The following is a 144179-nucleotide window of genomic DNA, read 5'->3' on the forward strand; positions in this document are numbered from 1 at the left end:
GATAGTGGTAGGCAAGGTTGGGTAGGATTACTTTGAAATGTAATCCCAAAGTAATCAGATTACAAGTAATCCAAATGTATGTACATACATACATGTAATCCACATGTATTCTTTCAAAGTAATCCTACCCAACCTTGGTGGTAGGCAGGATGATGGTGAAATGTACTTGTTAGAGCTTTAAATTCAGTTCACACCAGTTCACAACAGGAAAGTTATGCTATGCTAACAACAGTTGGCTTCTTTTCTGGTCTTTTTCTGTGCTGCACTTTCTGCTATTGTATGTTGTACTGTGCTGCCCCCAGTGGTAAACAAAAGATGAGCAGAGGGAGCATCAGTGTGCTGCACCACAGTAGCAAAAACATGAAGGTCTTTTATGAAATTTGTATATGAAGGTGAGCAATGTAATTTTTGGCTTATTGTAATTTATGATGAAATATTGTCTACATTACACAAAGATTGCATCGTATTGTACCATGGGAGACATGCATACCCCTGGTTTTTATTGATCATTTTTTATGTTCAAGTGAATGACAGAAGTGTGGAAAACACAAAACGTCACAAATAAAACAGACTCTCATATGTAACAGTTTTTCGCTCCAATAACTGAACATCTTAGCAGAGTTGGGAGCATTCTACCGAGTTAGAGAAAGGAAACATCCTCAGGCAAGGTGGAGATAAGGGCCTTTGATAGAATTAAAGTAACGTCAAACAGCCAGTAGATGAAGCCTGTGAAGATAAAACAGCCACAACTGACAGGTTTGATAATGGCCCAAACAAAGAGAAAGTGGAGATTAAGGAGTTTCTTTTCAGACGGTTAAGTGGACTTGCCCAGAGGCCACTCCAAAACATGGCTCATCTGTCAAGGAGGGGGGAATGGATACCATCACAAACGCTTCATCCAAGGATAGATAGTATCTTGGAATGTCTGTAAAGCCCCCCAACACTTGCAAGACTTTGATCCGCGCACTTGCACACACTCCAACTTGCACAAGAGTAAAGTCGTCTTAAACTCATTGTAAACCGTTGTAAACTGTGCGCAACTTTGTCCACGTGCGCCAAGAAAATTTTGAAATGTTCAAAATCTCCATCGCACATTAATAACATGCACTTCAAGTGAAAATTGCACAAACAATTCAAAAACACTGCGTGTTAGTACAAGTGACTGCGTCAGCGCATCAGAGCGCAGCTTGTCTGATCAATTATAACGAGATGTTAAATCTATCATAAACATACTTTTACCAACCCAGTCTCATAGTAAGGTGTGATTCAGCAGCACAAAATATACATTAATCTGTTGGTTGGTGATATTGTGATGAAAAGCACCCCATTTTCGTCACGGCAGCACAAATTCTTTCTAATTCATTCCGTGATGGCCTAACCCTAACCCTAAGCCTTGTCACAAAAATTTTAATAATTTCGTGACGGGAGCATGAAAAAACGTGAGACTGGGCTGACTTTTACAGCTGCTCACAAGAAGGAATGAACATGCAACTATTTTACCAAGCTATTACAATATAAACATTACAAATAATTACCTTTTTAGATGGTTCCAAATGTGTTCTCCACCAAAAAAAACAAAAACGTAAGACTGGGCTGACTTTTACAGCTGCTCACAAGAAGGAATAAACATGCAACTGTTTTACCAAGCTATTATAATATAAACATTACAAATAATTACCTTTTTAGATGGCTCCAAATGCGTTCTCCACCACATTAAGCACGCTTGTGCGAGAGACACAGAAAAGCTGCAGCTGGAGCAGTCCGCTGTAATTCTGAAAACGATTAGAGCCATTTCCAACAGCATACTGTGACAGAAAATGATTAATCCGCTACTAAATTGCGAGTGCAAGTGACGGGGCACCTTAAGGAATGCTGTACGGTAGCCCAGTGCACATTAAAGATTTTAGGTTATCAATGTTTGCACTTTATGCTCAACTTTTGTAGAGAAATGCTCAATAATAACAGCATCAGAGTACGTTTAATTCTGAAATACCTCATTTCACACAAAGGCCTTTGACCCTCATACCCTAAGGTATGAAGGTCAACCTTCATGAAATGAGGAGACAAAAGCTGAGCGTCCGCAACAAAGGTGGGCGGAAATGACAAATGTCCCGGGGTGGATCAGCGAATACATGAGGAAGAAAAGTGGATATAACAGGGAACAGAAGCGAAGGCGACCGCGGAGGCGCCCCCGTGAGGGGCACAGCGGCCGTGATGCACTCGCTTCATCTGTGCCCACTCTGTCTGCATGAGCGACATACCATTTGCGACCGTGATGTGGCCATGCTGGGCACGCGTCATATCTGTTTTGCATGCTGTCCCAGTCCGCCGCCAAGCCGCGCCAACCCGTCGGTTGCGGATATCAATGGATGACAGGGGATATGCGGCACGTTGGTTGTGTATGTCCTGTGTATGTCTTCAGTATGTGTTTAGGCCAGTGATGCGGATCTCATCCGCAGCAGGATTTTTGAGCCGCTCAAAAATTCTGGCTGCGGACATGCGTGCCTCTGCGGATGATCACGGACGTGTTCAGATGGCGGCCGACTCATACAGGAATGTTACACAGTTATTGCAGTTGTTTGGCGGATGTGGGCCACTGTTGTGCGCATTCCATCCGCAAATCCTCCTAAACGCCAGTGGGACAGGGCCCAAAGGTATGAAGGTCAAAGGCGATACAGATTGATACTTACTAGAGAGCTAACACAAAAATAACTTTTTAAAACTTTTGCTGCTGCTATGTTGATGCATCCACCTTAAAGAACTGCTTCGACTCCCAACCAGGCTATGCCCATCTCCAAAAAGTAACCATGTCTCTTTCACAGTCAGGTTCACTGAGGGAATCCCTTTGGCCTCTTACTCACTAGAGTCCTCAGTAATGAGGAACCTGCATGCTGAATAATGCACTGCACTAATGTAGTAATGCGGCTAAGTAGCCCTTATAATGTAAGTGTTTCATCTGGGTCTGCTTAACCCCTTATGAACTTCAGGTGTTTCTGAGCAATTTCCACCTAATTTTGACATACTCAAAAGTAAAACTTCTGCTCTTGAAAATGTGAAAAAGTCGTCATTTAATTTGTGCCAATGGGTATAAACATTTTTTTTAACAAAATCAGGAAAATGAGTTTGCTTAAAAATTCAACATTATCAAAACAATGACAATAAAAAATGTAAATGCTTAGGCAGCAGATATCAAGTTTATTCATTCGCAGGTTCAAAAATGATGATTAAAACATTAAAATATTTGGGAAACGGGATTTTATTTCAAGTCATACATTTTTTTTTCAAAATGGTTATTTTAAGAAATAATAAACCAGCTCCTTGGATTTATTTTTCTGATGTTGCTAAAGTTGTAAACACTATAAAGATTTGGAGTGAACAGCCAAAAAAATAAAAAAAATAATGTCATTTAGCACCATGTTTGTCCCTGTTTTGAGACAAAAATGGTGTCTGTTTTTTCACTAAAACTTTTTGCACCAATGTTTGCAACCGGAACAACAGATACAAATGCAAAATTCACAATATTACCTTTCTCACAGTGCAGGAAAAGCTTGAAAAGGGGCCTAATTTTGAAGGACCCATCATGAATGTACATTTGTCCTCACTGATTTTCCTGCAGGGATATCAATGAAACTCGATGATGGCAAGCTGGTAATTAGAGGGGAAAAGTTATGGGCTTTTGAAATAGGGTATCATATGTAACAGTTTGTGCGATAAATCGGTTAGTGTAATTTTGGGGGTAGAGCTGCTCAGACAGCTGTCGCTCCTGAACTCGTGAACATATCATCACATCCTGTATACCAGTAGAAAGATAAAGCAATTGCTGTTCTGATGATATCTGGGTCTTGTATATTTACCCAAGATTCAATTCCCTATTGCCATAGTTACCTTCACAGTGACATACTGCTTAACGTGATTTCGGGTTGAAAAACGACATTTTGAAGTGTACGCTTACATTAAATTACCTTTCTTTGTCCACGATACTCGGCTCATTTCATGTTATGCACCAATGCACCACTGGAATTAGAACTGAATTACCTTTCTATTGGTATATACCTATAAGATGTATTTCTGATAAAGATTCATCTTCCTAATGATGATTCTTTTGCAATGCCGTATTGTCATCTGATGCGATTTTTTTTTTTGTCGCTCACCGCCATCACTGTTACTTTGGAGGGTATGCTTACTGTTGTTACTGTGTCCAGAATACTTTGATCATTTCATAATACATACGGTTGAAATCAGAATTCAGTTGCCTTTCCTAGAGTGTCATATTGGCTGTTTTTGGTCAAGATGTACTATCCTGTTTGAGTTTAGAAATATTAATTATGTTTGCTTGGTATTTTGTAGGTGTCACAAGATGATGGATTCAGTCACCTGTTATCTTAGCTTAGCTCAACCTCACATAACATTATGTACATTTGAATGATATATTGTATGGGTGGCTGATAGTATTTTTGTTTATTTCATTTGTTAACGGTATTCCCCAAGCATGATGCTTTGTGCCTCAGGAACTAAAATATAACCCAAAGGGATGGCAGAGTTCTGTGTCCCAAAGTCAGGTAGCCAGCGTAAGATCTAACTGGAGGGATTATCCTGTGTCTTCTGTGGAATCACTCATGACATTAAGAAGCCTTCCCAGCCAGACTTGAGCAGAACTGCATCATTATTTAACGCATGTATCAGACGGATGGATGATGCAGCTCGTGTCATTTTGGAAAACAAGGATCCCATACCTTACTTTAACCTTACTTTACCACCGAAACTACAAAGCAATTTTCACCATTGTGCACCACTTTAAAGGGCTAGAAGACCAATGCACATCAACAAGCTCTACCTCCAATAAGTCACAACCAACAGTGGTTCCACAGGAATCTGGCAGCTCAATCATTTCTTGTCCATTGACTGAAAACTGCTTCATTTGCAGCAAGAACTGCAATCCAAAGAGGCCAAAAGAGTGGTGTATGGTTGAGTCAGCCATAAATGTAGAATCAGCAAACACTGGGTTTTGGAGGCAGCAAGGGAACCTAGTGCCACCCAGTGCTATCCCCTGTGCCATCAGTTGCTCTGTTTTTCTGTTTGAAAAGCTGTTTGTTCCTTCATGGCCACTAATATTTAATACATGTTTGACACATAGAAACACATGCCTGTTGATACAGACAAATAAAAGCTAATATGGCCACAACTCCTCAATCAATTTCTCTCTGAGTCTACTGTTGCATTACAGAGAAGGACTTCAAAATTTAAAGCCCCTCCATATGTGATGCCATTGAAAAGCAAGGAAGCAACAATATGCTTTTTTCACAGGATTGCATAGTCATAAAATTTCTTGCTTGGGCTAATTCGTCTTCAGAAAAGATAAGCTTTCCATAGATATTTATGTATTGCAATTTTATTGAGAATTTGGAATAAAAATGTCATGGAAGCTACTTCCGATGCACTTGACTCCCACGTTACTCCAGTTATAAGGGGAAATCTGTTCACTTGATACACTCATTTGAGTGATACCCAGTAATTCTCTGGCAAGACCTAATACCAAAGACATACATTTATCATTTTAGGTCAGTCATAATGATGTCAGTTGCACAAAGAAATCAAATAATAGTGAAAACATGTTCATTGCGCCCATAATGTTGGTATTTTGGTCAATGAACTTTGCGGTGGAGTGTCAATAACGCATCGATCAGTCGCTCCGTGCGGCGTCATAACATCAAGCCTGGTTCACAGGGTAAGATAATTAGGCCAATATCGGACCCGATCTTCCCCTTCCGACAATCTTAAGGATGCCCTGACAAATGTGATGACGCTAAATATAATCTTATCAGATATTCCTGCTGTGTGTGGTGTGTTAGGAAGGACGTGAGGAGTTAAATGTGACATGATGCAGCCAATCAGAAAGCGAGGTGTGTGACCTGGGAATGCTCATGTGTGAAATCTGTTTGTGTATGTTGTTTTAACCATGTGGCTGACACCACGCACTATACAACTAAACCTGTCAGATCTATGTTTTTTTTTTTTTTTATCGCCATGTGTGTGGTCTCTCAGGTTTTGGAAACCTACAGATAATTTTAAAATCCTGCGGTCGACAACACTGTGATATAACCGGTCGCCAGTAGATGGCAGTGTTCTATGCATTTTTACGCCGGTTATATCACACGGCCTGAATCACAATTTAACAGATCTTTCGGCTTTTGGAGAAGCAACCTGGGCTTCTTCTGGCATTTTTACATAAAACAAACACAATAGCAAAATCTATAAACCCAGGGATGTAGCGATCAGCATGTCCGTCTGTCCGTTTTCACTTGTTAGCGTGATATCTCAAAAACTAGTTGACCAATTTCATTCATATATAGCATAAGGGTGTAATTGGGTAATCCCAGAAAAACAACTCACTTACTCTTTCAAGACACAGCAGAGCATAACATGACAAATTTTTAATTAAAATTTGAACGAGAGTTTGAACAGCTACTACACTCCAAACTACAAGGGGCGACTGAGAAGATTTGAGCCTGACACAGAAAAAGTAAGGTGTGGTTGTGGTGTATTGAAACAGACTTATGGTCTGATAGTCTGCTGGTGTGATGAACCATCTACACCTACAGATGGCACTCGGTGTCATATGTACAGTAGTGTTCAGAATAATAGTAGTGCTATGTGACTAAAAACATTAATCCATGTTTTGAGTATATTTCTTATTGTTACATGGGAAACAAGGTACCAGTAGATTCAGTAGATTCTCACAAATCCAACAAGACCAAGCATTCATGATATGCACACTCTTAAGGCTATGAAACTGGGCTATTGGTGGAAAAAAAAAAGTAGAAAAGGGGGTGCTCACAATAATAATAGCATCTGCTGTTGACGCTACAAACTCAAAACTATTATGTTCAAACTGCTTTTTTAGCAATCCTATGAACCAGTAAACTACTATTTAGTTGTATAACCACAGTTTGTCATGATTTCTTCACATCTGCGAGGCATTCATTTTGTTGGTTTGGAACCAAGATTTTGTTTGATGTTTGTTTGTTTACTAGTGTGCTTGGGGTCATTGTCTTGTTGAAACACCCATTTCAAGGGCATGTCCTCTTCAGCATAAGGCAACATGACCTCTTCAAGTATTTTGACATATCCAAACTGATCCATGATACCTCGTATGCGATATATAGGCCCAACACCATAGTAGGAGAAACATGCCCATATCATGATGCTTGCACCACCATGCTTCACTGTCTTCACTATGAACTGTGGCTTGAATTCAGAGTTTGGGGATCGACCCACAAACCGTCTATGGCCCTTGGACCCAAAAAGAACAATTTTACTCTCATCAGTCCACAAAATATTCCTCCATTTCTCTTTAGGCCAGTTGATGTGTTCTTTGGCAAATTGTAACCTCTTCTGCACGTCTTTTATTTAACAGAGGGACTTTGTGGGGGATTCTTGCAAATAAATTAGCTTCAACAAGGCATCTTCTAACTGTCACAGCACTTACAGGTAACTCCAGACCGTCTTTGATCATCCTGGAGCTGATCAATGGGTGAGCCTTTGCCATTCTGGTTATTCTTGTATCCATTTTGATGGTTGTTTTCCGTGTTCTTCCACGCGTCTCTGGTTTTTTGTCCATTTTAAAGCATTGGAGATCATTGTAGATGAACAGCCTATAATTTTTTGCACCTGCGTATAAGTTTTCCCCTCTCCAATCAACTTTTTAATCAAACTACGCTGTTCTTCTGAACAATCCCTTGAACGTCCCATTTTCCTCAGGCTTTCAAAGAGAAAAGCATGTTCAACAGGTGCTGGCTTCATCCTTAAATAGGGGACACCTGATTCACACCTGTTTGTTCCACAAAATTGACAAACTCACTGACTGAATGCCACACTACTATTATTGTGAACACCCCCTTTTCTACTTTTTTTTACTAACAGCCCAATTTCATAGCCTTAAGAGTGTGCATATCATGAATGCTTGGTCTTGTTGAATTTGTGAGAATCTACTGAACCTACTGGTACCTTGTGTCCCATGTAACAATAAGAAATATACTCAAAACCTGGATTAATCTTTTTAGTCACACAGCACTACTATTATTCTGAACACTACTGTACATAAAGAGATGTCTGTGTGAGAGCAGAGTGAGCGAGTGAGAGGAGATCAGCAAAACAGCAGAGAGCGTAAAACCTGCTGGTTGTTCCACGTGTAATAAAGTTGCTGGTTCCTGTGAAACCTTCGTTGTTCTTCAACCAGGACAAACCACACATCTCTTAAACACAACAGTGGTTCACCATCTTTTGTATTCTGAGAAACCAACATTTCTCAAGAATGTGTGAAGTTTTGACTCACTGAGTGCATTGTTGAGAAATGCTGGTTTCTCAGAATGCAAAAGAAGGAGAACCACTCCCTACGTTTTCTGAGCCAAGCTCAAAACCTCTCAGTTGCCCCCAGTATGTCTCTTCCGCCTGCTGATTCCACATGGAATTTGTGTCCTCACCAGCAAAAACTTCTATATATCTGCCTTCTTCCTTTGAACAGAAATTGCACAATATTCCAGCGCATCCTAAGCTCCAAGATCCAGTACTGAGAAATGAAGAGGAGGCGGAATTGGCAAATCTTGCCGTTCCTTTTATTGCCGTTTGAGGCAGGTTCCAAAATCAGGTCACTTCCCATAGACCCCCATGTTAACATCCTCAAATTTACAGCCAAAACGGTCATGTTTACAGCCTTGTATAAAAATAGTTTTGGTCTCTACTGCTTCCACATTCATGACTGTTCATGGGGGGTTTATAGCTCATCAGTGTAAGATATTTTAAGCCATAAAATTATCAATAATTAGGGGAGTGATCTCTTTAAGTGACAGCTATGTGCTGGAGTCAGGGCACTGCTAGCAGTGGCTGTAAGCTGTGGTGGACTCACTCGACCCAGTCAAACAGACTGTTCTTTCTAAGCTTATTATTACAAATATGGTTAATTGTACCCATGCACCATCAAAGAAGTTGGTGCTCCGGGATTTCCACTGACTGAAATTTTAGTATTATTTAATTTATATGTTAGCACCTTTAGCACCAGGTTTAGGCTAATTAGCAGGTAGCTTGGTGAAATTAGGTCCACTCATGTTGCAATGGTTACTGAGCCAATTTGCCAGTCATAAGGTATAATATCCACCTGCAACCACTGCCCATTCCAGAAAAATATGTGTTAATCAAAAACCTGAACCAAAGTTAGCAACTTAGCCTCGGTTTGCTTTGTTTGGGTATTGTTTGGGTTTCATTAGTCTCGCCCAGGTCACACTGATCTTGCCCTTGATCTACTTCTTTACCTATTGATAGGTTGGCCAAGATTGATACTGCGTTAAGCACTGTGATAGTTGGAAATGTCCCATTTGAGCTTCAAAACCGCTCTTCAAAAAACCTATTGATGACATCAAGGATTTCTGCAGTACAGTATGGCATGTCGTGATTCAGCAGCATGAAATATATATTAATCTGTTGGTTCGTCATATTGTAAAGAAAAAGTGCAAAATTTTCATCATGGGAGCACTAATTTATTTATTCTAATTCATTCTGTGACATTTGCACGTAATTAAAAGTGCAGCGGGGGGGGCATAGAGTGGTTCTGGTTAGGGGAAAGAGTAGGGTTAGGTTATGGTTATGGTTAAGGTTAGGGTTAGGGGAAGGAGTAGGATTAGTAAATCAGTTAAAAAAAAAAATCCTATCACGAAAATTACAATAATTTCGTGACGGGAGGACGAAAAAAAAGTGAGACTGGGCTGCATATAACAGCTGTCAAAGGGAATGACAACTGACAGTCTGATTGGTTATTATTGCTATGCCCACAACACACACATTAATACTGAGGTGGATTTCTCCAACTCATTGGCACCCAGTGTCCTGGTTTGCGCTGGAATTCTGCGCATTGTACAAAGCAATATATTGCCCGATGTGTCCCAAAGGCATTTGAGGTTAAACAACATGTACGTAATACTCAGTCCATGTAAGTACTGAACACTCTTTGAAACAAACTCAAATAAGCAGACTAGTTCCACTGGCTGTCATCTACTTATACAGGCCGAATGTGTTTTAGCTATAAGCGACATAAAAATAGGAAACATTAATAGTCAGACTACTCCTATTATCACATTATTACTGGCAAGAAGACAGCTATGTCTCGTTTGTGCCTTTAAAGTTTGCTGCTTTTCTCAGGCAAAGTGTGGAAGAAGAAAGCCACGACTTAATGCTGAGGTGGGAGGATAGCAACTTGAGGGTGAAAGCACCAAATTGGAACGCAGTCTGGCACAACACTAACAAAGGAAATGAGCAAACCACACAGCAAATAACAGTCTTTTATTCAGCACTGCAGGCCTCATGACTTACATCTGGGTGCCATCTCCAGTAACTTACAAATAAACAGATTTATGTGAAATAATATGCACAAATTGCCACACTTGTCTAGACTGAGCTTTACTTACATTGGTGTGACCACGTAACATTTTAATAAAAATGTATGTTGTTGTATGTCAAACAGTGTCCAAATTTGCTCTTAAATGTAAATGCTATGAAAAAAAATTTGACAAAATAATCTTACAGTGTTAAACTAAATGAATGACAAGTCTTCACAGCCAAAAAAAAAAACCTACAAATGTCATAACAAATATAGCCATAAATTGAGCAGTTTGTCTGGGCACTTTTGAAAGCTATTTGTCCTGCATGCAAAGCAAATGTGACTAATTCTCATGTTATTGACTTTCAGACACAATCAGTCTAGATTCTATCAGTTCAGTTTACGAGGTCTGTTAGAAAAGTATCCGACCTTTTTATTTTTTGCAAAAACCTGATGGATTTGAATCACGTGTGCTTGCATGAGCCAGCCTTGAACTTTCCTGCGCATGCGTGATTTTTTTCACGCCTGTCGGTTGCGTCATTTGCTTGTAAGCAGCCTTTGTGTGAGGATGGGTGGATTCTCTCGTCATTTTTTCTTTGCAAGGAAATGGCGGAATGACTGGAGCAGCATGACTGCATCAAATTTTGCCAGAAACTGGGCAACAGCCAGGTGGAAACCATTCGGATTATTCAGACGGCTTTCGGTGACACTCCTATGGGCGTCACACAGATTAAGGAGCGGTACAACCGGTTTAAAGATGTCTGCACAACGGTGGAGAGCGCACCGCGCTCCGGGCGGCATCAACATGCTGAAACGACCAGATCATTTCCAAAGTGAACGCTGTGATGATGTGGGACCGTCGTGTGATTATCCGAGAAATTGTGGAAGAGGTGGACATCAGCACTTTTTCGGCACATTCCACTGTGACAGAATATTTTGCCATGAAAAGAGCGGCGGCGAAATTCATCAGCACGAAGCTGATGGCACAGCAACAGCGCCTCCATGATGAAGCCTCACAGGACATGCCCTGACATGCCCAGCTCGTCCACAATTTCTCGGATAGTCACACGACGGTCCCACATCACCACAGCGTTCACTTTGGAATGATCCCATCATTTCAGCGTGTTGATGGCCGCCCGGAGCATGGCTCACTCTCCACTGTTGTGCAGACGTCTTTAAACCGGTTGTACCGCTCCTTAATCTGTGTGATGCCCAGAGGATTGTCACCGAAAGCCGTCTGAATAATCCGAATGGTTTCCACCTGGCTGTCGCCCAGTTTCTGGCAAAATTTGATGCAGTCGCGCTGCTCCAGTCATTCCGCCATTTCCTTGCAAAGAAAAAACGATGAGAGACTCCACCCATCCTCACACAAAGGCTGCTTACAAGCAAATGACACGACCGACAGGCGTGAAAAAACTCACGCATGCACACGAAGGTTCAAGGTTGGCTCATGCAAGCACACGTGATTCAAATCCATCAGGTTTTTGCAAAAAATAAAAAGGTCAGATACTTTTCTAACAGACCTCGTAGATTTCCAAGAAGAGTTACCAATGGATGCAGACCAAAATGCCTTTGAACACAAGTGGGGAGAAACATGTGCCCTGAGCAAGTCAAAAGCTCATATGAACTGTAAGCTTATTAATTTCCACGCAGTCCATTTAGGTACTCTAACAAGCTACTTATAGCATTAATAACAGAATTTAGTTAATAAAAGAATGTGTCATGGTCAGCCCCGTCTTGGGGTTTAGGTATTAGTTTATGTATTTATTTCCTCTGTGGTTCTCGAGTTTTATTTCCCATATGTTCATACTTTGTCTTTTAACTCTCTGTTCGGTTTTGTTTATTGCTTTCCTTTGTGTATACTGTAGTAACCGGTTCATGCGATGTTCATCATTTAGATTTGCAGTCATTCATTTATTCACGATTTTCTGTAGTACGAGGTCTATTAGAAAAGTATCCGACCTTATTTTAAAAAAAAAACATATGGATTTGAATCACGTGTGCTTGCGTGAGCCAACCTTGAACCTTCATGCGCATGTGTGATTTTTTTCACGCCTGTCGGTTGCATCATTCGCCTGTGAGCAGGCTTTGAGTGAGGAGTGGTCCACCCCCTCGGCGGATTTTCATTGTCAGGGAAATGGCTGAGAGACTGCCGCTTTGCTTGAACAAATTTTTTTTAGAAACTGTGATGCACATCCATGTGGACACCATTCGAGAAATTCAGGTGGTTTTTGGTGAAAATTTTATGGGCTTCAAAGACATTAAGGGATGTTACTGTCCCTTTAAGGACGGCCCACAGCAGCTGTGGGGCGCACCGCGCTCCAGCTGCCATCGACAGGCTGAGCGACCATTTCATTTCTAAACGGATGGCTCTGTGGATCCGTGACCATCGTGTGCAATTTCTCTGGTTATCACAAGAGCTGGAGATCAACTATTTTCCTGCAGATTTCACTTTTAACAAGAGATTTTGTCATGGAAAGCCGAGCAGACGCTTCGTGCGTCACAATGGATTTGCTGCTGGACCGACACAAAACCACCTCCGTTTTGGTCTCACAGGACGGCTTTGAGATGGCGTTCAGACAGCTGTCGGTGGTTTTTCAATCGAGTGATTATCCAAGAAATTGTGGACGAGCCTGGACATGCCAGAACATGTCCTGTGATGCTTCATCATGGCGTTGCTTTGCGTGTTGCAGCACCCGCGATGCGTGGAATTCCTCCACACGTCTGTCTCAATTTGCCGAAAAAGTGCTGATGTCCACGTCTTTTCACAATTCCTGTGCTAGTCCAGACGATGTCCCGGATAAAACACAGCATCCAGTTTGGAAATGAATGGCACATTCCACTTTTAACGAGGAGTTTTTGTCATGGAAAGGAGCGGACGCTTCGCGCGTCATGGCGGCAAGAGAGACAAAGAACACCTCCGTTTCCAGTGCCAGAAGGACAAGCTGGGGCATGTCCAGCTCTCCACAATTTCTCTGATACTCACTCGACTGGTAAGCACTGAAAGGCATGTCCCAGCTTGTCCTTCTGGCACTCCGAAACGGAGGTGTTCTTTGTCTCGCTTGACGTCGTGACACGCGAAGCGTCCGCTCCTCTTTGATGTGCCTCACAGTTTCTAAAAAAAATTTGATCAATCAAAGCGGCAGTCTCTCAGCCATTTCCCTGACAATGAAAATCCGCCGAGAGGGCTGGACCCACGTGATTCAAATCCATATGTTTTTTTTTTAAATAAGGTCGGATACTTTTCTAATAGACCTCGTAGTTATGTTTTCTCTGGTTTTGCTTTATTTATCTTCAGTGTCTTATTGTCAGGTTGTTCTGTTAGTCTTGGGTTTTATTTTCTGTTATCGTTTATTGTGTGTCAGTTATTCATTGCTTCCTTATGTAGTCACCAGTTTTATTTTCTGCTCAGCATTTATTCTCTGTTTAACCAATAGTTTGTTTTGCCACTTTTATTGTATTCACTGTTCTGTATCAGATCCACTCTAGTTTTACAGTGAGGAAAATAAGTATTTGAACACCCTGCAATTTTCCAAGTTCTCCCACTTAGAAATCATGGAGGGGTCTGAAATTTTCATCTTAGGTGCATGTCCACTGTGAGAGACATAATCTAAAAAAAACATCCGGAAATCACAATGTATGATTTTTTTTAATAATTTATTTGTATGTTACTGCTGCAAATAAGTATTTCAACACCTGTGAAAATCAATGTTAATATTTGGTACAGTAGCCTTTGTTTACAATTACAGAGGTCAAACGTTTCCTGTAGTTTTTCACTAGGATTGCACACACTGCAGCAGGGATTTTGGTCCACTCCTCCATACAGAGCTTCTCTAGATCTTTCAGGTTTGGAGTTTCAGCTCCCTCCAAAGATTTTCTATTGGGTTCAGGTCTGGAGACTGGCCAGGCCACTCCAGAACCTTGAAATGCTTCTTACGGAGCCCCTCCTTAGTTGCCCTGGCTGTGTGTCTGGGGTCATTGTCATGCTGGAAGACCCAGCCATGACCCATCTTCAATACTCTTACTGAGGGAAGGAGGTTGTTTGCCAAAATCTCGCAATACATGACCCCATCCATCCTCCCTTCAATACGGTGCAGTCGTCCTGTCCCCTTTGCAGAAGAGCACCCCCAGAGTATGATGTTTCCACCACCATGCTTCACGGTTGGGATGGTTTTCTTGAGGTTGTTCTCATCCTCTAAACATGGTAAGTGGAGCTGATTCCAAAAAGCTCTATTCTGATCTCATCTGACCACATGACCTTCTCCCATGCCTCCTCTGGATCATCCAGATGGTCACTGGTGAACTTCAAACGGGCCTGGACATGTGCTGGCTTGAGCAGGGGGACCTTATTGCCCTGCAGGATTTTAAACCATGACAGAATCATGTGTTACTAATGTAATCTTTGTGACTGTGGCCCCAGCTCTTTTCAGGTCATTGACCAGGTCCTCCTGTGTCGTTCTGAGCTTTCTCAGAATCATCCTTACCCCACAAATTGAGATCTTGCATGGAATCCCAGACTGAGGGAGATTGACAGTCATCTTGTGTTTCTTCCACTTTCTAATAAATAATCATAACAGTTGTTGTCTTCTACCAAGCTGCTTGCCTGTTGTCCTGTAGTCCATCCCAACCTTGTGCAGGTCTACAGTTTTGTCCCTGGTGTCTTTAGACAGCTCTTTGGTCTTGGCTATGGTGGACAGATTGGAGTGTGATTGATTGAGTGTGTGAAAAGGTGTCTTTATACAGGTAACAAGTTCAAACTATTGCAAATAATACAGGTAAAGAGTGCAGAATAAGAGGGCTTCTTAAAGAAAAATTAACAAGTCTGTGACAGCCAGAATTCTTGCTGGTTGGTAGGTGTTCAAATACTTATTTCCAGCAGTAGCATACAAATAAATTATTAAAAAAAAATCATACATTGTGATTTCTGGATTTTTTTTTTGTTGTTGTTGTTGTTTGTTTTTAGATTATGTCTTTCACAGTGGACATGCACCTAAGATAGAAATTTCACACCCCTCCATGATTTCTAAGTGGGAGAACTTGCAAAATCGCAGGGTGTTCAAATACTTATTTTCCTCACTGTAGTTACAATCGATAGTTTTCTGGGTTTCCACTTTTTGGTTCGCCACCTTAGTTCTTAGTTTTGCCCTTTTGTTTTGTTCATGTTTATTATGGTTTGTCAAGCATGTCACGTTTTGCACCGTTGGTTTTTCTGCCACTTAGTTATTTTGGCCCAGTTCACTTTGTTTTTTCCTTACTACACTTTCTTGCACTTGCCTTTGCCTTCCCCAGTCACACCCCTTTCCAGCACCTTCTGTACACCTGTTCCTCATTTCTCACCCTGATCATTCCACTAGTATTTAAGTCCTCACAGTCTCATGTCAGATTGTTGTATTTTTGCACTTTCCAACCTCACGTCTCAGCCCCAGCCCTGCCCTCTGCCTTGTATTTTTGACCTTGCTTTTGTTAACCAACCTCCACCTCGCCTAACCCCTGAATGTTTTTTGACTTTGCGTCTGTCTCTGCCTATTGTACTTCTTGTTGCCACTGTGTTTGAACTTGGCTCATTTTTTGACCTTGCCTCAGCCTGCCTTCTGGCCTTCAGCCAGCCTGTTACTTCTGCTACGCTGACTGCCTCCCTGTGTACCAAACCTTCTGCAAGTTATCCAGATAAAGCCTTTTTACTCAAACCCTCATGTCTGAGAGTCTGCATTTGCTTCCTACTGCTTTCGGTGTCAAGCCACCTCGCATCATGACAGAATGGTGTGAATCACAGCCTGCTTCGTTGATATCAATGTTCTTATGCTGTAAGTTCCACACTACAACTACTTATAAGTTAGCTTTCATAACTACAGCTAGGCTATGCTAATGTGGCCTGTAACTCAATAGACTACACAGACTTAAAGTATGTCATTATTAAGTAGCAAACTCTTACCATTTGATCATACCCAGTGAGCAGATGATGTTGATTTTTGGTTGAGATTCATCTAAAGGTCTTTTCACTCACTTAAACCAGCGAAAATGTGGCTACATTATCAACATGTCACAAAATGCAAATTTCGTTCATTGAATGGGAAATTTGTTAAGCTGAAACATTTAACAGAAGTGATACGGATTATTGTGGTGAAATTTCTCCAAATTCGATTTTCACTGGTCCGTGAATTCTGGTTTACAAAAACATGTCTTTTCAACGCATTTATTTCATGTGAGCCAGGCTTTGGGTCCAGGTCAACTTGCCAGCCTGATACTCACTTGTACCTTTTGTACAAGTGTGGGTTTTACATCATTATTGTATGGCCTTGCCTTACAATATAAAGCGCCTTGGGGCAACTGTTTGTTGTGATTTGGCGCTATATAAAAAAAAAATTGATTGATTGATTGATTGATACATACGATACACATAACCCAGGACAGTCAATGAAAGAACAAAATGATCTTCATGCAATCAGAATGTTATTTATGGGGAGTAATCAACAAATCTAATTTCTGAGTGTGCAATGTCATGGTCATCCAGTCCTAGCATATATACAGCCCAGCGTCACTTTTTTTTTTTTTTTCGTCCTGCCCTCATGCAAATCTCTTGGCTCTAATGGACAGATGCAGGGAAGTGAAGCTGAGGCTGAGCATAAAAAAGCTGCAGTTTCGTGTGAGAGAGGTCCGCTTCCATGGCCACATCCTGTCAGTGGAGGGCCTCAAGGCTGACCCAGAGAAGGTCAGGGCAGTCTAGGACATGCCAAACCCCATGGATGCAAAGGGTGTTCAGCACTGTGTTGGCTTTGTTAACTATCTGTCAAGGTTCATGCCCCACCTGTTGGAAGTGTGTGAGTTGCTGAGGAGGCTGCTGGACAAAGAGGTGCTGTGGCATTGGTTGCCCAAGCATGATGCTGCTATGAAGGAGATCAAGACACTAGTCACAGCAGTGCCAATTCTGCGCTACTATGATGTCAGCAAGCCTGTCACCATACAGAGCGACGCCAGTCAGACAGGCTTGGGCTGTTGTCTACTCCAAGGGGACAGCCAGTTGCATTTGCCTCTCACGCGCTGACCCAGACAGAGCAGAACTATGCGCAGATCGAGAAGGAGTGCCTAAGCATTGTATTCGCTTGTCAACGCTTCCACTACTACTTATATGGGAGGAGTGATGTTACTGTGGAGACCGACCACCGCCCACTAGTGTCAATCTTCACTAAGCCCCTCCTCAGCATGCCTAAGCGCCTCCAAAGCATGCTCCTTACACTCCAGAATTATTGCCTCACGGTGGTGTATAAGCCGGGCCCTGAAATGTACATCAGTGACACACTGAGCAGGGCCACCACCCCGCCGCAGGGGACGGACTCTCAGTACAGACGTGACGTGGTCTGCAGCATGCAGCAGGAGCAGCAGGACGCGGCGGTCATTCAGCAAGCAGACTACCTAAATGTCACCGGCCAGCGCCTCGCCCAGATTCGACGAACAATGACACCATAATCAATAACTGGCAAGAAAGTGGCAGCTACAAGACGTTTCCTGGCACTGAATGTAAAACATGATTTGTTCCTGAAGAAGAAATGAGTTTTAGCTTCAGCTTCTTTATATGTTTTCAACATGGGATTAAAGAAAGATTTTCATCAGTTAAGATTCTTAGATATTAGTAAGAGGCCAAACACTCAATCAGGCTGTTGTTTGTATGTAATAAACAGGAGAACTGCTGGCACTTTCTTTTTGTTTGAAAACCACATACCCTTTGTTTTGTCAGAATGTAGCACTAGTTTGAGATGGAATATGTCTAGCGGAATAATGCCAAATGCAGACTACATATGTTGAAAGGCCTGGGCAACAGTGTCTGCACGACAATAAACAATTGAATCATCGGCATAGATATATAAAGATGCATCAGTAACTGTCTGACCCACGTTGTTTACATAGACTGTACTCGGCCCAACCCTCGTCACCATTTACATGCTTCCCCTCAGTCGTATCGTCAGCAAGCATGGAATTAATTTTCACTGCTATGCTGACGACACACAACTCTACCTCACCATCTCTCCTTGTTCCCCCTCAGTCACATTCTCCCGCCTCAGCTCCTGTCTGGAGGAGATAGAGGCGTGGATGAGTCAAAACTTCCTGCAGCTAAATGGCTCCAAAACAGAAGCCATCCAAAATGGTACCCCCCCCCCCCCCCCCCCCCCCCCCCCATCAACTCCGCTCCTCCCCAATCACCTCTGTTTCATTTTTTGGACACAACATTCCCCTCTCTCCCTCTGTGATAAACCTGGGGGTCAAATTTGACCCCCACCTCTGCTTTGACAATCATGTCACCATCTGTAAAATTGCCTTCTTTCACCTCCGTAATATATCCAAACTTCGCTCTTCTCTTTCTCCCTGCTGCAGAGAAGCTCATCCATGCCTTTGTCTCCTCCAGGCTGGACTACTGTAATGCGATCCTCATCGGGATCTCTGGCAGGAGCATTCAAAAGCTTCAGTATGTCCAAAACAGCGCTGCCAGGGTCCTGATGAGGGTGCGCAGGCACGAGCATATCACCCCCATTCTTCACTCCCTCCACTGGCTTCCCATTCACTGCCGTATTCAATATAAAGTCCTCCTGCACACTCATCACTGTGGCCCCCACTTACCTCACTGAACTGCTCACACCACACACTTCCACTAGGACCCAGTCAGGCCAACAGCACTGTCTAGCCATGCCCAGGACACGGCTCAAGACCATGGGTGACAGGGCCTTCTCAGTGGCTGCTCCCCGTCTATGGAATGCCCTCCCAGACCACCTCAGGGCTCCACAGACCGTGGATGCTTTTAAAAAAGGACTCAAAACCTACCTTTTTACTCTGGCCTTTAGCTAAATAACTGCTGCTGTTTTATCGTTATTATTTTGATTTTATTGTTACTGTTTTATTGCTTTTACATGGATTTATAGTCTTCTGTGTTCTTCTGTTTTATACTGTAGCACTTTGGGATTTGGTGTCAAATGTAAAGTGCATTACAAATAAAATTTATTATTATTATTATTACTGTAAAAAGAGTGGGTCCTAAAACTGAGCCTTGGCACACCATTTGTGACCTTTAGATAGTTTGATGAAAGACCACTGTACTACATACACTGCTTACAATCTGAAAGATATGTTGAAAACCAGACAACGGTGTGGACAGAAAAGCCAATATCTGAGTCTGACAGAAAAGCCATGCTCTACGGTATCAAATGCGTCATTGTTAAGTGCAGCACATGCAATTATAATCGGTATAAAATGTTCAAAATAGAACAATCTTTGGTGGTGGTCACCATCCATGAATAGATCACGAGGGTATATACCTAGATCCAGTGACGTGGAGTCAGGGGAGGCTGTGCCTCACCTGTCATCATGGAAAGAAAAATGTAAAATGAAAATTAAATGGTTATATTTATCCAGTGAGTTGTACTATAAAGTTGTTTTCCTTTTAACATCACCGGTTTTACATGATTTTTTATTCAAAATCGCTGAATTTTCACATTTTCGTGAGCTGTGCCTCACCTTGGATTTCGCAATCACTGGGCTAACTGCTGGCATGCTGTGCAGTGACAGTCACTGTCTGTATGTCGCTATTAAAATGGTCAAACACTTTGGTTATATGAATTTAACTTCTATAGTTTAACTAATGTACATAATGTAGTGTTTTTTAGTCAACAGCTGTATGTGTGTAATGTGTTTCGTATTCTGAGTGATCATAAAACGGCTGCAAAAAGGCAGCAAGGGGGGCACACAGTTCTCCTGCCTCATGGTAGGGGGCACTAGTGATCCCAGGGATTCTTTTTGCAACAACTCACCTGCAGAATAAGTGACAGCAAGCTACAATTTACAGTTAGCAAGTTAAGAGCCACGGTCCATTTATTTTACTTTCAGAATGAAGGATTACATATCCAAACTGAAACAATCTTCTAAAGTGGACTTTCAATTGAAGGAGGAGGTCATTAAAGGAAGGGCTGAGGAACAGAAGACCTGCTCTTTTCAAACGGAGTGGGACACACGTAAAGTCTGGCTGTGTGGACGTCCAGCAAGAAAACATCTTTTCTCCTGCCTTCTTTTTTCAACTTGTGACTGTCTGTACTCAGATAGGATATTGTGACCTTAAGAATTTTCTCATCAAACCACTCACATTCAAAGCCAGAAACGACTTTCTTTCCTGGCAGTGATCTCCACTAAGACAGAGAGACTTTTAAAACTGAAGGAAGAAAAGGAACACTTACAAGTACAAACAAGTCATTGATGCTTTTGTTCAGAAGGAGCGGCATATGTGGACTTCATTTATAAGTAAAGGTAAGACCATAGTAATGTTTTTTTTTTTTTTTATTAAATGTGCTTTTTGGGTGCTACAGTTTGTATGCGTAAAAAAATGCTGATATGAGATTTTAAACATAACCCATTAACTGCTGTCAATCAAATGGTGAATAAGCTACTCTGTGGGGTTCATATGTTTGTAAATCTGATTGTGATGAAGTCAGTGCTTCACCAGCCATCAAGCTCATTGCACATCACTGCCTTGATCTCAGATCCTGCCATCGGAAGAAGACTTCAATTAATTTCAATGAATCGTGCATATTTTTTTAACCCTTTAAAATCAGAAGGCACAGAGTGGAAACATGAGGCACTCAGAAAGGCAAAAGCAACGAGCAAAAAAACAAACAAAACTTCACTCATTAAAAACAACTTCAGGAATAGTTTATTGTACAAAAATAAAACTGCAACGTACAAACTTTGCAGAAATGGCACATCATGAACACACGAAGCATGACTCTGCTGCACTACAAAGTGAATTTCCATATACTTTTTAATCAACTTAATTAAGGTGGTATTGGTGTGTGATGTAGCATTTTTTGGATGCCCCCACTAATTTTAGAATACAGTGGTAGTCCTAGTTGGGATAACATATAATCTGGGGTCAAATTTGAGCATTTGGGGTATACTTCTGTTGCAGATCGTTCGCTGAGCATTAAGTTCACTTTTGCTAAAATGTAGTTAATGTCAGCACATTACAGAATCACATAGCTCTATGTTGCCAGTCCTAACATAAAAGTATATATCCTGATTTTACATATACATACACATTATATACCGTAATTCTACATCCTGAAAGGGATTTGTTTACACACACACACACACACACTATGATTGCATACTAACACCCCATGTATGAGCTCTAAACCATATTGCAATCAGTGGTTTCCTCATATTCCAGAAAAAAAAAATGATAAAAACAACATTCAAAGCTGCAATCTGTATTATTCTCTATATTCATAGAAATGACTAAATACCAAATGATGCACTGACGAAAGAGGAGCAAACCAACAACACAGCCAAAGTTAAAATTTGCTGTTAAGGCCCTGAAACTTGCACGACTTTGATCTGTGCACTTGCATGCACTCTGCCGTGCAACGAGCGTAAACTCATCTTAAACTTGTTGTAAACCGTTGTAAACTGTGTGCGGCTTCGTGCAAGAACGCAAAGAAAATTTTTGAAATGTTCAAAATCTCCATCATGCATCAATTACATGAACTTCACATGAACATTACACAAACAATTCAAAAACACTGCGTGAGTGGGATTGCGTCAGCGCACCAAATTAGAGCACAGCTCCTCTGAACAATTATAGCGAGATGTTAAATCTATCATAAACATACTTTTACAGCTGCACACAAGAAGGAATGAACATGCAACTATTTTACCAAGCTATTACAATATAAACATTACAAATAATTACCTTTTTAGATAGCTCCTAATGCATTCTCCCCCTTATTCAGCGAGGGCGCTCGCGAGAAAAGCTCCAGCTGGAACAGTCTGCTGTGATTCCGGAAGCGATTAGAGGCATTTTCAACAGTCAACTTGAAGAGGAAAATGATTAACCTGCTACGAAATAATTATTTTATATGCGCAGCATCCAGCGCACAATGCGTGGCAGCCAGTGGAACAAAGAGCGATGTCAATCTGGGAACACAGTGGGTTGGATCATCACAATGTGCGTGCAAGTTATGGGTTAAAGCAATAAATTTTCATCCGACTGAAATTTTTTCCTGGCAAAAATTCATGCCAGCAATTCCCTAAAATGTGGCATAGTGGGGGCACACACTCTTTTTCCCTCAATAAATATAATAAACACATTATACAGTATACAAATCTATTCTAAATAGCCTCTAAGGAGAAAGAGAGACAATTAGCATAAAAAGAATGCAAAATGTGAACATAAAAGTACATAAAAGGGTGGTGGGGGTGGGGTGTAGTCTTGATTCTGGGAGGTCTGGGAGTGCTCCCCCCCCAGAACATTTTTAAAAGAGCAAGTCAAATTTTGTGTGTTCTGGTGAATTTTAATGGGTATGAAGCCCTCTGAAATAAAGAAAACTCACTTCAAACTGTGAAGTAAAAACAAAGTATTGATTATGGGGGGTCTCGGAGATCTCCCCAAGTAATTTTTTTAAAAGAGCAAGTCAAATTTTGTGTATTCTGGTGGTAGAGAAGCTTGAATCTTCGACTGGACTGGGTTGCTTGACGCGAGGACGTTTCGCTTCAAATCGCAGAAGCTTCCTCAGCTAAAATTCTTGCTCTGGTGGTCTGACTTCTGTCTTGACTCTTGTAGAGACTCTTGTATTCTTCTCTACAAGAGTCAAGACAGAAGTCAGAGCACCAGAGCAAGAATTTTAGCTAAGGAAGCTTCTGCGATTTGAAGCGAAACGTCCTCACGTCAAGCAACCCAGTCCAGTCGAAGATTCAAGCTTCTCTACTATGGAAACCACCTGGACAACTGAGAGCCTACACAGAAACATGTATTCTGGTGAATTTTAATGGGTATGAAGCCCTCTGAAACAAAGAAAGCTCACTTCAAACTGTGAAGTAAAAACACAGTATTGATTATGGGGGTCTGGGGTCTCCCTCAGAAATTTTTTTTAAAACAGCAAGTCAAATTTTGTACATTCTGGTGAATTTTAATGGGTACTGATGCCCTCTGAAACAAATAAAAGTCACTTCAAACTATGAAGTAAAAACGCATTATTTATTATGGGGGGTCTGGGGGTGCTCCCCCAGAAATCTTTTAAAAGAGCAAGTCAAATTTTGTATATTCTAGTGAATTTTAATGGGTATGAAGCCCTCTGAAACAAAGAAAACTCACTTCAAACTATCAAGTAAAAATTCTTTGTCTTCTGTAGTATTTTGATCGGTTGTAATTCGGTAAATGCGCAAAAACATGCTTTTGGAGGGCGGTATGCATTTTCAGAGGCCCGACGTCCATGCCCAGTCATCTAAAATGACCGATATTCACCCTTGTCTAACTCGGGTGAATATCAGATATTCTGGATGATAAAATCATCCAGAATATCCATGTTGGGAACAACACACATTTCTCGCCTTTTCATGTTATTGTCTGTGGACAGTTCTTGGGTTGCGCATGCTATGACGTCATCACTTTGGTATTGGGATACCCGCCCGTTACTGCCGGCAGGTATAGACAGGTAGCGTAAGTGTAAATCTATGCTACTAGCCCAGCATGTAGCATGTAAGTGATAATAATAGTTATTATTACTATTATTGTTGTTGCTATTATTATTAATATATGAATACAAATAAATAAAAATTATTACAATTTGTAATACATTTGACTCTTTTACGACAACAAACACTGACTCATTAATTATTATACAGAAAACAAATGCACACAAATGTGCTGAGATGCGAACAGCTTAACGCTAACTTTAACATTGACAACGCCATAGACATGCTAATGCATTAGCATCGTTCCCGCTGTTAAGTTATAAAATACATCTATCAACTGTTTCAGAAGACCATAACAGGTCAGTTTAACATAAAAAAGGTAAATATTACTCACGGACATATGCTCTTTAGGCTTTTAGCGGGGGGAAATTAAGATAAAGCGAAATAATACAACAAACCATCGAAGCAGTGAGTCGGATCGATGCTTCATTGGTTCAAACCAAAGCAACACCCCGCTCTACTTGGGGAGTGTCTGCCAATGTTCTCACAAAGACAGGGAGGAGAAGGACCGTGGCTCACTGCATGCAGTAAACAGAGCGGAGAGGAGCGAAAATTCACAGTCCGTTCCTCCGCGGTGCAACGCCATCCATGCTGACATTGCTGCTGCTTTGATTAGCGCAGAATGGGATGATGCTTTGACAGTGAGAGTATCATATTTCGGCCCCAAAACACACGGCACCACGTGCACGTGCGTATGTGTGGTTAAATTTTCCAAATGATGGAAATCCGTCATGGTGACAGAGAACTTTAACCCATGGTTTGGTTACATTTAGTGAACATTTAGGGAAACCATCAGTGCAACCAGACACTTCTAATGACATTGTCACCTATTCAGTGATGACAAGGAGCAATCTACTCCAAATGTTTCTTATTGCCAATATTACACTGAAATGAATTAAGTCCAATAAAATTAATTAGCTGGTTAGCTCGCGGTAATGTTTGTGTTCTAAATAAATAATACACTGATTATTTTGGTCCCAAGTGAAACAATGCATGGAACAAAGTCATGCAAGTGTCATGGCACCTTTACCATCTTTGGTCATGGGTATTGGAGTTAATGAGCCATTAATCACTGCACTTACATTTGTATTCAGTGACTCATCTTTGATCTGTTTTAGTCATGTGTATTTGACTCTTCCATTTGCTTTTTCATCATCTTAATTTTTAGAGTATAATACTCCTCTTGCAGCTTGAGAACAGCCTCTTGTCTTCTGAGAACAGACATTTCCAAATCCTTTCGCTCTTGTAAAGCTGTGCAGTGCTCGGAGGGTGGAGAGGTGACACAGGGAGCGCCTAACTCTGCCACACACGCTGGTGACAGACCTGCACGAGGGCTGCTGAGGGGCCCTGTGACTGACTGAGGGATGTTCACAAAAACAGTCAGCTGTTCAGCTGAAGAGTTGGAAGGACCAGCAGGGAGCACCCTCTCAGTCACAGTGTGTCCATCTGTAAATGTTTCACCTGTGACACTGTTGTTTCCATCTTCATCGCAGCTAAAATGGAAATAAATACAGCTTGGTCACTCTTTTTCTTTTTTAAACTGACATTGGACACAAGACCTAAAGACGACTGTAGACATTTAAGCATGGTTTCAGGGCCACAGCATAGAGATATACTGACAGTAGTGAAGGGCTGACTCCCTATACCCCCATACGCATCACAAGCATGCCACTATGGCCAGCAGTCTGCCATCAACAAAGAGGGCTAGAAGTGCTCCCAAACCATTCACTCAACAGTGAAGGAGGACATAAATTAATCTGATTGAAGTCATGAAAATAATTTAATAGTGCTACAATGTGATAAAAAAAGTACATTTTCTTACCTTGAATTGACAATTTAGGGACTGAATGTCTTTGGTAAGCTTTGGGCTGGAGTCACTGACCAGCGCTATGTGCTGTAGAGGTTTAATAGCACCCACTGAGTTACAACAATATAATGCTTAAAGGTCCATCAATGCATGCACAACTTTACAAAGTTGTGCATGCATTGTCTACATCATTTTAAAAAGGAATAAAGAGGTGGATACTGAATATCCTGACAAAGTGCAAACAATTCAAAATAATACAGTAATTATTTCTGCAGATTTGCAACATGCTGCTGTGATGCATTCAGGTATAAGTTATCATGATCACCGATGCTCCTGGTCACACTGGTGTAGTTTGTCTTTCTTTTCTTAAAAGAAACAACCAAAAAACATAAGTTCTTGGTAATACCTGGCCACGTAATGAGTCAGTCCTCTACTGCCATCAGTCTATCTATATGGGGTGGATATAGATAAGCACAAAGATATGGCAACAGCTTAAACATTACCTGCTTTGTGACATCAGTAAGGTTGACAAATCCTCTCTATTCTGTAGCAGGGAGTCTGATAGATTCATCACAGAAATCACAGTTTGACACAGTGGACTTAACTTTTTAAGGGACAAACCATCTGCAAAATAAAAGTCATTGATACTGTGTGATTTCAGATTGTTAAATAAGAATCACTTTCACAGAGTGATAAGGAAAATATCTATATCAAATGACAACATTCTCTTACACTTGGCATATAATATATAAAAGGTTTTAACGTCCCTCAGTTAAAAAATCCAGGGTGTTTTATATACAGTAGTGTTCAGAATAATAGTAGTGCTATGTGACTAAAAAGATTAATCCAGGTTTTGAGTATATGTCTTATTGTTACATGGGAAACAAGGTACCAATAGATTCTCACAAATCCAAAAGACAAAGCATTCATGATATGCACACTATTAAGGCTATGAAATTGGGCTATTAGTAAAAAAAAAAAAAAAGTAGAAAAGGGGGTGTTCACAATAATAGTAGTGTGGCATTCAGTCAGTGAGTTCATCAATTTTGTGGAACAAACAGGTGCGAATCAGGTGTCCCCTATTTAAGGATGAAGCCAGCACCTGTTGAACATGCTTTTCTCTTTGAAAGTCTGAGGAAAATGGGATGTTCAAGACATTTTTCAGAAGAACAGCGTAGTTTAATTAAAAAGTTGACTGGAGAGGGGAAAACTTATACGCAGGTGCAAAAAATTATAGGCTGTTCATCTACAATGATCTCCAATGCTTTAAAATGGACAAAAAACCAGAGACACGTGGAAGAAAACGGAAAACAACCATCAAAATGGATAGAAGAATAACCAGAATGGCAAAGGCTCACCCATTGATCAGCTCCAGGATGATCAAAGACAGTCTGGAGTTACCTGTAAGTGCTGTGACAGTTACAAGACGCCTGTGTGAAGCTAATTTATTTGCAAGAATACCCCGCAAAGTCTCTTTGTTAAATAAAAGACGTGCAGAAGAGGTTACAATTTGCCAAAGAACACATCAACTGTGCTAAAGAGAAATGGAGGACTATTTTGTGGACTGATGAGAGTAAAATTGTTCTTTTTGGGTCCAAGGGCCGCAGACAGTTTGTGAGACGACCCTCAAACTGAATTCAAGCCACAGTTCACAGTGAAGACATTGAAGCATGGTGATGCAAGCATGATATGCTGAAGAGGAAATGCCGTGACAATGACCCCAAGCACACTAGTAAACGAGCAAACTCTTGGTTCCAAACCAACAAAATTAATGCCTCACAGATGTGAAGAAATCATGAAAAACTGTGGTTATACAACTAAATACTAGTTTAGTGATTCACAGGATTGCTAAAAAAGCAGTTTGAACATAACAGTTTTGAGTTTGTAGCATCAACAGCAGATGCTACTATTATTGTGAACACCCCCTTTTCTACTTTTTTTTTTTTTTTTTTTTACTAATAGCCCAATTTCATAGCCTTAAGAGTGTGCATATCATGAATGCTTGGTCTTGTTGGATTTGTGAGAATGTACTGAATCGACTGGTACCTTGTTTCCCATGTAACAATAAGAAATATACTCAAAACCTGGATTAATCTTTTTAGTCACATAGCACTACTATTATTCTGAACACTACTGTAAAAAATAATTAAATAAGTGGGTCTTCATTATTATCAAAGTGAAATAAACATGATTAAAAACATACTTTCACATTGATTGAACTAAATTTCATCAGTTGTCCTTTGACCACATTAGAGATATTGGGCCTCATGTATCAAAGTTGCGCACTTGTGGCGTAAATTTACGGTGTAAATTTGAAGTACACCAAAGTTGCCGTGACATGTATCAAGCAGTGCGCACCTGCCCATTTCCAGCGTACACCTGACGTGACCTTGATAAATGCGGCGGGTGAAAACAATTGTAATTATAATAAACACAGCCATAAATATTCAGACTCCGCTTCAGACACACCCTCATTTTACGACATGGAAGCCAGGAAGACGGCAAAGAAAAAGAACTCCACCAATCACGACGCGTGCCAACAGAGCGTCAAAAGCGGCCGTCATATTGTTTTGTAGTATAATCAAAAAAGTGTTACAGTGGTCCCTCGTTTATCGCGGGAGTTACGTTCTAAAAATAGCCCGTAATACGTGAAACCGCAAATTAGCGTTATTTTTTTACAATTATTATAGATGTTTCAAAGCTGTAAAACCACTTTATACATTCTCAATCAGGCATGCACATTTTCTCACTTTTCTCTCGTGTGTAAACACTCTCAAAGTTCAAACCTTAGTAGAAAAATAAGACCAAACTGTTTTCAGGCCCAAACATTTGTTTGAGAAATAAAAATAGAACGTTTTCCTATAAATAATTATGATGGCTTTTAGTACTAACGAATTTAATTTTAACGATCAACATATGAGGTTGGACACATAAGAAATTATCAATAGTGACTGACCAGTATTTCACAGATCGCGCCTGTGTGTCCTGACGCCACGCCTTTTTCCACTCACACCTGGCTGCAGGTGTCTGTTTCCGAGTGACAAACACAGTTAAGAGTAGTTGTTGGCGCTCTTTTTATAAACAGACAGATTCTTATAAACACACACGCAGACCACAATGCACTGTAAAAAAAAAAGCATGTAAAATTGGACTAAAAAAATCCACGAAACTGCGAGGCCGTGAAAGGTGAACCACGTTACAGCGAGGGACCACTGTATTCTCTTTTCACATGTCAATAATTCTTGACATGTGGATATTTGCTCGCTCAATTAATAAGACACGCCTAATTTTTCAGATTTCTTTATTCTTAAAATGTATTTCTTTATTTATTTTATACAAACAAACATATGGAGACGACACAACCTGATTGCAGCACGGGCGAAGGCCATGACAACACTACAGTTGTAATTATCAATTTCATTGTCTAAAACGATCACACCACATAAAGTTAAGCTCAGCGCTGCTCTGGCTCCAGGCTCGAAGTCTGGAGAAAAAGGTGAGCAGCGCTTTCTTTGCAGTCAGCGCTGTGGCCACGGATCGTGCTCAAGACCAACAATCCCGCAAAAGCGGGATTTGTATTGATTATTATGTAGTATAATCAAGAAAGTGTTATTTATGTAACATATGCATTGATTTGTATAATGGCACTGTTTATCATGTTGATCATTTTAATTTTTATGTGGATTCCAGCGCTGGTTCATTTTGGTGTATAATTTACACCACCTCTCGACTTGGTGTATATTTTCAGCGCAGCGTACACCAACGACCACATTGATAAATGCCAAGTAGCGCAGCCGTTTTGGCATACACCCCATATACGCTCAAATATCGCCGTACGCACGTTGATACATGAGGCCCATTATGAGGACTGCTTTCTTCCACATGCAAAATATAGCAAAGATTCATCCCATTCTGTCTATGGCTGATACTGAGACCCTGATTCATGCGTTTGTTTCTTCTAGATTGGACTACTGCAGTGTTCTATTTTCTGGTTTCCCGCAGTCCAGCATTAGGGGTCTCCAACTGGTTCAAAATGCTGCTACCAGACTTTTGACAGGAAGCAGAAAGTTTGAGCACATTACACCCATGTTGGCATCTCGTCACTGGCTTCACAGACTAGCACCTCCCTACTTAGCTGACCTAATTAAACCCTACGTACCCGCCCGGGCTTTGTGTTCTCAGAGAGCAGGACTACTTTATGTCCTTCGGGTGAATATACGTAAAGTCTGGGGGTCACAGAGCTTTCTCTTATCGTGGCCCTGTTCTGTGGAATGGTCTCCCTGCATCAATAAAAGTCCAGACTAAAGACGCACTTATTTTCCCCTTTCGTATGGCTAGCATACTGGTATACGAGGTCTGTTAGAAAAGTAACGGACCTTTTTATTTTTTGCAAAAACTATATGGATTTGAATCATGTGTGATTGCATCAGCCAAGCCTGAACCTTCGTGCGCATGCGTGAGTTTTTTCAGGCCTGTCGGTTGCGTCATTCGCCTGTGAGCACGCCTTGTGGAAGGAGTGGTCCAGCCCCCTCGTCGGATTTTCACTGTCAGGAAATTGGCTGATCGACTGCCGCCTTGCTCTATTGACTCTACACACACCCATATTCATCCTACCATCAGCTGCTGAACAATTCAGATCGCTCCAGTTTACTCCTCAAAATCTAGATTCATGTACAGCAGAAGCATGCTTAGTTGGGCTCTGTGCCATGGAGTGGCGCAAAGGGGAGGAGGAGACAGAGAGAGCCAGATGTGTGGCTCTCATCTCACTCATTTTCCCAAAACATCAGGCACAGCAGCAGCAGGTGGAACACCTGCAGGAGCGCGCTAATGAGCACTGGAATGAGACTTTTAGCCGACTTGGCGTCAGTGTCCTTCATCAGCATACTGCAGCAATGAAACTGAATGCGGTGCAGCAGGGTTTAATTGTGCGCACGTCAGAGAAGAACACTGTTACGCTCTATTAAGGATCACCACTAATCAAGAGGGATCAACACGCTCAGTTGCAACCTCCACGACATAAGGTGAAATGAGGGTGGTGCGTGACATTCGTGGAAGTTTTTTTGACAGCCAAAAACACGCTCCACGAAAATCACGCACCAACACTTGCTATTAAGAAACCTATTTAGATGCATTAAGTCACGTTAGGAATGTCAGGAATGTGCCAAAAATAATGGAAATATGACATTCGGAACGCATCCTGCCTATGTGTAAACGCAGCATAACATTAGTGCTGGCGTTACTATTAATAAGCGACACTAATCTAAAGTTAGCTAAGTTGCCATGACAGTGGTGTCTTCTTTAAAGGCCATCTCACTTAGACGGTGCAAGCACAGCGATCACACACCGAACATATGCTGGGATTAGTGGTGAGAATAGTACACCAATGGTTGCTGTTAACACACAAACCATACACCTTCTGTGTGAGAAGAGCTTCTGGTAGCTTTCTCAGGTAAGGATGCCCTTTGTGGAAATGCTGTTTCATTATATTTAAAGATATCTCTAATATTTTGTCCATACAACACGATTTACATATGTGGAAAACAATGCTGTCAACAACATGCAGATCCAAGTCGGCTCTGCGATGGCAACCCTGAACCAAAAAGGAGAAGCCAAAAGAACTTACTGTATTTGCTGGGATGTCATTTAAAAAAAAAACTAGTTTAGGAGGTCCTACAACTTATATGCAAGTGTAATGTATATACAGGAAAAAATGAAAAAAAAAATAAAATAAAAATCACATTTGTTATTTATGATAACATTTATATCAGGCCAAAAAACAACTCCAATAATAAAAGAACAAATAATATTAAAAGTACACAACAACAATGCACCGAAATCTCAAATTTAGTAGCTGAAGATACAGAATAAAGGTGCAACTTATTCTCTGGTGCAATATACATGGATTTTGTTCTTTAAGAGGCTTTATGTTTGTTTTGGGTTGTTTTTTTTTTTTTTTTTTTTTTTTTTACAGGTACACCGTATACTCCAGAAAATATGGCACTTCACTCTCACTACTGTCATATCACAATTCAGAAATTATTACAATATACTGCTATGAACAGGTGCATCAATTATCAAGCTCAGAGTGCACAAACAATATGATGAGGATCTGTACATGGCACCCAAATTTTTTCTTCAACTATTTCCACATATTCTAGATTGTACTTTGCTTTGTTTTTTGTTTTTACCCAAGGCCATCAAATATGGCTGCCAGACTCTTGAAATTCACAGAAAAAAATTTGCACAGTTCCGCTGATCCGCTAACTATCAAAGCTAACATTTTCGTTAGCAGATAACCTTTTCAGATAACTTTGAAAACCTTCAGCGGACCAATTAGCTTCTGATCAATTTAGTTCGATAATTTTTAGACTGCTAACATATTTTTGCAGGCATATAGTGAATAAAGCTTAACAGTTAAAAACATTTGTGAAGTCTGAAATCAAAGACTACATGTTTTGTAGCAGACAGACAACTCTGAGTGGTACAGCTCTATCCTCTGCAGGCAGAGAAGAGGTGACTACCAGAGAGCAAGAAAGAGGGAGTGTTCATGGCAGTAAAACATATAGTTGATATGGCAGTAAAGCATATAGCTGATATTCAAACATGTAGCTGATATTTTCACTTTGTAAAATGACAGACGTGACATTAATTTCAATAACTTGTCCGGAATTAGTTTGTTTAAAATTTTAAGCATAACTGTCTGCTTGTGTATGACGTGTGATATTCTGGCAAGTCCGTATGGTGTGAAGAGAAATTATCCTTTTCCCCCCCTCCCTCTTCCTTTCCCCCTACTCTTTTCTTTTTTTATGGGCACCAGGTCTCTTTTGCTGAAAGAAGACTGATCTGAGACAGAAGCGCTGGCTCACTGTTGTGTCAGTAGCTGCTAGTGTACTGAAGTCAATACTGAAAGTTATCAGTTTAGCTTTTATTTGTTAACTACTGCTAAAGTTTTTACGGGGTTTATTGGTTCAGCTTTATAAAAGTTAACTTTTCAGTTAGCAGATTAACGGTTATGGAAGCTAACTTTATTGTTAGCTGTGCCTACCACTGGCTAGCTGCAAACTCTGCTTCATTTGTGTGTAAATATATCATCTTTGTCATATACTGTGTAAAGCTAGTGAGAAATGAGGTGAGGCTAGTGAGGTGAAAAACCCCTCTGGAGTGATTTATAAGACATTTTGTGGATGTTAGCATGCGTGCTAATATCCGCTAACACTCACATCCACTAACTCAAAGCTAACTTGCTATGTGTTAAATTTGTCTTATTAGTACCTGCAAATGCACAAAGGGTGATCTACAAATATTCCCCGATTTGCACAACTTCCGGTCTTGTCAAAGGCTCATGTAAACATACACGCAAAGCCTCCTGCAGACATTAAAACATAAACATTGCTTATGATTGATTGAGAGACTTTACTGAACATGTACAAATTGTACATAAGACAATAGGATCTTAATAATTAATTAAACAAGTGCAAGTTATAAAGAACACAATGCTCATACTGCCAAGGGTATTCTAGCATTGCGTTATTTTTACTATTTCCAACAAACTGTAGTTGTGTCTTACCAGAATTGTTCTTTCTTTTCAACATTTTAATCTCATTTCTTGACTTTGCAAGTAAATTCTCCCACTTTTTGTTACAGTCAGAGGCTGTGCGTTGGACCTGTGGGGAGGCAGCATTGATAGCCTTGGTTATCTCTTCCCAAGCTTTTCTTTTATCCTGGGTTGACACTCCAGTGCTGCACTTCCCTCTGATTATGTCCTTTCTCTCCTCCATTAATTGGGCCAGAACACAGCATTCCTGATCGGTCCAGTTAGGCTTTCGCTTTTTGCCGCTCACTGCTTCAAGTGTTAGAGACATTTTGTTGTCATCCACACATTCACTACCTGTGGGCAATTTGTTCTTATTACAATATTATAATGCAAGCATACACTGCAGAAAAATTTAACTGCCATTTAGCATGAGCCTATGAAAGGTGACTTGTTTTACTAAGGCCTTTTTTAAACTTCACTTTTACATTTTAGACAGAATACAATATTTTTCCACATTTAAAGGGTCAAGCATTAATTTAAAAAAAATAGACAAGGAATTAAAAAGACCATATAACAAGACAAATAACCATGAAAGCCCTTTATCAAAGCCAGCACGGACCTTGAACTTTCCTCATGTCTTCCACCTCATGTCTTTCATTTGACAGATTGCTTCTTGCACGTAGGTTTTTCAGGTCTTCTTTCCCAACTTCCATCTGCTTTTCAGGAGAACAAAGCACAATTTCAGCAACACTTTGGAGATAGGCACATAGAAGATTTGAGCGCTTAGTAAACTGCAATATTACTGCCAAATGACTGAATACTGTTCATGGCTGTTGATGTAACCCACAACAATTTATGGTTGCATAAGAATGCAACTGGGTGTGTGTACATGTCCAAAAGTGGAGAATTTCAGACAGGGTGTGTCTGCTTGATCACAGCAGCCAGTGTCTCTCTGCCTGACTGACTGGTGTGGCTCTCTGGCCGGGCCAACTCCTTCAGCTCTGTCTGACCTCACTGACGAACAGTTGCTGAAAACAGCTCCTCTCAGGAGGGTGAAGTCTGTCACTTCTGCTTTTTGCTCATTAATCTTATGGCTAGGACTCACAGACTGAGTATTTCGCATTTTAATTTACACTTTTTTGGAAACACACTGTGCTTCACAAATACGCTGACTGCAAAAAAAAACAAAATAAAAAAACAAAAGAAACCACAGTGACTGCGAGAGCTGTTAAACCTCTGGTGGAAATGCATCTGCTGAATCAAAGAGAAAGAGGGATAAAATACATCAGCAACCACTAATGGCAGCACAGTCTCATTTGAACCCCTGCATGATATCGCTGTATTTATCTACACCGGGACAGCCTGCACAGACACGGGAGAGACTAATCCCTGGGCAAAGGGTGGGAGTTGCAGCACAAACCATTCAGCCCTGCAAACTTAAAAGCCAAGGATGCTTATTCGCCGTCTTTGGACGGTGTTCCATCATTTTGTAAATTCTTGCTGTCTGAAAGAAATGGCGGAACATTATTTTTTATTTCTTCAAATCAACAAACATAAAACGGCCAAATTCCTTTGAAATCGATCATCATAAAGTGGTTTGTTTACCGGAGAAGGAGGCCGCCATTTTGGTATAGGGACAACAGTTCAACGCGCATTCTCATTGGTCGAAAAATGAGGCCTCGCTCTCACTGCCTCCGATGCACTTACAGAGTCTGCTTGCTCAATAAGCGCCGCAGCGAGCCACTCACACCGCCCCCCGTCTGCTGTGCGGAGCTCCGGCCAACTCCGGACACAGGTCCAAAGACTGCTCAAATATTTCTACATGAGCAGGCATGGAAACACTTCTGTTTTTGATGCGGAGCGCTCCGGCAGCTCCATCATCTACCGCTTAGTCCAATTAAGGGTCGCGAGGGGCTGGAGCCTATCCCAGCAGTCATAGGGTGCGAGGCAGGGTACACCCAGGACAGAACCGCAGCCACAGAGAGAGGTTTGTATCTTTTTAATGACTTGGATTCTCTGCGGGGCCCGCATCTGTACCCCGCAATGGTAACACAGGAGGCAGTGTGAGTGAGGGGTGACGACGACTCTCCACGTGGAATCATGTGTCACCGTACGCTCTTGTGAAGGTAGTAAATGCGCAACAATGTTCCAGACAATTTCCTGCCTGCGTCCCGCGCCAAATCTTATAGCATCATTCAACAAATTTTCTACCTCATCAGCTTCTCATCGTTTATTTCCGATATTACACAAACTAAATACAGGTATGGCAATAATTTAACGCTGATATAATTTGAAGAAGTAAATTCTGTGATATTTTGGTATTGTTGTATGATAAACGTAATGCTTGGGGAGTAAAACACAGCAATACTTGAAGTTTGTTACCACCAATGACACCATCCACCACGGACTTTAGTATGTGACCATGTCTTTTTTGGTTGTTAAACTGTTAAATCACCTGCCAAATCAATGGAATCTTTGATACAAGCTTAAATAGTTCCTATGTAGCCTCTTTCCATGAGAAATACATCTTGTATTGAAAAATGTCAAACAAATTACACATGGTGGGTGGGCGGGGGGGTAAACGCCTGTTGAAAGAGAAAATCAAATAAATTTCTGTATAAAATCTAAAAAAAAAAAATTCAGGTTCAGATGGTGTTTGGGCTCAGACTGAGATGGATAATTTAAACAAATTTAACATTTTATTGTTGTGTATTATTGAATGAATAATAGTAATTGAGTGGCTTCAGTATTATGATATATCTCTTTACCTAGTCTGAAAGCAGTTATGAAGTTATTTATAACAGGTTAGTTCAGAGTTATGATTTTTAACTGCCTAGTCTTTGAGCCCAATCAAAAACAAACTAAAGTTTTCATCAAGATTTAGCTATATTTGTAAACTATTGTGTTGTTATATTCTGTACATGCTCCGACGGGATGGCACAACATGCATTCAAAAGCCACATGTTGTGCCATACTGCATGAGATCACAAGAGAAATTTAACAGCTGTTTCAGGTCCAAATTTAGTCCAAAGAATGCACGAGAATGCACCACAGGGCACTTATATATTCAAAATTTCCGGGGGGGAGGGGGTTTTACCCCCCCCCAGACCCACCCCAGTTTTCCAAATGCCTACGGTGTTCGAGGGAACTTTTGCTGTCTTGAATATTACAGATGAATCACACCGCTGTCTTTTTTTTCTCCAAAGCATCCATGTTAAAAGCATACTCGCCACCACATAGCAAACGTGCCAGTTGAAGATGTGCCGGTTTAAAATGGTTTCCGCTGAAACCCCCATTCTCCGAATGGTTTGTGCTGACACTCCCACACTCTGCCCAGGGATTAGTCTCTCCCCACAAAAAATGGTGTACTGTTTTGTTTTTGGCTGCGATCAAAGAAGCAGTCACGAAAAGTGCCAGGTTTTTGGTTCGCAATGGAGAAGGGAAGATTAGGAAAATGGAAGGGGTTGTGTCAGTAAGTGTTAGCCTACACACCTAGCCAGAGAAGCTGTGTTCTCTCGCCTGCACAACTGCCTCGACATGTTTGAGCTCCGGATCATAAACAAACCACAACAAATGCCCACTTTCCACCATATCGTCACCTTTTCTTTGCTTTTGTGTAATATACCCAAAAACTCAGAGAAAGTGCCATGTTTCTGCTGGAGACAGGTGAGAGCTGTCCCCAGATTTGGAAAAATTGCATCAAATGCGTCATATTTTACCCATTTGGCGCCCGCCCTCAAATGACACTGCGGTGCCCACTTATGTGCACGGATAGACTTACAATCATGAACACTTTGTGTTGCTCACTGGGACATTAAATAATGCGCAACATGTCCAAAAAAAAAAAAAAAAAACATGCTAGTTGAATTACAGCATAGGGGTCCAAGCCACAGCGTAGGGGATTCAAATCACAGTGCCGAGGCCCCATATGCTCAACTGCACTGGTGAGAACCCTGATGTATGTAAGTATGATACACACACACACACTTTATATATATATATATATATATATATATATATATATATATATATATATATATATATATATATATATATGGTAGTGCTTATAAAGCAGGTAGCATTTTTCAAGGGTGGTAATAAATTGTGCAGTTTCAATAATCAGTTGGAATGGTGTGTGAGTCCAGAATATTTTTAAAACCTCAGACCTCTTCAACCTATATTCAATTGAATACAGCACAAAGACAAGATATTTAATGTTCAAACTGATAAACATTATTGTTTTGTGCAAATATTTGCTCATTTTGAAATGGATGCCTGCAACACGTTTCAAAAAAGCTGGGACAGTGGTATGTTTACCACTGTGTTACATCACCTTTCCTTCTAACAACACTCAATAAGTGTTTGGGAACTGAGGACACTGACTGTGAGTGTCATGATTGGGTATAGAAGGAGCATCCCCAAAAGGCTCAGCCGTTCACAAGCAAAGGTGAGGCGAGGATCTCCACTATGTGAACAATGTGAAATAATAGTCCCAACAGTTTAAGAACACTGTTTCTCAACATTCAATTGCAAGGAATTTAGGGATTCCATCATCTACAGTCCATAATATAATCAGAAGATTCAGAGAATCTGGAGAACCTTCAACATGTAAGCGACAAGGCTGAAAACCAACACTGAATGCCTGTGACCGTCGATTCCCCAGACAGCACTGCATTAAAAACCGACATAATTGTATAAAGGATCTTGCCGCATGGGCTCAGGAACACTTAAGAAAACCATTGTCAGTTAACACAGTTCATCACTACATCTACAAGTGCAAGTTAAAACTCTTCCATACAGCCATACATCAACATCCAGAGATGCCGCCACCTTCTCTGGAGCCGAGCTCATTTGAAATGGACAGACACAAAGTGTGCTGTGGTCTGATGAGTCCACATTTTAAATTGTTTTTGGAAATCATGGACTTCGTGCCCTCCTGACAAAAGAGGACAAAGACCATCCAGATTGTTACCAGCACAAAGTTCAAAAGCCAGCATCTGTGATGGTGTGGGGGTGTGTTAGTGCCCATGGCATGGACAACTTACACATCTGTGATCAGGCCCGGATCCAGACCAGTTTGGACCGATGCAGTTGCATCATTTTCCTCCCAAAATGAAACGTGCTGCATTTCTTTACAAATTACATCCTGAAGTGAAGCAAGAACTCAGCTCAGATGTATGGAAAGACATTCATGCCAATAATGTCTGAAAGGAAATGCTTTTGACAAAAACTACTGATTTTATTTATTCCTATTCATGTCCAGAGATCAAGGATCCACCATGTAGTTTATTATGTCCAAAGTTTAAGGATCCAGTGACCAATTTCATATTTATTTACTTTAAGACTCAATAAAATGTTCAATTTCAATTCAATTTCAACTTAATCGGCCTATAAAGTGCCAAATCACAACAAAATCTAAATAGTATATTTCGTCATGGACATGATGAATATTGTTACCGGCTGGACTGTTTCTAATTTTGATGTCTTCTGTGAACTGTCTGTATCTCAATATATTATTAAAAATATATGCAGTCATATTTTTATTGATTTTATCAACTGAAGAAAAATCATATATAGATTCTGGTATAATTGAAAGATTTTGGCAATAAATTTGATCCTGTTTACAGTCAATTTTTGTTATAGTGGGTTTTAGGACATCATATTTATACAAATAAGTGTTCACTATGGTCCATGAAGTATAATAAATATATTAAAAGAAGTGCGACAGTGTATGTTGCACACGAATAAAAGAATGACGATTATTGAATAACAAGACACGTACGATTTTTATTTTATCATTGGGCAAAAATACATCTGTCAGATTTTCACTCTGGATCCAGCCCTGGTGATGGCACTATCAATGCTGAAAGGTACGTCCAGGTTTTGGAGCAACACATGGTGTCATCCAAGCAATGTCTTTTTCAGGAACGTCCCAACTTATTTCAGCAAGACAATCCCAAGCCACATTCTGCACGTGTTACAACAGCGTGGCTTCGTAATAAAAGAGTGCGGGTACTAGACTGGCCTGCCTGCAGTCCAGACCTGTACGCCACTGAAAATGTGTGGCGCATTACGAAGCGTAAAACATGACAACGGAGACCCCGGACTGTTGAACAACAAAAGTCGTACATCAAGCAAGAATGGGAAGAATGCCACCTGCAAGACCTGCATGACTAATGTCCTCAGGTCCCAAACGCTTATTGAGTGTTGCTAGAACATGGGTTAAAGCAATTAAATTTTCATCCAACTGAAACTTTTTCATTGTATTCTGTTTTTATTTACATTTTTCACAACGTCCCAACTTCATTGCAATTGGGGTTGTACATGGAGATGGACTAGTTGTCTGCCTGAGCGGATGCCATCCAGGACCAATGGCCATCCTGTTGTGTTGGGGATATGGTGAAGTGCTGCAACCAGCACATGCTCTGAGACTTGACTTGATTGTAAACTTCCTACTGCATAAAAAAAAATTCCTTATCTCACCTCTCTGACATCATGACTGTGGTCTGTTATCATCTCCGTGATGACAAGCTTGTCTCCGTCCTTATTCATAATTTTTATCAGTACAGGGCAGTCCTCCTGCTTCACAGTACTACAGAGTGCAAAGAACGGTTTGTGATAGCTCTGTCACACGTGGTTTTGTGTGTATATATATATATATATATATATATATATATATATATATATATATATATATATATATATATATATATATGTCCCTTCGGCTGCTCCCTTGTTTTGCACTCAGGGTCGCCACAGCAAATCCAAGGTGGATCTACATGTTGAATTGGCACGGGTTTTACGCCGGATGCCCTTCCTGACGCAACTCCACATTACATGGAGAAATGCGGCAAGGGTGGGATTTGAATCCGGAACCTTCTGCACTGAAACCAAGCCCATTAACCACCACCGATAACTTTCAGTATTGTCTCCGGTACACTTGCAACTACTAACAAGCTGATTTTGATTTTTAACACCACGATCACTTCTGTTAATATCAAAGGTGATCACAGACCCAAACAATGAGTCACCACTTCTGTTTTTGTGTACCCTGCCCATTGCTAGAAGCTCCCGTTTATTACATAACTTCCAGCAGCAAAACAGTTGAGAGGAACAGCGACGCTCAACTCTGTACTCAATAACAGCGGAGGTCTTGGAAAATAAAGCAGTGCTGACTTATGGTTTGGTTTATAAATAAAATTAATACCGATAGAATAACTCCATTAATGTAAATTCTGTAATTTTACAAAGTTAAAATATAACATATATCTTTTAATTTTAAATAATGCACTAATTCTGAAGTTTTGTAACAAACAGACAGATGCCAAAGGGATTATGGGAAAATGAGCCTCCACTAACACTGATTGGTTGCCTCATTCATTCTATGTAAAAACCAACATGTTAACGTGACGTGACGTGTGTGTTGGTATTTAAATGTGCTTTTGTAAAATATGCCATTTTATTTATATGTTTTTAAAAAAAGCAATTTGTTAAAGCCATAACTAAGTGAAGTTGTGATTTGACAAGTGTCTGATGTCACTGGAGGCAAAATGCATAGAACACTGCCATCTACTGGTGCCCAGATGCTCAGACCCTTACCCATAATCCTTTGCAGTTTTTTTTTTAGCGCCAGAGTTCTGCATTTTAAACAACAGAATCCATGACGACAACTGTAAATAAACATTATACAACCAAAATGTATATTTTTTCTTTAGCTGCAGCAAGAGGCTGCAACAACTATCAGATGCGCAAAGAATTATAATTTATGGAATATCTCAATACTTAGGGCAAATACTGCCATGAACACTAATGGCCAGTAGATGGCAGTAGAGACGGTAGAGCAAACAAGAAAATATTGGATAAGCAACCTGAGCTGCTTCTGACATTTAAAACAAACATAAGTAACAACATCTATAAACCCAGAGAATATATTTATGAGAGTGTTAGGCACAATATACAAAGAGTTTAATGCTGTTGTCTGTGTGGAGCCTGATCAGAGCGTCTCAAATGCATTTCTCCTGTCATGACTATACTGGGATTCCCCATAATGCATCACCTGCACACAGCATGTCCACACTAAAACCTTCCAAATTAGTGCAGTACTCTAAAACTAAAACATATAGCCAATATTTTCGCTTTATAAAACTTCAGAAGCAACGTTAATTTAAATAACATGCCCAAAATTAATTTTGTAAAATTTTAACCATAAGTTAAAACTGTATGCCTCTGGATGACTTGGGTGATATTGCCAGTGAGTTGGTATGGTGTCAAGAGGAATTATCTTGTGACCAGCTCTTTTCTAACTGCAGAGAATAGAGCTGTTTCTCCTGAAATCACCTCTTATCTGTTTACAGAGAATAGTGTTTTTTTTTAAACTACAAAACCTTTAACAGGTAAGTGCTGAAATCTTTAATATCAGACATAAAGAGTTTTAGCTGTTAATGCTTGATTCACTTTGCCTGCAAAAACATATTAGCGATATAAAAATTATCGGACCACAATTTATCGGAAGATAATTGGTCCAATGATGCTTTTCAAAGTTATCTGAAAAGCTAATCCGATAGTGAAAACATTAGCTTTGATAACTAGCAGTTAGCAGAACTGTGCCCACCACTGCATTATATATATATATATATATATATATATATATATATACACACACACACAATTTCAATTTATTTTCATTTATATAGCGCCAAATCACAACAGAGTTGCCTCAAAGCATTTCACACAGGTAAGGTCTAACCTTGCCAACCCCCAGAGCAACAGTGGTAAGGAAAAACTCCCTCTGAGGAAGAAACCTCAAGCACACCAGACTCAAAGGGGTGACCCTCTGCTTGGGCCATGCTACAAAGCATAAATTACAGAACAATTCATGGACGAATATACAAGAAATGCTATTGGCGCACAGGACAGGAGGATCACCAACACGAACACAACTCCCATCTCTGGATGGAGCTGCACCTTCAACAGAGAGAAAAAACAGAATCAGGCATCAGAAAGACAAGAAATACTGTATAATTTGTCAGCATTAAACAAGATAAACAGAAATACTAAGGTGATCGCCAGCCACTAGCCCTAAACTTCACTAAAATACCCAGAATTTAGGTAAAGTTGAGGCCGCGGCCCGCTCCAATTACTAATAAAATGAATTAAGAGTAAAAAGCGTAAACCAAAACTGTACCAGTATGCTAGCCATATGAAAGGGAAAATAAGTGCGTCTTAAGTCTGGACTTGAAAGTCTCCACAGAATCTGACTGTTTTATTGACGCAGGGAGATCACTCCACAGAACAGGGGCACGATAAAAGAAAGCTCTGTGACCCGCAGACTTCTTATTCACCTTAGGGACACAAAGTAGTCCTGCACCGAGAACGTAAAGCTCGGGCCGGTACGTAAGGTTTAATTAGGTCAGCTAGGTAGGAGGGTGCCAGTCCATGAATAATTTTATAGGTTATTAGCAGCACACACACACATATACGCACAAACACTGAACAAAATAAAAACACTTTTGCTGTTGCTCCCATTTTTCATGAGTGGAACAAGCTCTAAAACATTTTCTATATACACAAAAGACCTTTTTCGCTCAAATATTGTTCACAAAACTGTCTAAATCTGAGTTATTAAGCTCTTCACCTTTGCCGAGATACTCCATCCCACCTCATAGGTGTGGTATATTAAGATGCTGAGACAGCATGATTATTGCACAGGGGTGCCTTAGGCTGGACATAATAAAAGGCCGCTCTGAAATGTTCAGTTTTGTCACACAGTACAATGCCACAGATGTTGCAAGTTTTGAGAGAGCGCGCACTTGACATGCTGACTGCAAGAATGTCCACCAGAGCTGTTGCCTGTGAATTGGGGTTGGTAAGGTCAGAACTTACTTGTGTGAAGCGCCTTGAGGCAACTTTGTTGTGATGTGGCACTATATAAATGAAAATAAATTGAAAAAAATTGAATGTTCATTTCTGTACAAGTTGACTCCAAAGATGTTTCAGAGAATTTGGTAGTACATCCAACCAGCCTCATAACCGCAGACGTGTTACCACACCAGGCCAAGACCTCCACATCCAGCATGTTCACCTCCAAGATCGTCTGAGACCAGCCACCCAGACAGCTGCAACAAGTTTGCAGAACCAAAGAATTTATGCACAAACTGTCAGAAACCGTCTTAGGGAAGCTCATCTGCATGCTCTTCGTCCTCAACAGAGTCCCGATCTGACTGCAGTTTGTCACAAACTGATTTTGAGTGGGCAAATGCTCACATTCGATGGTGTCTGGCATGTTGGAGAGGCGTTCTCTTCTTGTATAAATACCGGTTTTCAATGTTCAGGGCAAATGGCAGACAGCATGTGGCGTTGTGTGGGTGAACAATTTGCTGATGTCAACGTTGTGGATCAAGTGACCCACGGAGGTGGTGGGGTTATGATATGGACAGGCGTATACTTATGGACAATGAACACAGGTGCATTTTACTGATGGCATTTTGAATGCACAGAGATATTTTGAAGAGATCCTGAGGCCCATTGTGCATTTCATCCACAACCATCACTTTATGTTGCAGCATGAAAATGCATGGCCCCATGTTGTAAGGATCTGTACACAATACCTGGAAGCTGAAAACATCCAAGTTCTTGCATGGCCAGCATACTCACCAGACATGTCAGCCACTGAGCATGTTTGGGATGCTCTGATCGGCGTATACAGCAGCGTGTTCCAGTTCCTATGAATATCCAGCACCTTCGCACAGCCATTGAACAGGAGTGGACCAACATCCCATAGGCCACAATCAACAACCTGATCACCTCAATGTGAAGGAGATGTGTTGCCTTCCCTAAGGCAAATGGTCACACCAGATATTGACTGGCTTTCTGACCCTTCCAGACCCCTCCACCCAATAAACCAAAACTGCACATTTTAGAGTTGCCTTTTATTGTGGCCAGCCTAAGGCTAATCATGCTGTCTAATCATCTTTATATGCAACACCTGTGAGGTGGGATGGATTATCTTGGCAAAGGAGAAGTGCTTACTATCTGTCACCTTTCAGCACTTTCCTCTTCTTGTCTCTTTGTCACAGCCACTTTCTCTTGTTCTCTTTTAAACTTGCGCTCAGTTTCCTCCTTATTCTGCAGGAGGCATTGTGATATTGCAGCGATTTCTTGTTCTGCAGTTACACATTTCTCTTCTTCTTCGAGCATTTGTTCTCTATGTCTCTCTTGTTCAGTCAGTATCTGAAGCACAGCTTTTGTAGCTTCATACTCAGCTGCTGCTTCTTGTCTTTTGGTGGAGGAGACAGAGATAACTCCACTGACTTTAGATGGGCTAGGAACTGAGACACTAACAGAGGAGGTAAATATAGAGCTACCATCAGGCCATACCATCTCCTCTTGATTTTCTCCTTCAATGTGTGATTTAGCGTTTTGCAAAACTACAGCAGTCACTGATGTGCATTTATCCAACCTTGAAGGCATGTCATGAGGTGGTCCATCAACTGCTCTATATTCATCATATATATCATTAAGCACAGTTACTTCTTTTTGTACAGCATCCATGTGAAGTTCCAGAATGTCAACTGGGTCTCCCTTTATCACAGATTTTTTTAAAAAGTTTGATTAATGCTTTCCATCTGTCATAAATGCTCTCAAGTGACGTTGTAGCCATTGTAACTTTTCTTTGTGAAGTTCTTTTCCTTTTTCTGAGAGCATGCGAGGCCTTTCACTTCTACGCTGCTCCACTGGCATTCTTTGCTCTAAAAAGGTTTCATCCACTTGCTCTGCAGCTTGTTCTGCATTGTCCACTTTGATTTCTGTCTCATTTGTTGCTGACATTTTGTTTTCTTACAATGTTACGCACATATTATTTGAAAAATCTTTTTAACTTGCTGACTTGAAATTATTTGTTAACTTGGCTGCAATAATTCCCTCTTGGTATCTTGTTGTGCTGTTGTTGTCAGGCTTCATACAGTTCCTTATTGTTTTTCCCTCCTTGTGTCACTTTTCCAAACATAAACTTTAATGACCGACTTCTGGACGTCTTTGTGAGTAAATAACTGGTGAACGTGTGTCCATTAACGTTTGCAGCAGACTGGTCCTTGATGCAATGGCGCGATGTCGCCACCAGGAGGCCGGGAACCATGCAGGTCCGAGTTCGAATATCACTTCTGCCTCGTCTGAAAGTCAAAAGAGTTCTTTCACTGAAGGCATGAAGCAGACTACTTGTGGCTTACAATGATGCACTTGGTATCACCTCGACCACCATATGATGCCACCGTCGAACTAAAACAAACATATAACACTATAAGTAAAAACGCTAAATACATAAAATTGCAGAGAAACATTAACAGCATACCTCGCTGACTGACCCAAGCCCGCAGGCAGAAATGATGTCTGACTTATGCACTTTACAAGTTTAGTTGAACTTAAACTAGCCTTTCTTGCCATGACTTGCTCAATAATGTGCATCAGCGGAAGCGGAATCAATCAAACAAACAATAGTTCCTACCTGGTAATTTTCAAAATAAAAGCTCCAATGCCATGTAAAATATACATACCAAATATAATAAATAATAAAAATAACCAAAAATAAGGCAGTAAAACTCACACAGATTTAGACAGATTTGTGAACAATATTCGAGAGAATATAGCCTGTGTATATAGAAAAATGTTTTAGATATTTGAGTTCAGTAAAAACAAAAGTTTTTGTGTGTGTGTGTGTTTGTTTGTATTTACAGATCACTTACTACGTGTCGGGATGTGCACCTTTCAACATCGATTTGAACTTCTTCCCGCCATGAACGCACGCGTACGTGACTTCTGCGAGATCAGGGTCCTCGTCGTGTACCGTTTACTCTTCACTGTATCCACATTGCAGTTGTTTTTACTTTTTTCCTGCTGGTGTTGTGTGATCGCTTATACAACCTCAACGAAATTGGAAAACTGTACTCCAACACTGAGATCTGCCATTACTCTCACCAATTTTTGTTTTGTTTTCTGCTTTCTCTCTCTCTTTTTCTTTTAATTTTCTTTTTTATAGCGCGAGAGAACACAAACATCAACCGAAGGCACTCGCTTGCGTCATTACGCACGTGTCGCAGGAGAATGAGGTCAGCGGCGGTGACGTGTCGTCTGTGTTTATAGTTTATGGTTTATAGCAGCGCTGTAGCAGGGATGGCTGTGGATATAACTTTGCTCTTCAAAGCCAGCGTTAAAACTGTAAAAACGCGAAACAAGGCGATAGGAATCGGGTTCGACTCCATCAAAGACGAAATATTGAAGAGGAGCAGACCGAAGAATGGCTTCAATCCCAAGGCGAAGGAGGTGGTATGTGTCCCCCTGAGCTAATGATAGCTGGCTCGCAAGTAGTGAACACTGATCTAACTTTCGGAAACTTTTGTAAATGGTTTATCTCGGAGAGACCGTGCAGGTATTTATCAGTGATTGATTTTATTTCACCAAGACACAAAAAAACAAAACTATTATTAAAACACCACATCATAATCCAACAATTTCAAGAATGTTTTAGCAGAGGGAGCAGTAGAAAGTCACAAAGTTCTGACTTATTTCCAGTAGTGGACCCTCTTTCTTTAACTTGACAGTCTCATTAGAGAAAAATGCTATTTTTGTAATAGAGCGATATTTCATGCAAACTGTACTCGTTTTTGAATTCACAGCCATCCTGCTTTGTGTGCACCTGATCTTGTCAGATCTCTTGAAGTGGAGTGGGTCTTGATTAGTACTTGGTTGGTAGACGTTTGGAAAGACCAAGGTCTGTGTTTGTTACATCCGCCAAAGACGTAATATAATCATCGGTGTTTATGTATTTGTCTGTCTGTTAGCATGATTACATCAATACTACTGCACTGATTTTTAAGAAATTTTCACCACATATACATATTGAGTAATGGAAGAAATGGTAAATGGACTGTATTTATATAGCGCTTTTCCATCTGCATCAGATGCTCAAAGCACTTTACAATAATGCCTCACATTCACCCCGATGTCAGGGTGCTGCCACACAAGGCGCTTACTACACACTGGGAGCAACTAAGGGATTAAGGACCATTAAACCATTAAGACTCCATTGAATTTGGAAGGTGTTCCAGATCTGGATTCTGGACCAAGATTTCACTTTATATAGGGTTTGAAGAATTACGTCAAAGCTACTTCACGGATTCTCACCAAATTTGCACTAGATATTAGGGCATGGAAGACTCCACTGAATTTTGGAGGTGATCCGGATCTAGATTCTGGATCAAGATTTCACTTTATATAGGATTTGAATGAATGAATTTATTTATCCGGCACACAGATGAGCACCAACAAAGACATAAAAGGAACATAAAACAAACATAAAAGGAACAAAACATAAAAGGAACAATGTACAGAGAATCTGTGTGGCCGAAACGGTGAAGGCAGAAGCAGGGCTTATAAGCACCCTCCCTTTATACCATTAAAAATAAAGAATGTATACATATATAAATATATATACTCATGACAACTATACAAAAAAAGAAAAAGAAAGTGCATGAACAATTTAACTTAATCAGTCACTGAAATTTCAAAACACAACCAAATAAGTAATAGTGAACAATGACAAAAATGGTAAACCTAATCCTTCAAACTATAACTGGTAAATATGTTCTTTTTGTAAAGGCTTTTAAAACCAACCAATGTACCAAGTATTTTAATATTATCAGGACAATTATTCCAAATATTAACACCCCTGGCGGTAACAGTAGTACGGATCTCAGTTTCTCAAATAATAATGTTCCTCTCAAACTGTAGCTGGAATCCCTCATTTTAAACAGATCCTGGACATGTAGAGGCAAAAGCTTATTTTTGACTTTATATGTACTTTATATCTGTATTGTAATATAATCAACCAAGTCCCAGAATTTTAAAATTTGCAGACAAACAAATAACAGATTTGTTGGCTCTATTACTGATAATTCTTATAGCTTTCTTTTGCAACAGAAAAACTGGCTTAGTATTAGTTCTGTATGTATTTCCCCAAACCTCGACACAATATGTCATATATGGAACAAGTAATGCATAATATAAAGTGGTTAATGCATGATGGGAGAGGAAGTCTTGGGTTTTATGCAGAATTGCAATGGCTTTTGACATTTTAGATTTAACATAATTAATATGCATTTTCCATCTTAATCTATCGTCAGTATAAACACCAATAAATTTTGTATCTGTTATAGTTTCAGTTTCAATATCATGTAATAATAGATTTTTGCTTAAGTTCCTGGACTTATTCCCAAATATGATACACTTAGTTTTACCAAAATGGAGTGATAATTTATTTAACTCGAACCATTGTTGAAATTTATGTAAGTCGTTCTCCATCTTGTCCAGGAGCTATCCCAAATGATCCCCACTACAAAACACAGTTGTATCATCCGCAAATAAAATACAACTTATGTACTTGGAAAACAAACATATATCATTAATATACAAAAGAAACAACAATGGCCCATGGACTGAACCCTGGAGCACTCCAAGAAATCAGAATTTGTCCCACCAATGTGGACACACTGATACCTATTGTCTAAGTAGCTCGCTATCCAGTCATGTGCCAATCCCCTGATACCATACGAGGTCTGTTAGAAAAGTATCCGACCTTATTATTTTTTTAAAAAAACATATGGATTTGAATCACGTGTGATTGCGTCAGACAAGCTTGAACCCTCGTACGCATGCGTGAGTTTTTTCATGCCTGTCGGTTGCGTCATTCGCCTGTGAGCAGGCTTTGAGTGAGGAGTGGTCCACTCCTCTCGTCTATTTTTTTATTGCGAATAAATGTCTGAACGATTTGGAGCTTTGCTGCATCAATTTTTTTCCAGAAACTGTGAGAGACCTCCAGGTCCATCTCATGCACAATCAGATATTCACACGACTGGAAAGCAACCAGAATCCGTCTGAAATCCACCTGAAAGCCGTCCTGAGAGACCAACACCGAGGTGTGACGCAATCACACATGATTCAAATCCATATGGTTTTTTAAAAAAATAATAAGGTCGGATACTTTTCTAACAGACCTTGTACTTCTGTAATTTGTCCAGTAGCAAGGTATGATCTATAGTATCAAATGCTTTCTGTAAATCAAAAAGCCCCCACAGTATATTGCTTATTTTCAATTGTGTTGGAAATTTGTTTCGATGACATCCATTACAGCTAATGAAGTAGTGCGATTCTTTCTAAAACCATGTTGTTGCTCGCTAAGGGTATGATGTTTAGTTAAAAAAATCATTAAACCTAATTACAAATACCTTTTCCAAAATTTTAGAAAATTGTCGTAAGCGGGAAATTGGCCTATAATTTGAAAAAAAACATGCTTGTCACCAGATTTGAACAATGGTATCACTTTCACTACATTCATTTTGAAAGGAAATTTTCTAGTCATTAATGACAAATTACAGATATATGTTAAAGGCTTAACAATGCAATCAATAATACTTTTAACCAAAAACATATCAAAACGGTCACTATCAGTTGATTTTTTTTTTTCCCCTTAAGTTTATTAACTATGTAAATAATTTCTTTTTCATCCGTTCCTTTAATGAACATTGAATGAAGAACTGTTTCTATTGTTTTCTGTGATCCAAGGAGCACATTTTAGAAGATACAATTGAATTTGCTAAGTTTTTATCCATGTTAAGAAAATAACCATTAAAATGATCTGCTATAGCTTTGTTTTCTTTAACAGTTGTCAGTATTTGTATAAAAACAGGCAGGGTATTCTGTAACAACGTTTTTCTTAATTATTGTTTCATTTAAAAACCTCCAAGTACTCTTTATATTATTTGTTTTATTTTTTTCCAGTAAATCACTATAATACTGCCTTTTACACAATCGCATAATGTATGTTAGTTTGTTTTTATGTGTCTTTATATCTTATCTTGGCTTCAATTGTTCTAAATTTTAAAAACTGCTTCTACAAATATTTTTTCTTTTTACATGCATTCTAAAGTCCCTTAGTGATCCAAAGATTATCTTTGCTTAGCTTATTTCCATCTTTTAACACACAAAGGCAATGTCTATCATGTCTATCATATAAATTGGAAATAATAGAAATTAATGATTCGTAAGATTGATCTACATCCTCAGTGTAAATGTCACTCCAATTTTGCTGTATTAAATCCATTCTAAGCTTTTCCATAGTTTCCTTTGTTATTTTCCTTGTGAAGTTTGTAATGTTAATATGGTCAATTTTATCGACTAATGAATTGAAAGCAACAAAACAGGCAGATGGTCACTGATATCACTAATGAGAAGTCCACCCATTATATTTCCCACGGCAGTTTGTCAATATATTGTCAATAAGTGTTGATGTATTCTTGGTTATTTGAAGGATTACATCAAAACTACTGCACAGATTGTCATAAAATTTGATAGATATTAGGGCATGGAAGGTGCCACTGAATTTTGGAGGTGATTCGAATCCGGATTGGCAGATGCCAGAAATCTCGGTTTGCTCTTGTTTCTCCACATAGAACTCAAGTTGCTTTAGGAAAGTCATCCGGCATAAAACTTTTGCCAAATCGTAGTGCACAGCTGTACTTGAACTGTTAGGGTGACCCCGAGCAGCCAAAAGACAAACAGCCACATGCATATTCCGCTTGCTTTTTACTTTAATAGTGTAATGTAATGGAATAATCAAAAACAAGCAGTTAATGTTGTATAAATGATGCTGTCTTGGTGACAAAGCCAAACTTTAAAATTTTTATTCAGATTTTTGCAACTGCTTTACTAATTTCTGTAATTGATTTCTGAATAGTAATCTTTAATTTCAGACGGTTTGAAATGTTAAAATTCCCTATCTTAAAATGTCTGATTTCAAAGCACTCCAGTTCTGACATCAGATGTAAACAGGTAAATGGACAGAGCTGGAAAGGATATGCAGCAGGTTAGGGTGGTAAAAGATGCAGATGGTAATGTGCTGACAAGCGGGGAGTGTGTGTTAAGAAGGTGGAGGGAATATTTTGATGAGCTGATGAATCAAGAAAATGAGAGTGAGAAAAGGCTGGGTGATGTGGAGAGAGCAAATCACGAAGTGCTGGGGATCCAACCCAGTCTCACGTGTTTTTCGTGCTCCAGTCACGAAGTCCAAAATTTTTTTTATCTTACTATTACTAAATCCACCCCTACCCCAAACCGTAACCTAACCCTACCCCTTCCGCTAACCATAACCCCCCGCATCACTTTTAATTTTGTGCACCTGTCACGGAATGTATTGGAATAAATTAGTGCTCCCATTATGAAAATTTTGTACTTTTTCTGACAATATCACAAACCAATAGATTAATGTATAGCCTATTTTGTGATGCTGAATCACGACATGCCGTGAAATATCGGAGTGGGGATCAGTAAGTTAAATTTATTTTCAATTATATAGCACCAAATCACAACAAAGTTGCCTCAAGGCAGTTCACGCAAGTAAGGTCTAACCTTACCAACCCCTAGAGCAAGCACACAGGTGACAGTGGTAAGGAAAAACTCCCTCTGATGATTTGAGGAAGAAACTTCAAGCAGACCAGACTCAAAGGGGTGACCCACTGCTTGGGCCATGCTATCGACATAATAGACAATACAGGAAATTATACCGGAAATTTTGGGAGACCATGCTGGTGCACAAGACGGGAGGCCTGCAGAAGAAAACACCCACTCCTATCTCTGGATTAAACAGGGAGAAAAAAAAAACAGAATCAGGCAGCAGAAAGACAATAAATACATTATAATTTCTCAGCATTTTCAACAAGAAAAACAGAAGAATTAATAAGGCGATCACCAGCCACTACCCCCAAGCTTTACTAAAAGACCCAGACTTTAGATAAAGTTGAGGCCGCGGCCCACTCTGTTTAACAATAAAATGAGTTTAAAAGTTTAGAGAGCATAGTACCATACTATGCCAGTATGCTAGCCATACAAAAGGTAAAATAAGTGCTTCTTAAGTCTGGACTTGAAAGGCTCTACAGAATTTAACTCTTTTATTGACACAGGGAGATCATTCCACAAAGCAGGTGCATGATAAGAGAAAGCTCTGTGACCCACAGACTTTTTATTCACCCTAGGGACACAAATTAGTCCTGCACCCTGAGAACGCGGAGCCTGTGTCGGTATGTAGGGTTTAAGTAAGGAGGGGCTAGTCGGTCAGTAATTTTATAGGTTTGTAACAGAACCTTAAAATCTGATCTAACAGGGACAGGAAGCCAGTGAAGAGATGCCAAAATAGGTGTAATGTGGTCAACCTTTCTGCTTCCTGTCAAAACTCTGGCAGCAGCATTTGGAGACCCCTAATGCTGGACTGCGGTAAACCAGAAAATAGAACATTGCAGTAGTCCAATCTAGAAGAAACGAATGCATGAATCGGGGTCTCAACATCAGCCATAGACAGGATGGGATGAATCTTCGCTATATTTCTCAGGTGGAAGAAAGCAGTCCTCGTAATATCTCTAATGTGGCGGTCAAATGACAATGTGTAGGATCAAAAATTACTCCAAGGTTCCTCACTTTGTCAGTGTGATGTATGATACACGAGCCTAGGCTAAGTGTTAGTTGGTCAAATTGATGCCAGTGTCTCACTGGACCAAGAACCATCATTTCAGTCTTGTCAGGGTGTAAAAGTAGGAAATTGCCTTTTCACTGATGCAAGGCAATCCTGTAAGGATTTTATGTGGATGAGATTACCAGCAGTATCATCACCATAGCAATGAAAGGTAATCTCACCATAGCAATGAAAGGTAATCCCAAAACGCTGCAATATGTGCCCAAGGGGTGCTATATAAAGGGAGAAAAGCAGGGGGCTTAAGACAGACCCCTGTGGAACCCCAAATTTCATGTCACTAAGGTTGGAGGTAGTGTTATTGTATACAACCCCCAATTCCAATGAAGTTGGGACGTTGAAATGTATGAAATGTAAATTAAAAACGAATACAGTGATTTGCAAATCCTCTTTAACCTATATTCAATTGAATACACCACAAAGACAAGATATTTAATGTTCAAACTGATAAACTTTATTGTTTCTGTGCAAACATTTGCTCATTTTGAAATGGATGCCTGCAACATGTTTCAAAAAAGTTGAGACAGTGGTATGTTTACCACTGTGTTACATCACCTTTCCTTCTAACAACACTCAGTAAGCGTTTGGGAACTGAGGACACGAATTGTGAGTGTCATGATTGAGTTTAAAAGGAGCATCCCCAAAAGTCTCAGCTGTTCACAAGCAAAGGTGGGGCGAGGATCATGACTTTGTGAACAACTGTGTGAAAAAAATAGTCCAACAGTTTAAGAACAATGTTTCTCAACATTCAATTGCAAGAAATTTAGGGATTCCATCATCTACAGTTAATAATATAATCAGAAGATTCAGAGAATCTGGAGAACTTTCGACACGTAAGCGACAAGGCTGAAAACCAACATTGAATGCCTGTGACCTCAGGCGGCATTAAAAACCCAACATCATTGTGTGAAGGATCTTACCGTGTGGGCTCAGGAACACTTCAGAAAACCATTGTCAGTTAACACAGTTCGCCGCTACATCTACAAGTACAAGTTAAAACTCTACCATGCAGAGTGAAAGCCATACATCAACAACATCCAGAAACGCCGCCGCCTTCTCTGGGCCTGAGCTCATTTGAAAAGGACAGACACAAAGTGGAAGAGTGTGCTGTGGTCTGATGAGTCCACATTTCAAATTGTTTTTGGAAATCATGGACGTCGTGTCCTCCGGACAAAGAGGAAAAAGACCATCCAGATTGTTACCAGTGCAAAGTTCAAAAGCCAGCATCTGTGATGGTATGGGGGTGTGTTAGTGCCCATGGCATGGGCAGCTTACACATCTGTGATGGCACCATCAATGCTGAGAGGTACATCCAGGTTTTGGAGCAACACATGCTGCCATCTAAGCAACGTCTTTTTCAGGGATGTCCCTGTTTATTTCAGCAAGACAATGCCAAGCCACATTCTGCACGTGCTACAACAGCGTGGCTTCGTAGTAAAAGAGTGCAGGTACTAGACTGGCCTGCCTGCAGTTCAGACCTGTTGCCCATTGAAAATGTGTGGCGCATTATGAAGTGCAAAATACGACAACAGAGACCCTGGACTGTTGAACAACTGAAGTTGTACATCAAGCAAGAATGGGAAACAATTCCACCTACAAAGCTCCAACTTAATTAGTGTCCTCAGTTTCCAAACGCTTATTGAGTGTTGTTAGAAGGAAAGGTGATGTAACACAGTGGTAAATATACCACTGTCCCAGCTTTGTTTCTCCTCTATGTGGACGCCCAGGAAACGGAAGTCCCCCCAGTGAGAATGAGCTGAATGCCTGTTTTATTTCTACTGGAGTCTATGATTAGCTCATTGGTTTTGGGATGTGGACTGTGTTCAGGAGCAGGTTGCCATTGCAATGCAATGGCAACCTGCAATGCAATGCAATGCCAATGCATATTTGTGTGTAAATGTTAATTTACTGAAATTGTTTAAACTTCACTTTTATCTTTGTTCAGTCAATGGGTATATCCAGTGTTACAATTTCATCAAAATGTACACCTTATAGAAGGATAACCAGCATCTTTGCTGCATACAATCAGGTATATAGATCAGTGTTTGGATAATGATATGTATTTATTTTGATTTTGATTGTGCACGCCACCACAATGGAGCTGAAATTTTACAGTCAACCTGTCCTTGTAATGCAGACCACCCGGACACCCATGCCAAATCTGAAGACAGTATAGGCTTCTGTGACTGTGATTGGAGAATCTCAAGTGCAACTGTTGTGTGTTGCATCACCAGCTTCATGATAACAGAAGGATTTTCCTTTAAAGATGTGAAATTTCACGTTGTTTGAAAGTTCTCTACTCCACACCATCATTAGGTTGTGTCTGGTGATATAACAGATAAAAACTGCACTGTTTCTCCAGTCACAGCTGCGGTAGCCTATAACTTCCTCAGCGTTGTCATGGGTGCCTTGTTGGCTTCCCACACTAGCCTTCTTCTTACATGTCCAGAACTGCTTATTTCTGATAGGGTTATCATGCAGCATCATTTGTATGTCTTAATGATTTATGTGAATGATGCCCAAGACATATGCAGTGACTTTGTTAGTACATGTATCCACCCTCTGACTCAGCTAAAGAAAATTGTAGTACATACTTGTTTTGTGCAATAGACCTTATCACAATGAGGTTTGGAGCTCTTTGTGCACATGCTTTAATGTTGAGGTACCTGGATATACAACATACCACTCAAGCACTTTAACAGTTATCAAAACAGCGGACCCCCTGTAGTATCATTAGCGTTCCTTAAAATAGTTTTTAATATCTCACACCACTTACCTTGTGAACTTACACCCGGCTGAATGCACATTGCAATATTCAGAAATGATAAGCCACAGCTCACAGGGCCACTCACTCTACCTTGATGGGCAATGCTTGAAAGTCCAGTGTTATCATGGTAGAGAGACAGTGAGATCGAGAAGTGGCCAGGAAAAAAGTTGGCTGTGGTCACATCTGTTCAATATGTCAGGGAGTTTTTTCACAGTTATAAAATCATTTTGCCATCACATCAAACTGATAGTTGTTTGGAATTGTCCTCCTCATCATTGACTTCTTGCAGTGTAATGCTATGCTCTTAACAATTAGCCTTATTACAGATCTCAACTAATTCTGCCTTTTTGTCATTGTTTGTCGTGATTTTTTTTTTTCCAGTACCATCTGTTTGCTATAAATGTCAGGCATCCTTATGAACAAAGTACAACATTCGTGTTTTGCATCTCTCTATCTCCGGGTTGACGCATCAACCCAAAGATACCTGGAGATATCCAAAATTGAGGAAATATGTATTAAATGGCTGTATTCTTAAATGGCTAAACCAGTTTTTTGTGAAACCCTTTGAATTAAAGCTGAAGGTTTCGCTACAGGGACATGTTAACTGTTTAATTTAAACTCTACTGCTGTGGTGCACAGATCCCAAAATGCAAGGAAAAAAAGGGAAGGAAGGAAGGAAAAAAGTCAGTTGACAAAATAATTAGGGATTCACCGATCCACAATTTTTCACTTCCGATCCAATCCCGATACCTGAATTTGGATATCTGCCGATACGATACTTTTTTCGGAAGCTGTCCCTGAGTCTGTTTGTCCTAGTTTTGATTGACATATACCGTCGGGCCGAGGGTAGTAGGTCAGACAGGTGGTTGTTGGGGTGGGATGTGTCTTTGATGATGCTGGCAGCTCTGCTGAGGTAGCAAGAGCTGGCAATGTCCTCCAGGCTGGGCAGAGAGCAGCTAGTGATCCTCTGGGCCATGTTAATCACCCTCTGCAGCGCTCTCCTGTCTGCTGCTGAGCACCCCGTACCACACTGTAATGCAGTACCTCAGGATGCTCTTGATGGTGGCTCTGTAGAAGAACACCAGCAGCTTCTCCTCCAGATTGTTCCTCCTGAGCACCCTCAGGAAGTGGAGTTGCTGCTGGGCTTTCTTCACCACCACTGTGGTGTTGGCAGTCCAAGAGAGGCTGTCAGAGAGCTGTACTCCCAGGAACCTGATGGAGCTGACCCTTTCCACACAGTCCCCACAGATGTAGAGTGGGGTTGGGTCAGCCCTGCCCTTTCTGAAGTTCAGGATTGTTTCTTTTCTTTTTGTGGTGTTCAGTGGCAGGTTGTTAGCTGAATACCACGCTGTCAGTCGGTTGACCTCGTCTCTGTAATCAGACTCATCCCCCCCCTGAGATGAGCCCAACCACGGTGGTATCATCTGCAAACTTTATGATGGTGTTTCAGAGATGGGTCAGAGAGCAGTCGTGAGTGTAAAGAGTAAACAGGAGGGGGCTCAATACACAGCCTTGAGGGGAACCGGTGCTGAGTGTGATGGTGAAGGAAAGGTGGGGGCCAAGTTTCACAGAGTGTGGGCGGTTCGTGAGGAAGTCCTTGATCCTCTGACAGATGGGGGTGGAGATGCCCAGATGTGTCAGTTTCTGGACCAGGTTCACCGGGATGATGTGGTTGAAGGCTGAGCTGTAGTCCAGGAAGAGCATCCTCACGTAGCTCTCCTGGTGCTCCAGGTGGCTCAGCATGGTATGGAGCGCTGTGGTGATAGCGTCCTCTCTGGAGCGGTTTGCCCTGTAGGCAGACTGGTGGGGGTCCAGAGTGGGAGGCAGGCAGGCCCTGATGTAGTGAGAGACCAGTCTTTCAAAGCACTTCATGACCACAGGTGTAAGTGCAACAGGCTTGTAGTCATTTATGCTCTCCACTGCTGACTTCTTTGGGACTGGGATGATGGTGGAAGATTTGAGGCAGAGTGGAATGATGACCTGTGACAGAGACAGGTTAAAGATGCAGGTGTAAACTCCAGCTAGTTGGTCAGCACACACTTTCAGTACCTTGCCAGGTACACCATCGGGGCCGCCCGCCTTCCTGGGGTTCATCGCCTTCAGCACACGTCTCACTTTGTGCTCCTGAAGTGTTAGTGTGCTGGAGGGTGGTGGGTGTGGAGTTGCTGCTGGTCTGTCTGCTTCGAAGCGGGCAAAGAAGCAGTTCAGCTCCTCTGTCAGCAAGGAGCTGGCAGAGGAGCACAAAAACAAAAAAGTTTATCAGTTTGAACATTAAATATCTTGTCTTTGTGGTGTATTCAATTAAATATAGGTTGAAGAGTCTGTGAGAAAAGTATCCGACCTTATTATTTTTATTTCTTCTCCGTTCTCTCACCACGTCCTGGGTCAACAGAGGCTTAAATTTGGAGGTTTTCAGCTTGAAACAGGATGACGACGTCGCCTCAGAGCGCTGCGCGACGTCCCGCTCCGTGGGAAGTCCTTACAGCGATAGAAACAATCCAAAATCTCTCATCAGCCGTTAAAATGTACACCGAAAACCAGCTGAATTTCTCGAATGGTCTACACTCGGATGTGCCTCACAGTTCTTGAAAAAATTTTGATCAAGCACAGTGCCAGTCTCTCAGCAACTTCTCAGACAATGAAAATCCGACGAGGGGGCTGGACCACTCGTTCCACAACGCGTGCTCACAGGCGAATGACGTCACCGACAGGCGTGAAAAAACTCGCATGCGCACGAGGGTTCAAGCTTGGCTGATGTAATCACACGTGATTCAAATCCATATAGTTTTTTAAAAAAAATAAAACTGTCGGTTTCTTTTCTAATAGACCTCGTATTCTGTTTTTATTTACATTTCACACAACGTCCCAACGTCATTGGAATTGCGGTTGTACATTGGTATTGGAACCCAATACCAGTCCAGGATTGGATTGGCCCCAAACCCAAAAAGAATTATGTTTGATTGCACATTTGTGTCCAAGTCATTCTGTACACCTTGGAAATACAAGGTTGAGCACCTTTTTACCCTCTGGACTGTTAACTACCTTAATTCTTCATGGCATAGATTCAGGTGCTGCAAATGTTCCTCAGAGAGTTTGGTTCAAATTGACATGATGACGTCACACAGTTGTCATACCATTAATCCACCACCAGCAACCTGAAGTGTTGATCTAACACACGATGCATCAGTGCTTTCTTGTTGGTTTGCCTAATTCTGATGCAACCACTGCAAAAAATTAGACTCATCAGAGCAAGCAAAAGTTTTCTAATCTTGTATTTTCTAACTTTGGTGTGGCCTTAGTTTCCTGTTCTTTGGTGACGTAATTAAGAAATTTTAGAGAAAAAGTCAAAAGTCTGGAATGGGTGGCAGTGGCTGCCCACAGTAGCAAGCTCAGCCAAAGTCGGGCCAAAGTCTTGACATTTTGTTGAAATGGCGATGGGATGTGGCTTTCTGTTTTTTTTTGTTTACCCCAACTTGTAAAATTTAACCATTTTAATTTTATTTTTTTAAGGTTGGTGGACTGGGTCCCTGCGTGATTTTTTTTATTTTATTTTTATTTTATTTAGTACATTTACCTCTTATTTGACATAATATTAGTGTACTTACCAAAGATATGGCTGAAATTAGCTGAAAATGAATTAAATCTGGCAGGTCCCAAAACACCAAAGGTTTTGGGTGTCTTCTCATCAGGCATCCCGAGACTGTATACTTTGGGGTGGGGCTAACTCAGCAATTGAAAATGTGATTTGTATGCAATAAAAATGTCATGGAAGTAACAAAAGATTTGATTGGATGAAGTAATGGATGGCAAAATATATATTTTCCTTTTTTCGTCAATTGACATCAAAGTTGAAACTTACCCTAATGTATATTTAACAACTAAAATGTTCAATCAAATATTACTCTGTGTCTTTGTTGGACTATTGCAGTGCTGCACTAAATGAACTTGATAAGCCATATAAAAATGTCTTAAACTGTCAGACATGCAGTATACGTTTGATTGACTTGAATGTGCTTGTAATGTGTTCTGTGCAACTGCAATATCTGGGGAATTATAAGTATCATATCCTGACTCCATATCAGCAAATACTTATTAAATGACTTTGATCAGGCTCAGGGACAAAAAAAAAAAAAAACCTGACCAGGACATCCATAGAGCTCTCTAATTAGCTTTATAGATCTGGGGGGAATCTCTTGCTTTAAAGGACAGAGACATTGCCAGAGGTTGACTGTCGGAGATGGGTGGTTCGCAAATAAAAAGCTTTGCTCCATGTCATGAGTGTTGGCTATACAGCCAGACGTCTGTGGCCTGACATAAATATGAATACAAACCTCTTCAAAGGCACCTTGAAGAACCACTTTATGCTTCCCTGGGGGAGTCGCAACTTTAACTTGTACCTGATGTCTCCAGCCATCAGTTTGAGGCGGTCATGAGCACAGTCATAGCAGCATTGCAAAACCTTTTTGTTATATTTTTGCACTCCTCTGTTGCAAGTGATATTAGAAATGGTGGTTTAATAAAGGCAGGGGTGATGAGTCTATGAAACTCAAATATATTCTGTGGTGCCGGCCATCTGCTCTAACCATCCCCCCGTCTGCCATGCTCTATAGATATAATCTCCAACCATCTCATTGAAAGAGTTATTAGAAAAATTGAAATTGCGAGTTTGGAATGTCCTGACTGGTTGCAGTTGTGTCATGGTTTTGTCCCACATTTCTCCCAAATCGGCTATACACTCTTCTCTCTGTATAACTTGAAATAGGCAGATTCCCCCCCCCCCCCCCCCCCCCCCCCCGTGCAAGAACTCTCTTCACATGTATGATTCCATAAACATGCTGCAATAACATTTTCTTTCAGCTCTCAAACAATTTCTTGGAGAAAGCCGATCCTCCCAAGAGCCAGTGATTAAAGGTGGAAGATCAAAACAGAGAAAATATTAAATTAGGTCTTCAGTAACAATGTTGACGGCCGGCACCTAATGCACAGCAGATGTGGGTGCCCTTCAAGACATGCATAACTCCCTGAGTTTCCAGTGAAGCCTCACAAAAATACAAAACACTAAATGAAGACAAATAGGGCATATGAGGCTTTTTTCACTTCCAGTAGAGCTTATCAAACAAAGAAACACACTTTTTCTTTTTCTTTTTTAAACAGAAATGATAATGTGTGATCAACTAATAACAGGTTCAGTGTTTGCAGGGTGAGATTTATTCAGAGAAAACTTTTACCTTGTAGGGGTCGGTTAGGGGCACTGTGATCTCCATTTCACTGCTCACCTCCTCTGTGTACTCAGCATGCAGCCCTTCTCGTGTTTAAATGGAGGAGGTCACTCTAAAATTGTTAAATTGTGTGTAGAAAATAGTGCCTGCTTTCCCACTGTGCCTGTAATAACGATATTCTAAAATTGGCTCCTCTTTATGGTATTTTCTTTGAAATCTCGAAAAGTATGGCCATCGCCCAACACTTAGTATATTGTAGCATTAGAGGGGGCTCTACACATTTTATATTGCAATGGTGCGTTCATGTTTTCCCAAAACATTTAGCTTGAGTTTTAAGAATCTGGTTTATTTATAATATGTGTGTTCGTGGTGTTTAAATTTCCTTGTGTAAAATATCCCTTATTATCAGAATTTCCATCTAAAGTATGTTTTGGACAAAGGCTCACTGCATAGCCTAAATAATGTTACGTTTCATTAAATTAATATTTCACCCTTTCGCAGATTGGCCCAGAATCAAGTTAGTTTTAGAGAACAGTTATCAATGTTTCCTCAATAGGCTAAGAATATAAATTATTAAATGATCAGTGTTAAATCATGGATGAGTACAAACACAACATCTAAATGATAGAGAACAATCTTTGAAAACAGTCTGTAAGGTAACTCTTCTCATGGCTTTCAGTCATATCATGCAAGTGAAACTGGAAAACATCTCCCATTGTTAATGCTTGATTTTATCATGTTAGTCAGCTGATGGATAACCACTACAGCTCCAACATTCAAAAGGTATACACCATAGAGCTTCAAGGACTGACCAACAAAAAAAAAAAAAAAAACCATGTACGCCATTTTAACACATACTTACTTGTTTAGTTTTATATTTTGTTGTAGCCCTCCAGCAAATTCATCAGCAAGATGTGATCACATAGGTACATCGAAAGTATGGATTTTATATATATATATATATATATATATATATATACCGGTAGGATCTCAATTAATTTACTGTAACAAAACAATTTTACGTGACAGAGTCGATCTATGTTTTAAAATGGCCACCGGAAAAGGAAATGCAATGCATCATGGGCACTGTAGTATGACGGCCATCCTATAGTTCACGCTGGTCGCGATAACCAATCAGAGAACAGAACTTTGGATGCGTATTCCTCACCTCACCCACAGCGTGTGAAGCTGACGAACTCTGTGCTTGCTGTTATTCCGGCTTGGCGAATAGAACAGCTTCAACCCTTGGATATCAATGTGAGCAGAGTGTTTAAGTTGACGCTGAGAGCTGCGTGGGAGCATTGGGTGAGCGATGGCGGAGGATTAGCGTGTGCACTTGGAAGGAGCTGGCGTCGATGATTGTGAAAAGCGTTTGAAGCAGACGAACATGGGGTTTATTCCGGGACGGCTAACAAGACAGCTTCAACCCTTGGATATCAGTGTGAGCAGAGTTGACGCTGAGAGCTGCATGGGAGCACTGAGCGACGGCGGAGGATTAGCGTCTCCACTTGGAAGGAGCTGGATCGACACCGCTGGGAGGTCATGAGCTGCGCAGGTAGGCGCTGCATGGTTCGGCTCGCAATGTGGTCCGCAAAATACAAACATATCCGTAGGTAAAATGCAGCTCACGAGAGGGCACTCGAGGCTTGTGTGACTGTTCCTGCGACTTCTGACTACCATAGAAAAATAAAAATTTTAACGTTACTGATAACATAACAAGACAACGGAGAAGGCCCGAAAAAATGCCACCAAAAAGAAAATCATACTCTGCAGATTACAAGTTGCGACTGGTGAAATATGCATCCGAAAACGGTAGCCGTCACAATATTATCATCTGAACTTTTCATGTTAACATACCTGTATGTCCATGGGACTTATAGTCCAGTGGACCTTATTTATGGTTTATTTTTCTTTATAATGGATAAAGTGGCTGGTGCGACTTATACTCCGGTGCGACTTATTTATGGTTTGTTTTTCTTTATAATGGATAAAGTGGCTGGTGTGACTTATACTCCGGTGCGACTTATAGTCCGGAAAATACGGTATATATATATATATATATATATATATATACACTACAGCAACAGGTAATAAATTATTGAAGCTTGTAATCAGTCAAGTTTCAGATCTTTCTGATGTACTGTCACTCCCCTAACCTAGATCAAAATAACAAAACGTAGTATATGCTTTTTCTCATACAGAGGCGTCAGCTCTTAGTTAGACTAGAGTTTGGCGTATTAATGCAATTTTACTTTGTTTTTATGTCAGGTGTAATAGTAGTGCTGTTTAAATAATAGCAGAACCTCAGCATTCAGCAATGTTGATGAAAAGCTTTAAGTCAGAATACTTTGCTTCCATACTTTTGACTTTATTGGTGCTTGGCTAATACATGACCCATATAGACCCCTAATAACACCACCATTCTGATTTTTCCTCTCAGATAAAGTGTGTTCTCTACTTCAGACAGACTTGTCTGACATCAGCTGACAAGGTGCGCATTTTGCAGATGGGAAAATTACTTTTGTCGGACAAAAACAAACACGAACATATGGAATCAGTTCCTCATACTTTTCCTTGGTCTGTCATAGTGTGACTGGGGCTTAAGTAATATGTGTTTAATAATGACTTATCATTTAATTTTACTTTTATCATATGCTATACACTTTTTATGTGGAAAATGCTTTTGGTTTATATCCTGTCTTGTGTTGTGTAGATGTTCACTGGACTACATTTGAGAAACTAATGTAAAAAAAACAGTGAGTTTCCTTTCCAAGAGTACTTCTTGTGAGTTTATTTCAGCTTACAAAATTATATTGAACAACTTTGTAGTCTGCAATATAGTGAGGGAAAACATAAGAGAGAATGAAAAGCAAACATGGAGAACAGTGATGCACTGTGATTTAAAACTCAAGGTGTGGAACGAGCATAGATTTTACATTTTAAACTGAAGTGAAACATGGCCATGACAGCAGTGATGTAACAGCCAAGTAGTGGCTTTTCTAAAAGCCAATATCAAGGTGTGCATGGTTTGACATTAGCTAAATATCAGCACTGAGAAAGAAGTTGTCAACCTATGGTTCACAAGCCCAGCAGTCCAGAAAAATATTGACCGTAAGAATTTTGATTATCCAGAAAAAAGTACTACAACCCCTGGCAAAAATTATGGAATCACCGGCCTCAGAGGATGTTCATTCAGTTGTTTAATTTTGTAGAAAAAAAGCAGATCACAGACATGACACAAAACTAAAGTCATTTCAAATGGCAACTTTCTGGCTTTAAGAAACACTATAAGAAATCAAGAAAAAAAGATTGTGGCAGTCAGTAACGGTTACTTTTTTAGACCAAGCAGAGGAAAAAAATATGGAATCATTCAATTCTGAGGAAAAAATTATGGAATCACCCTGTAAATTTTCATCCCCCAAATTAACACCTGCATCAAATCAGATCTGCTCATTGACATTGACCCTATGCCATGACATTGACCCTATGTGTCTTTTTGCAAGGAATGTTTTTGCTCTATGGCAAGATGCATTATCATCTTGAAAAATGATTTCATCATCCCCAAACATCCTTTCAATTGTCCAAAATATCAACATAAACTTGTGCATTTATTGATGATGTAATGACAGCCATCTCCCCAGTGCCTTTACCTGACATGCAGCCCCATATCATCAATGACTGTGGAAATTTACATGTTCTCTTCAGGCAGTCATCTTTATAAATCTCATTGGAAAGGCACCAAACAAAAGTTCCAGCATCATCACCTTGCCCAATGCAGATTCGAGATTCATCACTGAATATGACTTTCATCCAGTCATCCACAGTCCACAATTGCTTTTCCTTAGCCCATTGTAACCTTGTTTTTTTTCTGTTTAGGTGTTAATGATGCCTTTCGTTTAGCTTTTCTGTATGTAAATCCCATTTCCTTTAGGCGGTTTCTTACAGTTCGGTCACAGACGTTGACTCCAGTTTCCTCCCATTCGTTCCTCATTTGTTTTGTTGTACATTTTCGATTTTTGAGACATATTGCTTTAAGTTTTCTGTCTTGACGCTTTGATGTCTTCCTTGGTCTACCAGTATGTTTGCCTTTAACAACCTTCCCATGTCGTTTGTATTTGGTCCAGAGTTTAGACACAGCTGACTGTGAACAACCAACATCTTTTGCAACATTGCGTGATGATTTACTCTCTTTTAAGAGTTTGATAATCCTCTCCTTTGTTTCAATTGACATCTCTCGTGTTGGAGCCATGATTCATGTCAGTCCACTTGGTGCAACAGCTCTCCAAGGTGTGCTCACTCCTTTTTAGATGCAGACTAACGAGCAGATCTGATATGATGCAGGTGTTAGTTTTGGGGATGAAAATTTACAGGGTGATTCCATAATTTTTTCCTCAGAATTGAGTGATTCCATATTTTTTTCCTCTGCTTGGTCTAAAAAAGTAACCGTTACTGACTGCCACAATCTTTTTTTCTTGATTTCTTATAGTGTTTCTTAAAGCCAGAAAGTTGCCATTTGAAATTACTGTAGTTTTGTGTCATGTCTGTGATCTGCTTTTTTCTACAAAAATTAAACTGAATGAACATCCTCCGAGGCCGGTGATTCCATAATTTTTGCCAGGGGTTGTAATAGGAAACTTTACAGGACAAAATTATTTTTTATTTATGATATGCAATATTTGGTAGGCACGGTGGCTTAGTGGTTAACACTGATGTCTCACAGCAAGAAGGGCGTGGGACCATTTCCCACCCTTTCTGTGTGGAATTCGCATGTTCTCTTCGTGTCTGCGTGAGTTTCCTCTGGGCACTCAGGATTCCTCCCACAATCAAAAACATACTTATTTAGGGTCTGCTCCTTTCTCTGCCCCTGACCAAGGCAGCGTCTCCCCGAGCCCCGGACTGTGGCTGCCCACTGCTCCTCGTGGTTGGATTGTTTCTAATTGTAATAGGATAGGTTAAATGCAAGGGGACAAATTTCGTTGTATGTATGTATGTGCAATGACCATAAAGGCCCTATTCTATTCTGTTTTTGACAATTGTGTCATTAGCATGGCCCAAGCAGAGGGTAACCCCATTGAGTCTGGTCTGCTTGAGGTTTCTTTCTCAAATCAACAGAGGGAGTTTTTCCTTACCACTGTTGCCTGTGTGCTTGCTCTGGGGGTTGGTAAGATTAGACCTGACTTGTGTGAGGCGCCTTGAGGCAACTTTGTTGTGATTTGGCGCTAAATAAATGAAAATAAATTGAAAAAATTCTGTTGTACAACAGCTGTGAAAGCTTTTTATTAAATATATAGCTATTACAGGAATTGCGAACAGTCCGAATGTAATATTGCTTTATTCCTACATAAGTAGTCACATTTAAGAATTCTGTAATATCTAGAACTACCCTGGTACTAATTCTACTTCTACTTACAAATTTTCTTATAATGTACTGTATGGTTGATTTTGACTGTAACTGTTTGAGTCCACATAATTTTTAGCAGTTCAGATGCCTGATTAAATCTGATATTTTATGCTTTATTTTATACACTTTTATCAAATTTAATTACACATTCCTAAAAACATACATGGATGTATAAACCAATTAGAAATTTTACAAGACTAAAACCCCCATCACACATGGCAAGAATGTGCAGGAACCATGCCCGACACGGCAAATACTGCCATAATCCGATGCAGTCTGGAGGAAAAGAGGCGTGGTCAGCAGTGTCAGAACACATCCAGATTACCTTATCCACACCTGCACAATGGCATCCAAAGTGCATGTAGACAACAGTTTAGATGACACAGACTGCTGTCAGATGGCCATAAAAGGCACTGAAGACTGCCCGATGTCCAAACGTCTGGATGGCAAACACAGGACCAGAGTGGGAGGGAGCGCTGTATTCCTTACGTGCACGTTCCTGCAGTGCACACTCATGGGGCTGAAATTATCACTCAGCCGTGTGCATGCGTACGTGCGTGTGTGCGTTTATGCATAACGCTGCATGAACCACAAAGCGCACGTGCGGGGTGCACATGGGCGCACACCACTGTGACAGCTTTGCTGAAAGTTTGCTGGCAGTGGGCCAAGCAGTCCCATGCATAAGACAGAGCCTTTCCAGGGAACTTTAATTTATTTTTTTTTTTTTTGCTCACTTTAGGAGCACAACGCAACTCTGGACACCGCGATGGTTGGATTATCACATGGGATTTATTTTTGCATGGTTCATTCCAGCACAGAGCAGCCAGGTGAGAGGATTTTAACCACAGGCTGCGGTCCCGGCTCCACGTCCACACTGCGTTCCTGGACCATTATTGGAGGTGAGATTCATGTTTATTAATGCTGTCATGGCCTGGCACAACAGTTCCATGTCAGAACTCCTACAGAGTTAGAAGGTGATCACATATTAAAAGGTGAGATCCATTCAGCTCCGAGCCTGACACATGCAATGACGCATTACTGCACACCACAGAGAGGCGCAGTTGCCCGTTTATATACAGGTATAATGGAGACAGTAGTTCACATTCTTTACATCACCCATGGGAAGGAATGGAATATCTGCTCTTAAGGTCTATTGTGGCTGTAACAACCTCTTCAGATTTTCGGCGGCATGTGCACAACATTTCAACAGTTCCTTTGTGCTCTGGCGGAGGCGGGTGGACATTATTATACGTGGCACGTGCAGGTCATACCAGCAGGCTTTGCCATGCCAGATCCATCTTGAGGTTCCCTCGTATGCACTCAGATCGTTTCAGATCCTGTTTTTCCACCATCGAAACATGTGAATTGCGGTCAGATGGTCCTCAGATTGCACATGGACCGCCGTCAGATAGGTGTCCCATCTCAACGGCGCCCAGAGGGTTTTGACCATGTGCATCACACTCGGGGCCGCCGGACAATTTTGATCAATTGTGTAGACTCTCTCAGATGGCTGCCAGAACATTTTGGAACTGAAACACGACACTTTTCGGATGCGAGACGATTCGTCATTCTGACACCATTCTGCGTGATGCTGGCTATGTGTGACGGGAATATAAATACCAACAAAAGATTTTGTCTTAATGACTAATTCATACAAATCATACTAATCTTGTTCACGTTGGGATTTTTTTTTCTACTTTCCCAACTTTTGTTGTCAATGAAGTTGAGGTTCAAGTAAATTCACGCATCACTGATTTCATGAACTGTTTTAACAACCCCTAATAGACTCTGTGATAACTGTACCTGCTTTTTCTAGATGACAACTGTCATCTGTCACATGTTATCACCTTCGTCCTTCATACCGTAAACATTAGCCATTTTGTCATTTATTGACCTTTGCCCGCTCATTGGCAGGGGATGTGATCACCTCACCTCTGTTGACTGGTTTGTCTCTGTAGACAGAATAACAGGCATAGATGGATTCATAGACTTTTTTGTGTTATTAGATTTTAGTTCTTTGACAAAGTAATTACAATTTGACTATGATCCTTATGCAGACTCTCTTAACAAAATCCTGGGCAGTGAATTTTGACATGTTGTCGTCTGTCTCTGGTGATTTGCCTCTATTTGTTGGATGACATTGGGAACAGTCCTACAGAATTTGATCTTTATTCTATAGGTTTTGTTTTTAATAAGTTTTTAAAACATGTTAGTTCATATCCTGTTATATAATGTAAGCCCTTTCAGCTGCTCCCTTTTTTCTGCATGTTGATTTGGCACAGGTTTTACGCTAGATGCCCTTCCTGTCACGACGCAACTCCACATTACATGGAGTATGTGCAGGGGTAGGTTTTGAACCAGGAGCTTTCCGCACTGGAAACAAGTGCTCTTAACTGGTAGGCCATATAATAAAGTCTGGAATTGAAAAAGTAAAGCTGGCCATCCCCTCACTATTGTCTACCAAACTGCACAATATGTTCTGAATCTAATTAATCAGCTGCATCAATTGAGTGGAAATACGAGTTTTATTAGATGTTATATTAATCAGTGCTGTTTCAAATTAACAAACTAATCAGGGAGGGGAGCACCTGCAGTCAATGATGGTCTTTGCCTTTTGTAATGTGTCAGTATTCTGTACCGTTTGTACAAAACATGTAATACCACTTCTGCCTGTATCAAAGGAAGCCTTGAGTCAGAAATAATTGTAAATAAAAGTTTCTTTTGATGTTGCTTTTCTTTGTTTATAGGTCTGACTAGCGCCCAAGTTTCAAAAAACTGAAGCCATTAGAGACACAGGCATGATCCTAAGATCAGCATGTGGTACAATCTTCTCCACAGAAGCATCTTCTCTGTACCAGATCCACATATCAAACTAGCATGTGTCAGTATGGCTTGTCAGGGCACACAGGGAATGAACCAAAGCAGGGCAGTCATCAAATTCCACCAGTTACATGAATTTAACAAAACAAAGAGCCGTCTAAGCTCTTTAGAAATCTGCAAGCTAAGCCTTTTCTCTTTTCTAGCTCATAATAATCCCCCCTGATGGTTTGTTTGGGCTCAGTCGGGGCTGGAGGGAAGCAGGGGGAAGGAGAAAGTGAAGAGGAAAAGTGGGGGTCTTTGATGATGACGAGATTAGATGTAGCCCAGCAGACTGTCTCCTGCTTTTGCTGCAAACTCGGCTTTACACACACCTATGCGCCTGCACACTTAGACACGCACATATGCACGCATACATACCTGCGTACGTATATGGTGACCCACATGCTCAAGGCTTCCCCCTCCTCATTGTTGAGGAATTACTGACCCTTTAGGGTCTTAAGTTACAAGAGCAATTGATCCCTCTGACCCCCTGCAAACCCTTTAGGTTGTGCTCGGAATCTGAGCTGCAGTGTATACACACAGGAGACAGCTCAACCCCCAGAGCAGCACTCCTGACATCACGCACAACCCACATGCACCTCCATATCCCAGTCTGTTTGGTCTCTTATTTAGCTCATTCCAGTGCTGGGGACTCAGCACAGCCTGCTGGTCAAAATCATGTAGTGACACAAAGGCTTTGCTCTAAGCAAATTTATTGTCCGCAAAAAAAACAGTAGACTAAAGCCAAGTGGTAATTGTAAGCACAAAATATAGCTTAAAGCAAAAGATAAATTAGTCATGCTATGTAAGAGATTATATTTTCCGCTATGTGGCAGGCCAAGGATTGCTTTGAAAGCTAAAAATTAGTTAAACTGAAAAAACGCGCTCCCACAGGGGTTTTTCAGGCTTGTAAACAACCATTTTTCCAGTGGAGCTGGTTTTGCTTAAGAATATGACGTGGGCGAGACTATCGGGTCGCTTCATAGCAATTGCTAAATGATACTACTTACTTGCAGAAGCAAAGTCTGTCTTCCCTCAAAACCTGCACCACAATGATTACTGTTCATTAATACAGTATAAACATATGGGTAATCTAGGAGGTAAGATCTAATTTTCACAGTATTTTGCTCAAATTGTTTTAGAAAACTGATGATGAAAGTAGCTTGTTCTTTCACCTTAAGCAGCAATTTTCAGTAACAAGCAACATACAAGTTTGTGCACAAATCTGTGGTGACTGGAGCCTTTAAATATGAAATTCAAAACCAGTGTGATCAGAATTCTTTCATTTGTGTTTTCAAATGTTTAAATGCCAAATCAAGTGGAAGGTTTCAAAGTGAATATGTCAACTCAGATGTTGACATATTCAGGCCCCATTTAACACAGCTCACAGCTTCCTTTTGATGCAGACTCCAGTCAGTATTCCGGAACAGTGTTTCAGGTTAACCATTACTAATATGCTGTACCAGCAAAACATTTTTGCCACCATCCGCAGCCACACATTCTATCTATTGTGGTTTTATTTTCCTGTTCTGTTGCATATCTTGTCTTGTATTTGCCCATATAGTGGATGTGATCTTTCTTTCCGTGGTTGCTAACTTGTTAGTTGGGGGGAAACGTGGGCAACATGCATACACATCTTGTGTAAAGAAGCAGACAAACTACAAGTTTCAAGCACAGCTGTCTGTAATTTTCAAAAATGTATCCAGCCCTAACCTTTCATAAGTCGTTAGCTGAAGTTTGCATGTAGACGGGCACTTCCACTAACCATCAAGCAGGTGGTAGATGGAACATCGGCAAAACAAACTTGCTGTTACCCGATGTGCTAGGGTTTGTCCTCATTGTATATTCTTAGAATTTGTTAATTCACAAGATAATAACATTTTTTGTTTTTGGGTTATTTTCTACACAAGCTGACTGGCATGGAAGAACTCATTCATCAGCTCGACTCGGTCTTTGCTGTCCATTCCCTAATTTGTGACCAGCGCAGAGGATAAATCGCACTCTGTCACAAATTACTTTCGTAATCTAACAGTTTAATCTCAAATATATTCACTTTGTACTGATGTCAGTTTTAGAAAATTGGTGCATATATATATATATTTGAAAATTATTTATTAATGAATACAAATTACTTTAAGTAATTAATAGTGGCTGCATGTACTTTTGCTGTTGAAAGTCTATGATTTTAGGAACATTTTTTCGATAGTTAAACTGTGCTTTGTGATACAGGACTGTGCGAAAGAGGTTATTTTTTAGTTTTTAAACTCTGCCAGTAAGTTGCATTTCAGATCGCACAGGAGCTTTCTCATACGCTGAGACGCAATATAACATAGTTTTAAATCCCTTTGAACTGTAAAAAAGGCTCTCTTCCCTCCTGAAACCCCCTCTGAAGTCAACTGCTCTGAACGACAATTAACTCTTGACCTCAAATAATTGTATTATTACAAGGGTCAGCTTGCCTTAGCAGCCTGAGCAGGCATGTGCCCTGCAGCAGTGTCATACGTCACTGAGTTATTTTCTAAAGCAGCGAGTGAGATCTCTGTTTCTAACAATTTCCTCAGCTCTGTTTGTCCTGACACCTTCTGTCTGCACCATGAAAACTTGTCATCTTTCAAATGTCAGCGAAAATAAAGCACTACTTCAGGTCAGCGTGATGTTAGGGAGTGATGTTTAGAGACGTTATTAGATGTCTGGGGCGTGGGGCCAGGTCACACCTTACAGTCAAAGCAATTTCATAATTGAGGTTGTTAGAGTGAAAAGTCTGAAGGCCGAAGACAGCGTCGTTATGCTATCAAAATAATCTCCAGGGTTCAGGGGGCTCATTGTGCCATTTTTCAATCCTTGGCTTGTCTGAGTTCTGTCTTCTTCTGCCTCTAACAGAGCCTGCTATGTGTGTATTCACACACACTTTTACCTTGCCAACAGTGGTCTGTGGACAGGGAAGCAATTTGGTCTTTTTTAATATTTAGCCGAATTACAGGCGCAAATATTGGATTGAATCAAGTTTCCTCTGGTTTGCTTAAGCACACACCTCCTTGGACATTTTCTCTGTGATAAATAGTAACATCATAAATGTAAAACTCATTTGACTTCTTTCTGTCAGAGCTCTGTTCACAGAAGCTCATGGTTTTATTTATGGGAGCTATGTGACAAGGAAATTGCAAGTTTGATGTGTGTACGCGCCAAAGTAGAGGAATTGTCAAAAATAAATATTGAGAATTCACAGAGATAGATGGATATTGGTTGTCTGTCACATTTAATAAACACTACATTTGCTTTGGCTCTGTGGAAGTGAAGGTGGTGGAAAACAGCTTCCCGGGATACGTCTAAAAAGTCTTTCTTAAGCCATATTGACATTGAGTTGAGGCGTGTAGTATTTAAACAGACACATTGAGATGAGGCTAATGAACTGTCTTCCCACTTTGTTTTGGCAGATCACGAACATCACCAAGCTCAAAGACTTTTTACTACAACACAGAAAAGATTATGTGAGTGCTGGAAGGTAAGATCTACTCAAAAAAAAAAGAAGCAATGAAAAAGCATTTCAGAGCTGCAGATTAGGCTGTTGACCAGACCAACAGCTTCATTCTGACAAAATTCTGAGAAGGTCAAGTGTGATTTCATGGCACAATTGGATATACAGTATGTGTATACGTCAGTGCTTTGGGCACCCATTGCTGGTATAAGGTCAGAACAGAGCAGGGTGGTCTACAACAGCAGTCTCCAGTATAATTGTCTGGAATAAGTGAGCTGCAACCAAACAGAGAACAAATTTCACTCAGGGGCTAATGCAGGCCGTTCTCCCTTCAAGGCCCTCCTGTGTTTGTGTGGGTGTGTAGTGTAGCTTATGTTTTGTTAGGTTTCTTGATAATGCTTCAGTAGAATATATTAGCTAAACAATAAAGTAAGGTGAAGTGCAGCAATAGTGGTGGGGAAAAGCCATGAAGGAGCCGTCAGTTGTGTATAAGTAGGGTTGGGTATCAAATACCGGTTCCTTTTAAGAATCGTTAAGAAATTATTCGATCCACCGACATCAACAGCCTTTTTTGCTTAACAATCCCGTTATCGGTCCTTCAGTTCACATTACACCTGATCAGTCATTGTTTTTGAGGGTGGTTATCAGGAAAATGATCATTTCTTTACGTTGATTGTAGACCCGCTGCTTCTCCAGCGACTCTGCTTGAAGTTTGAGGCAACGAAGCAGCGCTGCAGGGCTGCAGTTTCTTCTTAACCCCTCGAAAAGCCATTTAAAGATGTCAGTCGTGAGTCACCTTTGTGCTGATTAAAGCCACTAATTGGGACTCTTGTCTTGTTGCGGGCAAGAAACCGGAACCGTCCTCCGTTCTGTTACTGTTTTGTGGCACTAAGTGCACAGCGCCAAACGCTGATTTCATTCGGAATTAATAACTTCAAAGCGAATCACCATTTTAAATCAAATGACACCTCTTGCCAAAGGTTGTAATACAGACAACAAACTACAACTAATCAACTCAGTTTATTCCTGCCAAAATGAGACGTCCTCCGTTCTTTATGAATTACATTGATGTTGACTTGCAGTGCAGCCAGCTGATAGAGCTCAGCTCACAGGCTTTGGCGTTACATTTGTCTCATTAGTATCTGAAAGGAAATGCTTTTGACAAAAACTACAGATTTTATTTATTTCTGTTTATGTCCAGAGATCAAGGATCCACCAAGTACATCAAGGATCCAGTGACCATATACAGATTTTATTGATTTTTATCTATGTCCAGAGATCAAGGATCCACAAATTTCATATTTATTTATTTATTTTAAGACTCAATAAAATGTTGTTGACATAGAAAACCTGAAAAGGCTACTTTTAGTACACAGAAAATTCACAAGAGGTATTGATAAGGGAATCGATAAAGAAACAGATCTATAAGCGGACTCGATAATGGCATTGATATAGATAAATTCTTATCAGTACCCATCGCTATGTATAAGTGAATTTAATGGTGGGCATAAAACCGTCCTCGGTCCTCGTTGCTAACCACTAGGGCTAGATGATACAGCCTAAAATTCATATTACAGTATAATTTAAAGCAAGGACAGTAACAGTATATATTACATTATATTTGTTTCTTGGGCATACAATATAAATGCTTCAGAATGGATAAAGCACTGGTATGGCAGCTGCATAGCAGCTGTTACTACACTCTGAATTAGGAAAATATATTTCACTTAGTACAGTGGTATATGAAGAATATTTATCATGCAGACCTGCAAGAAATAGAAAAATTGTGCGGCTGCAGTAAATAAAAATATAAAACCTTTTCCCCAGTATGAGCTTTTTCCCAACCAATAAATACAAGGCAGCATGCATAATACAACATTACAAAATAAAAAGCTTCCTTTCCCAGAAAGAATAGCTGATTCATCTTTTTTCTTTTCTTTTATATTTATCAAAAAATGTCTATGGTTCCTTCCAGTTGCTCAGGCTTCCCCCTACTTCTAAAGACATGCAGATTACATGAATTGGTGACTTTAAGTTGACTGTAGGTGTGAGTGACCGTGTGAATGTGTTTATTTGTCTGTATGTGTTGGCCCTGTGATAGACTCGCAGCCTGTCCAGGGTGTACCAGTGACTGCTGGGATAGGCTCCAAACCCTGTCACCCTAGACTAGATTAAGTGGATTTAGAAGATGGAGGGATGGATGACTGTGATGAAAGTGCATCCAGTTTCAGGTCTGTGTCTGTATGAAGCCAACACATTGACAGCTAACCATGCTGCTGAAAATAAAATTTGGCATTGAAAGGTAAAACTTTTCTCTGAAAAAAGCGATATTGTCATTGAAATGCGTGTGTGTGTGTGTGTGTGTGTGTGTGTGTGTGTGTGTGTGTGTGTGTGTGTGTGTGTATATATATATATATATATATATATATATATATATATATATATATATTTATTTATTTATACCATGGTCAGTGAGAATTCCATGTCTAACTGGCGTGCATTATTTTCGTATATACGCACACGTGGTTCAGCGAGTTAAGTCACTGTTATAATCACTCCGCTCTGGTCGTCACCATAGCAACGCGCAAATCAGTTGGCGCAGATCAGCTGTGTTTTGACAGGTGAATGACAGAAACGCGATAAAACATGGATTTCCAAGTAAATTTTAATATTTTTGGCCAAAATAAAACGTTTGAGGAATGGAAAGAGGAGGAGAGCAAACGAGAAGAACAGCAAAAGCAACGGCGTAAAGATTTAACGTGTGTGTGTGTGTGTGTGTGTGTGTGTGTGTGTGTGTGTGTGTGTGTGTGTGTGTGTGTGTGTGTGAGAGAGAGAGAGAGAAAGGGATTGGGTGAATGCGAGGCATCATTCTAAAGCACTTTGAGCTTCTATTTCAGATGGGAAAAGTGCTATACGAATGCAGTCCAGTCTAGCTTTTGTTTTTCTTCTTCTTTTTTTAATTATTTAAAAGACCTTCAGATACATACCACGGGCTTCCTGCAAAAATTCACTCTTAACTTCTCCACCCATGTCCGTCTGACAATTTCTTTTGTCCAAACGGCATCAAATAATGTCCAGTATCTTCTCCAACACACGTTTATTTGTCAGTCTTGCCTATTTTTTCATTTTAAAGGTCCTTATGTTAAATAACAGCACATGCTATGTTGTCCACATGTGCTACATGGAGCTCTTGTCCATCGTTAAACCCATGCCCAGGGAAACGCGTTAAGTGAGTTCCACATGCAAACCCCACATAGTCTTATGAGACTGAGTAATTTACCTTTACTCACCATGATTTAAGTGGAAGCCCATCTGTTCTTCTGTAGGACTCTGTGGTCCAAACCTTTCTGCAGTGGTTGATGCTTTCTTACCTTTAATGATTAGGTGTCTTCTTCTGACATAACATACACCTAAAAGCTCCCAGAGTTGTTGACAGTCGAAAAACCTTTATGTCGCTTTTTAAAACAGGTTTGCTGTCATCTGCAGTGGCAAACCACAGTCAACAATTTACTTAATTGAAAGGCACAACAGAGTTTTAGTGTTTTAATTTGTACACTGTTAACTTAAACCAGGAAGGTTTAATTCTGTTGTTGCTTTAGGCACACTGCACTTTAATTCCTTTCTCGAACATCGAATTATTTACGTTGACCTGATTAAAAAGGGTGACACATTGAAATAATCTCTCACTGTTTTCCATCATTAAAAATATAACAGCATTTGTTTTCTACGGTGCCAAGTAAAATTTTTAGTTTTAACTTTATGTGGAAAGTGTCATCACGTTGCACAGTCCATGTTCTTTAACAGCCTGTGGTGCTCTCAGCCTGCAGGGAATTTTACATTCTAACTCTACTAAAAACTACCACTTTGCAAAAAAGATAAAATAAAATAAATTCCAAAGCTTTGCGTTCTGTTTGATAACATCTTAAAAAGAGGAGTGCATCCTCCTTAGCGATTTAACATCCAGCTGCAGCAAAAATATTTGAGCTTCACATCACTTGTAGTTTTTAAATTCCTGAAACATGTAAGCACCAAGTCCAAAACAAAATCATTTAAAATGTCCAGCTTTGTAAGAGGAGGAATTCGTGTGGCAGCGTCCTTCATCCGTTCATGGACGAGCTGCAGTCATCCATATTAAAAAAAAAAAAAAATCCCACTGCTGAGCTTTGCCAATTAATTTCTCCCAGTAGGATCTCTTTCCTTTGTCTTTTATGTTTGTTATTTTTCCCTTCCAACATCTGACTCTTCAGCTGTTAAAAAAAACAAAACAAAACCCTGTTGTCCTTGTGTGTCTAAACAACACCATCTGTTCTGTTGCCATAACTTCGTGTGACATACTTTGCCTTGCAAAAGCATTCAGCCCCTTGGACGCAATTCTCTACAACTTGTTAATAATTAAATAAAAATATCAAAGCTAAGATGATGGGCATAAGCAATATTCCCCTTTGGTATAACACACACAAATCATCAGTTTTATTGCCAGTTCTCTTTAGACAAGGGGATGGCTACATGAACATTTCCAAGTCAATGCATCTGTCTTGGACTTTATTTACATCAGTTATGATAAAGACAAACAGTATGGCACTCTACAGTAGATCTTTGTGGAGTTGACAGTTCTCAAAAATGAGTGACTGTGCAAGAAGAAGAATGAGGAAAGCCACCAAGACACTGAGAAAAGTCTGAAGAGGTTATAGGCTTCTGTGGCTGCGATTGAAGAAATTGTGCAAGTTTGGAATTTTGCATCATCAATCGTAGCTTCATAGTGGAATGGAGCAGAGGAGGATTTTCTTTCAGCAAAACAGATCTGCAGTGGGTTTAAATCACAATATCTCCATCATCTGTTAAACATTTCATCTGAGCTGCTGCAGAGATGGCTCCAGGTGTTGTGTCTTGAAGGTCCACCAGAGGGAGACAGTAACTGGCAGCTGTATGGAAATGGGAGGGGGAAATACACAGCATTAATCATCACTTTTGCTTCACAATTAATGTCTTGGATGGGATGAAATATTTGTACATATTTAAATCTGTGCTTTACTTCTCTCAACAGTGCAAAACATGCATCTTGAACAATGATTAACCATTTTTGTGAATAGATGTCTTAAGGTTTTGGTTTGGGGAGGATGAATAAGCCCTGCATTGGCGTGTTGACCTGTCCAGGCTACTGTCTCCGTTTAAGGTTTAGGATGGCGTTGAGGAAAGAGGAAGAGTATGTGGAAGATGGAGCATTTATGATTTAAACACCGTGATCATTCTCATGTGTTACAGTCTCCTTTCGTCAGATCTTTCCCGTATGACAGACAGCGAGCGAGACCAGATTGACCAAGATGCTCAGATCTTTATGAGAACCTGCTCTGAAGCTATCAAGCAGCTACGCAATGAGGGTCTGTGTTTCTACAACTGTTTAGTTGTTAAACAGTGTAATTAGAATAGAGAAAGGTATCACATATGTATTTAAGAAGGGGATCGATGTTGTCATTGTAGCAGAAAAGCAAGTGTCTTCAGTTCAGATAAAGGAGCACAGGAGGGCAGTACTGGACCTGATTGAAACGTATCTGAAAGGTGAGTTGATACCACTCAGTCCTTCATTCTCATACTACTGAGCTTGGATTTAAGAAAAAAAAATATGAGAAACCAGTTTCTTTCTTTTGACTATTTTTAAGGTGTATGTAAACTGTACTCTGAGCAAAGAGCAATTAGAGTCAAGAGAATGGTAGACAAAAAGAGACTGTGAGTATTTGCATATTGCTTTCACATTCATTATCTCTTATTCTTATTTGTTGTGGTAACTACATACAACTGGAGGTTCATGATGCACTTTGCAATGTGGTTTGTGGGATGTTTGCTCTCAGGTCGAGATTTAGTCCAGAACACCAGGGTAGGGTGGAAAAGAACACCCAGGTCGAGCCAACGGACGAAAAGTCGACCAAGGACGATAGTTCTGGTGAGTCGGGTGCATCTACTGAGACACTTGGTTATTTAGTCATTGTTACATGTCAGCTGTCACACAGCTGTGTTATACTGCATACACTGATTTTACATGTTAATAAGACTATAGTTTGCCAAACACAATTCCGTACTTCAGTTGAAGACAGAGTGTCTATATGACTCGGATACATGGAAAAACTCCTCAATGACACAGTACAGTTTTCTGCGTATATAGTGGACAGTTGTACAACCCCAATTCCAATGAAGTTGGGACGTTGTGTGAAATGTAAATAAAAACAGAATACAATGATTTGCAAATCCTCTTCAACCTATATTCAGTTAAATACACCACAAAGACAAGATATTTAATGTTCAAACTGAAAGACCTTTTTGTTTTTGTGCAAATATCTGCTCATTTTGAAATGAATGCCAGCAACACATTTCAAAAAAGCTGGGACAATAGCAACAAAAGACTGGGAAGTTGATGAATGCTCAAAGAACACCTGTTTGGAACATTCCACAGGTGAACAAGTTAATTAGAAACAGGTCATGATTGGGTATAAAAGGTGCATCCCTAAACAAGCAAAGATGGGGTGAGGATCACCACTTTGTGAACAACTGCGTGAAAAAATAGTCCAACAGTTTAAGGACAATGTTTCTCAACGTTCAGTTGCAAGGAATTTAGGGATTCTGTCATCTACAGTCCATAATATAATCAGAAGATTCAGACAATATGGAGAACTTTCTACATGTAAGCAGCAAGGCCGAAAACCAACATTGAATGCCCGTGACCTTTGATCCCTCAGGCGGCACTGCATTAAAAACTGACATCATTGTGTAAAGGATCTTACCGCGTAGGCTCAGGAACACTTCAGAAAACCATTGTCAGTTAACACAGTTCGTCGCTACATCTACAAGTGCAAGTTAAAACATGAACATCCAGAAACACCGCCGCCTTCTCTGGGCCCAAGCTCATTTGAAATGGACAGACGCAAAGTGGAAAAGTGTGGTGTGGTCTGATAAATCCACATTTCGAATTGTTTTTGGAAATCATGGACGTTGTGTCCTCCTGACAAAAGAGGAAAAAGACCATCCAGATTGTTGCCAGCATCTGTGATGGCATGGGGGTGTGTCAGTGCCCATGATATGGGCAACTTACACATCTGTGATGGCACCATCAATTTTGAAGGTTCATCCAGGTTTTGGAGCAATACATGCTGCCATCCAAGCAATGTCTTTTTCATGGACGTCCCTGATTATTTCAGCAAGACGATGCCAAGCCACATTCTGCACGTGTTACAACAGCATGGCTTCGTAGTAAAAGAGTACGGGTACTAGACTAGCCTGCCTGCAGTCCAGACCTGTTGCCCATTGAAAATGTGTGGCGCATTATGAAGCGCAAAATACGACAACGGAGACCCAGGACTGTTGAACAAGTGAAGTCGTACATCAAACTAGAATGGGAAAGAATTCCACCTACAAAGCTTCAAGAATTAGTGTCCTCAGTTCCCAAACACTTATTGAGTGTTGTTAGAAGGAAAAGTAATGTAACACAGTGGTAAACATACCACTGTCCCAGCTTTTTTGAAACGTGTTGCAGGCATCCATTTCAAAATGAGCAAATATTTGCACAAAAACAATAAAGTTTATCAGTTTGAACATTAAATATCTTGTCTTTATGGTGTATTCAATTGAATATAGGTTGAAGAGGATTTGCAAATCATTGTATTGTTTTTATTTACAATTTACACAACTTCATTGGAATTGGGGTTGTAGTTTCTGTCACCCAATATGACAGTGTTTTTCCTTGTGTTTGCTCTTATTAGCATGTAATTGTATTGTTTAGGACAGCAACAAAAATACATCTGTGGTTGATAATATCTTTTGATTTGTTGCTTTCAAATGGAAAATGGGCACAACTAAATGAGTAATTCAGATGACTAAATGTATAACAGAGTAAATAACAATGTGAGGGGGTTTTGATGTTTATGCTATATAAAATTACAGATTTTTTTTTTTTTTTTTTTACATTCCTCTAGAGAAGAGTGTGTCTGAGGTCATGGACAACACTGTCAGTCTGTGGGAGGAGGGCCGTGTGGAGGATGAGCTCTCTCCTGAGGAAATTCAGATGGTACGATGGATCAGACTTCATTAGTTCCTCACTTACTCACTCATCTTCAGCCCCTTGTTCTAGTTAAGGGTCACGGGGGGCCTATCCCAGCAGTCATAGGGCTCCTTGACCTGATCTATATGATTCAAATGTGTCTGATGAGACATGAAATGCTCTGCGCTTATGCTTACACCTAATTCATTCTTTCACCAAATCCCTAAAATGTGCAGGTTATTACAGAAAGTAAGTTGAATCTGGTCTGATTCATATCCTCCACTGAGCACCTCAAACAACTGAAATGGCAACTAAATATCACAGTTTTCCCTCACTCAGTCGGAGCAGTAAATGTCTGTATCAAAATGTACAATATGGAAATCTAATGCTGTATGACTTTAAACTGCCATGGTTACTACTTTCAAAAATGGTTATATTTTAGTGCACCACACAGCAGGAGCAGGTACTTTTATCAGATATGTGAAACACGAAATGATTGCTAAGATCATGGCCACAGAGGTGGCCATGATCAAATGGCCAAACAAATGTTTACTGCTTTTTGTCTATAGTAACAGCAGTTCCACCTTTCCCAGTTTTGATATGATGGGCATCACACTCGGATTCAACATAAACATCATGCCAAAGATCTAGCTCAAGAAGAACGCACACTCACATGAGTGGATCTATTGTAATCAATGTGGGGTTAATCAAATTTGTATTACTGGGGCAAACGTCAAACCAAGGTCCCACCAAGAGTGTCAGAAGAGCGTTTTGTCAGTGATCCTGACCACTGATGGGAATAACGCCATTAAAATTAACACAGTTATTAAAGGTGTTGTTTTTTTTAAGTAATGGGTACTCTGACTGTTGTTTCCATTGTTATAACACTGTTATTGTTACTGGCAATAAAATGTGGTGCGTTACTATAAATAAGCTCATTGAAGCCGTTTTAATCTGCAGACTCTCGTCAGCCGGGTGTGCAGTTTTTTTGTTTTTGTTTTTTTTCCTTTGGAAAGAGGCGGACAACCACATAAGTGATGGTTATTGGCTAAGGAAGAGTAAAATTTCATAGTAAGCCAACCAGTGGCAGAGGTGAATGGGAGTTCATACACAAATAGAAAAGCGCACACGCACTCCCTAACACACAAACGACAGAGGCATACAGCACACAGCTTTAGCTTTTTACAGCTGGAACTACAGGCATTACTTTCCCCTCATTGAAATAAAAAGCAAGAATCTGCACGTGAATGAGCATAATTTAATTTTAGATTTATTTGATGGCCACCTGTGGCCTGTTGAAGTGCAATTAATGTAAAATTTCTAAAATATCTATTGTTTGATTGTTCTACTACATAGATATAGTAATGATAATATCTACAGTAATATATTAGATTTGATGGGTGTCTTGTCTTACATTGTCCCACAGCAACATTAAAATAGTGTAGATTAGTGTCGGCTGCTCCCTTGTTTTCACTTAGGGTCGCCACAACAGATCCATGGTGGATCTGCATGTTGATTTGGCACAAGTTTCATGCTGGATGCCCTTCCTGATGCAACTCTACATTATATGGAGAAATGTGGCAGGGGTGAACCGGTGTTGCCGAACAAACTGTCCCCCCTAAAAATCGGTCCATCCTGCCTTCACTGTGCATGTGTCATTAGCCGCGGTTCACTGATAATCACCTCGTTTCTGCTTAAAACTGTACCGCAGTCATCATCTGTCTCAGTGACAGATATCTGAAGCTTTTGTACAACAGTCATTTCCACATAAATTCAGCATTATTTCATCATGAAAGACAAAGGAAGCGATCAGAGCGCCTCAGCTACACGAGCTGCTAGCTGATGCTTTCACTGCACGTCGGTCATTTCAAAGCATCACAGAGTATCGCCTCGTTTCTGCTTAAAACGGCATCGTTTCTGCTTAAAACTGACGTCAGAATGATTTAAGAGGTTTTACCTTGTCATCTGACAGTTAATAATCCCATTAATCCATTTGATTGCTTTGCGTGAAGCAACTCTCAAAAAAAGTTGTCCCACAGCAACATTAACATAGTGTAGATTAGTGTGTAATGTTTTCTGTTAAATAATTTATTCCATCAAGTGTACATTTAATTTAATGTGAAGTGTAATTTCATTTAACATATTTAATATTCAGTTTTATTATAAATAATTAAAAATAGAGTTGAATTGGAAATTCCTATGTGGTCCTTTCTGTGTGGAGTTTGCCTGTTGCCCTTGTTTGTGTAGGTTCCCTCCAGGTGCTCTGGCTTACTCCAAAGACATGCAGGTTAGGTGAATTGGAAACTTTAAATTGGCAGTACATGTGTTTGTCTATTTGTGGCTCTGTGATAGACTGACATTCACTCCAGGGTGTACCCTGGCTCTCACCCAATGACTGCTGGGATAGGGTCCAGCCCCCATGACACTTAATTGGAGGAAGTGGTTATAGAAAATTAAAGACTTTCCATTACTTGTTTTCATATCAGGTTCACAAGATAGCCAATACACATGAACCATACTCGAGACCACTTTTTCAAGTAGAACCAGGGATGGTTTGCTGATGCATGCTCAAGTATGGTATGGATTTCACGCTATTGGACTTTGTTGGTCAAGTGATTTTGGATCTATGCCCAGGTTCATGATGTGAAAGTCCATGAAGACATAACCTGGTTCTGTGGCTCAGTCCTCCAGTGAGATCAACTGGATTGTGATCCAGAATAGGCACTGTACTTATAGGTCATGTTATGCTTCCTACTACTGACTTAACTTTAACAAAGAGAAGGGGAAGACAGCATCTCAGTTTCTCCACTGAGCTGGCTATTGACTTGAAATGTTAAACTGATGTTTTCTTGTTAAAAGATGGGACTTTTTAAATTTTTGCCTTCTGTGCCCAGTGAAATAGAAAAGGCAGCACCATATTTTCATGACTATATGTCACACCACAGTATTACTCGCATCTGTCCAAAAATGCATCATGAGCAGCAAAATAAACATATGTTGCATCAGTGTATAAGTCGCATTTATTTATTAAACATGGTGATACTGCTTCATGCAACATGAAGTAAAATTAATTTAATCAACACATTAGGCCCAAAAAAACAAACATTAGTTTATCATCCTTGACATCAGAAAAAAAGTGATGAGGGAGCACAGATCTATTTATTTATTTATTTGTTTGTTTGTTTTTCTTAGAGAGAACAAACAATACAATATAATTTTGAGGCTGGGAAATAAAACTTGGGGAAGTTTCATTTAGAACTATGGCAAAACCAGCCTCACAGCTCTGCAATAGTATTTGTAAAATCCACAAAAATATGTACATAATGCCAGAAGTATCCTATGATAAAGAAAACTCACAGGCCGGACCAAGCGGGCACGAATGCTTTTTGAAACTAATGAGTCACCACAGAAGAAGAAGTGAATGAGCAAATACTCACCTTGCAACCGTTGTACTTAGCGTCCAAGCTACCTCCATTGTCCAGCATACCATATGCATAATGGCTGTAAATGTTGCTCATGGTTGCCTCTGAGGAAACACTCACTCCATACCATGGCTTCAGCTTCTTGGCTTTGTCAGCAATCTGTATCACTTTGCATCTGTCATTGTCAATGAAGACAAGCAGTAAGTTCCAGGTCCGGCTTGTTAAACTTCAGCCATCTTCAGCCAAGGCACACTCGCCACCTAGCGGATGTGCCGGTTCTTGCATCAGCTGTACAGCCATCAGTAAAATTTGCCAAAATAAAAATTGATGAGAATTGGTTTCGGCATGCGGGCGGGGATGATGAACTAATGTTTTTTTTAATGGGGCCTTATTTATTTATAACACAAAAACTGCATTATTGAGCAGAAGTTAACTGACTAATTAATATTATTTTACAAGGCACAAAGAATAGAAGAGAAAACTGCATGTTGCCATTAAACAGAAGAAAATGTCAAGAAGGAGCTAAATGTGCACTTCACCGACTGTAAAGCGGGTCTTTCAGATTGAGAGCACGATTTATTAATTTGCTTGTTCTGAGACCCACCATGTCCTCTTTATTCAGATCGTTTTCTTATTTTACTCCCGTGTGAATCTGACAGTACATCATTCAGCTCCATGTATGTACAGCTTGTCCCACGTGTAGACTTTGCCATTTTGTGACTGTAGATGATCGTGTAGTTTTTGTTTTGTTGTTGTTTTTTTTTTTTTTTACATGTATGTTTCTTCGAAATATAAGTTGCAGGACCAGCCAAACAAGTTTTTTTTTTTAAAAGCGTAACTTCCTGAAAATATTGTAATGTCTATGATCTTCCAAACAACATGAAATAATCAACTTTGTTGTCTTGTACGCATGTGTTAGGCAAAAAACCTGTTTGGTAACTTTCCGCAGTGGAAACAAGCGCAAACAATGTATTGGCCACCACCCTTGCTGTGTATCACCTTTGTAATGCCACAATATTGGCAAATGTCATATCTGTAAACAGAGGTAAACTGCATTATGCAGAACTTCAACCTATTTTTGTTATATAACATGACCCACCAAATCAAATCAGCTGCAATGTTAACTTTTCTATTTTGACAAGTTTTTGACATGTGCCAAAGGTTCATAGTATGACATGTTTCTGTCCAGTTTGAGCAGGAGAACCAGAGACTAGTCAGTGAGATGAACAGTCTGGTGGATGAAGTTAGGTAAGTTTCCCTTGGCTAACTTACCATTTTCAGTTTAGTTATTTCTGGTCGACATTAATATTGCTGTGGGGTTAGCAATTAGGTTTTGTCCACCAAAATTTTTAGCCAGTTATCTGATGGCTAAAATTATAGGATTTGCATGACATAACCTCTCCTCCCACAAAGTTATTTGAAGTACCTTTAGAATGTAGCAGTTTGTAGATAATATTATTAATGTGGAAGCCTGGAATGCTTGTTGCACATGGAATACCACAAGGTGAAATGACCAAACACACAAGACCTGTCACAGTATTAGTAATGCCACCTGGAAGAGCATAAATATCCTAGTCTACTTGTTTTCTCCAGATATTTCATGTTTGTCTTCCAATGTACCTCAGGCAAATTGAGGGGAAGGTGGTGGAGATTTCTAGACTCCAGGAGATTTTTGCTGAGAAGGTCCTTCAGCAGGTGAGCTGAGCTTGATTGATCATCTTGGAATCCAAAGTGCAGAGATCAAAATGTTGCAGTCAAATCATTTTCCATTTGAATGTCCACAGGAAACTGAAATAGACAATATTCACCAGCTGGTTGTTGGTACTACAGAGAATGTCAAAGAAGGCAATGAGGATATACGAGAGGTAAGGTTTATGTTTATGTGCAACTACTGTTTAATGCATGGCTCAGCCTGAATTATTTCATCTTCATATATAGGTTATATCATATATAACATGTTTCTTTTTTTTACACAAGGCTATTAAAAACAACGCTGGCTTCAGGGTTTGGATTCTCTTTTTCCTGGTCATGTGCTCTTTCTCGCTCCTCTTCCTGGACTGGTATGATGGCTAACATGACCACCAGCATGGAGTCTCTACTTTATAAAGTGGCATCTGTCTGGCACATGTATGTTATCTCATAAAGGAGTGTTTAATACAGACAGACTGAACGGTTCACCATGCTGGACCCGTTGCACGAAGTGGGGAAAAAAATATCAAAAGTCGTCTTCCTGAAGAGTCTGTGTTCCAGTGCACTTGCCAGTTTGTCAAGCTTCATCCAGTGCTTTCAGGGCATCGTTCATCCTGAAGAAAGTTGTCTTAATAAGGAGCTCTGATCACTGTAACTGTATGTGGATAGACAGTCAGTCTGTCTCTAAAGTGACTGATAACAGCTGGCAACAATCACTACTTGCTTCTGTCAATGAAATGTCATATTTCACTATGAAATCATGAGAATATTTTGCTTTCTTTTCTTTTTAGGACTGTATCACAGTATTAATCATAATAACACCATTCACATTCAAGTAAATCTCCACGATATTCTGGAATATGCTTCTTCCTCGTTTCATGACATTGAAGTAGAAGTTCAACATCAACCTAGGCTCTGTTTTTGGATGGTTTGGAGGTCATCATTTCACTTGGGACAAAAAAGAATTGAATCCATGTATTATTTATTTAGAACACAAACATTACCGCAGGCTAACCAGCTAATTAATTTTTATTTGACTTTATTATTGCCAATGTAATGTTACTGCCAGTGTTATTGGTAATAAGAAACATTTGGAGTAAACTGCTCCTTGTCATCACTGAATAGGTGAAAATGTCATTAAAAGCATGATGATGGTTTCCCTCAATGTTCACTAAATGTAACTAAACTCTAACTCTCTTAGGCACTGGCAAGCCCTGCTGTACACTGAGTGATTGCAAGTCGACTGCCAGGGAGGGAATGGGTCTTGCAGAATGGGCTACCAAACACTTACAAGAAGCACTTTACCCAAGTGTTTCTTATAGCTCCATCCATATGGAGCTAAATCAAAGCCAAAAGTTTTGTAATCTGAAAATAAAAAAGATTGAAAAAATAAATTTTGAAACTGAAAATTCAATGTTTGTTCTTGAATGTTAGAATCATTTAAAAAGCAAATGAGTGACCTGCCTCATTTTCATGCGGCTATGCTGCGTTCACGGTCTTGTGTGGATTTGGGACACATCGTTTTTTTAGGTATAGGTGTTAAACTTTACAATATAGCATATTTTCCAGTTTTTAAACATCAAAAATGACCAAGAGTGGTCTAGAATTACTTGTAATAGATCTTTAGCATCACTTTATTTACAAGTATCAAGACAATACAGTGGAGAGAAAGTGTTAAATCATTATCTATAAAAGTACCCACGTTTCCTGAAAGCAACATCATGTGAGGACTGATTGCTCTCCTGTCACTCACAATTCCATGCGCCTCTCAATCGAAGCCACGCCAGAACAGGGCCAAAAGTTTGAAACTGAAAAAATAAGATCTGAAAGTGAAAAAAGATCTGAAGGTGAAAAAAAGAAATATGAATGAAAATAAATTATTTGATCAAAAAAATTAGAGCTGAATCAAAAATTTATTTAAACTGAAAAATATATATCTTACACTTATTTTTATTTTGATAATACTTTTTAAATGATTATAAAATTCAAGAGCAAACATTGAATTTTCAGTTTCAAAATTTATTTTTTCAATCTTTTTTTATTTTCAGATTATAAAACTTTAATTTTCAGTTTCAAAATTTATTTTTTCAATCTTTTTTTATTTTCAGATTACAAAACTTTTGGCCTTGATTTAGCTCCATACCTCCAATGCCATTAATTAGCCGATTAACTTGAAACATTTAAAAATAGAGCTTGTTGAAAAATGAAAAATGTGAAACTCCTTGAAGATGCCACCTATTAACTGGGGACACACTTATGGCAAGCCTTCATGTGGAGCGTAATAAATTCAAAGCCTTGATTCCCGAAAGCCTTAGCCAGAGACCCCTCAGACATTTGTCCAAATATCTGTGGTCCCACCCCCTTATTCCTCCAATACCCGGTCATGTGTTGGAGTAGAGCCCCGCCCCTACAGCCTTTGACCGCAGGCACCGCTGAACCTGCAGCAACCATCCCAAAGCTTTTGCGTTATATAGGGGAAGCCGGGGCACAGTGGATCAAAAATGTTTTATGGCATCATAAACATTATGCATAGGTTTAGTTCATTCTATTGTGGATTTAATACAGCAAGTTATTGTTTATAAGTCTGTGTTATTTATGTCTCCCCAAGTGTAATTTACAGGTGTTTAAAATCGATTTTAAAAGTTTTGATTCACTGTGCTTCGGACACTAATTCACGGGGCACAGTGAATCAACTTAGAATATAATGAAAAAACACGTGATTATAAATATTTCTTCAAAAGTATTAAATATGTGCTGATGCATATACAAACTATAATCCAGCAAACCAGCTACGTAATGTGTGAGTGTCTTATACAGTGACATAAGTTCTTTAGAAACTATTATAAATACAACTGTCATAATTTCTGTTCAAACATGAAAACAGTTGTTTATACAACCCCTGGCAAAAATTATGGAATCACCAGCCTCGGAGGATGTTCATTCAGTTGTTTAATTTTGTAGAAAAAAAGCAGATCACAGACATGACACAAAACTAAAGTCATTTCAAATGGCAACTTTCTGGCTTTAAGAAACATTATAAGAAATCAAGAAAAAAAGATTGTGGCAGTCAGTAACGGTTACTTTTTTAGACCAAGCAGAGGAAAAAATATGGAATCACTCTGTAAATTTTCATCCCCAAAACTAACACCTGCATCATATCAGATCTGCTTGTTAGTCTGCATCTAAAAAGGAGTGAACACACCTTGGAGAGCTGTTGCACCAAGTGGACTGACATGAATCATGGCTCCAACACGAGAGATGTCAATTGAAACAAAGGAGAGGATTATCAAACTCTTAAAAGAGAGTAAATCATCACGCAATGTTGCAAAAGATGTTGGTTGTTCACAGTCAGCTGTGTCTAAACTCTGGACCAAATACAAACAACATGGGAAGGTTGTTAAAGACAAACATATTGGTAGACCAAGGAAGACAAAGCGTCAAGACAGAAAACTTAAAGCAATATGTCTCAAAAATCGAAAAATGTACAACAAAACAAATGAGGAACGAATGGGAGAAAACTGGAGTCAACGTCTGTGACCGAACTGTAAGAAACTGCCTAAAGGAAATGGGATTTACATACAGAAAAGCTAAACGAAAGGCATCATTAACACCTAAACAGAAAAAACAAGGTTACAATGGGCTAAGGAAAAGCAATTGTGGACTGTGGATGACTGGATGAAAGTCATATTCAGTGATGAATCGCAAATCTGCATTGGGCAAGGTGATGATGCTGGAACTTTTGTTTGGTGCCGTTCCAATGAGATTTATAAAGATGACTGCCTGAAGAGAACATGTAAATTTCCACAGTCATTGATGATATGGGGCTGCATGTCAGGTAAAGGCACTGGGGAGATGGCTGTCATTACATCAATAAATGCACAAGTTTATGTTGATATTTTGGACAATTGAAAGGATGTTTGGGGATGATGAAATCATTTTTCAAGATGATAATGCATCTTGCCATAGAGCAAAAACTGCAAAAACATTCCTTGCAAAAAGACACATAGGGTCAATGTCATGGCACAGGGTCAATGTCAATGAGCAGATCTGATTTGATGCAGGTGTTAATTTGGGGGATGAAAATGTACAGGGTGATTCCATAATTTTTTCCTCAGAATTGAGTGATTCCATATTTTTTTCCTCTGCTTGGTCTAAAAAAGTAACCGTTACTGACTGCCACAATCTTTTTTCTTGATTTCTTATAGTGTTTCTTAAAGCCAGAAAATTGCCATTTGAAATGACTTTAGTTTTGTGTCATGTCTGTGATCTGCTTTTTTTCTACAAAATTAAACAACTGAATGAACATCCTCTGAGGCCGGTGATTCCATAATTTTTGCCAGGGGTTGTATACACAAATGATAGAAATAATCAGTGGTGTCAAAAGTACACACATTTGTTACTTAAGTAGAAGTATAGATACTGCAGTTTAAAAACACTCTGGTAAAAGTTGAAGTATCAACTTGACCTCTTTACTCAAGTAAAAGTGAAAAAGTATGTGCTCCAAAACCTACTTAAAGTATAAAAGTATAAAGTAACCTTTAAAAAAAAAAAGGTAGATGCCACTATATGAATTGAAAGCTTAATTTAAAAACTGATTCGTTCTACATGTGGCCCAAGACCCAAAACCCAAAATTACCCCCCAACACCACCTGCACGAAAATGTTTCAATTCTAGAAGCTCTGAAATGCAATCTGGGACTATTCCAGACAATAAACTGCAGTGAGTGCAGCATCCATTTAGTGAAGGGGGAAAAAAACAAAACAAAAAAAAAAACACAACTTTCCTTATTCAAATTCATTCCAGTAGTATTCTGCTCTTACTAGGATGTAGCAGTTTTCTAGTTTGGCAGATAGTTCTGGAGGAAATCACTGAAGAAATTAACACAATGAAAATATGGTTTGACCGAAACAAACTCATTAAATAAGACAGGGATGAAGTGGAGGTGTAAGAGTCACTAGGTGTTCACAGGAAACACTCATTTCTTTATGTATTTATTTACGTATGTTCATTGCTTTTATATTTTCTGTTGTGTTTCTATTCAGGTTCTTTTTGCCTCTTTCTCTAGAATTGTATATAATAATCATTAGATTATTAATATATAAACAAAAATAAATTTAAGAAATATTACAATTTGAAAACAAATACACTCGAACGTGATGAGAGCTGCAACTGCATAATGCTAAGTTTTAACATTGAAAATGCCATAGACATGCTAACGCGTTAGCATCGCTCCCGTTTTTAAGTTATAAAATACATCCATCAACTGTTTCAGAAGACCATAACAGGTCAGTTTAACATAGAAAAGGTAAATAATACGCACATAAGTATGCTATTTAGGGTTTTAGCGGGGGAAAATTAAGCGAAAGAAAGAAAGAATAAACGAAGCAATGGTCGTAGCATTGCTTCAATCTGCAAACTACTGCTTCGATTGGTTCACGGTTCACAGCAAAGCCGCGCTGCAGAAAAGTTGATTACAGGCGCACATGACGTGAAATATATATATATAAACATTAAACTGAAGCCAAAAGTAACGAGGCTGTTTGTTTTAAAAATGTAAGGAATAGAAAGTACAGATACTTGTGTGAAAATGTAATGAGTAGAAGTCAGAAGTAGGCAGAAAAATAAGTAATGGAGTAAAGTATAGATACCTAAAAAGTGTACTTAAGTACAGTAACGAAGTATTTGTACTTCGTTACTTGACACCTCTGGAAATAATTCATGGAAAAATAAATGTATAAGCCTCAACAATTAATATTTGTGATCCACTCGATACTGGGGCTTAGTAAATCACTTTCTAGACTGATTCCCTGGGCCCCGATTCACTGTGCCCCGGGTGCACGTGACACAAGTCATGTTATCAAATAGCTGATAGTCTGGAAAAGACATAACACATGCTCATCAGTTGGACGGGGTAGTCTTCTAACTAATAATTTTTTGGGCCACCTTTCCTCTGTTGTGAGAAATAAACAAAGACACTGACATCCACAAAATTTACTTTTGATAGGAAAAAACTGACTTCATTTAACACGTAGTTTTACCCTCAATGTATCCAAAAACAAACACTAATTTATAAGGGCGGGGGGTGTCTATGCATAAAAATATGGCATAACTGCTGCAAATATATATGTAGTTTTGCAGATATAGCTACTGATTCAGTCTGCCCCGTGATTCACCGTGCCCCGGTTTCCCCTACTGAGTGTAGTTATTGATGGATATTTTGTCCATGGGATCAGCGGAGTGCAGGCATGCAGGGGCCATGCTGCAGCTAGCAGACTCAGCTCGCGCCCTTTGTTCCCCCATCTAAAACATCTACGTCTCAAGTATTACCCCATGAGGAGTAGCAAGATTCCGTGAGTGCAGCATTTAATGCTGTGATGCTAGTGGGGGAACAGGTATCCCAGTGCAGCAAAGCAGGACACCAGGCAGCCAGTGTCCTTGAATGGACTCCACTAACATGTTGATGTGAAATGTGGGCACTTTATTTCAGTTTTTCATTTAACATTTCATATAGCAAATGCACTTCAATGGAAATCATTACATTGTTTGAAAAAAGATGCATCATTTGTGGTCATTTAAATTTAAATGACAAATACAGGGGAACAAAGCAACAGGACAAGCAACTACTGTCAGATTGTTCCACTACATCAACCTAAGTCTAGTATCAGTGGCCGTCAATGGTGACAATCAATGTAAAGCTTTGCACAATACAGCGTCTTCACTAGCAATGCAAAAAACATTCAATATAGCATAAAAAGATATGAATACTAATCATTACTTAAGCTTGATGTAGACTATAATGTAAAATGTGATGTTCACAAAGAGTTCAAACTGATAATGGACGTAATCATGAAAGCTGGTGGGTGGAAGAAAGATGCACAAAATACTAAAAACAACAGCAGCACAATGTGCAGAGAGCTGTATGTGCTCAGTCTAAACAACACATCAATTGTACTTTTTAATTTTTTTTTCCCCGCTGGTTCAAATGTGTTGTCCAAGTAGAGCCTCAGTTATTCACAGTAACAGCAAAATATTTTTGACGCAGATGACCTCAATGGTAAATATGCTGCAAGCTTTATGTCGTGTCATAAGAAAATATTCACCTTGTGCATGTCAGTGAGTCTTACATGCACCATCAGTCATTAATGTACTGAAACGCACTCAAAGCAAACTGCTATTAGAGTCGTGCGTGCATGTGCAGGCAACGCAGACATGATGGTTCACAGTCATATAACAGCGTATGAAAATGAGTTCTCTTACATACGTGTACATACAGTGTGTGTTTCTGTGGCTTCTTTTACATGTTTGCCATTCTGTTTTGAAGTGTAAATAAATAACAACACAATGTGCAATTCAAACAAACACCAAATCTGTCCACCGTGACCCTCGCTTTGATGGAACATTTTGAGGAATTTCCTGCTACAGCGCACGTTAGGTGACCAAACTACATCAACAAGGCAGCGTAGCACCTCGGGTAGGAGTTGTTTAATTGACCTCAAAGTAAAGCCTAAGCCTCAGGGACTCTGAGGTTTGCTTGAATGGCACAACCACATTATTCTTCTGCAGCAGGTGAGAACACCTTTGGATCTCAAGTTGATTAAGCCAGCTTCTGGGCTGTCTCCGTCTCCTGCTGGGTGACCTTCTCCTCAGACATGATGGTCATCCATGGCGATACTGACCTAGTGATGGTCTGCTTGGCTATGTTGTAATGGTTGATGAGGGTAAAGAGGCGCCCGCGGCTGTCAGGGCCCTGAGGGGGGTAACTACCATACACCCCAGTCGGCATGCAACGACCCTGCTGCTCCCAAGAGAGATAACAAATAAATTAGTTTAATTCTTTGTTCACATTTCAACACTTTTTTTTTCCAGAATTGGACAAAAATGATTTTCATCAAAAAGCCGTGGACACTGATAGTTTATAAATGTAGGAAATGTTAAACACACATAAATACGAGATCTATTAGAAAAGTATCCAACCTTATTATTTTTTTCAAAAAACATATGGATTTGAATCACGTGTGATTGCGTCAGACAAGCTTGAACCCTCGTGCGCATGCGTGAGTTTTTCCACGGCTGTCGGTTGCGTCATTGCCTGTGAGCAGGCTTTGAGTGAGGAGTGGTCCAGCCCCCTCGGCGGATTTTCATTGTCAGGAAATGGCGGAATGATTTGGGCTTTTTTTTCCATCAGAATTTTTTCAGAAACTGTTAGAGAATGGCACCTGGAAACCATTCGAAAAATTTATCTGGCTTTCGGTGAAAATTTTACGGGCTTCACAGAGAATAAGGACTGTTACTACAGCTTTAAGGACGCTCGGCGCGCCGCGCTCCGTGCCGCCATCGAGAGCCACAAACCACCGGATCATTTCTAAACGGATGGCTCTGTGGAGCCGGGACCGTCGTGTGCACTATCTCCGGTTATCACAAGAGCTGGACATCAACCATTTTCCGGCAGATTTCACTTTTAACAAGAGATTTTGTCATGGAAAGCCGAGCGAAGGCTTCGCGCGTCACGACCGATTTGCTGATGGAGCGAGACAAAACCACCTCCGTTTTGGTCTCACAGGACGGCTTTGAGATGGCGTTCAGACAGCTGTCGGTGGTTTTTCCATCGAGTGATTATCCGAGAAATTGTGGATGTGCCTGGACATGCCAGAACATGTCCCGTGAGGCTTCATCACGGCGCTGCTTTGCGGCATGCGGCATCTGCTTTGTCTCAGTGTGCCGAAAAAGTGCTGATGTCCATGTCTTTTCACAATTCCTGTGCTAGTCAGACGATGTCCCGGATAAAACACAGCGTCCAGTTTGGAAATGAATGGCACATTCCACTGTTACAGGAGTTTTTGTCATGGAAAGAGGAGCGGAGGCTTCGCGCGTCGCGGCGGTGCCGCATGGCGCACAGCAACGCCGTGATGAAGCCTCATGGGACATGTTCTGGCATGTCCAGCCACATCCACAATTTCTCGGATAATCACTCGATGGAAAAACCACCGACAGCTGTCTGAACGCCATCTCAAAGCCATCCTGTGAGACCAAAACGGAGGTGGTTTTGTCTCTATCAGCATATCGGTCGTGACGCGCAAAGCCTCCGCTCGGCTTTCCATGACAAAATCTCTTGTTAAAAGTGAAATCTGCCGGAAAATGGTTGATGTCCAGCTCTTGTGATAACCAGAGAAAGGCACACGACGGTCCCGGCTCCAAATGATCCGGTGGTTTGTGGCTCTTGATGGCGGCACGGAGCGCGGCACGCCGAGCGTTCTTAAAGCTGTAGTAACAGTCCTTATTGTCTGTGAAGCCCGTAAAATTTTCACCAAAAGCCAGATAAATTTTTCAAATGGTTTCCAGCTGCCAGTCTCTAACAGTTTATGAAAAAATTCTGATGGAAAAAAAGCCCAAATCATTCCGCCATTTCCTGACAATGAAAATCCGCCGAGGGGGTGGACCACTCCTCACTCAAAGCCTGCTCACAGGCGAATGACGCAACCGACAGGCGTGGAAAAACTCACGCATGCACACGAGGGTTCAAGCTTGTCTGACGCAATCACACGTGATTCAAATCGATATGGTTTTTGAAAAAAATAATAAGGTCGGATACTTTTCTAATAGACCTCATATTAAGAAATGAGTTGCATGAGGCTAAAGGTGAAGCCATATGTTTAGATACATTTTGGCTTCAAATTTGGTTTTCCTCAGCACCTCATATTTTATGAAAATTCAGTAAGGTATATCTTATATATTCCAATTCTAAGGTGGAACTATGCTAGTAAACTAAGGTATATCTAAATAGGAAGCGTAAAATAGAAGAGTAGAAAAGAGTAGAGTAGAGCCACTTAGGTGCCTGGTCTTGAGAACTAAACAGTATGGACCCCATCTTGATAAATGACACCACATAGTCTAAAGCAGTGGTTCCCAACCCTGCTCCTCTGGGACCCCTGACCTGCACATTTTCCATCTTTTCCTGCTCTGCCGAGAGCTTATTAACTCATTCACGTCTGTCAGCTCTTGTTTGAGAGAGCACACCTGAACTAATTAGCATTTGGCAAAGCAGGGAGAGATAGCAAATGTGTAGGTGAGGGGATCCTTGAGGACCAGGGTTGGGAACCACTGGTCTAAAGTGCATAGCAAAGTGTATTTGGGGTCTGTCAATCTTCAGTTTGCTGTTCACATATGATCTGAGCACATGGAATGCGACCATTTGGGAGCCCAAAGAAGAGGTTCTGCCATCACATAGAGGGCACTCTCTGTAGATTCCAGATGCACCTGACGCCCCCGCCCCCAACAGCCCAACTTGAGACCTTGGCAGCTGACTGCACCACTTGGAGGCATGCCATACATCAAAGAGCACAACACCTCCAGACCCAACAGGACAGAAAGGAAGAGATGAAAGGAGTGGCAGCAGCAACCTCCAGCCGGTCCTGGAGAGACTTTCCCCTGCGATAGATGTCCCAGAATCTGCCACTCCAGGATAGGACTCATTGCACATCAGAGGAACCACAATAGAAGGGACCACTGTTATCAAAAGTATGAGCCAAACCAATTATTAAAGTTTTGTGTTTTTACTTTTATTAAAAAAAAAATTGTTTTTACTTGAGATTAATTTGAGTGATAGTGTAGCAGGCAAGTAGAAATACGCTTCAGTTAGTGATGCAAGCACCAAATTTTACACAGGTGCTCACTACAACCCTTTCTAAAAAAAAAAAAAGTCCGGTTGTCCATGCACAATTTCAAGATGGCCGCCATTTGTACCGATATCTGAAGATTTGAGTATACTCCACAGATATTGAATATATATATATATATATATATATATATATATATATACACGAGGGCTGTCCATAAAGTATAGGTCCTTTTTATTTTTTTCAAAAACTATATGGATTTCATTCATATGTTTTTACGTCAGACATGCTTGAACCCTCGTGCGCATGCGTGAGTTTTTCCACGCCTGTTGGTGATGTCATTCGCCTGTGAGCACTCCTTGTGGGAGGAGTCGTCCAGCCCCTCGTCGAAATTCCTTTGTCTGAGAAGTTGCTGAGAGACTGGCGCTTTGTTTGATCAAAATTTTTTCTAAACCTGTGAGACACATCGAAGTGGACATGGTTCGAAAAATTAAGCTGGTTTTCAGTGAAAATTTTAACGGCTGATGAGAGATTTTGAGGTGACACTGTCGCTTTAAGGACTTCCCACGGTGCGAGACGTCGCGCTGCGCTCTCAGGCGGCGTCATCAGCCTGTTTCAAGCTGAAAACCTCCACATTTCAGGCTCTATTGATCCAGGACGTCGTGAGAGAACAGAGAAGTTTCAGAAGAAGTCGGTTTCAGCATTTTATCCGGATATTCCACTGTTAAAGGAGATTTTTTTAATGAGAGACGTGCGGACGGGTCCGCGCGTCGGGACGCAGCCGGCGCGGAGCGGCGGCACAGGAAAAACACCTCCGTGTTGATAACCATTTGTAAAATCCAGGCGGCTTTTGATGGCTTTCAGTGGAGTCAGTATATGAGAAATTGTTTAACAGCTGGACATGTTCCAACTTGTCCTTAAGGCTTCCAACAGAGGTGTTTTTCCTGTGGCGGAGCATCGCGGCGGCTACGAGCCGACGCGCGGACCCGTCCGCACGTCTTTCATTAAAAAAATCTCCTTTAACAGTGGAATATCCGGATAAAATGCTGAAACCGACTTCTTCTGAAACTTCTCTGTTCTCTCAGGACGTCCTGGATCAATAGAGCCTGAAATGTGGAGGTTTTCAGCTTGAAACAGGCTGATGACGCCGCCTGAGAGCGCTGCGCGACGTCTCGCACCGTGGGAAGTCCTTAAAGTGACAGTATCACCTCAAAATCTCTCATCAGCCGTTAAAATTTTCACTGCAAACCAGCTTAATTTTTCGAACCATGTCCACTTCGATGTGTCTCACAGGTTTAGAAAAAATTTTGATCAAACAAAGCGCCAGTCTCTCAGCAACTTCTCAGACAAAGGAATTCCGATGAGGGGCTGGACGACTCCTCCCACAAGGAGTGCTCACAGGCGAATGACGTCACCGACAGGCGTGGAAAAACTCACGCATGCGCACGAGGGTTCAAGCATGTCTGACGTAAAAATATATGAATGAAATCCATATAGTTTTTGAAAAAAATAAAAAGGACCTATACTTTATGGACAGACCTCGTGTATATATATATATATATATATATATATATATATATATATATATATTCAATTATCATTTCATTGCATTTTTCTTGGTAAAAGAATTAAGGATTATCACCAAAGTTTCTGCTACAAATGGCAAATGTTTTGTTTGATACTTTAAAAGCTAATACATCTACATGTGTGAAATTTTCAGTTGACTGCACAAATGAAGCCAGTTAATGTGCTTCTAATATGATAAATCACACATCAAGCCCACAATACTACAGAGGAACACCACAAGGCTATATAATAGAATTTGACATCAACGGGTCACATCCATATTCAGACACTGTCACAAGGTCTTTTTTGAAATATTTGCTGGTGAATTATGTGCTCGAGCAGGGGTGGCCAAGTTCGGTCCTCGAGAGCCACCTTCCTGACACTCTTAGTTGTCTCCCTGCTCCAACACACCTGAATCCAATGAAAGACTCGTTAGCAGACTTTTAATGAGCCTTTCATTGGATTGGATGGAAGCCTGGTTCACACGGCAGGATAATTAGGCCGATATCGGACCCCATCTTCCCCTTCTGACAATCTTAAGGACGCCCCGACAATCGTGATGACGTCAAAGATAATCTTCTCAGATATTCCTGCCGTGTGTGTTGTGTTCAGAGCGCTCTGATCTGCTCGGAAGGGCGTCAGGAGCGCTCCAATCGCAAATCGGGGATATTCAACATGTTGGATTTTTTTGGCCCGATATCTGTGTTGTGTCCTCCGACAACAAACGAGCTCACAGCCTGCTGAATGTGACGTGCAGCCAATCAGAAAGCGAGGTGACGGACGTACGGAGTGGAAAATAAAATCAAAACAGCTGTTCTGACTTACCAGAAAGTCCGGTGGTCGCGCTGTATCCACTCCTTTAAAGAACACCTTTTCTTTTTCTTTTTGTGTCGTTTTTCCCTCTGTTTTAAATAGTCCACAGAGTACCTCCGTTTGTTTACTCTGAAGTCACGTTTAATCTCGAGAGATTTTGCGAGATTTCCTGTCTGAACTGTAAATGTTCATGTGTGAAATCTGTTCGTGTGTGGTGGTGTTGTTATTACCGTGTGGCTGAACACCACACACTGTACGACCAAACCTGTTAGAGCTATGATTTTTTATCTTTACATGTGTGGTCTCTCAGGTTTTGGAAACCTAAAGATAATTTTAAAATCCTGTCGTGTGAACCAGGCTTAAGAGTGTCAGGAAGGTGGCTCTTAAGGACAGAACTTGGCCACCCCTGTGAGGCTTGAACAAACCATTATCAAGAAACAATTATAGACACAAGTTTTCATTCATGCATACACACACACACACACACATACATATATATATATATATGTATGTACAGGCTTACATCCGATAGCACAAAGCCACAAAGGCTTAAACATGCAAAGATATCTCCGCTTTCTGACACGATCAAGTTTTGCATTGCTAAACATGACTCTGCAGCTGATATTTTGCCATGTTTTCTCACAGTGTTGCCTCTATGCCACTGCCTTCATCCAGCCTTGCTGGGTCAAAGGTAATTGGCATTTTACCAATTTCACTGAACAATGGCACACTGGTTGAAATCATTGCATACCCATCCTGTTCTGGATTGTGAAATAGTGCGACTGAGGGAGAAGTAAGACCTTCATTTTTCTTGTCTTGACAAAGACAACATTTGCTCCAGTCAGTCATCTTCTTGCTTTGTATCACATTTGCCATTATGAACTCTTGACGAAGGCCGAGGGGCTATCCTTTTACCACCTTTGTCAAATATGCACATTGATGTATGGGATACAACTAGGTCTGGTTACCCTACACCTAGCCCAATCATTCATCCAATGTCATTTAAGTCCCTGTGATCTGAACACCATCTGGGTAAGTACATGGGTAACCCATGTATAGCCACACTCACCCTTGGCTCAGCTCTCCCACGCTGGCACACCCTGTCAATTCAGGCGTGGCTGTCTAACTAAATCTACCAACTACTTTCTACCAGCTAATTGATATGGGGCTGTTAGACAGCATTTGAGACACTACTCTAAACTAAACTACACTGCATCTAGCACTATTCTACGCTTTTGGTGGAGATGATGGTCTAGTGGTTAAGGCGTTGGGCTTCGGACCAGAAGATCCTCGGTTCAAATCCCAGCCTGACTGGAAAATCACTAAGGGCCCTTGGGCAAGGTCCTTAATCCCCTAATTGCTCCCAGTGTGTCGTGGGTGCCTTGCATCGCAGCAGCCTCACATCGGGGTGAATGTGAGGTATTGACATGTAAAGCGCTTTGAGCAGCTGATGCAGATGGAAAAACGCTATATAAATGCAGTGCATTTATATCAATATTACTGTAGATCCTTGTGAGAACAAACAGTGTATGAGCATTGTGAACCCACTTTTGTAAGGCATATCTGAATACTGTTTCACATAAATAGCAGAAAACTATGCTTTCAACTTTAGACTAGGTTTTTGCTTGTCTGTGGTGCAGTCACTTTCTGCGGCATTACCAAACAATGCACCTGGCCACACCTGATTTTAAGACCAGCACAACTATGGAGGCACTGATGAGTGCAATTATATTACCGACTTAACCAACATATACACCAGACATGAATATGAGAACTGCAACAGGCAGACGCTAGCAATAGCACTTGCTTTGGTCTGTGCTGTACATTGCACTGGGTACAGATTGGGCCCTCTAAATCAATTGGCATGTGTACTTCATTTCTATAAGATTTTTCATTAAAAATGATGATTCCGATATGCACTTTCAGAACTTTATTTTTTTATACTAAATCATTTTTTCAGGATCAAAAAGTTACATACCTCATATGCTTAGAATTTTCAGTTCTGACAAAGCCATTCTGTCATAATTTTGAAATTTTGTATCTGTACTGTTTGAGGACCCATGTTGGTCCAAGCTTTAGTTTTGTGGTGGATTTTTTCAGGTACAGCCTGAGAAATAGCCAAATCAGCATTATCAACATGCATGCACTGTGACCAGGTCACATCTTCCAATCAAGGTTTACACATATCCACTTTAACAAAGCATAGAAGTTGCATTACCGGAGTGTGTGATCTATTTCTATGTTGCCCTTAAAGTTAAATAAGCAACTTTAAGCAGTGTTAAAGCAGCATGCCAGGTCCACATTATTCCGTGGATGGCACACATGGGCTGTAAAAGTGGAAATAGCAAATTTGCTTAGCACAGGAGTAGAAAACCGCAGATCCTATTTGCACTCCAACTTTTCCAACTGAATTGCAAGATCCCAAAGGACGCGCTGAGTGGAATAAATTAGTAAGTTATAATTATTATTTTTACTTTTAGCTGTTGCATATCTAAATAAACATATATTACGGAATACTACCACACAGATGTGATGATTCATAGCGTGTCATAGCATGATGTTCAGTGCACTGTTTACCATTATTATATATTTATACGCGGTTTATATAATGGCTGAGTGGATCCTTGTTATTTCATTTGTGTGTGATCACGCATGCACGAGTGCGTGCGCACATGCACAACACGCACGCACACAAAACAAAGCCATCTGGATGCATGAAGACCTGTTCACATGAAACGCTGATGTGATTTTTGGCTGGACTGAGGAACTACACAAAGTCTTTTTTTTTTTTTTTTTTTTTGAAAGTCTGAAGTTAGTGCACAGCATCACTGGACTACACATTACAATTTGGACTTTAGCAGCAGTAGAACACCAAAATGTAAGTCCCTTTTCTGTTGTTTATAAATTAATAAAATATCAAATGACAAGGATCTATTTTAGCTGTTATATAAAACAAATAATGAATGTTTTTACATTCTTTCAATGGAACAAATATTTCATGAGGTGAAAGCTTCGCCTCGTTGAATGGTATGTTCCAGCTTTCACCTCATGAAATATTCGTACCATTGAACTCATAAACATTCATTATTTGTATAATATAATACCAGGACACAGAATATAGACTCTTTGTTTTAAAGAAACCTAAAAATGGACAGGTCTGTCTACGTGTTGCATGGTCGTTCAAGTCTAATTTTCCATATGAGATACTCGTTATCTACATACATGCAGGGGGAACATGCTTGTTTCCCAAACAGTTCTGACAGTTGTAATAGATCAGGAATTGTCAACTGTCAACCATCAGTAAAGACTTATATTTGTTTTATAATGGGCTCCTGTTCATCTTCTTTAGTTAGCAGAAGCATTTTGAAGTGTGAGTGCATAAGTAGGGCCACAAGTTCTTTCTTCCACGTCCCACCTATTTTGTAGTCCCATTTTTTGCAAAACTCATTATAAACATCTTACAATTCACATCTGTGTTTATAGTGTGTTTTGAGTCCTTGTGAACTTTGACCTGGCCCAGCATGCATCACATGTACTGAGATGCTAAAGTGGGTTATTTACTTTTTTGTGGTGGGGGGGGTGGACAGTTGTTCATGGTACTGTAAATCTTTCGTCAATGGCTCTTAAGGGAGAACTTAACCTGCCGACAGCCACAATTTTACTCTGTATGCTTTGGCTTTATTGTTTTGATTTTCTACAGATGTTACATGCAAGATGGCACTAGTTCTACCCAAAAACCATAAATACAGCCACAGGTTCTCTAATTGCCCCATAATTATAACAATTGGCCAATGAGTAGCTTCTTAAACCAGTTACACCGATTGCTAGAATCTTCCATCCATCCATCCATCCATCTTCTACCGCTTAGTCCAATTAAGGGTCGCGGGGGGCTGGAGCCTATCCCAGCAGTCATAGGGCGTGAGGCAGAGTACACCCAGGACAGGACGCCAGTCTGTCACAGGGCCACAAATAGACAAACAAACACAGATACACACGCACACCTAAGGACAATTTTAAAGATTCCAATCCACCTAACCCGCATGTCTTTGGATGTGGGAGGAAACCGGAGCACCCAGAGGAAACCCACGCAAACACGGGGAGAACATGCAAACTCCACACAGAAAGGCCACGGGAATTGAACCCATGACCTTCTCACTGTGAGGCAACAGAGCTAACCACTAAGCCACTGTGCTGCCTAGAATCTTCCATATAATTGCAAAAGGCAATCAACTAGTCTGAGAGTGCAAATACTTATTGAAATGGGCAGGGACACTGACGATCGCAACAAAAGTCAAATAAATTTGATTCTGAGAAATAAATTGGCAGGAAGCATGGCCTTGAATAAAATAGTCTTAATTCTGTGTTATTCTCACACTTACACAATTCTGCCTCAGATTTAAAGAATATTGCCAGTTCTTGATCAATTTTGATGTTGTCGCAAACAACAGCTGAGAGAAATCTTTGTGGCGCGCTAATTGACAAATTTCGGTATTTAGTACCCATTTATCAAGCTCCGCCCCAAACTGTAAGGCACATTTTGCAACAAGGCACAAAATTTTCATAAGATTTTCATTTGATTTTGATGTTCATGGTTTGTGTTGACATGACTTATCGTGCAATTAAAGAAAAAAAGCCTTTAGTTTGTTTGTTTTAACCCAAGGCCATCAAATATGGCCATCGGGTATTGTGAAGGCTTTGCGTCCATCCGTCCATCTGTCTGTACTCAGCATAAGTCCAGTCCTATTACTGCCAAGGTCTTCAAATTCACAGGAAACATTCTTGGGACACAGACCTTGGACAAGTTCAAAGATGGCTCTCCTTGACTTATTTTAAGCACTATTTTAACTGGTTAAAATGTCACATTCTGTTTCAATCTGTTCGGTTTTGTTTTTGAGTGGCGGGCAGTGACAGCCAATCAGAGTAGAGCTGCACTGTGACATCACAGGCTGGTTGCTAGCTGCAAACTCTGTTTTGTTTGTGTGTAAATATAGCCTCTTTGTCATATATTGTGTAAAAGCTAGTGAGACATAAACACTTCTACACCTGAAAATGCTGTTTTTGGAACCTAATAACACCTCTGAAGTGATTTAAAAGGCATTTAGCGGACATTAGTGTCCACTACCTCCGCTGTTTTCAAAAGCTTATGTTCATATGTAAAAGCTTGTGACAAATAAACACATCTAAAACTGAAAACGCGGTTTATTTAACCTGATAACACACCTATTTTAATATATAGAGAGACAGACAGAGATAGTTTCTGCATCGTTACTGAACATGTACAAATTGTATGTAAGACAATAGGATCTTAATAATTAATTAAACAACTGCAAATTATACTGAACATTGAGTGAGGCTGAAGGGAAAAAAAGGAAATCCAATAGGCCATCAGCCTCATCCGCCATGAGGACCCCTAAGAACCCATGAGCGCTGACATTTTGAATGGTCACATGTGCCATCCACTTCATCTGCCACGAGGACCCGGTTGTGGCGACATCACTTCCGAATTATTCGAGTTACTCGACTAATCGTTTCAGTCATAAATGTTGATTGATTGAATTTGTCCACTTAGTGTGCCATTCAGATTTCTGTCATCTGCAACATCAAAATTAAGCAAGAATCAGCGATATTCTTTAAATCAGAGGCAGAATATTCGCGCGTGAATAAGTGTGAAAATAACATACAGAATTAAGAATACTTTATTCTGGGCCATGTTTCCTGCCAATTAATTTCTCTGAATCAAATTTATGTGACTTATGTTGCGACTTATTTTGTGTCCGCGCCCATGCCAATACAGAAGCTGAAGGGTTTTAGCCATGCTCATGCTCCCCAGACCCATTTACAGAAAAAAGTCTGAAGGACCTAAATGACATGGTGAGGAGCTTCCAGGCATATGAGAGGCAAATAAAGAAAAATGCTTGAATAGGCAGGGGGGCCTGGGGCAGCAGAGCCCCCCCCCCCCCCAAAAAAGCTGAAGGGTTTAGCCATGCTCATGCTTCCCAGAACCATTTACTGAAAAAAAAAGTCTGACCTAAAGGACATGGTCATTAATGTCAGTGACATGAAACATATTTTCATGAATACCTTTAATAAACCCATATGTATCTATCATTGAAGCCTACAATAGTTTATCATTAAAAAAATGTGTCAGTCTATTTAAAATACCTTCATCCCAAGACCTTCATACACCCAAGCAATTCTGAACTATGTGTATCACATACAATCGACATGCTATATTTACATCAATCTACGTCGATTTTCTGTCCAGGGCTTTGCTTTAGTTATATTAAATAACACAATGCTCATATGGTTGAGGATATTTTAGCATTGTGTTATATTTTTAAAATCCACCCAAAAATTTTATCATAAAATTTCAATATATTACTTCTGTCATTATTTCTTTCTTTTTTATTTTCACATAATCCTGCTATCAAATCAACCTCTGTACACCTGTCAACCTGTGCAGAATCATACCTTTAACCTACTTGGAGGAGTTATCTCTTACTCCATTGGTTTTACTGAATCGAAAGGTGTCTATATTGTCCATTTATTGTTTCTGTCTTGGTTTCCCCCACATAGACTACTTAGGTCATTTATAAAACAAACTGTCTTGCGATTGCCATTATATTGTGTTTGCAGCTCTTTTCTCAATATAAAAGGGTTTACCAAGGTTAACTGAAGTAAAGCTTTACATAAAAAATGCGATGATGGTAGTAAAGCGAGTCAGTGATAATGTTAACGTGTGAGTCACAAACAACGTGCACCCCCGCTTACCGTGTAAACAAAGTTGTCAGAGCACGGGTGCTCATACTGGTAGACTTTGTACACGACCAGGAAAACCAGACAAACCAGGAAGGCCAGGGCGCAGATCACCAGTAAAGTCACCTGAAGAAGACACACACAAAACAACTCGACATTAACACGTTTGCATTAAAACAAACAGAAACAGGCAGGCACACTGACATGACACACGTTAAAGAAAGCAACAGTAGCAAAGCAACGGCACAAAGTTGCAGGGATGCACACGACGGACACTGGTAGAAGAGGCATAGACTGACTTGGTGACTGACAGCTTGAGGACACTCTGCAAGTTGTAAATGGAGAAAAAACACGTCTTGTGTGACCATCTGTGCAGGCCGGTTTTCACCTCTCAGGGGAGTTATGTAATAGCTACTGGTGTTTTAGAAAAGTGGGAGGCGAGGACAAGCTGTGTGAGAAATCAGCTCATTATTCTGTAAGATGGGCCCTGAAACAAACTCGTTATTTTTGTCGTGAAATTAATGTCATTTGTTTGAGTGCTTGTGGAAAAAATTGTCAAGCATATCAAAGAAATGTTGCTGGAGTTACATCATGACAGAGAGAACATTTTACTTGTTGTACTGTTCCCAAATATAGTGAGTAAAAGTGTGGCAATATTGTTCCAATGCATGCCTGCATGGATCAACGAGAAGAGCACTCAGTATGCGTAGTCCCGCCACAGTTAAACACTAATAGAATTGTCTGTGTCACACTTGTAAGGACAGTCATTAAAATGTTGATTAAGGAGGACACACTGACATTTGAGAAGTGAAACGACATTTCTAATATTTACAGAAAGTGTGCAATAATTATTTAAACAAAATTAGGCAGGTGCTTAAATTTGGGCACCTTTGTCATTTTATTGATTTGAATACATTTAGAACTAATTATTGATACACAAAATTGGTTTGGTAAGCTCATTGACCCTTGACTTCCTTACACAGGTGAATCCAATCACGAGAAAGGGTATTTAAGGTGGCGACTGGCAAGTGTTTCCCTTCTTTGCATCTCTTCTAATGAGTGGCAACATGGGATCCTCGAAACAACTCTCAAATGACCTGAAAACAAAGATTGTTTAACATCATGGTTTTTAGGGGAAGGATACAAAAAGCTATCTCAGAGATTTCAGCTGTCAGTTTCCACTGTGAGGAACATAGTGAGGAAATGGAAGACCACAGGCACAGTACTAGTTAAGGCCTGAAGTGGCAGGCCAAGAAAAATCTCATAACTTGAAGCGAAGGCTGGTGAGAACAGTCATAGTCAACCATAGACCTGCTCCAAAAACCTACAACAAGACCTTGCTGCAGATAGTGTCTCTATGCATCGTTCAACTATACAGCACACTTTGCAAAAGGAGATGCTGTATGATGCTGTAATGCAGAGGAAGCCTTTTCTGCGTACACGCCACATACAGAGTCGCTTGAGGTATGCTAAAGCACATTTGGACAAGCCAGCTTCGTTTTGGAATAAGGTGCTGTGGACTGATGAAACTAAAATTAAGTTATTAGGACATAACATGCATTCATGCAGAGGAACAAGTACAATGTTCTGGAAAGTCCATCTCAGTCCCCAGACCTGAATATTATTGAAAGTCTGTGGCGTGATTTTAAGTGGGTGTCCATGCTCGGAAATCAGCAAACCTGACTGAACTGGAGATGTGTTGTAAAGAAGAATGGTCCAAAATACCTTCAACTAGAATCCATGCTCTCATTGGAAGCTATAGGAAGCATTTAGTGTCTGTTATTTCTGCCAAAGGAGGATCTACTAAATATTGATGTATTTTTTCTGTTGGGGTGCCCAAATTTATGCACCTGCCTAATTTTTTTAAAGAATTATTGCACACTTTCTGTAAATCCTATAAACTTCATTTCACTTCTCAAATATCACTGTGTTTGTCTGCTATATGATATATTTAACTGAAATTTTTGATCCAAACAACCAATGATTTATAAAGGAAAATAATGGAAACCATCGGGTGCCCAAACTTTTACATACAACTGCATCTTTTTTTTTTTTGTTTGTTTTTTTTAATCATCAGATCACCATTGCTCACCATTGGTCCTGATCACTCATCTTTGATGACTGTTTTTTGGTGCTGAACACTGAACTTTGTTCCTGATTGCAGATCTTTAATCCTGATCCACTTCTATGATCCTGAACTTTGATTCTGATTGCCAGCCTTTGATCCTGATCATTAAACTTTAATCCTTATTCGAGACCTTTAATCGTGATCCTCTTCTTTGATCCCAATCTTTAATTCTGAGTGCAGACGTTCTAATCATGTGCCTCTTCTTTTATCCTTATATTTGATACTGATTGGTGACCCTGATCCAAATCACTCATGTCTGATTGTGACTGCAGAACTCTAATCCTGACCCTCTCCTTTGATCCTGAACCTTGATCATTGCTGCCTACCTTTGCAGCCTAGTCTCACGTTTTTTTCTTGCTCCCATCACGAAAACCGCCCCATTTTTGTAACACTGTTTTTTATTTTGCTATTTATGATCCTCCCATTCTCCTAACTCTAACTATAACCATAGCGTAAGTGTCTACCCTCCCCTAACCCTAACTATAACTCCCCAGACCTCCTCCCCATCACCCCAAATTCTGTGCCCCGTCATGGAAAGCACCCCATGTTCATGCCCTGTCATGAACCCATAGATTAATGTACTTTTCGTAATGCCGACACAAACTGTTGTGAGACTGGGTTGACCTTGATCCTGATCACTCATCTTTGATCATGAACTTGGATCCTGATAGTTTTATTCTGGTCCTCATCACTGATATTTGGGTTCGTCATTACTTCCACCAATGAAGTTGGAGGAGGTTATGTTTACGTTATCGCCGCTGTTTCTTTGTTTGTCTGATTGCAAACAGAGCCCACAGTTTTTCATATATCGTTACATTTTACTGAAGATTCATATCCTGATAGGCAAGAAGTGATAAAATTTTCAAGGTCAAAGGGCAAAGTCAGGAAAAATCTTGGAAAACTGAAAGGGACTACACCTTTACAGCTGTTTGCTGTATATTTAAGAAGCGATTTCAAACATGAGTGAAGTTGGACTCCAGAAGCCTTTGTTACACTTGACAGAGACATCATCCAGCTTTTGGTTATACATTTGGGGAAAATGTCAAAAATGCCCTCTCTAACATCCTTAAAGGAAGTGGGAAAAATCCTGGATTTACCCCTTTACTCAAATTTGCTCTAAATGTACCGATCCTCACTCTCTCCACAAAGTTTCATGAAAATTGGTTCAGTCATTTTTTTTTTTTTTTCTTTTCAAAATCCACATTTCTGGACAGACGTTGAAACAGCCTCCTTGGTGGAGTTAATAAGAAAAAGAGATGGTGCAGTTACACAGCGGAGCAGATGGTGCAACATGTACAAAGCAAAGCAACAGGCGTTATGACGAGAGGCGTTGTGCGATAAAAGGCTCCCTGCAGGACTTCAAAGTGCCAATGTGAGCGTGCGAGGAGTCCTTCCTCTCACTGATGTGCCTCTTTGCCTTTCAGATGTCTGTGAATTAATGCTGTGCTTAAAAACCAAAAAAAGGAGGCGTGACACTCCCCGGAGAAACAGCTTCTTCTGATTATTTTTAATGTGACTTTCAAAGCAAAAGTGGAGAAAACACCAGAGTCCAAATCAGAGCTGGAACTGTGAATCATTTACATATGAATGTGTGACGGTCAGGGGAGCATGGAAGGAAGGAAGGAAAGGATGCTGTCATCTGGAGGCTGTTACCATGGCAGCAGCTGAATTAAAGGGGGTTTGAGGGTGGGGGTGCTGGCTGACATGATGAAAGCAGGGCACTGGAGTGAAGGTAGCCTGACTGAAGTCTGTGATGACTTGGAGCACAGCGGGAATGTTGTTGTGGTGGTCCACAGGATGATTTTGTAAATGTGAAGACAAGTCATACACAAACTGCAATAAAATGTTCTTACTTTGAGTCGCTCAGAAACACCTTCGATGATACTTATGGAGAACTCTGCAATTTTAGGAGATCGCAGCTTTCCCTTCTTGCTGTCTCCATCATAATCAGCCTTTGTCTTCACCACCACCTGGAAAAACACATCACACACTCATTAGATTACATATACATAAATATTACCTCTGATGTCATGGGTTTATTTGTGCACCAACGCCTATATCCTTAATTTCATTGTAATTATTTAAATGCATCAAAAAAAAAAAAGAAGAAGAAGGAGGCATGGATGATTCTGTAATTCCCAAAATGTCAACCTTAAAATCTCACCTTGTCTGGTGGAGGGAACTGCAGCTGACTGGCATCTAAAGGCGTTATGAGCGGGATGGTGTCAAATCCGTCTTCGGAAACCACCTTGCCGTTATTTTTCTCGCTGAAATTGTTCCCCAGTTTAACCATTTTCCCTGAAAACACAAGAAAGAAGCAAAATGTTGAGCAGCGAGGCTCTGTGGGCCGTGGTGATGGTTTGGAGAAAGCCTGTGTGAGCCACAAAGCCGCAGCAAAGGACGCGCAAAGCTGCGACATAATGGGACCCGTGCGTCGCAACGGAAAATAAGATTACGCATTTAACGCATCGAGACTTACCAGCTCAGCCGAGTGTGGCTTTTTAAAGCGTGTATTAGTCCTGCTGTGGGGACTTCTTGTTCCGCTGCCGTGCTTTTTTTTCCTGTGTGTGTGTGTGTGTGTGTGTGTGTGTGTGTGTGTGTGTGTGTGTGTGTGTGTGTGTGTGTGTGTGTGTGTGTGTGTGTGTGTGTGTGTGTGTGTGTGTGTGTGTGTGACGCAGCCGATTTGCGAGGCACTGCTGTGTACAATATGGCCAATATGGATGTTTGCTGCGAGCTGGATGCTGCTGCGTCTGTCTGCCAGTGATGTAACATCCTCATCATATCCATCAGCTCTGCTCACACACACACACAAACACCACCAAATATAAATGTACCTTAAAAACTATATAACAATATCATGATATCACACAGGAATTTGCAGAGTAAAATAGACTCTGCAGTGAGAACGCATGGACCCACAGTGTTAAATTGGAATCAAGGTGACAATGACCTGGATTCAATACAAAAATAAATAAATAAATACAAAACACTAAATCCTGAAATGCATGCTAGGTGTCAAAAAAAATCAACAAATGTGTACCCCACCCCGTTTTGATTTTGTTTTAGATTTGTTTGACTGTGTTTTCCTTAGATTCCTGTCAAAACTCTATCTATATACGAGTATGTACAGTGAGGAAAATAAGTTTTTGAACACCCTGCGGTTTTGCAAGTTCTCCCACTTAGAAATCATGGAGGGGTCTGAAATTTTTATCTTAGGTGCATGTCCACTGTGAGAGACGTAATCTAAAAAAAAAAATCCAGAAATCACAATGTATGATTTTTTTTTTAATAATTTATTTGTATATTACTGCTGCAAATAAGTATTTGAACACCTGTGAACATCAATGTTAATATTTGGTACAGTAGCCTTTGTTTGCAATTACAGAGGTCAAATGTTTCCTGTAGTTTTTCACCAGGTTTTCACACACTGCAGCAGGGATTTTGGTCCACTCCTCCATATAGATCTTCTCTAGATCTTTCAGGTTTGGAGTTTCAGCTCCCTCCAAAGATTTTTTATTGAGTTCTGGTCTGGAGACTGGCCAGGCCACTCCAGGACCTTGAAATGCTTCTTACGGAGCCCCTCCTTATTTGCCCTGGCTATGTGTTTGGGGTCATTGTCATACTGGAAGACTCAGCCATGACCCATCTTCAGTGCTGTTACTGAGGGAAGGAGGTTGTTTGCCAAAATCTCGCAATACATGACCCCATCCATCCTCCCTTCAATACGGTGCAGTTGTCCTGTCCCCTTTGCAGAAGAGCACCCCCAGAGTATGATGTTTCCACCCCATGCTTCACGGTTGGGATGGTTTTCTTGGGGCTGTTCTCATCCTCTAAACATGGTAAATGGAGTTGATTCCAAAAAGCTCTATTCTGGTCTCATCTGACCACATGACCTTCTCCCATGCCTCCTCTGGATCATCCAGATGGTCACCGGTGAACTTCAAACGGGCCTGGACGTGTGCTGGCTTGAGCAGGGGGACCTTGCTGCCCTGCAAGATTTTAAACCATGACAGCATCATGTGATACTAATGTAATCTTTGTGACTGTGGTCCCAGCTCTCTTCAGGTCATTGACCAGGTCCTCCTGTGTAGTTCTGAGCTTCCTCAGAATCATCCTTACCCCACAAAGTGAGATCTTGCATGGAATCCCAGACCGAGGGAGATTGACAGTCATCTTGTGTTTCTTCCACTTTCTAATAAATAATAACAGTTGTTGTCTTCTACCAAGCTGCTTGCCTGTTGTCCTGTAGTCCATCCCAACCTTGTGCAGGTCTACAGTTTTGTCCCTGGTGTCCATAGACAGCTCTTTGGTCTTGGCTATGGTGGACAGGTTGGAGTGTGATTGATTGAGTGTGTGAACAGGTGTCTTTTATACAGGTAACAACTTCAAACAGGTGCAATTAATACAGGTAAAGAGTGCAGAATAAGAGGGCTTCTTAAAGAAAAATTAACAGGTCTGTGTGAGCCAGAATTCTTGCTGGTTGGTAGGTGTTCAAATACTTATTTGCAGCAGTAACATACAAATAAATTATTAAAAAAATCATACATTGTGATTTCTGGATTGTTTTTTTTTTTTTTAGATTATGTCTCTCACAGTGGACATGCACCTAATATGAAAATTTCAGACCCCTCCATGATTTCTAAGCGGGAGAACTTGCAAAACCGCAGGGTGTTCAAATACTTATTTTCCTCACTATGTGTATATATATATATATATATACATACATACGTACACTCAACAAAAATATAAACTAACTGGAGTCAGGTCGAGACCCCGATGAGGACGATGAGCATGCAGATGAGCTTCCCTGAGACGGTTTCTGACAGTTTGTGCAGAAATTCTTTGGTTATGCAAACCGATTGTTTCAGCAGCTGTGCGAGTGGCTGGTCTCAGACGATCTTGGAGGTGAACATGCTGGATGTGGAGGTCCTGGGCTGGTGTGGTTACACATGGTCTGCAGTTGTGAGGCTGGTTGGATGTACTACCAAATTCTCTGAAACGTTTTTGGAGATGGCTTATGGTAGAGAAATGAACATTCAATACACGAGCAACAGCTCTGGTTGACATTCCTGCTGTCAGCATGCCAATTGCACGCGCCCTCAAATCTTGCGACATCTGTGGCATTGTGCTGTGTGATAAAACTGCACCTTTCAGAGTGGCCTTTTATTGTGGGCAGCCTAAGGCACACCTTTGCACTAATCATGGTGTCTAATCAGCATCTTGGTATGGCACACCTGTGAGGTGTGATGGATTATCTCAGCAAAGGAGAAGTGCTCACTATCACAGATTTAGACTGGTTTGTGAACAATATTTGAGGGAAATGGTGATATTGTGTATGTGGAAAAAGTTTTAGATCTTTGAGTTCATCTCATACAAAATGGGAGCAAAACCAAAAGTGTTGCATTTATATTTTTGTTGAGTGTATATATATATATATATATATATATATATATATATATATATATATATATATATATATATATATATATATATATATGCTATTGAAGCAGAGTCTTTATTGTCATTGCACATATACATATGTAAAAGTCTGGAGACTGATGATTTCTGTGATTTTCCTTTATAAATCACTCAACATGCAGATCCACCTTGGGTTTGCTGTGGTGACCCCGAGTGCAAACAAGGGAGCAGCCGAAGGGACTTAATCATATAGCAGACAAACACAGTGATATCTGAGAAGTGAAATGAAGTTTATATGATTTACAGAAAGTGTGCAATAATTGTTTAAACAAAATTAGGCAGGTGCATAAATTTTGGGTTCCCAACAGAAAAAATACATCAATATTTCTCCTTTTGCAGAAATAACAGCCTCTCAATGCTTTCTATAGCTTCCAATGAGAGTCTGGATTCTGGTTGAAGGTTTTTTGCACCATTCTTCTTTATAAAACATCTCTAGTTCAGTCAGGTTTGTTGGTTTCTGAGCATGGACAACCCGCTTAAAATCACACCACAGATTTTCAGTAATACTCAGGTCTGGGGACTGAGATGGCCATTCCAGAACGTTGTACTTGTTCCTCTGCATGACTGCCTTAGTAGATTTTGAGCAGTGTTTAGGGTCATTGTCTTGTTGAAAGATCCAGCCCCAGCGCAACTTCAACTTTGATAACTTTGATAACTGACCAAATGCCGTTTGGTCAGTATTCACAGCATTTTTATTTTTTTTTTTTAGAAAATACATTTATCTGTTTGTTGAGTTTAACCATTTCACACTCATGTTATAAGACAGTGATTGTGGTGCAGTAGTAAAGTTTCTGTCTGGTAATCAGAGTGTGTGGGTTCAAATCCTGTGAGTGGTGTATTTTGTTTTGTTTTAACCAGGATTATTTAACCGCCAGGTTCTGTATTCCATCCCATTTTATGTATTATTTATATCAACCCAGTGATATTCACTAATTATACAGCTGTTTTATTTCATTTTCCTCCACATCAGCAGCATGATGTGGTGCAACTCATCCCATGGAACACAATGCAAGCAGCTGCAGCTGCCCACACTGTGTTCCTGCTTGACAGACACCATTGCGTGCACGAACCGTTGCACCGGCGTTGTGCACGCCTGCCCGTCGGTGCAATGTTTTGTGGTACATTCATACACCTCTACCACTGTGTGTCACCCTGAAGCTGTAAACAAATCGACCAAATTCACACTATGTGTGAAGTGGCCCGAATCAATGTGACCCTTAACTTTAACAAGATTCCCAGTACCTGCACTGGCCACACAGCCACACAGCATGATGGAACGACCTCCAAATTTTACTGCAGGTATTGTTTTTCTTGGAATGCTGTGTTCACTTCGGGCCTTAACTAGTACTGTGCCTGTGGTCTTCCATTTCCTATTATGTTCCTCACAGTGGAAACTGACAGCTGAAATTTCTGAGATAGCTTTTTATATCCTTCCCCCAAACCATGATGTGAACAATCTTTGTTTTCAGGTCATTTGAGAGTTGTTTAGAGGGTCCCATGTTGCCACTCATTAGAAGAGATGCAAAGAGGAGAAACATTTGCAAATGGCCACCTTAAATACCCATCCATCCATCCATTTTCTTCCGCTTTATCCGGAGTCGGGTCGCGGGGGCAGCAGCTCAAGCAAAGCCGCCCAGACCTCCCGATCCACACACACCTCCTCCAGCTCCTCCGGGGGAACCCCAAGGTGTTTCCAAGCCAGCCGAGAGATGTAATCCCTCCAGCGTGTCCTGGGTCTTCCCCGGGTCCTCCTCCCAGTGAGACGTGCCCAGAACACCTCTCCAGCGAGGCGTCCAGGGGGCATCCGGAAAAGATGCCCGAGCCACCTCAACTGACTCCTTTCGACGTGGAGGAGCAGCGGCTCGACTCCGAGCTCCTCCCGAGTGACCGAGCTCCTCACCCTATCTCTAAGGGAGTGCCCAGCCACCCGCTTGTACTCGCGATCTCGTTCTTCTTTCGCGAGCTGGAAAACACCACTTTTAAAAATATCAGGTGTGACTTGTACAATGGTGTTAAAGTGGTCTCTGAACGCAATTGACACTATTTTTTCCACAAGACATTCGGGGGTGGAGGACCCGACCTGTCCTGCCGGGACGCATGTGATGGGTTACGTGATGGACTCGTGGAGGAGATGGCAGGTCATGTGCCTTTACACGCTTTCTGTGGAGGACGTCGAAGATGTGTATATATTTGGCTTGGTGGTGACCGGCTTTCTGCTGTGTGGAGCGGGCATGGCGCTGGTTTACCAGAAAATTAAGAAAGTGCAGGCAGCATTAATTGGGCCTTCCAGGCTGCCCTACATGATTGATTCGATTGGGAAGGCAGTGGCTGCGCAGTCGGCGGGTGTTAACCACACGCTGGAAAACATCTCAGGCAGGATTGCAGCTCTGGAAATCCGCTTTGACCGTCAGTGAAGACCACATTCTACATTCAGATGTATTGAGAGCCACTCTGTTCTCAGAACTGTGGAATCTTTCAGGCGTCTGCTAATCTGGATATTCATTTGGCTTCCCCAAACACAGCTGCACTTCAAGGCCGCTGTGATAAAAAACCTCCTCAAGAAGATCAACACTTAAGCCTCGCTCCCTGGTCATTCCCCTCCCCTCAGCTTCTCAGGCTGAGCCCCTCCCCCTTCCAGGATTGTCGGACAAGGCCGTTGACGGCACCTAATAGGCTGCCTCCGGAGTGTTCTGATAAACTGGACCTTCAAATCTCGGTTGTCATCCTGCGTCTTTGTTGTCTGTGTGATTATTGTTTTTCTGTGCTGATGGGGGTTTTTTCCTCATTGCTGCTGTGTAATGCAGTGGCTATGAGGGTTTTTTTTTTCTCTCTTCTTCCCTCGTGTGTGCTTTTTTATATGTGTTTATGTACCGGGCCGGCCTATGTGTGTTGTGTGTTATGTGTGTGTCGTTTGTTATGGGTCGGTCTTGGTTTGCTCAGCCCTGCTGTTGACCAAGGCAGGGATGTACATCTGGAGCTGGTCCCCGGGTGCCTAATGGCGACCTCTGCTCCTAATTGGCAATTAGGATGGGTTAAATGCAGTAGACACATTTCATTCTGCAGGGAACATGTTCTTTTGTGCATATGACAATAAAATTCTTTTGAATCCTTTTTTTTTAAGCTTTTCGTTATAGGTGAGAGCAATGTCATAGCACTACCACGTTGGGCTTCAACCCATAACTTCTGGTTATTAGGTGACAGCACCATCAGATTGTTTGTGACCAAGGACCCCTCTTGTTATTAGGTAAGAGCACTGCCATAACACCTTCAGTTTGCATTTGAACACATAATCTTCTGGATGTTAGATGACAAAACAGTCATAGCACTGTCAGGTTGTATTTGATCCCATAACCTTTTAATTATTAGGCAACAGCACTGTTATAGCACCATTATATTGTGTTTGGTTATTAGGCCACAGCACTGACATAGCACCATCAGGTTGTGTTTGAACCCATACCCTTCTGGTTATTAGGTGACAACACAGTCATACAACTCTCATGTTGGGTTTGAACTAATAGCATTCTAGTTTAGCACACTGTCAAAGCAACCTCTTTTTCTCATTTCCCACCCAAGTCCTGGCTGGTCTCCACCTAGGCAACCAGCAGCAAGTTCGTCAGTTTAATTGGCTGAAGATCGCTTGGCACTGAGCCCTTCTGATTGGCTCACACAAACCCAAGCTACGGGCTGGTTTCCACCTCCTCGTTTGCTACTGTACCCATTTTTATGCATATTTTTTATTTTCCACATAAAAGTCTGTTCATAGTTTTTAGCCCAAGTGTTTAGTGTTTTTCTCTGACACACTAAATTAAAGCAGAACAGCAAAAAATAAATGGATGTCACTGCTGCCTGTGTGTGACATTACTTAGTGTGTGCCTGCCTCTTTTTCCACGTGAACAGAGGAGGAGACCAGCCAGCAGTGTTGTGCGATACTGTAAGATTTGGTATTAATCCTATACCAAGTAAATACAGGGTCACTATCGTTGATACACATACTTGTACTTTTTAATACGAGGTCACTCATGGTACACTGAGTCTCAAACAGAAAGTGCCAAATTTTGAGCCCACAGTGAAACAGGAAATGCCAAATGTTGAACACTTCCTACATTGACAGTACATGAGATCTCGTGGGAATTCAATTTCAAGTTGAGACTGAAACAGGAAGTGCCAAATTTTGAGTCCACAGTGAAACAGGAAATGTCAAATGTGTTTAACTTTGGAAAGTTATATATATATATATATATATATATATATATATATATATATATATATATATATATAATTCCCACCCTAGTTTTGATCTGCTTTTTAAATTAACCTGTTCTTTGGTATGTTGTTTTTGCTGTTGTATTTAAACCTTTGTAAGGTTTATGTGTAACATTTTGTTCGTCTCATTAAGTAATAATAAAAAAAAAGTAAAATGTTGAACACTTCCTGGCAAAGCACCCCAGAAGCTGAAGGTTTTTTTTTTTTTTTAGCTATGCTAATGCTCTCCAGAAGCATTTACTAAAAAAAAAGTCTGAAGGTCCTAAATGGCATGGTGAGATTCTGAAGAGTTTCGCTTGTTCATGTCTGCGACATATACATATTAAATAATGTGGATGCATCATCGAATTGTGAAATTTGAATGAATTTTCATGACCTTTAAGTATTTTTGTGATTTTTTTTGTTTGAATTATTAATGATTTAAAAGAGGACAGAATTTGGACAAAGCCAATAGGTAAATACGAAATGCTTCATCATCATAATAAAAGTTTTTGTTGAGAAACAATAGAACAGTAATAAAACATTTTTCCCCATTCATTGGCATGTCTGGATTTTTTTTCTTAAATAAACAAAGTGTACAAAATAATCACTTGAGAACAGATTAAAAAAATGTTTTTTCAGGTAGAGTTTTCAGAAACTACAATACAAAAATTAAATAAAATTTCTGCTTTCATTGGACTTCTGGGCTTTTTTCATAAATAAGCAAAGTGTACAAAAGTATCACTCCGCAACAAATGTTATAAAACAAGTAGAATTTCAAGTAGAATGTGTGTTCAGGAAATACAATACAAAAAAAAATTCTCCCCTTCACCGCACTTCTTTTCTGAATGCATCAGTGCATACAGCAGAGAAACTGAAACTAAAGTATCAATCTCATTACAATGGTAACAATCAATATCAATACCAATGTTGGTATCAATATTATTGATATTTGGATCAATCCACCCACCACTACTAGCCAGGCCAAACTCATGGGCAGGGTTCAATTTACATGGTGAGTTAAATTACATTCAGAGCGAGGTGAATCAGCACTGATATGATCAATTCTGAGAAAATAAAAGTCTAACTCTGAACAATGTTTAACACAGAGAGTGTGACCCTGTTTCTTCCTTTGCTGTAAACCTCAAAGAGGAAGAAGCGGAGATGAAAGCCATTAGTTACTTCTGGGGACTTCCGATATGTAGATGGGACTTGGATGAAGATTAAATGCACCTTCACATTTGCACAAATTTGATCCCCGCACTGGCACGTAATCTTGCTCCCAGTGAGTAAACCCATCGTGAACTGTTGTAAACTGTGTGAGAACTGTACACAGCTGAGTGCCAGTGCGCAAAGAAAATTTTGAGATGTTCGCGTCATTTCATGTAATTGCGCGCAGGCCATCTGAATGTGAAATTAGATTATGAAGAGATGTTACATCTATAATAAACATAACTTTACAGATACATTATGTAACACATAAGAAGGAATGAAAATGCAACTGTTTTTCCAATCCATTACAATATATATGTTATAAAGAATTACCTTTGAGACAAGATTCCAAATGCGTTCTTCACTGCACGGCGAGCACGGACAACCTGATGCTGTTGATAATTTTTCTGTGATTCTGGGAGCGATGAGAGATGGTTTCATCAGCCAAATTCTGATAGCAAATGCGTCATAGGCTACAAAATGTGGAGGTGATGGTCTAGTGGTTAAGCATTGGGCTTGAGACCAGAAGATCCTTGGTTCAAATCCCAGCCTGACCGGAAAATCACTAAGGGCCCTTGGGCAAGGTCCTTAATCCCCTAGTTGCTCCCGGTCTGTAGTGAGTGCCTTGTATGGCAGCACCCTGACACCAGTGTGAATGTGAGGCATTTGAGAGTCTGATGCAGATAGAAAAGCACTATATAAATGTAGTGCATTTTACCATGTATATATGAGAAAGTATGGTTCAAGCGGGACAAAACGGGATGCATTGGCATGATGAATTGAATGGTAGTGCTGGGATCAAATTGGTCAAGGTGGCTTAGGATTCACAAAGTGTATGCCTTCGCAGTTCACACAGCACAATGGGCAGCAACATCAAGTTCACCAGGGAAGACACAAAAGGCAAAATGTTGGTCTTCTGACAATGTGGTGCACTTAAATGATAAGGTCAATATAAGACACTGAAAGTTGTAGGAAACTCACAAATGTAGAGACAACTGTCTGATTTCATTCCCACCATCCACAACCACATAAGCTGGGAGTGATCAGAACACTGTGCCCCAAAACAGCACAGAAAAGATCTTATCCTGTGTGGAAACTAAGATGACGGTATAGGTGAACATCAATAGAAGGCATAAATACACTGCAGCAGATCCTCATCTACCCTATGGATCAGACTCCAACATCACAAGACAAATAATGTTGATGTTTGGTGCAGTGGGTTCATTTATGTAAGTTGGGGAAACGAAACAGCCACTGCACAAATGCATCAGCCTGCCACAGAAGGAGCAATACCTCATGTCAGGACTCTGCAGTTGACCTTCATCTAAAAGGCAAATCGATGCTTTTAAAGACAACAATGTGGACATTTTGGGCAGAGAAGATAGATGGTTTGACGGGGTGTTAAAAATCCTTACCTCAACTGGGGGAGAGGTCTGACTCTTTCTATCTTTCTGCCAACTATAAAATGGGCCTTTCACCACTCCCAAGGAAGGTCACAGATCTTTCACACATTCATCAGGGAGAGTGCACCAAGTGATCCTCTGTCAAAAGTAGACTTTAAATGACTCAAGTGCTTACAACATCTGCCTTTTAAAACTGAAGAAGTCACTTGGATGAATGCCAAAATGGCTTCAAATCTAATAAGAAGTCTACTTGCTGTCAAGTAAACATAGCTACCCTCACAAATGTGTGTTACCCACATCGTGGGCACTGGCGCACCCCATGCCCTCACAGACTCTAACCTTTTCACCTAATGCTAATGAAACAATGGATGCTACTCTTTGTCTTTGACACAGACACAATGCCACCTGTTTTGATTGTTTTTTTTTTTTACTATTTGAAATATTGACTTGTTGGATCATAAAACACAATTCCGCTGTGTTATTGACATCTCAGATGTGTTTAAGCCCAGAGGAGGAGGTGGAGTTTCTTTACAGTGCTGGTGCTTGACTTCTGTTCAGCTGAAATCTGTAATGCATCACCTCCTCAATCAACTCATAACATCAGTCAGAAATCAGTCCAAAAATGCACCTGTCAGAGTTTTGAAGCATGTCATTTTGAAATGAGTCTATATTTCCATAAAGCCACTAAAAGTCAAAGAAACATCACATCACAGTGTTCCTGAAGGGCTTCAATATAACAGAGTGTGAATGGATGTATAAAGCACTAGCTGAGTTACATGTTCTATGCACAGGTAATAGAGAAGAATTTTAACCATGTCATTGTATATTTCATGTAACTTTAGTTAAGGTGTAGTAAGTTGCATTACATTATGTGTATGTTGTCATCAATTTTCATAGAGTAATTTGTGACATTCATGGGACTCACGTGAATGATGATAAAAGGTGATAGCATGTCATATCACTGCAATGCTCTGGCATGCCGTACACAGCAGGTACATTTTAATAAAAAAGAAAAACGCGCAATTTAACTGGCACATTTTGCTATATGTGCTGACTCACACTTAAACAGAATTTTCAGTTTTCAAATTGCCTTTTTTTTTAACAAATAAAAAAAACATTTTTACAGATACAGATTTATTTGTACAACCCCAATTCCAATGAAGTTGGGATGTTGTATGAAATATAAATAAAAACAATACAATGATTTGCAAATCCTCTTCAACCTATATTCAATTGAATACACCACAAAGACAAGATATTTAATGTTCAAACTGATAGACTTTTTTGTTTTTGTGCAAATATTTGCTCATTTTGAAATGGATGCCTGCAACACATTTAAAAAAAAAAGAGCTGGGCAGTTGATGAATGCTCAAAGAACACCTGTTTGGAACATTCCACAAGTGAACAGATCAATTGGAAATATGTAAGTGTCATGATTGGGTATAAAAGGAACATCAAAAAACAAAAAAAAAAGAGATCCGCACAGCCAGTTAGCTCCCAAACTGTTATGTTGGGACGCAGGTTAGAGGAGCGAACCAGCGTCTGACAAGGACCCAGCGCTAAAGAAACAGAGAGCGGTTCCAAAGAACATAACAGATTTATTTCAAGTGCAAATATAAACAAAAAGTGAATTAGCCTGGCGGGGTGGAGGACGACGCGCTCTTCCTAGCGCCCAAGGGATTGGAGCCCGACAGTTCTGGACCCAGAAATTCCCGCCGGCACCCCCCAGGTGGTTAATGAATCGGACAGCGCCTGTTAAGGATGAGAGGCGAGATAAGTAAACACAAATACTGTTTAGGGTTCACACCATCAGCAAACACATTCAGGTTCTAATTCAGACTCAAATTACAGAAACAGCTCTCACAGCCCGTGGAGGACCATCAATCCGCACGCCACGGCTGTGAAGAGCGAATTTACACAATTATCAGAGTAGCTCAAATATAGCTGCGTACAAAACGCCAAATTACTATTGTTAATTACTCAAAGTCATTCACAGCTTTAGTTACCTCTGAAGTGTGCTGATGGAGCATGTCCCTCACCCATCTCCTTAACAGGCACGGTGCGTCAAACCTGGAGCGATCCTCAGCGTCACAATGTTAGACAAACAATCGTCACACAGCAGCAACAAGGTTGAGTCCCCAGCACCTTACACAGAGCAGTCATGGCTTAAATGTAGTACATCATTAGGATATCTACTTCAGCTGGAAGTCCTTTGGAACTGCACGTGAACTGCTGATCAGGATATCCACTTCAGCTGGTAGTCCTTTAACTCTGCACATGAACTGCTGATCAGGATATCCACTTCAGCTGGTAGTCCTTTAACTCTGCACATGAACTGCTGATCAGGATATCCACTTCAGCTGGTAGTCCTTTAACTCTGCACATGAACTGCTCATCAGGTGCATGGGGTTGGCATGATGACAGTGGAGGGTGAGAGATGCTTCATCCATCATCACAGCCTCAGACACGCCCCCCACAAACCACCCGAAGTATACACAAAACACACAAACAGTATCTTGGCCAGCCAAACCCCCCCTCCCCAACACACAACACAAACAAACCTTTAATGAAGCACCAAAGTGACGTTTCTGGCCTCGCCCTTCATCAGACATGATGAAGGGCATTCTTTTTTGTTTTTTGTGCTATATTTTTTGATCCTGCACGCCAGTACAGATTGTGATGTGCGTGTCATCTGATTATAAAAGGAACATCCCCAAAAGGCTCAGCCATTCACAATCAAAGATGGGGCAAGGACACCACTTTGTGAAGAACTGCGTTAAAAAATACTCCAACAGTTTAAGAACAATGTTTCTCAACATTCATTTGCAAGGAATTTAGGGATTCCATCATCTAGAGTCCATGATATAATCAGAAGATTCAGAGAATCTGGAGAACTTTCTACACGTAAGCAGCAAGGCCAAAAACCAACCCTCAGGCGACACTGCATTAAAAACTGGAGGATCTTACTGCCTGGCCTCAGGAACACTTCAGAAAACCATTGTCAGTTAACACAGTTCATCGCTACATCTACAAGTGCAAGTTAAAACTCTACCATGCAAAGCGCAAGCCATACATCAACAACATCCAGAAACACCGCCACCTTCTCTGGGCCTGAGCTCAGTGGAAAAGTGTGCTGTGGTCTGATGAGTCCACATTTCAAATTGTTTTTGGAAATAATGGACATTGTGTCCTCCGGACAAAAGAGAAAAAAGACCATCCAGACTGTTACCAGCACACAGTTCAAAAGCCAGCATCTGTGATGGTATGGGGGTGTGTTAGTGCCCATGGCATGGGCAACTTACACATATGTGATGGCACCATCAATGCTGAAAGGTACATCCAGGTTTTGGAGCAACACATGCTGCCATCCAAGCAACGTCTTTTTCAGGGACATCCCTGCTTATTTCAGCAAGACAATGCCAAGCCACATTCTGCACGTGTTAGAACAGCGTGGCTTCGTAGTAAAAGACTGCGGGTACTAGACTGGCCTGCCTGCAGTCCAGACTGTCACCTATTGAAAATGTGTGGCACATTATGAAGCACAAAATATGACAACGGAGACCCTGGACTGTTGAACAACTGAAGTTGTACATCAAGCAACAATGGGAAAGAATTCCACCTACAAAGCTTCAACAGTTAGTGTCCTCAGTTCCCAAATGCTTATTGAGTGTTGTTAGAAGGAAAGGTGATGTAACACAGTGGTAAACATACCACTGCCCCAGCTTTTTTGAAATGTGTTGCAGTTATCCATTTCAAAAAGAGCAAATATTTGCACAAAAACAATAAAGTTTATCAGATTGAACATTAAATATCTTGTCTTTGTGGTGTATTCACTTGAATATAGGTTGAAGAGGATTTGCAAATCATTGTATTCTGTTTTTATTTACATTTTACACAACGTCCCATCTTCATTGGAATTGGGGTTGGAAAAACCAACACACACGTTACAGTAACATGTGTGTTGGCAGTGGCGGTTCTACACTGAATTACTCCCCGGGCAACACTCCGTCCAAGCGCCCCCCCGCCCACCTAAAAAGAAACAGGCAACATTTTGCACAAACAGCCATTTTTATTGTTATATTTTTAATATTTTATAAGTGCCCCTGAAATTGCAATTGAAACTGACATCAAAAGCCTGGAGGCTATAATATTACTCTTAAACAAAACATCCATGAATTGTTAATTTGAATAAACATGCCCTTACATGCTAAATGTCTGTTATTAGACACTATATTAATCTGTCTTTCAGGGAGGAACAATTAGCTTTTTTACTGAGGTGCATATTTGTCTCAACATTTAGCTAAATATTTAGCTTGATGTTTGTACATATTAGGTTGAATGTGCAAATACTTTGCATTAATTAATCTGCTAAAGTTTTAGGTTTGACAGAAATTGATCATGTAGTGTTTTGCCTTTTTTTCTCCCCAATTTTTGTTCTTCATCTGTGGATCAAACAAAAATCTAACTGAAATGTTATCAGCATTCCCATGCCAATGAAATCAAATGTGATTATTTTTCTCCATTAAATACACCAGTTAATTATGACAATAAGCCTAATTTTAAATTTCATTATTATTATTATTATTATTATTATTATTGTTGTTGTTATTATTATTTTGTCAGTGTGCATGACAACAAAAAGAGTTGCCAGCTGCTGAAAAATTATTGTAAAAACACATTCTTGCAGGCACAAAAAAGGGTCAGATTCAGTCACTTCAGCTTGGAATGTGAACACAGCATAAGTTATAAGCTGTCTTTACAAATAGGCAGGCTCTCCTTTTTGCAAACTTTTTTCCATAAGTGGGCAGATTCAAACCCGTTCTTCAACCCTGTCTGTCTGCTTTCAAATGCCTTTTATTTCATAAACTGGCTGCCTGTCTCGTTTGCTGCTTGATCCGAAGAGAAATGTGGTGCAGAGTTCTGGTTCTGTGCTGCGTCCTAAGTGGACCGAGCCAAAGTGGAGCAGAGCGCACGGGAGAAGAGTGCCTGTCCACGGTTTCCTGCCACACACAGAGAGAATTCGACTGCACCCAGCTTGGGATAAAGCTGAATCCTCTCCATGTGCAGCAGGACATGACACACAATTCAGAAAAAATGTGCAGGAATTATAAACCACTGATGACAGGAATCCATTTTCCCATAATGCCTTTGTCTGTAAACACTCAAACCTTCAAAATTAGTGCATTACTTTAAAACTAAAATATATAGCTGATATTTTCACTTCGTAAAAAATGACAGAGGTGCCATTAATTTCGAGAACCTGTCCGGAATTAGTTTGTTTAAAATTTTAACCATAAGTTAAAACTGCCTTGCTGTGCATGACTCGTCCGACACATCTGCAAGACTGTATGGCTGTGAAAATAAATTATCTTTTCTCTTTCTCCCCTGCTTCCTTTCTCTCTGGTAGCCAGCTCTCTGCTGACAGAGGATTGAGTTCTACCTTTCATAGCTCTCTGTCTGCTACAAATAAATAACATGAAAGCGAAGATCCATCCTGCCTTGTAAAATCAATTGAGGCTGCTGGTGGAATTAATCTATGTCATGAAGAATTACACAATTTAAGGCAGTTCTGAAGGCAAAAGGGATCCAATCCAGCATCAGAATGGTGTACCTAATCAAGTGGCAGCTGCTGTGCTGGAGGACCAGCCTGCAGCCAAACCTTTGATTCAGCAGCACTCATGGCAAACCACTAGGGGGACACAGAGCTCACTAAAAAACACATACTGCATGTTTTCAACTCATACAGTTGTATGCAAAGGTTTGGACACCCCTGATAATTTTCGTGATTTTCCTTTATAAATCATTGGTTGTCTGGATCAGAAATTTCTGTTAAATATAGCATATAGCAGATGAACACACTGATATTTAAGAAGTGAAATGAAGTTTCTAGTATTCACAGAAAGTGTGCAATAATTATTTAGTCAAAATTAGGCAGGTGCATAAATTTTGGCATCCTTGTCATTTTATTGATTTGAATACATTTAGCACTAATTATTGGAACACAAAATTGGTTTGGTAAGCTCACTGACCCTTGTCTTCCTTACACAGGTGAATCCAATCATGAGAAAGGGTATTTAAGGTGGCCATTTGCAAATGTTTCTCCTCTTTGCATCTCTTCCAATGAGTGGCAACATGGGATCCTCTAAACAACTCTCAAATGACCTAAAAACAAAGATTGTTCAACATCACAGTTTAGGGGAAGGATACAAAAAGCTATCTCAGAGATTTCAGCTGTCAGTTTCCACTGTGAGGAACATAGTAAGGAAATGGAAGCCTGCAGGCAAAGTACTAGTTAAGGCCTGAAGTGGCAGGCCAAGAAAAATCTCAGATAAGCTGAAGCGAAGGATGGTGAGATCAGTCATAGTCAACCCACAGACCTGCTCAAAGACCTACAACATGATCTTGCTGCAGATAGTGTCTCTGTGCATCGTTCAACTATACACCACACTTTGCACAAGGAGATGTTGTAATGCAGAGGAAGCCTTTTCTGTGTACACACCGTAAACAGAGTCACTTGAGGTATGCTAAAGCACATTTGGAGAAGCCAGCTTCATTTTGGAATAAGGTGCTGTGGACTGATTAAACTAAAATTGAGTTATTTGGACATAACAAGGGGCGGTATGCATGGCTGAAAAAGAACACAGCATTCCAAGAAAAACACTTGCTACCTACAGTAAAATTTGGAGGTGGTCCATCATGCTGTGTGGCTGTGTGGCCAGTGCAGGTACTGGAAATCTTTTTAAAGTTGAGGGTCACATGGATTCCAGTCAATATCAGCAGATTCTTGAGAACAATGTTCATGAATCAGTGAAGTTGAAGTTGCACCTGGGCTGGATCTTTCAACAAGACAACGACCCTAAACACTGCTCAAAATCTATTAAGGCAGTCATGCGGAGGAACAAGTACAATGTTCTGGAATGGCCATCTCAGTCCCCAGACCTGAATATTATTGAAAATCTGTGGTGTGATTTTAAGTGGGTGTCCATGCTCGGAACCAACAAGCTGAGATGTTTTGTAAAGAAGAATGGTCCAAAATACCTTCAACCACAATTCAGACTCTCATTGGAAGCTATAGAAAGCATTTAGAGGCTGTTATTTCTGCAAAAGGAGGATCTACTAAATATTGATGTATTTTTTCTGTTGGGGTACCCAAATTTATGCACCTGCCTAATTTTGTTTAACCCCCCACCACTACCACCACCCGCCTCATTTTGGCTTGTCAGTATCTCACAAATAAAAAGTGAAATTCCCATCAATGGAATATACAGGCTTAGAAGGGGTTAAAGAATTATTGTACACTTTTTGTAAATCCTATAAACTTCATTTCACTTCTCAAATATCACTGTGTTTGTCTGATATATGACATATTTAACTGAAATTGCTGATCCAAACAACCAGTGATTTATAAAGGAAAATCGTGGAACTCATCAGGGGTGCCCAAGCTTTTACATACCACTGTAAATGTGTGTTTGCACACAGTGAGGATCCTGCTTTAGTCTGTGATAAATGTTACTGCTCTAGAGACCAAAGAGAGCAACAAGAGTCATCACAATCAGGCTATTTATTTGTAAAGATAGACAGATTGTCCCACAAACGATGCTATTGTCATTTTGTACTGTTTAATGCAAGCGCACACTCTTTCAAAGAGTACAGTAATCAACTTTTAATTTTAAAAAATGTTCAGACATTGGAATGGCAATGAAGAAAAAAAAACCTACAGAAATAAAACATTTTTAAAAACCAACAAATAAAATGGACACTCAAATTGCTTAACAATAATGTATGCTCACGGATCACCTCAAAACCTGAACATTATCTACTCACTGAATCTATCTATCTATCTGTCTATCAATCTATCTATCTATCAAATCAAAAGCCAAAGCATCCATTAATACGTCCTGCACAACAGATTAGTCAGCTTTCTCCTCCAGAGTGAAAGATAAAAGTCAGATTTGAGGAACCAAAAGCATATTATAGCTTAATTCCCTGGCATAAAACTATAGATTTAATCTTTGAAAAATTACTTATTTTGGGCCAAAACTCCACAAAACACCTACAACAAAATGTCCTCTACTCCTCTTCATAGTGACCCACCTTCTCTGTCATAGTTCAGTTCCCACCTGAGCTTTGTGCCGAGCGACTAATATTTTGGTGAAGAAAAAGTGCTCAGCGTATGAAGTGTAAACCAGAATATATCACGCCGCCTTTACATTATGTTTTGACCACTTTTATTTTCCATGTTTAATCCTAACCCCCTAAACCACAGTGGCTTTGATGCGTGGCGTGCCACTGTGCTGTTATTGGCAACAAAGACAGGCTTACAAACAAGCTCTACCATTACCTAAGCAATAATACATGTATAGTAGAGAAGCTTGAATCTTCGACTGGACTGGGTTGCTTGACGCAAGGACGTTTCGCTTCAAATCACAGAAGCTTCCTCAGCTAAAATTCTTGCTCTGGTAGTCTGACTTCTGTCTTGACTCTTGTAGAGAAGAATAAACAGAAGCCACAAAAGCTGGAGTTTTAAACCTAACCAGACCTCTCCTACCGAGAGGCAGACTGCTATAGGTTAGTGACTAAACAATAGCTCTAATTAGCACCTATTGTGCTCTAGTTAGCACCCTCCTAATGACAGGGCAGCTGTCCCTCCTAATGATGGGACGGACGCCTCTCCTGATGGCTCCCTTGACGACTCTCCTGATCAATCAATCAATCAATTTTTTTATATAGTGCCAAATCACAACAAACAGTTGCCCCAAGGCGCTTTATATTGTAAGGCAAGGCCATACAATAATTATGTAAAACCCCAACGGTCAAAACGACCCCCTGTGAGCAAGCACTTGGCTACAGTGGGAAGGAAAAACTCCATTTTAACAGGAAGAAACCTCCAGCGAAACCAGGCTCAGGGAGGGGCAGTCTTCTGCTGGGGACTGGTTGGGGCTGAGGGAGAGAACCAGGAAAAAGACATGCTGTGGAGGGGAGCAGAGATCGATCACTAATGATTAAATGCAGAGTGCTGCATACAGAGCAAAAAGAGAAAGAAACAGTGCATCATGGGAACCCCCCAGCAGTCTACGTCTATAGCAGCATAACTAAGGGATGGTTCAGGGTCACCTGATCTAGCCCTAACTATAAGCTTTAGCAAAAAGGAAAGTTTTAAGCCTAATCTTAAAAGTAGAGAGGGTGTCTGTCTCCCTGATCTGAATTGGGAGCTGGTTCCACAGGAGAGGAGCCTGAAAGCTGAAGGCTCTGCCTCCCATTCTACTCTTACAAACCCTAGGAACTACAAGTAAGCCTGCAGTCTGAGAGCGAAGCGCTCTATTGGGGTGATATGGTACTACGAGGTCCCTAAGATAAGATGGGACCTGATTATTCAAAACCTTATAGTAAGAAGAAGAATTTTAAATTCTATTCTAGAATTAACAGGAAGCCAATGAAGAGAGGCCAATATGGGTGAGATATGCTCTCTCCTTCTAGTCCCTGTCAGTACTCTAGCTGCAGCATTTTGAATTAACTGAAGGCTTTTTAGGGAACTTTTAGGACAACCTGATAATAATGAATTACAATAGTCCAGCCTAGAGGAAATAAATGCATGAATTAGTTTTTCAGCATCACTCTGAGACAAGACCTTTCTGATTTTAGAGATATTGCGTAAATGCAAAAAAGCAGTCCTACAGATTTGTTTAATATGCGCTTTGAATGACATATCCTGATCAAAAATGACTCCAAGATTTCTCACAGTATTACTAGAGGTCAGGGTAATGCCATCCAGAGTAAGGATCTGGTTAGACACCATGTTTCTAAGATTTGTGGGGCCAAGTACAATAACTTCAGTTTTATCTGAGTTTAAAAGCAGGAAATTAGAGGTCATCCATGTCTTTATGTCTGTAAGACAATCCTGCAGTTTAGCTAATGGGTGTGTGTCCTCTGGCTTCATGGATAGATAAAGCTGGGTATCATCTGCGTAACAATGAAAATTTAAGCAATACCGTCTAATAATACTGCCTAAGGGAAGCATGTATAAAGTGAATAAAATTGGTCCTAGCACAGAACCTTGTGGAACTCCATAATTAACTTTAGTCTGTGAAGAAGATTCCCCATTTACATGAACAGATTGTAATCTATTAGACAAATATGATTCAAACCACCGCAGCGCAGTGCCTTTAATACCTATGGCATGCTCTAATCTCTGTAATAAAATTTTATGGTCAACAGTATCAAAAGCAGCACTGAGGTCTAACAGAACAAGCACAGAGATGAGTCCACTGTCCGAGGCCATAAGAAGATCATTTGTAACCTTCACTAATGCTGTTTCTGTACTATGATGAATTCTAAACCTGACTGAAACTCTTCAAATAGACCATTCCTCTGCAGATGATCAGTTAGCTGTTTTACAACTACCCTTTCAAGAATTTTTGAGAGAAAAGGAAGGTTGGAGATTGGCCTATAATTAGCTAAGATAGCTGGGTCAAGTGATGGCTTTTTAAGTAATGGTTTAATTACTGCCACCTTAAAAGCCTGTGGTACATAGCCAACTAACAAAGATAGATTGATCATATTTAAGATCGAAGCATTAAATAATGGTAGGGCTTCCTTGAGCAGCCTGGTAGGAATGGGGTCTAATAAACATGTTGATGGTTTGGATGAAGTAACTAATGAAAATAACTCAGACAGAACAATCGGAGAGAAGAGTCTAACCAAATACCGGCATCACTGAAAGCAGCCAAAGATAACGATACGTCTTTGGGATGGTTATGAGTAATTTTTTCTCTAATAGTTAAAATTTTGTTAGCAAAGAAAGTCATGAAGTCATTACTAGTTAAAGTTAATGGAATACTCAGCTCAATAGAGCTCTGACTCTTTGTCAGCCTGGCTACAGTGCTGAAAAGAAACCTGGGGTTGTTCTTATTTTCTTCAATTAGTGATGAGTAGAAAGATGTCCTAGCTTACGGAGGGCTTTTTTATAGAGCAACAGACTCTTTTTCCAGGCTAAGTGAAGATCTTCTAAATTAGTGAGACGCCATTTCCTCTCCAACTTACGGGTTATCTGCTTTAAGCTACGAGTTTGTGAGTTATACCACGGAGTCAGGCACTTCTGATTTAAAGCTCTCTTTTTTAGAGGAGCTACAGCATCCAAAGTTGTCTTCAATGAGGATGTAAAACTATTGACGAGATACTCTATCTCCCTTACAGAGTTTAGGTAGCTACTCTGCACTGTGTTGGTATATGGCATTAGAGAACATAAAGAAGGAATCATATCCTTAAACCTAGTTACAGCGCTTTCTGAAAGACTTCTAGTGTAATGAAACTTATTCCCCACTGCTGGGTAGTCCATCAGAGTAAATGTAAATGTTATTAAGAATGATCAGACAGATGGGAGTTTTTCAGGGAATACTGTTAAGTCTTCTATTCCATACCATAAGTCAGAACAAGATCTAGATATGATTAAAGTGGTGGGGGGACTCATTTACTTTTTGAGCAAAGCCAATAGAGTCTAATAATAGATTAAATGCAGTGTTGAGGCTGGTCATTCTCAGCATCTGTGTGGATGTTAAAATTCGCCCACTATAATTATCTTATCTGAGCTAAGCACTAAGTCAGACAAAAGGTCTGAAAATTCACAGAGAAACTCACAGTAACGACCAGTGGACGATAGATAATAACAAATAAAACTGGTTTTTGGACTTCCAATTTGGATGGACAAGACTAAGAGTCAAGCTTTCAAATGAATTAAAGCTCTGTCTGGTTTTGATTAATTAATAAGCTGGAATGGAAGATTGCTGCTAATCCTCCGCCCCGGCCGCTGCTACGAGCATTCTGACAGTTAGGTGTGACTCGGGTGTGTTGACTCATTTAAACTAACATATTCATCCTGCTGTAACCAGGTTTTCTGTAAGGCAGAATAAATCCATATGTTGATCAATTATTATATCATTTACCAACAGGGACTTAGAAGAGAGAGGACCTAATGTTTAATAGACCACATTAACTGTTTTCGTCTGTGGTGCAGTTGAAGGTGCTATATATTTTTTCTTTTGAATTTTTATGCTTAAATAGATTTTGCTGGTTATTGGTAGTCTGGGAGCAGGCACCGTCTCTACGGGGATGGGGTAATGAGGGGATGGCAGGGGGAGAGAAGCTGCAGAGAGGTGTGTAAGACTACAACTCTGCTTCCTGGTCCCAACCCTGGATAGTCACGGTTTGGAGGATTTAAGAAAATTGGCCAGATTTCTAGAAATGAGAGCTGCTCCATCCAAAGTGGGATGGATGCCGTCTCTCCTAACAAGACCAGGTTTTCCCCAGAAGCTTTGCCAATTATCTATGAAGCCCACCTCATTTTTTGGAAACCACTCAGACAGCCAGCAATTCAAGGAGACCATGTGGCTAAACATGTCACTCCCGGTCTGATTGGGGAGGGGCCCAGAGAAAACTACAGAGTCCGACATTGTTTTTGCAAAGTTACACACCGATTTAATGTTAATTTTAGTGACCTCCGATTGGCGTAACCGGGTGTCATTACTGCCGACGTGAATTACAATCTTACCAAATTTACGCTTAGCCTTAGCCAGCAGTTTCAAATTTCCTTCAATGTTGCCTGCTCTGGCCCCCGGAAGACAATTGACTATGGTTGCTGGTGTCGCTAACTTCACATTTCGCAAAACAGAGTCGCCAATAACCAGAGTTTGATCCTCGGCGGGTGTGTCGTCGAGTGGGGAAAAACGGTTAGAGATGTGAACGGGTTGGCGGTGTACACGGGGCTTCTGTTTAGGGCTACGCTTCCTCCTCACAGTCACCCAGTCAGCCTGCTGTCCCGGCTGCTCGGGATCTGCCAGGGGGTAACTAACGGCGGCTAAGCTACCTTGGTGAATGATGACGTGAATGACTCATTACCATGGACAAAAGACTGAAACTGCTTTGACCTGAGTACCCCATTGTAAACAGGGGACAAAGCGTGTCTCAGACCCCCTCCCCGGTTAAGGCTGGGTTTCAACTGTTTCACATAGAATGCCTCTTTGACCCCTCTCTCAAACCACTTCTTCTCTCTGGCTAAGATTTTAACTTCCTTGTCCTCAAACGTGTGGTTAGTGTCTTTAAGGTGGAGATGAACTGCAGACTGAGGTCCACTGGCGCCCTCTCTGCGGTGCTGGTATAGCCTTTTGTGTAAAGGTTGCTTAGTCTCACCTATGTAGTGTTCGTTACAGTTTTCCTGACATCTGATAGAATACACTACATTGCTCTGTTTGTAACTAGGGATCCTGTCCTTAGGGTGAACTAATTTCTGTCTCAAGGTGTTAACCGGTTTAAAGTAAACTGGGATTTTGTGCTGTCTGAAGATCCTCTGTAGTTTTTCCCCTACTCCTGCTGAATAAGGGAGAGACACTCCTCTTCTTCTTGTCTCCGTCTCCTGTCTATCTGGTCTCTTTGTTCTCTGGAACTTCTGCACTAAAAACTCCAGCTTTTGTGGCTTCTGTTTATTCTTCTCTACAAGAGTCAAGACAGAAGTCAGACTACCAGAGCAAGAATTTTAGCTGAGGAAGCTTCTGCAATTTGAAGCGAAACATCCTCGCGTCAAGCAACCCAGTCCAGTCGAAGATTCAAGCTTCTCTACTATGGAAACCACCTGGACAACTGAGAGCTTACACAGAAATAATACGTGTAGTTATCCACATGTTGTTGACAGCACATTGGCATGTTGGTACAGCAAAGCATCTGCCATGAAATTAAACAATATCTGTTTTGAAGCCACCTGTTTTATATTTCACTTTGTGGAGCACTTTGTTTCTGAAATACACATCACTCAGCATGAATCCATAGCCAAATCATTTGTGACTATGGCAAGAAAAGAGGTGATAATGTGTTGGTTGAATCATTACAAAAGTTACCTCAACTTGTCTTCTCAAATTCAACCAACTTAAAATTTTAAGGCAGTTCAGACAGAATTTTTTTTTTAAGTTAAAATAAAAAGTATTGTTTGTTTACAGTGTGAGAAGTAAGTGTGATATAGATCCTGAGTTCTGTTGGCCTAATGCTTATCTCTATGAATCGTGAAATCAGATGAGAAGATATGACTCAACCTAGACAGGACACCAGTCCATCACAGGTTACATCCACAAGGCTTGTACCAATTTACAGCTGGGTGGACTGGGACAATACTAATAAAGTGTCCTGGCCAAGGAGACAGGTAGGTTAAAGTCCACTCCTGGAATCAAACCTCTGTCTATATATTGGTACTCCACCTCCTGTACCACAGACCCGTCTGCTCATTCCATAAGCAATATTCTACAATAGCAGTCTTAATCTATTCTCCCTCTCTGCCATGTCAGTGTTTACATCATATGTGCTTACAGACTGTGCTGTTTACATCACACTACTATTTTTGCACAAGTTACTGCGTCAGGTACTATCAGCTTGGGACTCCGATGAGGGCGGTCGCATCTTCTCCACTCTCCCTTATCTCAACACCCACCCTTTCCGGCGCCGCTAACGTCACTCCTTCTCCCTTCGGCGGGAGAGATGCAGTTTTAGCTACAAGCCCACGTCCCCCCTCCAAGTTGATGGCGGTGCAACTCAGGGTTGCTGCGTGGCCTTCACCCACTTGCCTCAATTCGGATAACGGACTTCTTCAAACTTAGTGCACATAAGCAATGTCAAATTTGTATGTGTTGCCTTTAATTCTGATGTGTGCCATTATTACGGTAAACAAGCAATAATTGTGGACTAATTGCTGTCTGAGGTAACTGGAGTGTAAATGTAATTTTTCCACTGTGAGATCAACAAAGTATATCTAATCTAATCTAATCTAATCTAATCTACTGATTGTATGATTTGCTCTAAATGTAATTTTGTTGTTACCTTGACAATGAAATCGCTGACAGCTTAATCTACAGCATTAGCTCATGCAAATCTGAACTATTCTGTTTTATGTAACGCCTGAATATTTCCTGATCATTTGATTGATGGTTTGTATGTCCCGTGACATGGATCATTTGTCCCATTTGCCCTTGTGCTCCATTTAGCATGCAATTTTGGTTCTATTTAGCGTGCCAATTTGGTTCCATATGATTTGTACCATTGCACGCTGCAACCACCGTGCGTGCGCACACGAGCGACGATGGCACTTACCAGCTTATTGACACTGCTCATTCTCCTAACACAAAAGGAAAAAACAAATCAGTATGCCGTAAGCTGTCTGGCGGCATTTGCAATATTCGCTTGAACATTTCAAGCTAAAGTAGAACTACTGTCAGATGAAGAGCTCAGCAAATTTCTGATGTAAATTTTGCTGGACTGAGGACAGCAGAGTACACGAAGAGTCAATGCACGGTATCAGCTACGGACTACATCGTCTGGATTGTTTCTGCACTATCTGACTGTTTTTGCAAGTTGATGAAGAACAATTTTGGATTGGACTGCTATTCAACATTTGTTAAATAAATTAATAAAATATCAAATTTTTAGGCATTATAAAACAAATAATGAATGTTTTTTCATTTATTTAATGGTGCGAATGGACTGCTATTTAAAATTTGTGTTGGACTGTTTGGAACCTGTTGATGTCAAAGAACAAGTGATACCCCAAAAATATAATTACATTTTCTCTTGTTTATAATTTAACAAAATATCATTTTTTTAGGCATTATATAAAACAAATAATGATTTCTTTTTTCATTCGTTCAATGGTAATAATGGACTGCTATTTAAAATTTGTGTTGGACTGTTTAGAACCTCTTGATGTCAAAGGACCATTGACGCACACCAAAATCTAAGTCCCTTTTCTCTTTTTCAATTTAATAAAGTATCAAATTTTAGGTGTTATATAAAAACATAATTATTATTTTTTTTTCATTCGTTCAATGGTTCAAGGTACTACTATTTAAAATTCATGTTGGACTATGTGGAACCTCTTGATGTCAAAGGACTAGTGATGCACACCAAAATGTAAATCACTTTTCTCTTGTTTATAAATTAATAAAATGTCACATTTGTAGAGGCATTATATAAAACAAAGAAAACATAACCTCCTTGGCGGAGGTAATAAGAAGGGTTTTTTTTCATTCATTCAGTGGTGCAAAATGGGACTGCTGTATAAATTTATGTTGGACTGTGTGAAACTCTTGACCATCAAAGAACCAGTGACTCAACCCAAAATGTAAGTCCCTTTTCTCTGTTTATAATTTAATTAAATATCATTTTAGGTGTTATATTAAACAAATATGAATGTTTCTTCATTCATTCATGGTACAAATGGACTGTTTAAAATGTGTGTTGGACTGTTTGGAACCTCTTGAGTCAAAGAACAGTGACACACACCAAAATGTAAAAGTCCCTTTTCTCTGTTCATAATTTAATAAAATATAAAATTTTTAGGTGTTATATTAAACAAATAATGAATGTTTTTCATTTGTTTAATGGTATGAACATTTCATTTGGTGAAAGATGGAATGTTCCATCTTTCACCAAATGAAATATTCATACCATTGAACAAATGAAAACATTAATTATTTGTATGGGCATTAACTATTTAACACTGACACCAAATGACTACATGCACCATAAAGTTTACTTTGTTATACAGATAATTATATTATTGCAATCAGAATGTCTTTCGCTTTTGTTCAAGTGCCGTCAGCGCGTATGGATTTAGCGAGCACAGGGTAAACAGTACCAGCTTCTGTGTCTTTAAATCCCACTGTTCTTGGCTGGTTGCCCAGAAAGTTCATGTCCCATCCAACCACATGGACTAAGCTCCGCTACACAGAGGACAAATATTCTCACAGTGAAGCTGAAACTCCACCGGACCCTCAGCACTCTTGATCCTGGATCTGTGCTGTGGAGCACACAAAGCTGGACGCCCATCAGTTATGATTTACTCTCTGGAACGTATGACAGCTGTCTAACATGTGAGTTACTTTTCATCACCTCAATGAATGTGTGAACAAAATGAAGCTTCTCATCATGAATCTCTGGTTGATTTGATACTTTGTAATGGTGGAGCTGCAAAACAGCAAAACTGTTCAGGTTGCTTAAAGTTCACTGAAATTTGTGAAACAGATTGAGCTTCAGTACGTGAACTCTGAGTTCTCGTGCACAGCTGCACCGACAGGATGTTGCAGCGTGCACAGTCTGAGCGAACAGGCCGCACGCACGCCACCGGCATTGCTGTCGATGCAGCAAACAAAGGTTGACATTTTCCATCAGACCAGCTCTGTCTGCCTGCTTTGCCATTTTGTGCAGCTTCTATAAGCACTGCATGATGTGAGTCATCTCGCTGAGGTTTCTGGAGGTTTTCTGGGAAGATGAGGTCACAGGGAGACACACCCTGAGTCTCAGGCTCTGAGCAAGAAAAGCCGGCGTGGAAGACGGTCAACAATGGCTCTGAGTCACTTGGCGAGAGGAAGTCGTGGTGGAATTTCCATTCTTTTTTTCTTCTTCTTTTCTTTCACAAAAGAATTTCAGAGCAGATGGAGTTCTTATGTTGAGATGCAATAACTCATATGTGAAGAGTTTAAGTCACACTTTAACAAAAAAATCCTTGTGGCCTCTTCTAGTGGCATTTGAAAACAGTCACAAGAATGCGGCTGGAATGAGGATCATTTCCACTCATATCCAAAGCTGGATAACCTGTGAACGTTAACCCCTGACCTCTGAACTCACATTTTATGTGCTGGAAGATCTTTGGACTCTTCTTCATGGATCACACACTACTTCTAAAATAGCGCTATCACGTTTTCAGTTTGAGACTCGCCTCCTAATTCGTCCGTCTCCACTGGGGACGCCGCGTGCTGGAAGGCGGAACTGAACGGAAGTGAAAGAGGGAAGTTTAGTCAACAAAGAGACTGTTTGTCAAGTTCGTGTTGTCATGGTTTCCTGCCTCTCAGAGGAGTCACAGAACAAACTGATGATGTCACAACAGAGATACATAAATGTTCAGGATGAAATTAATGAATGAACGTTGAGTTTGTCTGTTGACACGACTAATTCAAAGACTGAAACAGAGATATACAGCTGCAGAATCAATGCTATAAAAACAAGAATAGCACTCAGCAAAAGAGAGAGAGTGAGAGAGAGACCATTCTTCCACCAACAGTCCTCTACTGACAATTAAATTTTTATCTTTCTTTAATTTTGTGCTATTTATTTAATCTCTTCTCCAACATTTTTGTTACTGACCTTTGATATTGCTCCTGATGACAGACATTTCTTCTTAGGCATTCACCTATGATCTTGATATTAAATCCTGATGGCTGAACTTTGATCCTGATCGCTCGCCTTTGTTTCTGATTAACAAACTGTGATCCTGGTCTTTGATCCTGCTTGGAGGTCGGTCTTTCAGGATGTAAGTGAGGTTCAAGACATATTCAACGACTTGGAAATGTTCTATGACTTGTGAAAAGAAAACTGACAGAAACTATGTTGATTTTATCAACAATAACACATTTAATTAGTGCAATTATGTATGTGCGCCTTTTAAAATTGTAATTTATAAATGGTTACTGTGAGTTTGTCAAACCCCTTGAATTAAAGCTACATGTCCACACTACAAGAACAGTTTGAATGATTCATGTCAGCTCCACTGTAGTGGTGTACAGGGGTAAAATGACAAAACATTGTGCCACTGTCCAAATACTAGTGAACCTCGCTGTCTGTGTGAGACCACTGCTGTGTCATGGACAATAACAGGAGGCACATTGATCTGTGCAACTACTGTCTGTGCTTCGTGGCTGTGATCAGTCACGTGCTGTGTACACACTGAAACATTCTGCCACTCAGCTGTTTTTGTGTTTTGTGGCCCTGATAAACACATTGTGTGTCTGGCTTTATTTTAAAATTCATAGTTATGCCCACTGGCCACCTCTAAGAAACACAACTGACCACTGAAGCTCTAAATGCAGGAAACTGCACTTTTGAGTGATATTTTAAAAAATTTGACTACGTAGGCCTGAATATGAATGGAAAACCTTATGATGTGAAGTCTGTCTTTGTGTGCTGTCACACTGTGGTCACACTGACGCTGTGCAGCAAACACACAGCGGTAATGTTCACATCGCACCGCCTGATGTCAGGCTTCACTTGACAACAGATCAGGTTTAACCTGTATGTTTGGACAGCGCGTCTCTACAAACCACACAAATGTCCCAGCCTAAGGGCGGGACAGCACGCTGTGTAATTACAGCAGTTACATGTGTATAAGTCTCTGAAGCTTAAAAAGAAGTTTCACCTTGTTTCCGTTGCCGTCACGCTGCAGACAGTCTGTTTGGTTTGCTGGTAAACTGCACCTGCTCAATTACTCTGGCTAGAAAAATAGTTTTGTACACCAGCATATTTCAGTCCATTTCTGTACCCGCTTATTCAAATCAACGGTCACTGGGGAGCTGGAGCCTATCCCAGTGGTTACTGAGTGAGAGACGGGATACACCCTAGACAGGACCCCAGTTTATCAAAGGCAGGCTGTGATTTTGGTGTCAAATTATGAACAACACTCAAACATATTTCCTTTCTGTGTTACATCACCATGGGTTTAAAAGCTGAAATTCAACTGTGATCCTCTGTGTTCTGTTCACCTCATTTATTCTGGCTTCCTTGTTATTGAAATACATCAAGGCATCATTTAACTGAGGTCAAAGGTCAAATCAGGAGATTACAGTAATTTTCAGAATGTTTTCAGTTGCAAAAATACAACTTGAGGTTTATCATAAGGTTGCTGGACAGGTGTGTTTGATGATACAGTATCTTTTCAGGAGAATGAAGGACCAAGTCTTCAAATGTTTAGGGCAGGAGTCACCAACCTTGTTCCTGGAGTACACCTGCCCTGCATGTTTTTGAACTCTCTCTGTTCCACTCTCAGGCAGTTAACTCTATCAGATGTGCTCAGCAAATCAAGAGCTGGAAAACATCCATCCATCCATCCATTTTCTTCCGCTTTATCCGGAGTCGGGTCGCGGGGGCAGCAGCTCAAGCAAAGCCGCCGACCTCCCGATCCACACACACCTCCCCAGCTCCTCCATGGGAGCCCCAAGGCATTCCCAAGCCAGCCAAGAGATGTAGTCCCTCCAGCGTGTCCTGGGTCTTCCCCAGGGTCTCCTCCCAATGGGACATGCCCGGAACACCTCTCCAGCGAGGCGTCCATCCGGCTCGGGCATCTGGAAAAGATGCCCGAGCCACCTCAACTGACTCCTTTCGATGTGGAGGAGCAGCGGCTCGACTCCGAGCTCCTCCCGAGTGACCAAGCTCCTCACCCTATCTCTAAGGGAGCGTCCAGCCACCCTGCGGAGGAAACTCATCTCGGCCGCTTGTACTCGCGCTCTCGTTCTTCTTTCGCGAGCTGGAAAACACCACTTTTAAAGATATCAGGTGTGACTTGTGTAGGTAGATGTGGAAAACATGGGGACAGGCGCCCTCCAGGAACAGAGATGGTGACCCCTGATATATAGTCTACGCCAGGGTTCACCAACGCACACACCTAATAGAGTTAACTGCCTGGGAGTGGAACAGGGAGAATTAGAAAACATGGAGGGCAGGTGCCCTCCAGGAACAGGGTTAGTGACCTCTGGTTTAGGGCCTTGGTGTAAAGTGCAACGGAGACGAAAGAAAAACAAAACAAAATAAACTAGAAGCACTCGGAGAGTGCAAACCTCCGCCAAGGCCATAGGGTCACTCACGTCACATGGAATACCCTTTGGCAAAGAGACTTATTCCACGTCGTTTCACGCATCTACTGTCATGTTTCAGATTCAGTGGTTAAACCCTTATATCTTCAGCAAATGTATTTAAAAAGAGAAACTGCATGAACTACACAAGTTTTTTTTATTTTCTAATAAGTTTATTCAATGAGGAGAAACAAATGCTAAATTATTGTTGTGTCGTAACTTAATTTTTGTTCAGCCTTTGTGATCCGTTTTTATGAAGTTGGATGCAAAAATGTTGAAATTGGCCCTATCCTGCAATGAAAAAGAATCCTTAAAAAAAAATACTGGATCCGGATCGTGTTCCGGATCATTACCAAAATTTAATGACTTTTATGTTAGGCCAAGATACACCCCTGGTAAAAATGTCATTAAAATCCGTTGAGGATTTTTTGAGTAATCCTGCTAACAAACCAACCAACAAACAAACGGACGTGACCGAAAACATAACCTCCTTGGTAGATGCAATAAAGCCAAAAGAAATTATAAACTGCAAAGTTTTTTGTTTTTTTTTGAAGTTGTGAAAGTCATCAATTGCACTTGTTAATGCTCACTGTATTTAACTCTGAAATAATGTCATCTATTTAACCTCACATGCATGTCATTGTGTTTTTGTATGCAACCCAGTTTGTAGGAGAAAAAAACTTTTTTCTGGCAGACATAATCACTGTTTGATAGTACACAAACAAAAAACGACCCCCTGTGAGCAAGCACTTGGCAAAAGTGGGAAGGAAAAACTCCCTTTTAACAGGAAGAAACCTCCAGCAGAACCAGGCTCAGGGAGGGGCAGTCTTCTGCTGGGACTGGTTGGGGCTGAGGGAGAGAACCAGGAAAAAGACATGCTGTGGAGGGGAGCAGAGATCAATCACTAATGATTAAATGCAGAGTGGTGCATACAGAGCAAAAAGAGAAAGAAACACTCAGTGCATCATGGGAACCCCCCAGCAGTCTAAGTCTATAGCAGCATAACTAAGGGATGGTTCAGGGTCACCTGATCCAGCCCTAACTATAAGCTTTAGCAAAAAGGAAAGTTTTAAGCCTAATCTTAAAAGTAGAGAGGGTGTCTGTCTCCCTGATCTGAATTGGGAGCTGGTTCCAGAGGAGAGGAGCCTGAAAGCTGAAGGCTCTGCCTCCCATTCTACTCTTACAAACCCTAGGAACTACAAGTAAGCCTGCAGTCAGAGCGAAGCGCTCTATTGGGGTGATATGGTACTATGAGGTCCCTAAGATAAGATGGGACCTGATTATTCAAAACCTTATAAGTAAGAAGAAGAATTTTAAATTCTATTCTAGAATTAACAGGAAGCCAATGAAGAGAAGCCAATATGGGTGAGATATGCTCTCTCCTTCTAGTCCCTGTCAGTACTCTAGCTGCAGCATTTTGAATTAACTGAAGGCTTTTCAGGGAACCTTTAGGGCAACCTGATAATAATGAATTACAATAGTCCAGCCTAGAGGAAATAAATGCATGAATTAGTTTTTCAGCATCACTCTGAGACCTTTCTAATTTTAGAGATATTGCGCAAATGCAAAAAAGCAGTCCTACATATTTGTTTAATATGCGCATTGAATGACATATCCTGATCAAAAATGACTCCAAGATTTCTCACAGTATTACTAGAGGTCAGGGTAATGCCATCCAGAGTAAGGATCTGATTAGACACCATGTTTCTAAGATTTGTGGGGCCAAGTACAATAACTTCAGTTTTATCTGAGTTTAAAAGCAGGAAATTAGAGGTCATCCATGTCTTTATGTAATAATAATGAGTGGCTTATTAACACAACGTGTAGCCACATGTTGCGTTTTGTGTTGGACGAACTATATTAAGACATGTATTAGGTCGACTTTTGCATAGTTTTGGAGCTTTAGGTGTTGTTGCTTCGAGCTTTTTACTTATATTAGGCTGAAACTCAGAGCTGTGTGTAATACGTCATTGCAGGGAAAACTAATTCTCCTGTAGCTAGTTAAGTGGTGTTTTATTCTTTTAGTGCAACTATTTAAAAGAAAAGCCACTATTTCTATATTATCCATCATGACTTTTGTTATCCATCCACTTTTGTTTACAATATATATATATATATATATATATATATATATATAGCTGCAGGTGGAGTAGACTGACTTGTAATAATATATGGGGGAAGGTGTCCTCCAGGAGCAGGGTTGGAGAGACCTGCTCTTGATATTCAAAAGTTTTACAAATTACTTTTAAAACACATAATTCACAGAAGAAAAGAAGATCATTGTTTAAGTCCATAAAATGCACGTGACAGTGTTGAACTGCAAATTAAATAAAATGTAAATTTTGAAGTGTTTTAAATTAAAAGAGCTACTGCCCCCTTTTGCCTTCAGAACTGCCTTAATTCTTCGTAGCATACGGTGCATCCAGAAAGTATTCATAGAACTTCACTTTTTCCACATTGTTATGTTACAGCCTAGTCTACGGATTGTCTTAAGGCACAAATCTGGGCAAGGATACAGAAACATTTCTGCTGCTGTGAAGGTCCCAATGAACACAGTGGCCTCCATCATCCGTAAATGGAAGACGTTCGGATCCACCAGGCCTCTTCGTAGAGCTGGCCGCCCATCTAAACTGAGCGATCAGAGAAGGGCCTTAGTCAGGGAGGTGACCAAGAACCCGATGGTCACTCTGTCGGAGCTCCAGTATTTCACTGTGGAGCATTCCAGGACAACCATCTATGCAGCAAGTCACCAATCAGACCTGTATGGTAGAGTGAACAGACGGAAGCTCTTCCTGAGTAAAACACACATGGCAGCTCGCCTGGAGTTGGGCAAAAGGCACCTGAAGGACTCAGACCATGAGAAACAAAATTCTCTGTTCTGATGAGACAAAGACTGAACTCTTTGGTGTGAATGCCAGGTGCCATCCCTACAGTGAAGCATGGTGGTGGCACCACCAGTAGGAATTGGGAGACAAGTCAGGATTGAGGGAAAGATGAATGCAGCAATGTACAAAGATATCCTGGATGAAAACCTGCTCCAGAGCGCTCTTGACCTCAGACTGGGGCAACGGTTCATCTTTCAGCAGGACAGCGACCATAAGCACACAGCCAAGATATCAAAGGAGTGGCTTCAGAACAACTCTGTCAATGTCCTTGAGTGGCCCAGCCAGAGCCCAGACCCGAAACCATCTCTGGAGAGATCTGAAAATGTCTGTGCACCGACACTCCCCATCTAACCTGATGGAACTTGAGATGTGCTGCAAAGAGAAATGGACAAAACTGCCCAAAGATAGGTGCGCCAAGCTTGTGGCATCATATTCAAGGAGACTTCAGGCTGTAATTGCTGCCAAAGGTGCATCAACAAAGTATTGAGCTAAGGGTGTGAATACTTATGTACATGTAACTTCTTAGTTTGCTTGCTTTTTTATTTTTATAAGTTTGAAGAAATTTCAAAAAAGCTTTTTTTCATGATGTCATTATGGGGTGTTGTGAGTAGAGTTTGAGGGGGAAAAATGAATTACTCAATTTTGGAATAAGGCTGTAAGATAAAATGTGGAAAAAGTGAAGCACTGTGAATGGTTTCCTGGATGCACTGTGGATTCAGCAAATCTATGCAATGAAGAATTAGCAGTTCTGAAGGCAAAAGGAGGTCCAAATTGGTGTCGCAGACTAAACGGTCCTC

At 40.4% G+C, this 144179-nt stretch overlaps 3 protein-coding genes across 5 annotated transcripts; 1 reads left to right on the forward strand and 2 right to left on the reverse strand.

Moving 5' to 3' along the window:
• Positions 1-24330: 24330 nt before the first annotated feature.
• Positions 24331-46255, reverse strand: LOC117507230. Of its 2 annotated transcripts, XM_034167053.1 has the most exons (6): positions 45560-45670; positions 44252-45486; positions 33833-33926; positions 33247-33567; positions 26183-26303; positions 24331-25365 (listed from the first exon to the last, which is right to left on the reverse strand). In XM_034167053.1, exons 3-6 carry the CDS (start codon positions 33924-33926, stop codon positions 24987-24989), a joined length of 915 nt encoding a protein of 304 aa, XP_034022944.1. In that variant the 5' UTR covers positions 44252-45486; positions 45560-45670; the 3' UTR covers positions 24331-24986. The 2 variants fall into 2 exon arrangements, with proteins under 2 accessions (XP_034022944.1, XP_034022945.1); XM_034167054.1 differs by lacking the exons at positions 44252-45486; positions 45560-45670 and adding an exon at positions 45951-46255 and having other exon boundaries at positions 33833-33929.
• A 55-nt stretch (positions 46256-46310) lies between these two features.
• Positions 46311-86345, forward strand: stx18 (syntaxin 18). 2 transcript variants are annotated; one of them, XM_034167051.1, is made up of 11 exons: positions 46311-46530; positions 72461-72528; positions 77764-77879; positions 77980-78057; positions 78159-78225; positions 78348-78439; positions 80463-80554; positions 85139-85197; positions 85575-85644; positions 85734-85814; positions 85927-86345. In XM_034167051.1, exons 1-11 carry the CDS (start codon positions 46351-46353, stop codon positions 86020-86022), a joined length of 999 nt encoding a protein of 332 aa, XP_034022942.1. In that variant the 5' UTR covers positions 46311-46350; the 3' UTR covers positions 86023-86345. The 2 variants fall into 2 exon arrangements, with proteins under 2 accessions (XP_034022942.1, XP_034022943.1); XM_034167052.1 differs by having other exon boundaries at positions 77983-78057.
• A 5752-nt stretch (positions 86346-92097) lies between these two features.
• On the reverse strand, positions 92098-125275 carry LOC117507231 (neuronal vesicle trafficking-associated protein 1-like). The gene is made up of 6 exons (XM_034167055.1): positions 125215-125275; positions 109993-110063; positions 109679-109811; positions 109368-109484; positions 105402-105512; positions 92098-93433 (listed from the first exon to the last, which is right to left on the reverse strand). Exons 3-6 carry the CDS (start codon positions 109805-109807, stop codon positions 93233-93235), a joined length of 558 nt encoding a protein of 185 aa, XP_034022946.1. The 5' UTR covers positions 109808-109811; positions 109993-110063; positions 125215-125275; the 3' UTR covers positions 92098-93232.
• Positions 125276-144179: the final 18904 nt, after the last annotated feature.

The sequence above is a fragment of the Thalassophryne amazonica genome, chromosome 3 (genome assembly GCF_902500255.1).
Source record: "Thalassophryne amazonica chromosome 3, fThaAma1.1, whole genome shotgun sequence".
NCBI classification, from domain to species: domain Eukaryota; kingdom Metazoa; phylum Chordata; class Actinopteri; order Batrachoidiformes; family Batrachoididae; genus Thalassophryne; species Thalassophryne amazonica.

Excerpts from the sequence above, each read along its gene's own strand:
- LOC117507231 (XM_034167055.1), bottom strand. The coding sequence starts at position 109,807 with ATGGTTAAACTGGGGAACAATTTCAGCGAGAAAAATAACGGCAAGGTG. Across the intron at positions 109,485-109,678 it reads AGTTCCCTCCACCAGACAAG|GTGGTGGTGAAGACAAAGGC; the intron begins GTGAGATTTTAA and ends GTGTTTTTCCAG. Across the intron at positions 93,434-105,401 it reads CTGACAACTTTGTTTACACG|CAGGGTCGTTGCATGCCGAC; the intron begins GTAAGCGGGGGT and ends TCTTGGGAGCAG.
- stx18 (XM_034167051.1), top strand. The coding sequence starts at position 46,351 with ATGGTTTATAGCAGCGCTGTAGCAGGGATGGCTGTGGATATAACTTTG. Across the intron at positions 78,058-78,158 it reads GATTGAAACGTATCTGAAAG|GTGTATGTAAACTGTACTCT; the intron begins GTGAGTTGATAC and ends ACTATTTTTAAG. Across the intron at positions 85,198-85,574 it reads AGTCTGGTGGATGAAGTTAG|GCAAATTGAGGGGAAGGTGG; the intron begins GTAAGTTTCCCT and ends AATGTACCTCAG.
- LOC117507230 (XM_034167054.1), bottom strand. The coding sequence starts at position 33,926 with ATGGAAGTTGGGAAAGAAGACCTGAAAAACCTACGTGCAAGAAGCAAT. Across the intron at positions 33,568-33,832 it reads AGACATGAGGAAAGTTCAAG|GTAGTGAATGTGTGGATGAC; the intron begins GTCCGTGCTGGC and ends AATTGCCCACAG. Across the intron at positions 26,304-33,246 it reads GAAAAGAAAGAACAATTCTG|ATGGTTTGTCCCTTAAAAAG; the intron begins GTAAGACACAAC and ends TTTATTTTGCAG.